The 144,179-nt window shown below is 39.0% G+C and overlaps 5 protein-coding genes across 6 annotated transcripts; 4 read left to right on the plus strand and 1 right to left on the minus strand.

Annotated features, from left to right (window-relative positions):
* The first annotated feature begins 5,230 nt into the window (after window positions 1-5,230).
* grap2a (GRB2 related adaptor protein 2a) lies at window positions 5,231-19,353 on the plus strand. Of its 2 annotated transcripts, none has more exons than XM_067415105.1 (9): window positions 5,231-5,374; window positions 9,472-9,538; window positions 9,883-9,999; window positions 10,720-10,811; window positions 10,952-11,071; window positions 14,167-14,350; window positions 14,673-14,777; window positions 18,263-18,361; window positions 18,594-19,353. In XM_067415105.1, exons 3-9 carry the CDS (start codon window positions 9,922-9,924, stop codon window positions 18,768-18,770), a joined length of 855 nt encoding a protein of 284 aa, XP_067271206.1. In that variant the 5' UTR covers window positions 5,231-5,374; window positions 9,472-9,538; window positions 9,883-9,921; the 3' UTR covers window positions 18,771-19,353. The 2 variants fall into 2 exon arrangements, with proteins under 2 accessions (XP_067271206.1, XP_067271198.1); XM_067415097.1 differs by having other exon boundaries at window positions 9,886-9,999.
* A 5,859-nt stretch (window positions 19,354-25,212) lies between these two features.
* Window positions 25,213-41,777, plus strand: fam83fa (family with sequence similarity 83 member Fa). The gene is made up of 5 exons (XM_067415082.1): window positions 25,213-25,994; window positions 33,033-33,200; window positions 36,066-36,187; window positions 36,279-37,141; window positions 38,803-41,777. The coding sequence occupies exons 1-5, from the start codon at window positions 25,533-25,535 to the stop codon at window positions 38,850-38,852; spliced, it is 1,665 nt and encodes a 554-aa protein (XP_067271183.1). The 5' UTR covers window positions 25,213-25,532; the 3' UTR covers window positions 38,853-41,777.
* Window positions 41,778-43,419: 1,642 nt separating this feature from the next.
* cyth4a (cytohesin 4a) lies at window positions 43,420-53,269 on the minus strand. The gene is made up of 14 exons (XM_067415093.1): window positions 53,195-53,269; window positions 52,843-52,903; window positions 52,047-52,120; window positions 51,788-51,852; window positions 50,990-51,056; window positions 50,060-50,178; window positions 49,894-49,974; window positions 49,677-49,789; window positions 48,776-48,924; window positions 48,042-48,153; window positions 47,685-47,761; window positions 47,484-47,555; window positions 47,050-47,204; window positions 43,420-44,104 (listed from the first exon to the last, which is right to left on the minus strand). The coding sequence occupies exons 1-14, from the start codon at window positions 53,198-53,200 to the stop codon at window positions 44,020-44,022; spliced, it is 1,236 nt and encodes a 411-aa protein (XP_067271194.1). The 5' UTR covers window positions 53,201-53,269; the 3' UTR covers window positions 43,420-44,019.
* A 1,347-nt stretch (window positions 53,270-54,616) lies between these two features.
* On the plus strand, window positions 54,617-87,575 carry rac2 (Rac family small GTPase 2). The gene is made up of 7 exons (XM_067415118.1): window positions 54,617-54,787; window positions 61,531-61,602; window positions 61,715-61,832; window positions 62,744-62,806; window positions 85,549-85,708; window positions 86,729-86,868; window positions 87,140-87,575. The coding sequence occupies exons 1-6, from the start codon at window positions 54,753-54,755 to the stop codon at window positions 86,857-86,859; spliced, it is 579 nt and encodes a 192-aa protein (XP_067271219.1). The 5' UTR covers window positions 54,617-54,752; the 3' UTR covers window positions 86,860-86,868; window positions 87,140-87,575.
* A 19,114-nt stretch (window positions 87,576-106,689) lies between these two features.
* sstr3 (somatostatin receptor 3) lies at window positions 106,690-132,513 on the plus strand. The gene is made up of 2 exons (XM_067415131.1): window positions 106,690-107,029; window positions 127,878-132,513. Exon 2 carries the CDS (start codon window positions 127,921-127,923, stop codon window positions 129,364-129,366), a length of 1,446 nt encoding a protein of 481 aa, XP_067271232.1. The 5' UTR covers window positions 106,690-107,029; window positions 127,878-127,920; the 3' UTR covers window positions 129,367-132,513.
* The last annotated feature ends 11,666 nt before the right edge of the window (window positions 132,514-144,179 follow it).

A 144,179-nucleotide genomic window follows, 5' to 3' on the forward strand; every position in this document is an offset into this window, starting at 1 on the left:
TGAATAATGTTAAAAAATTAATTCCAAGTTCTCAGACCACCCAGATGTCTATTTAAAACATTATAACTTTTTAATGCCTTTTTAATGTTTTAATGTTTTTAATGACGTGTGTGTGTGTGTGTGTGTGTGTGTGTGTGTGTGTGTGTGTGTGTGTGTGTGTGTGTGTGTGTGTGTGTGTGTGTGTGTGTGTGTGTGTGTGTGTGTGTGTGTGTGTGTGTGTGTGTGTGTGTGTGTGTGTTTGTGTGTGTGTGTGTGTGTGTGTGTGTGTGTGTGTGTGTGTGTGTGTGTGTGTGTGTGTGTGTGTGTGTGTGTGTGTGTGTGTGTGTGTGTGTGTGTGTGTGTGTGTGTGTGTGTGTTTAATTATTTTTTATATTATTATTTTTAATTATTTTTATTTTTTATTTAATTATAATTTTTTTCTAATTATTTAGAAAAAAGTTACCTGGTTGCCTTAAAATTTTGAGTTCATTGAAATGTAAATTTTGAGTTAATACAATGAACATTTTTTGAGATTTTTTACAACCTTTATTAAAATATTATTAAAAGATTTTGTAAGCATATTGTGTAATTGTGTGTTTTATTTCTGTTGACGCAGTGAAACATGCCGAATAGTTTTCGTGATTTATCATTTTTTTTTATGTGGTTCAGATACAATAATATTTTGAGTTTCTATTTATGAAACAAATTTCCTTCATTGTATCAACTCAAATTTTAAATTTCAATAAACTAAAAATTTTAAGGCAACCAGGTTACTTAAAAAAAAAAAACATTATTTCTTATTATATGTTATGTATTTCTTATTATATGTTAAAAGTGCATAGTGCACCTTAAATACAAACACAACATAACATTAGGGTTAAGAATCCACCATTGAAAAAACGTGTCTAAGATTGTTTATCCCTGCTTGTCAGGTACATTAGCCTACATAGAGCTTTTAGTTTAAGTTACTCTTTCTCTTTGAAGATGACAACACTGTCACTAATTCATTCATGGGATCAGCAAATCCATCCATTCATAATTGTGCTCTCTCTCTCTCTCTCTCTCTCTCTCTCTCTCTCTCTCTCTCTCTCTCTCTCTCTCTCTCTCTCTCTCTCTCTCTCTCTCTCTTCTCTCTCTCTCTCTCTGTCTGTCCCTGTATTCTGGCCTCTTTAGCAGTTTCCTCTTCCTGACCATCTGCTACATGCAGGGTACTCACCTCATCTCCTCAGTGGCAAAGGGAACTGGTCCGAGCAGTTGCCATAGAAACAAAACACCATCGTCAGCAATAAAGTTATCCCAGAGCAACTTGCACACATATGGATAATGTGAGTGATCGTATCACAGTAAGAGAGGAAAGCCTCAGCTGGATTTAACGCGGTTTCATGGAGTGTGACTCCAGAGAATATTCTCTTCCTTGCTGAGAGGGAAAAGAGGAAACAACATTAGACTTAGACTCAAGAACAAAAAATGCCAATAGAAGACATGATCTGAAAGAGAGAAAAATACATGTATCACTTACTTTGCAACAAAAGATTGCACATCAGACACTGTACTGCATATGCAAACAGGATATATTGTTATTTATGGTTAGCAACATAATTTACACGTTTGTTGTCAGTAAGATATGTGTCTCTTGTGCTCACCAAGGCTTTATATTATGGAATAATAGTGTGAAATATATTACAGTTAATACAATGATTTTCATGAATTCAATCAAATGTGCGTCTTGCCAGATCAGTCGCTTGGAAACCATTTGCATGTGACATATCAGATATAACTTTGCCCCTGTGTATCTTAGAGCATGATGGTTGGTCTCTAAACAGCAGTACAAATACACTACATCAACATTAATAAGGATTAACTTAGGATAAAATATTATAAAGTAGATTATAGAATGACAGTCATACTTATAAATAATTATAAGTCAATAATTATAATAAAGGTTAAAAAAAAAAAAAAAAAAAAAAAAGTATTACTTGTATTTTTTTCTTGTCAGGCCAGTTAGAAAAACTGAGAGTTGTGCAATGATCAGACTATCAACAATACTAGAAACATTGTTTGTGAGCAAAGCAGACATTTTGTGACTTTATGTGTATGTGTTTGTGGTCCTGGTAAACCTCACAAAGATGGTAAGGTTTATTTGCATACCCCCAGTGCAGGGTTGGAATTAAAAATCTTAATGTGTGTTATACAGAAGAAACAAACATTTAAATTGTTCTTTGGCAGGGTGTATGGTTCCATGAAGAACCTTTAATATCTAAAGAACCTTTCCAGTACACAAAAGGTTATTTTGTAGTGCAAAAAGGTTCTTTAGACTATAAAATGGTTAGAAAAAAGGTACTTTAAAGAACCTTTCACAAAACGGTTATTTGGGGAACGAAAAATGGTTCTTAATCTATATCATCTCTGTGAAACCCCATTTTTGGTTGGCACCTTCATTTTTAAAGGGATAGTTCACTTTAAAATTAAATGTCAGTAACCAAACAGTTAACTGGAGCCATTGACTTCCATAGTACTATGGAAGTCAATGGCTCCAGTTAACTGTTTGGTTACTGACATTTTTCAAAATATCTTCCCTTGTGTTCAGCTGAAGACAGAAATTCATACAGCTTGAGGGTGAGTAACGGATGACAGAATTTTCATTTTAAAGTGAACTATCCCTTTAAGGGTGAATATACAAAATCCTTGTGGGGGAATTTTTTGGTTCCCTCGGATATATAAATCTAAATTATTATTATTATTATTATTATTATTATTATTATTATTATTATTATTATTATTATTATTATTATTATTATTATTATTATTTTGTGTAAAAATGCAGAGCGTTTTATGTGGGGTTGTGTTTAGGGGTTAGGGTACATAATATACAGTTTGTACAGTATTAAAAAAACATTGTCTATATGAAAACATGGAAATCTGTGATGTGGCCAAAGGCACAAAATCATTAATTAATTTCCCCTACTGACTGATACAGATTTGTGTTGATGTTTGCTCTCTCTTTTTCAGGTGTGAGCTGGTGTCTTACGGTTCCCACTGAAGAAAGGAAGCAGGTTTACATTGCAGATGCCGGTAGATAGATTAGGCAGAGGTGTTAATGAGATAACATCTCATCAGGTACCAAAACTACTTTTCACACAAGCCAATGATGCATAATTCTAAAATCACTAGTATAAATGGCAAATGACTCAAATCATTGCCGATACTAAGAAAACTCCAGAAGAGCATGTTAACAGTCAACCATCTTTTTCACATTTGTGCAAAAAAAGTGTCATCAAAATGCAATCTTAATCTTATCTACATTATGTGCTGATAGAAGTGATAAACTTCACTCTCAAACTCAGTTTTAAAGGAGGGAGACAGTACATCTTGTATTCCATGTTTGTTCACAGCAAGCCATGACCATCTGAGATACACCTGCTTGAGTGACCGACACATAATGGCATGCATTTATAGACAGTACTGGACAGTAGTTATATAACAGTGGGTCAGGATACAGCAGCGGAATCCCATTCACTTCTGCATTCTGACCTGTCTGAGGTCATGTTCTGTGTTCTGTCAGGAAGCTTAACTTAATTATTGACAGACAAGGAAGGATATTTGTCAAAAAGGGGGTTTAGTTAACCCAGAGTTACCGCTCAAATCCACCTAAAAAAACAGCGAGTTTCAGAGAGTTTTTGTACATGAGGGGTCACATACACTGTAAAAAAAAAAAAAAAAAAAAAAAAAAAAAAAAAAAAAATATATATATATATATATATATATATATATATATATATATAGATAGATAGATAGATAGATAGATAGATAGATTGTGGGTTTAACATAAAAACTAAGTAACCTGGTTGCCTTAAAATTTTGAGTTTATTGAAATAAAATTTTTGAGTTGATACAATGAAGGAAGTTGGTTAACTTCCTTCATTGTATATCAACTCAAATTTTTAATTTTTGAATCAATATTTGTATTATTGTATCAACTCAAATTGTTAACCAACTTCCTTCAATGTATCAACTATTTTTTTTATTTCAATAAACTCAAAATTTTAAGGCATAATGAATGAAAAGAAACTCAAAATAATTTTTTCTCATAATTTTTTTTTGATAAATCATGAAATTAGCACAATTTGGCATGTTGCACTGCATCATCACAAATAAAACACACACAATTACCCAATATACTTACAAAATATTTGAATAATATTTGAATAAAGGTTGTTGATTCTCAAAAATATTCATTGTATTAACTCAAATGTTTAATTTCAACGAACTCAGAATTTTAATGCAACTAGGTAACTAAAGGATTTTTTTTACAGTATGCAGTTAACTACATACTGTGTGTAACAAAAAAAAAAAAAACTTTAAAAATTGTATTTTATTCTTCTGTCTCGATTTCTGTTACAGTTTAGTTAAACACTAAACTTTTAGTGATTTACACTTTTACACTAAACAGTTTAGTTAAACACTAAACTTGTTCAAACGGTAAGAAAACATGGTGACATTTTTTGTGTCATGTGGCTTGTGGTGTTGGCGTTATTCCTGCAGGTGCATAAAGGTTGAACCAACTCACATTACACACATTGCGCTCTGACCTGGACCTCTGCTGTAGGCCTATATCAAATCTTGAAAATCCATGAACTTGAGCCAGAGCTGACTTCATCAAATTGTATGTGCTCGAAAAGTAAAATATATGACTTTGTCTGAGTGTTGTATAAAACTGCAAATAGATACAAGCTTTGGTGTGTTAGGGAGCGAAAGAGAGAGAAACCACACACTTCCAGCAAGTGGTTCTCAAGCTGGGTTTCCTGTCGCATGCTTTGCCACTCTAGCAGAACTGCAGAAGTTGTGTTTCTTTTCTGCAAACTTACCATACAGATAAGCAGACTTGAGCGCATAAACTGGGCTATTTTTAACACGTAGCCTATTACCAGACACAAACGACATAGGAAAAAACAGCATTTTAATCTACCAACCAACATAGATCAAACAAATGTTTAAAATATGTTAGGCCTATCAAACTAATAGCTTTGGGGATCTTGTAGCCTAGTTACTACATGTTTAAACAAGGTTTTCAAGGTGTTTTTGTTGTGTTAATAGGCTACATCAGGCTACAAGGTTGTCAAAATGTTCCTCTAAAAAGACATTCGCGAAAGGAAGTTGTAATCAAGGCAACAGTTCGTTGAATCGACCCCTTTCATTGAATATTTAAAGGGCGGAGTCAAAAAAAAAAAAAAAAAAAAAAGGTCCCGCTCGTTCTTGTGGGTGGTAACTGAGCATTGCAGTCCTTTGAGACGCGGCCCCGCGGGGTACGCGCATGCAGGTAGCAGCTGAGTAGCCTACAGGGTGATTTATTGTGAGACGCTTCTTCGTTGCCGGACAGTGAAACAGCGAGACAAAGGTAAAGTAATATGGCCTGTCTTGTTTTATACGGGATAATGAAAGTTGCCATAATCAGAAATAGATGTGTGAAGTTGTTTGACACTTGCGACACAGCTGCGTGCGATGTGACATACCGAGATGCTCGTTAACTGTTCGCTTCTGCGGTTATATCAGTCGCCTCATAAAAATCTGTTGATTTAGAGACTTAAATGCGTGACAATTGTTTTTCTAGGCAAATGAGCCGTACAATTAGCATTACATTTTAATGTTGTCCAGGATGAACCAAGACGATATAGGCTTACAACATCACTTGTAAACCTCATGAAAGTGGTTGAGAGATCTTTCTTAGCTATAACCTGGATAGTGTTGCTATTTTTAAGAAGCTATAATATGTTTTTGGTCGCCTTTTCCTCTTACGTTTTCAATGTCCCTCTAACAATTAAAGTAGACTTTCAAATTGCAATACAGTGCAAATTGTTTCGCTTTGTTTTACTTGTACACACAGTTGGCTGTGTTCAGTTGTAAGTTTCAGTGCTCCCCCAAAGAATAAGCTATATTCGCAAACTATAAAAGCACTGAGCCTCTGCACACACTGTTACACAAAGAGATCATCTATCGAGGCAATGAGACTTGAACTAATGTTTATTCATGAAACAACTTCCCTGTCACAGCAGTCAAATCAGCCTTCAGTCTTTAAATGGCTTTTTTGTTTTTCTCTTTCTTTGTCGTAGTGCCTGGATTGATCTGATGTTTGCATAAACTCAGAGGCTTGTATTTCAAGATTAAGGGGATAATCTGGGGATAAACGTAGGATAAAATTAACGCCAAACACAGTGTTTGCATTGGCATTTACGCTTGTTCATATTTTCACATTGTTTTAGCCCGATATTGATAGTCCAGAGGCTTTTTGACCTGAGTATACCATATGAAAGAGAGTACAGATCTGAAAAGGGCGGATAAACAGCTTCAACATCAGTAGGCTACTGACAGAGTTCAGAAATATTTAATCATTTTATTTTACAAATGATGTTATCAGCTAAAGATGAATTTCACAGCTGAGTAAAATCTGTATTTCACAATTTCAAAGAAAGTCTTAGTATTTGGTTTGCTTTAATGACAGTAGCAAACTGAATAAACGTATGACCATGTTCTCCATATGATCCAAATAGTCAGTGATCAGTGTCACAAATCTACTTATTTGAATTAAGACCTAGGGATACTGTAGAATCTTGAATTTGTCAGACTTATTTTACATTATAACATTTTCTTGATTTCCCTGGGTTATAAATTAGACTTTGAATCCCTTATTTTCAGTGTGAACTTTTGAACCCAGTATGTAAAATTTTTGGTTTGAATTTTTGATAAACTTTGTTTAAATTTTTTTTAACCCTAAAATATCTTTATGCAAACAAAGCATCTCATTTGCTGTCACATATTTTGATTTCTCGTACATAGCCAAATTAACCAAGATGAATCCACAAAACCAAAAAGAAAAGCTCTCCTCCTCACAAACTTCCTAATTGTGTATCCTCGATCAAAGAACAGAAAGTGTTTCTGTAACATTTGCAGTTAGGTTTCTAATTATTGTGGACGGCACATTTTGCGCTCCATTTCAATGTGAAATTGTTTCTTTTTGAATATGCGTCATTGATTCCCCCCCCCCCCCCTCTGTCTCTGTCTGCGTTACTGCAGGAGCTCAGTCTAGGCAAAGATAACTGAGCACCGTGGAACCGACAGAGCACATTAACATGACTGACAGATCAGTTCTTACATCTAATCGCTGCTTATCTGAAAAATGGTTTTTCACAAGGCCAGAGGGGAGAGGGAGGGAGGGAGGGACAGACGCCTCCATATCCACGTCTTAGACTGTGGCTCAGTGTAATCAGGTGGTGACAAATTGAAATAGATGACATCGAAAGCTATATCGGAGTAGGACACTGCAAACAAATACAGTAAAAACAGCGTACTACTGTATAAAACATGACAAGATTTAGTTGCTTGCTATCATTATTAGTGGGACAAAATGTTTCCTTTTTCTTTTTAGATCATAGATATTCTAGTGCAAGAGGCATGATTAGATGCACATGAATTTCTTTGAACGAATGCACGGTATTTTATGAAGAGAAAATACATCAGCCTCAATATTTTTGGTGCAATTGCAGGGATAAAACGCCATTGCCAACTAATAACATACAGCCGCAAAAGTGATCATTAGCAGTTTTGTAAGGTAATAACCTCTGTTACATATTATCAGAAATCAAATTGTCCTTGATTTAATTTAATGTAATTCATTTTGTAATAAAAAAGGCTGATGTACATTGTATGAAAATATTTATCAAAAATGACTTCTACAGCATTGTAACACCACAGGGTTAAACTGATCAACACATGCCTGCCTTTATTTACTCTTCTATATCCCTATTCGGATGGGATTAGTTTTACATGGAGAGGTCAGGTAAAGTAATTATTACCAGAGTTCCTCAGACATTAAGGACACCTACTGGGTTGTTGATTTTGCTTGTGAAATGGGTGTGTTTTTTAAAAGCACAGAAGTGAAATAGACTATATTTTAGAGAGAGTGGAAATTGGAACTGAAAAATAAAATGTTGTGGTTGTGCAATGAACTTGGACTAACACCTCAGGGCTAATAGTAATAATAACAAAAAAATGTATGATAAGACCCCTTGAAACATGAGATGAAAGGTAAATGTGTTCATAGAGGTCGGGGGGGGGGGGGGGGGTGTAGATATAGATTTTTATTTATAACACACTTCATTTCGAAGAATCTCAAAGAGCAACAATGGAAAAGGGAAAAATAAAAAATGTTAAAATATAGAATAATACAAACAATCAACACATAAAAGCTTTTCTGAACAGAAAACAGAGCTGATGGTGGACATTGACATGACATACGCTGTTAGACCACTGAGGCAGACCGGCCTCAAAATGTAACTTTTAAAACTTTTTGTAATCTTAACATCCATCAAAGCAGTGTATTGTATATGAGTTGTATATCGTTGGCCTATTTAGATCAAGGACGAGATAACTATAACGATTACAGTTATAAAGAAGAAGATATAGTTAGAAAAATCTTCTAATAGTAAAAGAACATACAGCCGAAAAAGTGATCATTAGCAGTTTTGTAAGTATATAACCTCTGTTTCATATTATAAGAAATCTTAGACAGGTGAAATTTTTTTCTTAATCTAAAACAGCATGAACTGTTGATAGAGGGTTAAAAGTTTGTGTTTACTTCTGCAAAGTTCCTCTTACAGGAGACAAAGTCACTTTTCTTTCCCACTCACGTGTTTTCTGTCTTCTCATGTACGTGTTTTCTCATGTACTGTCCATAGATGGAGGATGGGCAAGGACATACATACTGTTGTGATGAAATCTGCATTTCCTCCTCAGCTGTTTGCAAAGCTCTCTATTCCACTGATCCCAATGCAAATAATCCTAATAACCAGATTACCTTTATTTTCTGTTCACTCTTTCTCTTTCTATTCAGAGGAAAACATAGAAGTCCTTTAAATTTCTTAAGCAATCTGGTTTAAAAGAAGATCAATAAACTTGATTTTCTCAAGTGTTCTTGGAAAACACATTTTCTTAAATATTAAATATTAAATAAACTCCCATGGACACATTACAAATATGAAGGGGAAGTTTTGGGTAACCGTTTTTTACAGTGTCCTTATGTAGTTAAGTAATTATTAAAATAACTTTTACTAAAGTAATAACTGCATAATTACAAGCAACTCTAAACCAAATACTAATCCCAACCCTAACCGTATTTTAGTGAAATGTTTATTGTAAGTACAATGTAGCTAATTATTATTATGCAGTACTTAAATGTTATTACACTGTAACACAGAGACCTTCAAATAAAGTGTAACTGATTTTTTATTATAATAAACAGACTTAAAGAGTTAGTTCACCAAAAAGACATCATGACATAAATGTTGGGTGTCCACTTTATCCACAACCAAAGTTATTTTACAAGTTCAGGTGACCTGGATTATACAGTAGTGCACATGCAAATGGACTATGTGTATGTTTTGTGATATGCCAAAAATAATTTTACTTTGTTGATTCATACCTGCTTCTTCTGTTCTTTAGGTGGAGCTGTGATGGCCTCCTGAAGCCAGTTAAACAGGAGTGTGGCTCTCAACATCCTCAGCTCAAAGTCAGTGTATTATAGTAATTATGGGTTAATGCAATAAATTACTTGCTTTTTTATATTTTCCCCCATTCAAAATTTAAAGACTGATTGGTCAAATCTTAAAATAGAATAAGCATGAGTAGCCTTTTTCTCACCAACTTGCCCCACTTTAATAAAGACCCACTTTTGCATTGCATACATTTGTGATTAGCCAGTTAACCACAACTGCATGCTTTTGCTTAGCAAAACATCTGTAGGTGTTTGACCTCTCTGGTCTCTCACAAGCCTGAGGTTAGCACATTTACTCTTCATTTTCTGGTTCTTTCATCACCCTGGTTTGTCTAACCTGTATTCTATCTCTTTTAAAGTAGCTTATAGACCCTCTCCGTTCAACACAGTTTTGTATCATGGAGGCCAGGGGAAAGTATGACTTCAATGGCACAGCAGAAGACGAGCTCAGCTTCCGGAAAGGAGACATTCTGAAGGTGAAAGATAGAGGACACAAACACATACTAAACGCTCTTACTTTGGTTTCAGAGTTCTGTGGCACTCTACCATGCTTGACTACAACAGTTACTCTATAGCAAGGGTGTCCAAAGTCGGTCCTGGAGGGTGCTGTCCCACAGAGTTTCTCAACACACCTGCTGGAAGTTTCTAGTATGCCTATTAAGACCTTGATTAGCTGGTTCTGGTGTGTTTTATTGTGGTTGGAGCTAAACCCTGCAGGACAGTGGGCCTCCAGGAGCAGGATTGGACACCCCTGCTCTATAGCTAGTGCCAATGCTTTGGGCAAAGTTAATGCGAGTCATGTGATGTCTGTCCACTTTTCTTTTTTTAAATAAATACAATTATGCATTACATAAAATATTATAATATTTAATAAATAATAAAACAAAACTGCTTTGAGTAAAATCATACACAAAAAGTCACAATTATGACATTTAAGTCTCATTTGTAGCTTTTAATGTCATAACTGAATTATTATTATAGTTTAGACTCATCAAAAGTTGATGAAGTTGATAGTTTAGACTTTTTGTCATATTTATGACTAAGAAATTTTAATTTTTAAATCTCATAATTATGATGTAATTTTATCTAATACTTGTACATTTTATCGCATAACTACGATTTACCAAAGCATGATTTTTTTTCGTATGTGAAGTAAATTGGCTCCCATTCATTTTGACAAATATTACTCCAAATAGATCCTGGGATCTCAAGATGACTGGTTCAAGGCAGAGATACACGGTCACGAGGGCTTCGTACCAAAAAACTACGTTGACAGGCAAACGCCAAGGTGAGCTCATCTGATAATCTTTGCAACCACATGCAAATAACCTGTGAGCATGTAGTAGTTAATAGAGAGAAAGAGAGAGAGACAGAAAGAAAGTGAAAGACCCTAATAAGCACACAAGTGTATTTGAATTCCCTCTCCAGCTGGTTCAAAGAAAACGCCAGTCGTAGCTCGGCTGAGGAGATGCTAAAATCCCGAGAGGTGGGTGCTTTCCTGATCCGTGGCAGCCAGAGTTCCCCTGGAGACTTCTCCATCTCAGTCAGGTAACAAAACTGGATTTAATGGATTAATATTTAAATTTTTGCATCAGGACATTTTTTTTACATATTTGTTCACTGCAATCACCATAAAATTACATAAAAAGAATGAGATGGAAAAAATAATAAAGTCACAGTCCTGTTGTCCTATAAATAATATTTGAGAATGAACACCATTACTGTGTGTATGTATACAGTGAGGAAAATATATATAGTATTTGAACACCCTGCTTTTTTGCAAGTTCTCCCACTTGGAAATCATGGAGGGGTCTGAAATTGTCACCGTAGGTGCATGTCCACTGTGAGGGACATAATCTAAATAAAAAAATACAGAAATCACAATATATGATTTTTTTTTACTATTTATTTGTATGTCTTTAAAATGTCCACCCCCACTCCATTTATTATCCTAAATTAGATGCACCTGTTTGAGGTTGTTAGCTGCATAAAGACATCTGTCCACCCCATACAATCAGTAAGAATCCAACTACTAACATTGCCAAGACCAAAGAGCTGTCCAAAGACACTAGAGACAAAATTGTACACCTCCACAAGGCTGGAAAGGGCTAAAGGGAAATTGCCAAGCAGCTTGTTGAAAAAAGGTCCACTGTTGGAGCAATCATTAGAAAATAGAAGAAGCTAAACATGACTGTCAATCTCCCTCGGACTGGGGGTCGATGCAAGATCTCACCTCGTGGGGTCTCAGTGATCCAAAGAAATCAGCCCAGAACTACAGAGGAGGACCTGGTCAATGACCTGAAAAGAGCTGGGACCACCGGTCACTACACTAAGGTCATCGTGGTTTGAAATCATGCATGGCATGGAAGGTTCCCCTGCTTAAACCAGCACATGTCCAGGCCCGTCTTAAGTTTGCCAATGACCATTTGGATGATCCAGAGGAGTCATGGGAGAAATTAATGTGGTCAGATGAGACCAAAATAGAACTTTTTGGTCATAATTCCACTAAACGTGTTTGGAGGAAGAAAAATGATGAGTACCATCCCAAGAACACCATCCCTACTGTGAAGCTGTAAGCATCCCTTTTTACGTTTATCTTGATCGTTATATCTTTGTGAGTACAGTCTATAGAAAAAAAAGAAAAAAAAACGGATTGGTGCTTGCAACACGGAGCTATTACAGTTAATGCCCAGAGCCCCCCCTCAGCTAAAACGGCAGCTTTGGGGGCATAACGTAAAGGGTGTCTTTGTGCCTCTTTATAGACACAAAATGCAATTAAAATGTCTGTCCAACATGACTAAAGTAACCAAAGCTGCCGTTTTAGCTGAGGGGGGCTCTGAGCATTAATTGTAATAACTCCGTGTTGCAAGCACCAATCCGGTTCGTTTTTTTTTTTTCTACAGACTGTACTTACAAAGATATAACGATCAAGATAAACTTAAAAATTTGCCGGAGTTGTCCTTTAAGGAGAGGATGACCGGGGCCATGGTTTGCAAGATTTTGGGGAACAACCTCCTTCCCTCAGTTAGAGCATTGAAGATTGGTCGAGGCTGGGTCTTCCAACATGACAATGACCCGAAGCACACAGCCAGGATAACCAAGTAGTGGCTCTGTAAGAAGCATATCAAGGTTGGCGTGGCCTAGGCAGTCTCCAGACCTAAACCCAATAGAGAATCTTTGGAGGGAGCTCAAACTCTGTGTTTCTCAGCGACAGGCCAGAAACCTGACTCATCTAGAGAAGATCTCTGTGGAGGATTGGGCCAGAATCCCTCCTGCAAACCTGGTGAAAAACTACAGGAAACGTTTGACCTCTGTAATTGCAAACCAATAGCCTGACAAGCCAGACCCACATCAAGATGTTTGGTCTTGAAACTCACCATTGACAGGGCTCAATCCTAGAGGCGGGATAAATGGTTGTCTTTCAAACTCTCTCTGCACACAACTGGATAGAGCTACAACCAACCAGAGCAATGAAGGTGAGGAGGAGCTGATAGATTAAACTTTCGCCGTATCCGGTCAGCAAAACTCTGAACACACCTTCCTTTTTTAAGAATTACTTCAGTGCCGTTATTTGTTCTTTTCTCAGAGAAAAGCTTAACTCCAAGTCTTCCAGAGTCGCGGTCAAAGCTGATTCGAAAGACCGCCGTTCACCAGCTTCTGTGAAGCACGTAAGCGCAACTCGGCCGTCATTATGTTAAGCCCCGCCAACCGACTCTATACACGATGTGATTGGCCTGACCAGAGTTTGATTTTTACAGCTCATTTTACAGCCCACCTCTCAACTTATTTTCCTCACTGTATGTGTATAGATTGTTTTTTTTTTTGTACTTTTGAATTGTTATATTGTATCATGTTATACTGGCTCTTAATCGGGTATTAATAGTTTCTTAATTTATCTGTGTTGACTGTGTGTTGAGTTTGATGGCTGTATTGTCGAAGTTGGTGGCAAATCAGTTTCCCTAATGGGATTAATACAGTTTTCCAATCCAAAACAATCCAATCCAATATTTCAGCTGGCCCATGAAGGTCAACCTTATTAAAGTGCTGTGAATTTGTAATCATTGTAATGTCAGTCTTCTGTCCCCCAAGTTATAAGGCTGAAAGATCCTTATTGACTACAGGCTCACACACCAGAGCCATTTTGGCCCGCACACACTAAATCTGGCCTATGGAAACACTCCCATCAACAATGCATCAATAACATCCATCTTATTACAGCGGTCAGACAGTCCATTTGTTTCAACCATCCTCTCATAAATCACCTATACAGTAGGTCCTAACTGAATGCACTGTGAAAGACTGAGAGAGAGAGAATGAACAAGGGTTCCCTCTAGTGCAGAAAGTAGGTTGTGCAGCTTTTGCTAACCATAGTTGATTAAAAAAAACTGGACATTAATAGATTCTTAGAGCTGGTAATTGAAATTACAGATTATTATTAGGGGGACTGTCCCTTTAACAAGTTGCTTTGGATAAAAACTTCTGCTGAATGACTATATATATTTATTTTTATACATTTTTACAGTATCAGTCTGTCATATGACAAGACTAATACTCAAAGGAGTATAGAAATAAGTGAACATTTATGGTTATTTTTTCTCACATTCACTTACTAATCTCGCTTTGTTTTTTCCCCCTTCTCACAGACACGAGTATGATGTACAGCATTTTAAGGTTATGAAGGATAAATCGGGCCAGTACTACCTGTGGACGGAGAGGTTTACCTCTCTAAACAAGCTTGTGGAGTATTACAAGACCACCTCCATATCCAAACAGAGGGAGATCTTCCTTAGGGATGGAACTGGAGATGATCTAAGAGCACCTCCGCCTGTAAATAAACTCTAGATTTCAATCAGTAAATGTTGCTGTTAGGTTTGCTGTTAATCTTCTAGGTCACTGTTTATGCTCAATCTCATAACCGAACTCCATGAGGTCAAACTCAATCATGATCTCCTTTTACCTTCTTTGAACTAAGCCATCGGCTGATTTCACGCTAGCATTTCAAGAGATATTAATTTCTTATTTTAGATATTTTTAGTTCTCTATATATGCAGATTCTGTCAAACATGTCATATAAACGTGAATGTATCTGTGAGAGTCTACAGACTGTACAGAAGATAAATAATGACCAATAAATGGTCCTCATTTTCAGTTAAAGAGTCAACCAGAAGTTCGGCCTCCCCCAGGTGGTGGTTATGGCGGTCCACAAACCTCATCACAACACCGCAGCACAACAGATCAAACTCACAACCAGAAGGTACAAGCATGTCTTGTGTGTGTGTTTGTGTGTGTGTGGGTGTGGGTGTGGGTGTGGGTGTGTATGTGTGTGTACAGGTCACCCAGAAATGTAGTAGGTTCGTCAGCGCTGTGTGGATATTCGCCTATATATATATATATATATATATATATATATATATATATATATATATATATATATATATATATATATATATATATATATATATATATCACAGAACAGTGTGAGAGTGTTCTTGTTCAGGAAAGTAACCTGTGCATTCGCTTTAGCCGATTGTAATGCATTTAGTTCAATATAACACATGTACTGTAAGTGGTGATGTGTCAATGATTTACCTCAGACATGAGCGAGAGTGAGCTTCAGTGTATTCACTCATCGCGCTCGGACTGCAGAGAATGTGCTCAATGTAAACAGACTTTTCTTCCGACCTGGTCTCTATGGTTAAACAGAAAATATGGTAGCTTATAGGCAATAACTGCACTTTGGTTTAGAATATTAATGATAACCATTTTCTTTCCATAATAATGTTTGCAGCTGCATCCTTTACGTCTATGGCTTATCCCGATTTATCCAACTACGGATCAAACAGAAAATGCGCGCTGCACTAACGCGCGTTAATACATTTAGTGCCGTTAAAATGAATTTGCGTTAACACGTTATTAACGCGTTAACTTTGACAGCCATAATATATATATACAGGTCCTTCTCCAAAAATTAGCATATTGTGATAAAGTTCATTATTTTCCATAATGTAATGATAAAAATTAAACTTTCATATATTTTAGATTCATTGTACACCAACTGAAATATTTCAGGTCTTTTATTGTTTTAATACTGATGATTTTTGCATACAGCTCATGAAAACCCAAAATTCTCAAAAAATTGGAGGTGTACAATCTCAAAAAAAATTGCATATTTCATCCGACCAATAAAAGAAAAGTGTTTTTAATACAAAAAAGGTCAACCTTCAAATAATTATGTTCAGTTATGCACTCAATACTTGGTCGTGAATCCTTTTGCAGAAATTACTGCTTCAATGCGGCGTGGCATGGAGGCGATCAGCCTGTGGCACTGCTGAGGTGTTCTGGAGGCCCAGGATGCGTCGATAGCGGCCTTAAGCTCATCCAGAGTTTTGGGTCTTGCTTCTCTCAGCTTTCTCTTCACAATATCCCACAGATTCTCAATGGGGTTCAGGTCAGGAGAGTTGGCAGGCCAATTGAGCACAGTAATACCATGGTCAGTAAACCATTTACCAGTGGTTTTGGCACTGTGAGCAGGTGCCAGGTCGTGCTGAAAAAACAAATCTTCATCTCCATAAAGCTTTTCAGCAGATGGAAGCATGAAGTGCTCCAAAATCTCCTGATAGCTAGCTGCATTCACCCTGCCCTTTATAAAACACAGTGGACCAATTTGCTTTCATCTGAAAAAAGTACTTTGGACCACTGAGCAACAGTCCAGTGCTGCTTCTCTGTAACCCAAAAGTGGCTTGACCTGGGGAATGCGGCACCTGTAGCCCATTTCCTGCACACGCCTGTGCACGGTGGCTCTGGATGTTTCTACTCCAGACTCAGTCCACTGCTTCCGCAGGTCCCCAAAGGTCTGAATCGGTCCTTCTCCACAATCTTCCTCAGGGTCCGGTCACCGCTTCTCGTTGTGCAGCGTTCTTTGCCACATTTTTTCCTTCCCACAGACTTCCCACTGAGGTGCCTTGATACAGCACTCTGGGAACAGCCTATTCGTTCAGAAATTTCTTTCTGTGTCTTACCCTCTCGCTTGAGGGTGTCAATGATGGCCTTCTGGACAGCAGTCAGGTCGGCAGCCTTACCCATGATTGCGGTTATGAGTAATGAACCAGGCTGGGAGTTTTTAAAAGCCTCAGGAATCTTTTGCAGGTGTTTAGAGTTAATTAGTTGATTCAGATGATTAGGTTAATAGCTCGTTTAGAGAACCTTTTCATGATATGCTAATCTTTTGAGACAGGAATTTTGGGTTTTCATGAGCTGTATGCTAAAATCATCAGTATAAAAACAATAAAAGACCAGAAATATTTCAGTTGGTGTACAATGAATCTAAAATATATGAAAGTTAAATTTTTATCATTACATTATGGAAAATAATGAACTTTATCACAATATGCTAATTTTTGAGAAGGACCTGTATATATGTATAATAGAATTTTATATTTATTTATTTTTTAATTAAAAAAGCACCTAATATGGATGGGATACCTTTCGCGCTTTGGCCTGTCAATTCAGAAGACAAACCAATGGGCCGCTGTCGCTGCATGGTGGGACAGTCAATGGCAAAAAATAAAATAAAAAAATAACAATGTTTCGGCCCACCTACAAAAATGCCCTGTGCCAGATTACCAGTCCAGCCCTGGCCTTTGCTCAGTACTTTGTTGAAGTACCTTTGGCACTAGTTACAGCCTCAAGTCTTTTTGAGTATGATGCTACAAGCTTGGCACACCTTATTTTGGGCAGTTTCTTCCATTTTTTTCTTTGCAGGTCTTTGTAGGACCTCTCAAGCTCCATCAGGATGGATGGGGAGCGTCAGTGAAAATTTTCAGAACTCTCCAGAGATGTTAAATCAGGTTCAAGTCTGGGCTTTGGCTGGGCCACTCAGTGACACTCTCAGAGTTGTCCTGAAGCCACGCCTTTGTTATCTTGGCTGTGTGCTTAGGGTCGTTGACCTGTTAGAAGATTAACTGTTGCCACAGTCTGATTGTCCAGAGCGCTCTGGAGCACGTTTTCATCAAGGAAGTCTCTGTACATTTCTGCATTTATCTTTCCCTTGATCCTGGCTAGTCTCTCAGTTTCTGTTGCTGAAAAAACATTCCCACAGCATGATGCTGCCACCACCATGCTTCACTGTAGGGAGGGTATTATCCAGGTGATGAGCCGGGCCTGGTTTCCTCCAGACATGTACTTACCATTTAGGCATTTAGGTGTCTTTTGGCAAACTCCAGGTGGGCTGTGATGTGCTGATTGGCCACTCTAGCATACAGGCCTCATTGGTGAAGTGCTGCAGAGATGGTTGTTCTTTTGGAAAGTTCTTCTCTCTTGACAGAGAAACACTGGATCTCTGTCAGAGTGACCATCGGGTTCTTTGTCACCTCCCTGACTAAGGCCCTTCTTACTCGATCGCTCAGTTCGGCCAGGCGGCCAGCTCTAGGAAGAGTCCTGGTCCAAACTTCTGGATGATGGGGGCCACTGTGCTCTTACTGCTGCAGAAATGTTATTGGATGGCAAATTACTTTTTTATTTTTATTTTTTATTTTTAATAAGTTTGCTAAGATTTCAAACAAACTTCTTTCATGTTGTCATTATGGGGTATTGTTTGTAGAATTTTGAGGAAAATAATTAATTTCATGTGGAAAATGTGGAATACTTTCCTAATGCAATGTATGTAAATTGTAAAAAAATCCATATTTGTTTAGCAAGAAAGAGAAACTGGCTAATAATAAAACTGTGCTCTTTTCACAGAGTAAGAGAGGAAGTGTTGAGGAGAAAGCTAACACTGTGGGTCACCAAGGGAGGAACAGTCCAACCCCTCGACGAACCTCTGACACTTTGCCTGCCCCGGTATGATGCCAGGAATTATCACCTACTGTCAAGGATTAAAAAACATTTTTGTGTTAACTTTTTTTTTTCAAGGGTGTAATTTGTATTGTGTGTGTGTGTGTGTGCGTGTGTGTGTGTGTGTGTGTGTGTGTGTGTGTGTGTGTGTGTGTGTGTGTGTGTGTGTGTGTGTGTGTGTGTGTGTGTGTGTGTGTGTGTGTGTATGTGTGTGTGTGTGTGTGTGTGTGTGTGTCAGAGGTCAACCATACAGGTGAGAGCAATATATGACTTCACTGCAGAGGAAGATGACGAGTTGGGCTTCAATGCTGGTGACATCATTGAAGTACTGGACCGTTCTGATCCGTCATGGTGGAAAGGTCGATTGCGTGGCAGAACTGGTCTTTTCCCTACCAATTACACAGATCAGATCTGATGTCTTCAGACTTCCTGGAGGTGTGGAATCACCATACTAAATACATTGTACTTTCACCAAGTGCCTGCCTATAATGCACAGACTGGTTGATTATTTTCAAATTACTTTTATAAAGCTGATTGCAAAACATTTGAAGAGAAGTGAGAAAGACATTACTCATGAAGGTCTTTGTTGCTTCTCTTTTTTTTTTTAAATACAAAACCATATGTATTTTTTTATTTTTTATGTTGCAAATAAGGTACGAAGAAATTGTCAGATTATCCTAATGACTAGACGTTCTCCCTTGTATGAATTACTGAATCATACAGTACATACTGTAGCCCATTCAATGACAGTTTTATTGCCTTCAGGTCCAGTTAATGTTTATATTTTAAGATTTTCAGTAGGACACACTAACACAAGAGAAGGTGTTACAGTACCAAGCAAAGCTTTCATGTTACTGTACCAATTTTTGTACTAAAAATCCTAATGTTGCTTGTCAAAATGGGTATATGGCACATGCAGAATAGGTATCATTGTTTTACTATGCAGGATGGAAAATATAGAATAAAGGATTTTAATAAATTTTACCTTTCTGCTTTCAGATAGTCAAGTGTTATTTTTTTTAAAAGGATCATTCTATCACCATTATGACCAAACCTGTATGTCTTTCTTTCTCTTTTCGTGCATGGTGTCAATAAGTAAAGTTATACAGGTAAATAACGTACTCGGTTACTTTCGTAACCTCGGTTCCCTGAGAGAGAGGAACGAGTATTACGTATGGGAAAAACTCCTTTTCTCGAGAATGTGAAGCAAAACTTTTAATAAAGGTATCTATGTAAAGCGCAGTGAGCTGCACGGCCATAGCCCAGCGCGAGGAGCGCTCTGATTGGCCGGGCTGCGGCAACTGCAGGAACCTATGGTGAGGCGGCTGAGAGGAACGAACCAATGGGGGGCGTTCCAGAAGCCCGCCGAAAAAGGTGCTTATATTTGCATACAGGAGGCTATATAAGACCCTAATTCGCCATAGGTGTCAGGTTTTAAGATCGACTGAAGCGATACCTGAGAAGCATAAACACGGCACGGAACGTAATACTCGTTCCTCTCTCTCAGGGAACCGAGGTTACGAAAGTAACCGAGTACGTTCCCTTTCGAGAGAGGTTCCTCGTATTACGTATGGGAACACAATGTAAAGCGCCGTGTGTGCTGACTGACCCAGTATACCCAAAGCACATGTTATAAACCCCCGAGACACCGACAGAGGCGGCTTATAAGGGGAATGAAGAACCGGAAGAGTCGGTTCGTTTGAACAGCTGATCGGACATAGTCGGATCTTATGATGAATGAATAGTGCTTAAGGACTAATGTGTACAGGCCAAAATGTAAGGCAATCTGTTTGCCAGGGTCAAGATAGAGCCTAGATGGAGAGAAGCCCTGCTTGTAGAGCTGGAACCTCCAACTTGTAGAATCTGATAAAAGTGGACGGAGAGGCCCAGCCTGCCGCCGCACAGATATCTTCCAAAGAAATGTCACACGACCAAGCCCAAGATGAGGCCATGCCTCTAGAGGAGTGGGCTTAAATGCCTGTAGGACAGGTTAGGTCCTGGACCTATATGCTAGTGGGACTGCATCCACTATCCAGTGTGAGAGACTGTTTCATGACAGCACAAACTTTAGTGCGGCCACCGAAGCAATGAAGAGCTGATCCGACTGCCTGAAGGGGGCGGAGCGCTCTAGATACAATCTCAATGCTCTGACTGGGCAGAATAGGTTTGCGTCTTATTCTCTCTGAGACGCGGGTTAAGCAGTGCAAAGACCTGCATACTGAAGGGGTTGATAGCACTTTCAGCATAAAACCATGCCTCGGTTTGAGCACAACCTTGAAGTTGCTGGACCCAAACTCAAGACAGGAAGGGCTCACGGAGAGTGCAGGTAAGCCACCCACTCGGTTAACCGAGGCCACAGCCAGCAGAAAAACGGTTTTGAGTGATATGTGCTTCAAGCTCGTGTTCTGAAGTGGTTAGGAGGGGGAACCCTTCACGGCCTCCAAAACCATGGCGAGGTCCCAAATAGGGACCGAGGTAGGGGCAAGGCGGGCTGAATCTCCTGGCCCCTTTAAGAAAACACACAATAAGATCACTTTTCCCTAGTGAATGTGCCGCGATCGGAGCGTGGCTAGCTGCTATGGCGGAGACACACACCCCGAGTATGGAGGGGGGACGACCCGCATCCATTAGCTCTTGGAGAAAGCGAGCGGTTCCGCCAGTTCGCATGAGTGTGCGTCGATGTTTCGCGTAGCACATTGGTTAGAAAACCACTGACCACTTCAAAGCAGAGCTGCCAGATAGCAGGGGCTCTAGCTTCCGAAATAGTGTTCATAACTTGTCAGAGAGGTTCCCGGATACCGTTGATGGGCCATACGTGGAGGGCCCACAGCTCGGGATTGGGATGCCAGACCTTCCCTTTCATTGGCAGAATAGGCATGGGGCTGTGTCTGACAGCTGAAACAGTATGGAGAACCATGTACAGTTCTTCCAAAGTGGGGCTATTAAAAAGCACAGGCTGCAGCTGGATCGCGATCGGAGGGAACATATAGAGGGAGTCTGGGCCAACATGGGCCAGGGCATCCCTGCGTTTGCAGAAAAAAATATTGGGCAGCGTGTGCTGTGCGAGCTGAATTGTTTGCGGGTAAAGGGACCATCCCCCTGGGGACATGGGTCCTCTGGATAACATGTCCAGACCCTGATTCAGAATACCTGGCACGTAAGCCGCCCTTAGGGAGCTCAGATTGTGCTCTGCCCATAAAAGGAGATGCTTAGCCATGCACGGTTCTTATGCCGTAAGTCTTGAGTCTATGACAATGACTGTACTGATAAGCCTGCCCCTCGAAGGCGAATCTCAAGAATGGCCTGTAGTGGGGGTGGGGGGTTATCGTAACGTGAAGTATGCGTTTTTCAGATCTATTGAGAAAACCCAATCCCCGGGGCGAATGTGCGCGAGGATTTGTTTCACCGTCAGCACCTTGAAACGAGCGTGTCATAAGTGCTTTGTTCAGATGCCTGGAAAATGGGCCTGAGACCGCCACCCATTTTCGGCATGAGGAATTAGCGACAGTAAAAACCTGACTCGCTAGCGTCGGGTGTACTGTTTTCGCCGCTCTCTCCTTTAACAGTCTCAATGCCTCAGCGAGAAGCACGTGACTGACACTGCTTCTTACAGAGGGCTCGACCACGGCTTGAATCGCGGGGTCTGCGAGCAAAACTGTAGCGAGAACCTCGTTTTATATGTTCAACACCCAATATTATATACCAGGAATGGCCTGCCAGGCCTGGGCTCGTAAAGCCAGGGGTTGAATTAGATTCGGGGGCTGGCCGCTTAGTAATAGGGGCCTGTTAGCCGGGTTGCTTGTGCTGTAACACTGCTTTTAACACTGTGGGGATAGTGTTAGTTTTGGCGGTGCAGGCTTTGCAGTGGGCGCACGCCTCACATTTATATTGTGTGTGCGAGAGTGAACTTTGTGAAAAGTGCTTGGGTGCAGGAGTGCAGACTGTAAAGTGGGCACATTTCCTACATAGAAAGCTCTTTTGTGTGTAGTGTAAACAATGTGCAGTGGCGCACAACCTACGTAGAATACCCACGGTGCAAACCAGTGAGCAAATCCACAGGGGTAAACGCACACAGCATTAGTGTGCAGACGAGCGTGTTTAACACAGGCTAGTTGACTGCAATATTTCATCTCCAGTCACTTAACTTAAGGGAACTGGGAGAATGTAAGGAAGTGCGGGTGGTATGTGAGCCATTCCACAATGCCGTTATGCTCTAGTCTAGACTGAAAGCGCGCATGCAGACAAGCGTGTTTGACCACAATAAGGCTAGTTGACTTTATATGGTGTAATCCGGCCGCGGCGGGATTTATTTGTGATTTTGTGAGGCTGAATTAACAGTGCTTATGTAGGGGTGCACACTGTGTAGTGGACACTTTGTCTACAGTGTAAAAACCTTTCCAGCCGCCTGAATAAAGGGGACTGGAAGTGATAGAGTGAAAAAAGGGCTTAGCTTGGCAGCCATTTTCCGACGCCCTTATGCTCTGACAGTGAGCGCGTGCTATGACGTAAGCCGCGCTCTAGTCAGCAACGCGCTGTGGAAGGGGCGCGCGCTATCATGACAAGGCAGCCATTACAACTTCCTTGGCAGTAAGCGCGCGCTGCAGCGACATTGTTCTTGACATACCCAACAGCCCGAGCTCGCTCGTCTAACTTACTCTAGTATTCTCTGTCCGCAGCGCTTCAGCACGGCGGCGGTAGAATGAGCACGGCGAGAGCTTCGGCTCGAGTTAGTTTATTCACTCTAGTATTCTCTGTCCGCGGCGATAGAGCGACAGGACGAGAGAATTGGAAGCGTGAGGTAAAACTCTGTCCGCGGCGCTTCTAGCACGGCGAGAGCTTCGGCTCGAGTTTGTTTATTCACTCTAGTATTCTCTGTCCGCGGCGATAGAGCGACAGGACGAGAGAATTGGAAGCGTGAGGTATAACTCTGTCCGCGGCGCTTCTAGCACGGCGAGAGCTTCGGCTCGAGTTTGTTTATTCACTCTAGTATTCTCTGTCCGCGGCGATAGAGCGACAGGACGAGAGAATTGGAAGCGTGAGGTAAAACTCTGTCCGCGGCGCTTTAGCACGGCGAGAGCTTCGGCTCGAGTTTGTTTATTCACTCTATTATTCTCTGTCCGCGGCGATAGAGCGACAGGACGAGAGAATTGGAAGCGTGAGGTAAAACTCTGTCCGCGGCGCTTCTAGCACGGCGAGAGCTTCGGCTCGAGTTTGTTTATTCACTCTAGTATTCTCTGTCCGCGGCGATAGAGCGACAGGACGAGAGAATTGGAAGCGTGAGGTAAAACTCTGTCCGCGGCGCTTTAGCACGGCGAGAGCTTCGGCTCGAGTTTGTTTATTCACTCTATTATTCTCTGTCCGCGGCGATAGAGCGACAGGACGAGAGAATTGGAAGCGTGAGGTATAACTCTGTCCGCGGCGCTTCTAGCACGGCGAGAGCTTCGGCTCGAGTTTGTTTATTCACTCTAGTATTCTCTGTCCGCGGCGATAGAGCGACAGGACGAGAGAATTGGAAGCGTGAGGTAAAACTCTGTCCGCGGCGCTTCTAGCACGGCGAGAGCTTCGGCTCGAGTTTGTTTATTCACTCTAGTATTCTCTGTCCGCGGCGATAGAGCGACAGGACGAGAGAATTGGAAGCGTGAGGTAAAACTCTGTCCGCGGCGCTTCTAGCACGGCGAGAGCTTCGGCTCGAGTTTGTTTATTCACTCTAGTATTCTCTGTCCGCGGCGATAGAGCGACAGGACGAGAGAATTGGAAGCGTGAGGTAAAACTCTGTCCGCGGCGCTTCTAGCACGGCGAGAGCTTCGGCTCGAGTTTGTTTATTCACTCTAGTATTCTCTGTCCGCGGCGATAGAGCGACAGGACGAGAGAATTGGAAGCGTGAGGTAAAACTCTGTCCGAGGAAAAACTCCGTCTGTCCGCGGCGCCTCCTCAGCGCGACGGTATAGTGACGAGAGCTTCGGCTCGAGTTCGCCTCGAGTATCGAGTATTCGCCTCGAGTATTCTCTGTCCGCGGCTGTAGCGCGACGGAATGAGAGAAGAGTGGGAACAACTCTGTGGCAGCGGCGGAAGAAGAGCCGCGGCGGCGGCAGAGTGAAGAGAGCTTCGGCTTGAGTGTGCTCATGTCCTCTAACATTCTCTCTTTCCGCGGCGCTATTCAGCGCGACGGGACGAGAGCAGAGGGAGAGTGAGAAGAGCTCCGTCTTTCCGCGGCGCTTAACGACGCGGCGGAACGAGAGAGTCGACGAGTAGAACAAGCCTGTAAGCTCTAGAAGTGGCGTTGCAGCGGCAACACAAACACATAACACTCAACATAGACACAGTTTAAAGGATATATAACGCCGGATGGCGTAGCTGGAACGGCAGAGAAGGCGGAGAGGGAGTCCGTCGTCCTCAGCTGCAGGTTCCGCTGGTGCCTTTTCAACGGCGGTGCTTCTTCCGGAGACCAGCGAAGGTATCGCTGAAGGAGATAAAATCTGACACCTATGGCGAATTAGGGTCTTATATAGCCTCCTGTATGCAAATATAAGCACCTTTTTCGGCGGGCTTCTGGAACGCCCCCCATTGGTTCGTTCCTCTCAGCCGCCTCACCATAGGTTCCTGCAGTTGCCGCAGCCCGGCCAATCAGAGCGCTCCTCGCGCTGGGCTATGGCCGTGCAGCTCACTGCGCTTTACATAGATACCTTTATTAAAAGTTTTGCTTCACATTCTCGAGAAAAGGAGTTTTTCCCATACGTAATACGAGGAACCTCTCTCGAAAGGGAACAAATAACTTCCCCCTTTAGTGGTAGTTTTTATTATTCAATATCTTGCCAGTTTTAGAAAAAAAAGAAAGAAAGAAAGAAAGAAAGAAAGAAAGAAAGAAAGAAAGAAAGAAAGAAAGAAAGAAAGAAAGAAAGAAAGAAAGAAAATTCAGTCAGGCAGGGAAAGTACCGTGACAGTTTCATTCGTCTTTATTTTTGAAGTTAAACAAGTGTCGTCATGCGAATTCCCAAAAACCTTCTTACAGATCGGTGATACCCCGCCCACAAGTTTACCGAGACTCCGCCCACCTATTCTCTTCGTTTTAATCTTGCTCTGAAATCACCTCAACCAACCACTCAGACAGGTAAAGGTGGGCTGAGTGCACTGCCTGGAGCCACACAGGTGAACCGTTGTTTCCGGGAGCACCGCTGCCATGGCTGAGTCTCAGCTAGTATGTATGGACGATGATCATGTTAACGTGAAAATACCGGAGTCCAAACCAGAGTTTTATTACAGCGAGGAGCAGCGGGCCGCGCTCGAGCAGCTCTTGAAGAACGGGGATGGCGCTTTTAAGATGCGTCTTAAAGAGGATAACGTAAAAGACTTTCTCTCCGCCAGGGAAGTCAAATGGATGCGGGACACGTTTCAGGAGTATGACAGTGACTCGGACACCTGCTGCTCACGGTCGCCCCATGATACGAGTAAAGACTCAGGTGTTCACTCTACCTACTGGCCGACCATGTCTGATACGGAGATCCCTCCGCTGGACATCGGTTGGCCTAGCAACGGCCATTACAAAGGGGTAACTCGGGTGTCAGTTTACACCCACCCACCAAAATCTAACAGTCCGCATATTAAAGAGGTGGTTCGCCGACTCATTCAAGAATCTACAAAGGTAAGTTACTGGCCGTTTACCTTTTTTTTTTAATAAATATTTTTGTGTTACTAGGCTAACTTTCCAATAGTAGTATGTCGTTCAGTTTCACAATTCAGTTGTTGACCTCACCTTTCTGTTCAATTAGTCAAGTCCTTATTTACACAAAGCTTGATACAGATTGTTTCAAATCAGCTTTACAGTGATAACAGGAAAATGATTAAGTGATGCAAGCAAGCAGTTTATTCCGGCTGTACAGCAGTTCTAAAAGAAAATAGCTTTATTGTTCAGCTGAATCAATAATGCTGTTGGATATTATTAGCCTACTTATGCATTTGGTACTACTTCTTCCTTTGATATATATTCACAATCTGAATATCTTTACAAATAACTGGTTACTATTTACAATGATTTGCAATTAAATTCTATTGGGATCTGTGGTTCGCATGTCAACTAGGCCTGTTTGTTTCGGTTGCACTTTATTTTAGGGTTATTTTAAACTAGTTTCTTATTAGCATGCATATTACTAGGATATTGGTTATTTATTAGTACTTATGAAGCACATATTACTTATTCTGCATGACCATATTCTACAGCCCTTAATCCTACACAATACCTAAACTATCTTTCTAACTATTAATAAGCAGAAAATTAAGTGCTTATTAAGGCAAACTCATAGTTAAAAGTGAATATGTTCCCCGTACTGTGTTTCCTTTATTTCCTAGTATTATTTCAGTTGTTGCTCAACTATTAACTCATATTAAGTGCCTAGTTCAGTTCCAGGAGATCATATTTTGTTTTCCTACAGGGCCAACTAAATAGTCACTATTACATTTTTATTGGAACTCTGTTGTGAATTTTTTAAACTATGAAGTAGCCGTTTCATCCAGTTAATAAATGGTATGAAAAACCATTTGTGATATAGTGACATAACAAATGTTCACAACTGTCTGGGATAGATGCTAGTCTGTCTCAATTCAAATATCTGAATCAGCTTTATTACCAAGTATATTTACTACATCTATGAGAAATGTGTCTTGGTGACAGAAGCTTTCAAAGCACAGACAGAATGACAGTGACAAGACACGGATAATAAGAATACAACATACAAAATGGACATTGGACCATGTACAGTACAAATAAGGGAATGTCGATAAGCATTATGGTGTGCTAAATACATTTAAGTATAATTAGTGTTTTGTATAGCACATACAGTCCCTGGACCCTGACAAAAGTCTTGTTGCTTGTACGTACAAATTGACCTAAAGTGCCGCTGAAATATATTTCTAATCAAGATTTTTTTTACAAGAAATGGCTCATTTTAATCCCACCAGCTTTTGTGAAAATGTTTTAGTGAAAAACTAAACTTTCAAAAAGTATTCTAATATTCACAGCTTGGTAAAGCCCATTGAGTCAATTTTTGCAAAGACATAAGTGTTGTCACCTTGTCATATGAGCTTCACCTGTGACTAATAATGGATCAATTCTGTCTCAAGTGTGTATAAAAAGAACCCCAGTACACTAGACCTTCACATCAACTGCAACTAGACCTCTGCAAACATGCCTAAGATTCACCCAGAGACTAAAGTTTTGATTATCAAGAGGCTGAAGACCAGATCCACTGCTGATGTGGCAGACACCTTCAATGTGTCTCAGCGTCAAGTACAGAGGATTAAAAAAAGATTTGAAGAGACTGGAGACGTTTTTGACAAGCCCAGGTCAGGCAGACCCCGCAAGACAACTGCTTGAGAGGACCGTTTGTTGGCTCGAAAATCCAAGGCCAGCCCATTTTCCACTGCAGCAGAGCTCCACGAGACCTGGTCACCTGAAGTCCCTGTGTCAACCAGAACAGTTTGTCGGATTCTGTCTCAAAATGGCCTCCATGGTCGAATAAGTGCTCAGAAGCCAGCACTAAAAAAAAGACAATTGAAAAACCGTGTGGCATTTGCCAAGGCCCACAGCCTGCTAAAAGGATGGATGCTGGAAAAGTGGCAGAAGGTGGATTTTTCAGATGAATCTTCAGTTGAATTACACCACAGTTGCTGCAAATATTGCAGGAGACCTATGGAGCCAGAATGGATCCGAGATTCACCCGGAAAACAGTGAAGTTTGGTGGCGGAAAAATCATGGTCTGGGGTTACATCCAGTATGGGGGTGTGCGAGAGATCTGCAGGGTGGAAGGCAACATCAATAGTCTAAAATACCAAGAAATCTTAGCTACCTCTTATATTCCCAACCATAAAAGAGGCCAAATTCTGCAGCAGGACGGTGCTCCATCGCATACTTCCATCTCCACATTAAAGTTCCCCAAGGCGAAGAAGATCAAGATGCTCCAGGATTGGCCAGCCCAGTCACCAGACATGAACATCATTGAGCATATGTGGGGTAGGATGAAAGAGGACGCATGAAAGCGAAACCAAAGAATATTGATGAACTCTGGGAGGCATGCAAGACTCCTGATGACTTCATCAATAAATTGTATGAATCCTTGCCAAACCGCATGGATGCAGTCCTGCAAGCTCATGGAAGTCATACAAGATATTAAATTTGGATCTCACAGCACCACAACTTAATTTGCTGACATATTTTTGTATTTGCTGTAAATTTGTTCAATTTCTGTATAGGTGACAAAACTTTTGTCTTGCCAAAATTTGACATTTCCGTCTTGATTAAATGATAAATATTTTTTTCTGTGAACATTATTTATTTCAGTGCATTAAACATCATTTGGGAGGGTTTTAGCTTTTCATACGAGCTATTTCTAACACCAATTAATTAATTAAAAGTCAGGTTAATATCAGGTATATCTAGAAAATAGATAAGCGACAAGACTTTTGTCAGTGACTGTATTTATTGCCCATTTTGGGCAATTTACTGTTCATGAGGTAGATGGCCTGGGAAAAGAAACTAGGTAGCTGAGCCGAACTAGACAGTTACAGAGGTGCAGAGGACAGACTCTTATGACTGCTGAGTAGAACTGCATCAGCAGCTCCTGTAGCAGTTTGTATTTTTCACAATGGAGTCAATGTGATTGTCCCACTTCAGGTATGTACTGGTAATTGTTGATATTTGAACCACAGACCCACTAAAATCTAATGAATAGTTAAAGGGTTAGTTCACCCAAAAATGAAAATTAGCCCATAATTTGCTCACCCTCAAGTCATCCTAGGTCTATATGACATTCTTCTTTCAGACGAATACAATCAGAGTTATATTAAAAAAGTCTTGGCTAATCCAAGCTTTATAATGGCAGAGATTGTAGCTCTGTTTTTGAAGTCCATAAAAATGCATCTATTGATGTTATATTGGATTTTATTTGTATCATTCACATGATTAAGCATGCGACCTCCACCACCTTTACTGTAATATGGAGCTGTCATTAAGGCCTGTTTTTTAAGTTAATTGTCGTTTTAAACTTTCGACTGAGCGTGACATCTTTTAAATTAGTTAACATTTAACTCTCATCTAACTGTTTGAAAACATGGCATTAAGTTGTGGGGAAATAGAATCAAATTAAGAACAAATTAAAGGGTAAGTTCACCCATAAAGGAAGTTTCTGTCATTAATTACTCAACCTCATGTCAGTCCAAACCCGTAAGAGCTTTGTTCATCTTCAAAACACAAATGAAGATATTTTTTAATGAAATCTGAGAGCTCTCTGACCTCCCTATTGACAGCAATGTAATAACCAATTTCAAGGCCCAGAAAGGTAGTAAAGACATTAAAAGTTCATGTGACTACAGTGGTTCAACTTTAACGTTATGAAGGGACGAAAATACTTTTTGTGCACAAAAACAGAACATAAATAACGACTTTATTTAACAATACCTTCTCTTCTGGCACTGTTTACATCTACGTGCTTACATCTGTCTACATCAGAACTCTGGCTCCTTACTGACCAGCTCCGGCGTCAGCGTCACACGCATTCTGCCATAGAACCCAGAAGCACTGCAGTATTTACTACGTGAACAGCATCAGAGACTGACGTGAAAAAGAATTTAAAAAAATCTGTTTTTGCGCACAAAAATTATTCTTGTCGCTTTACGGTTGAACCACTGTAGTCACATGAACTATTTTAACGATGTTTTTACCTTAGGCTTTGAAAGTGGTAATAACTTTGCAGTCTATGAGGGGTCAGAAAGCTCTCAGATTTCTTAAAATATCTTAATTTGTGACCCAAAGATGAAGGAAGGTCTTATGGGTTTGGAATGACATGATGGTGAGTAATTAATGACATGAATGAAATAAAAATTAAGCTCAGCAGATTTCATCTGAGGTGACGAAGTCAGATATCTTGGAAATGAATGAGACCTAGTCCCTGCTGTCACTGTGATTTTGCCAAGTACGACATGTTCCTGGATCAACATATTTTGTTATCCGGGAACAACATTTCTGTCTGAACTTAGCCCTGACTCCATCCCTACCCCTATAACTATTCCTAAAATCAGAGTGTAATCAGTGCTTGAAGTGGGCCGGTATGCAGCCTACCTTATAATGTAGTCTTATATTTGAATCTTTAGCTTACCTTCAATTTTTCTAGCATACCGCCTCTTCTCACAATGTTGCCACACAGAGTTAAAGTATCAGTGTCTGACGGATTAGTCATTGTAGAAATTTCAAATGTTATAATGATGATCACAAGAAAGTACCGGCACTTTTTCCCCACTTCAAGCACCGAGTGAAATAATAGGTAAGTACCTGATGAATAGGAGCACCTAACCCTGGTTGTAAGCCTAAACTTGACATAAATGGTAAACTTGCCCCTCAAATCTGATTGAAATGTTGTACTTCTGAAATTACATTTATATAGTCCCTGCATGGGGCAGTGAGTCTTTTTTTTTCAGTGGAGTGACAATTATTTGAGAAATAGGACTGAGCTCTTGTTTGGAAATCACCCTTGAATGACTTCCAACACCATAATTAATTTGAACTTTGAATGAAATTAACATTGAAAATGAAATCGACCTTTAAATTTAAATGTAAATAAATGCATACTTAATGTACAAAACTGATAGTTAGTAAATAAATACATGTGCTGAAAAAAGCATTTAATGTTATTTAAAAAAAAAAAAAAACAATGTTGATTTGAAATACTAATTATACTTTTTTTGTGATAATTAACTAAATATTAGCAGAGAAAAAATGTATACAAGTTAAGACACATTTTCCCTGAAGATACACAAAACAGAAGTATCTTTCTGTAGGTTAGATCAGGCAGTGTGTAAATAAAGATCTATAACCTTTTGTATGGTATGATGCATGTCTTCATGAATACGTTTCAGTAAAAAGGTTAAAGTAATTATCAGTGAAGAAACCACTCTTGTATAGCCTTGTCAGTTACACTGCCCGAGGCCTCAAGTCTTACGTCTTTGTTACCGGTTTTACACACACATGATAAGACTTCCTTAACAGTTATGTATAATGGCACACTTCAGGAACAAAGCATTTCAGCAGCCTTCAGTCCACCTCCATGTACTGTACACTAATCATCAATTAATACGAAAGCTGTAATAAAGGTGGATAAAAAATAAATATGTTTGACATTTAGCTTTCCTCTCACAAATGCCTTGTAAATATGTTATACATTACAAACACCATGAGATAATGCTTAACAGATCATTCAAATCTTTGTACCTCATTTTCTATTATGTAACAGTAAAATTAATACAGTATGGAAAATGTAGCTGGCTAATTGAGCTTGTTGGGTATATTATATAAACATTTTACTTTGTGTCTATTGTATTTTAGAATTGTGTACTCAGGGTGCAAAGAGATGTGACAAGCAAGACTTATTTGTTGGTGGGTTGCGGTGAAACTTATTCAAATGCGCTTGTCAAACAAAGTTAACGTCATTTTAGCAGGTGCTGCCCTTGTTGTCCTTAGTTTCTTGTTACATTCATGTATAGATAAACTTTATACAGCGTCTGAGAATGTTTTTGTCGCTAAATTGTGAATTTATGTTTTTTACAATGCGTCCTCAAGCACAGCTTTTGTAATATTCTTGATATACAGTATTGATACAGGCATTATATGCACATTTATGTCTATAATATGTTATACACCTCACATTCTGGGTACATTTGAGATACTGTCCCATAATCTTTAATTGGGTGATATTTAGAAAGTTCAGAGCCGACTGCTGACTAATGTTTCATTTTAGTTTGACGATAGTGCCAATGTTAGCATTAGTCTATGTCCACAGGACATGCCATTTACATATTATTCAGGTTGATCCTGATGCTCACACTTATCTTTGATGTTCTCTTGAAGAACTGATAAGAAGCATGCGTCTTAAAAATAACATTTCCTTGAACTTTAACTTGTGCAAGAATGTTAAAAAGGTTAGATCCTTGTCTGAAATGAATAGCTTACTGACAGTATAAAAGACATGTGTTTGTGGCATTTGTATATAAAGAAAAATCCATATGCGGTTTTAATTTGAGCAGAACAGAGGAATATGTGTTACCAAAAGTAATTTAACAGACACGCCTGTGTTTGTTTTCTCTTTAATGCAAATTGCTTCATTCTTATTTACATAGAGCTTTAACATGTGAGTCAGTGAGGATGAAGAAGGGTATGAGGCCTAACCTTAACCTTTTAAACAAGCTTTGAAATAATCTGTTCATTTTAAACTTGTTTTTCCACGTCATTATGAGTTTTATGCTGACCTTCATTTTATTTGTTTAAATGCTGCAGTGTGCAGTTTATATAAACACATACATGCCCTTTAAACTAGATTGGCTGCTTTGTTTTATGAATAGCTTGTGACAAACTCATGATGAGTTTGGCCTTTTGGTCTAAACCCCCTGAGTATCACCTCTCACCTAATGTGTATGTTGGAGTATTGCTGCTCCCTGTTCTAAAATCCAACTCTTCACGTTACTTCAAGCTGAGACAAGCTACACTGCTACTGCAAAAAAAAAAAAAAAAGAAAGAAAAAAAGACTAGAGTCAACAAAAATGGCTAATGTGGCTTCATACACACCTCAAAGCAGATGCTATGATAAGCTCAGTGAATAAATTAAGCTCTAACCACTGTTTGGTTTCGCTTGGTTTTCAGTTGGTTGCAGTGGTCATGGACCTATTGACAGACCTGCAGATCCTGCAGGATCTTTTAGATGCTGCGAATAAGAGAGGGGTGGCTGTGTACTTGCTGCTGGAGGAGAACGGCTTGCCGCACTTCCTGGATATGAGCAGCAGGCTGCAGATTTCAACGCAGCATCTGAGGGTAAGAACAAAGGACTGATTCACAAACTTTACACCATAAATCAAAACAAGAAATATTATAAATTGTATTTTGCATAAAGCAAAACTTATGCCAATTTTAGGGTAAGATTTTATTTTTCACAGGCATTTCCCTCCAATGTTCATTATAGTAATGCAAAAAAAAAAAAGTTTCTTGTTCTTTTATTCTCATTACCTTAATGTAAAAACACATGTTGTACTGGTTACATTATGGTGGTATTTTTTTTTAAATGACAGAATTATCAATAGTAATACAAAGCATCACTGATAGAGTTACATTTTTATTTTATTAATGATATTATCAATTTTATATTATATTATTTAAATGTGTTATTATAATTTTATATAATTCACCATTTGAAGTTAACTATTGAGACCATGGAGTTTAAAACAATGCTAAACTGAACAGTTCTTCAGATCTCAGGATCAGTCAGTGTCAATTCTTCAACACCATTAAATATTTGTTACTTTTAAAGGTAAAGTTCACCCCAAAAAATACAATTCTGTCATTAATTACTCACCCTCATGTCGTTCCAAACTACAAAAGACATGCGTTCACAAATGAAGATATTTTTGATGAAATCCGAGAGCTTTCTGTCCCTCCATTGACAGCCTGTGCAACTACCACTTTGAAGCCCCAGAAAAGTAGTAAAGACATCATAAAAGTGATCCAGTGGTTTAACCTGAATTTTATAAATGTTATGCTTTGTTTGTGCAAAAAAAACATAACTTATCACTTTTAATACAAAATATGAATCTCCAATTCGCACTCACGAGAGCATCACGATGCATGCGTGTTATTGATGCAATAGCAGACATTGTTGCTTTAACATGCATCGGAGGTTAATATTTTGTAAATTAAGTGGTAAATAAATAAAAAAATCTAAGTATTTACGTCACATGATAAAATTGAGGTGGAACCACCTGGAGGTTGAGTCACATTGATTACATTTGAGGCACTCCACACACTAAAGGAACAAAACAGTTACATTTTTGCTTTCTTATGTTTGTTGTCTGTCCCATTTTAAAAATCTTATCATATTTAAAAAATCTTTTAGTGTGGCCTCATCTTAACAGGTTTACCACGGCATGAGGATTAGTAAATAATGACAGAATAAAAATGTTTGGGTGAAATATCCCTTTAATAAGTAAGCAACATGATGTGTGATCACACTATGTAAGTTATAGAGAAGACACGTGTTATCAAAACAATAATATGTGTATGTTAACAACAGGCAGACTTGCCTTATCAGGCTTTCCTGGAAAAGAAGTCAAACACGAACACGTCATTCACCATGTCACACATAAATGCACTTGTTAACAGATTGTCAGCTGACCTATAAGGGATCTGTGTGAACTTGAAACTCTGGATGATTCTGCAGCTGTTGCCACAGGGTTCAACTGACTTCCTGGTCTGCTGTGCACATGCACATCTACAGCACCTTTGAATGAAACCCAGGACTTTCTGCAAGACTGCCCCAAATACCACCGATCTCCTTGAGATTTACTGCCAACAAGTCTTATCTATGTGGATTGTTTTATATAGGACACTGGGGCTTTTCATCTGACACTTTACACTGAGCAATAGAGTTGGATAATTCAGCATTGTTATTTCCTGAAAGTGGATCTGCAGATTTCAACAGAACTAAGAAAAAAAGGCAACTTGATCTCATTTAGGAGAGTCGTAGAGCACTCTCATCTCTCACATTTCTGCTTTTTCCTTGTCCATGCCAGCCTTGTACTCAAGTCCTTTTGTAGCTACAGTATTCCTTTCTTTTGAGTCCTCAGTGTGCAAATGAAAGCGCCACACCTCTGTGAGCAAGGATTTATTTTTCATTAAGTAGCTAATTCAACTTGGATATTTGCCCATGTCGGGTGTGTTGATCTGACACCTCGCATCTTTTGTGAAAGCCAGAGATTTCCCACTTAATACCCAGAGTAAAGGCCCATTCACACTATGAATGATAACTATAAAGATAACTGTATTGGCCTCCACACCAACTGCTGATAACGTTCTGTTTATTAGAAGTGCAAGATGCAATGTTGTCATCTGCTGCTTTAAATGCCCCAGCTCTTAGGCGGTGGATTCTGATTGGGTTGTTTTTTTATTGTTCCATCAGCTAGAAAAAAAAAAACATTCTGAGAGTGATTTCAAAAATATTGTTCCTCTGTGTCATTATTTTTATAGCTGTGGTTTGGACTTCACTTTTCTCTGGGGGCGGCAGTGGCTCAGTGGTTCATGTAGGTTGTCTACAAACCGAAAGGTTGGTGGTTCAATCCCCGGTTCCACCTGACCAAGTGTCGAAGTGTGCATGAGCAAGACACCTAACCCCAGCTGCTCCCGACGAGCTGGATGGCGCCTTACATGGCTGACATCGCCGTCGGTGTATGAATGGGTGAATGTGAGGCAAAAATGTAAAGCGCTTTGGATAAAAGCGCTATATAAATGCAGTCCATTTACCATTTACCATTTTCTCAGAGAATTAGAACAAGTATTAAAATGTGCTTGCTCATTAAGATTAGTCATGTGTGTTTTGACATCATCTTTTGACCATAACTTGACTGGAATGCTAAATACAAAACATTTTCTTTAGATAAATGCTTCTATTACATGCAAAATTGTCATCCGTCTCTGTACTTATTTTGGTTTTTCATTATTATTTTATTTGACGAAACCAACAATTTTAAATACGGTTATGTTTTCTGAAGCATAAGATTGTTCTCATGTCATCCAAGAATTGCAATTTTTCCAGTGTGAAAAAATAAATAATTTACAGTCCCAGAATTGTCTTAGCGGGCAAAATGATTCACCCGGCTTTAATTGTTATTTTCTCTCTTGCTCTTTCAGAACCTGCGGGTGCGAACTGTCAGGGGCTCTGGCATGCCACTGTCCTTTGGTCGTCTGCCAGGATCGCTTTGCTCAAAATATATGTTGGTAGATGGAGAGAAAGTGATGTTTGGATCCTACAGGTTAGTATGTATACCAAACAGTCCACCACTGTGGTGCGTTTTCTCACTCGTTCATCATTATGTTGCTTTACTCTTCTTTTTATCTTCATAGCTTTACGTGGAGTTCCTCTAGGATGAACCGGAACACAATCACTGTGATGTCAGGACAAGTTGTTGATGTCTTCGACAATGACTTCAGAGAGCTGTATGCCGTGTCTGATCAAGTGGACCTGTACCGTGAGTTTCACATCAGCAAGCCGGCCCTGCCAGTTCCTGTGCTGAAAACACCAGCGGAACCCAACAAACTCACAGTTCCCGTATCCACGTCACGCTTCCAGATCTCTGTAGAGGACAACAAAAAGGCGAACCTAAAGGTGCCTGCACATAAATACCACAACCCTAAGTATTCTTTAGTCGTTGGCAACAGTCTAGGTGTAACAGGTTCCCTGCAGGATCTTTCTAAGCTGAGGGACTATGTTGACCATTCTTCTGTGAGTAACATGGAAAAATTAATCTACCCCAATGGGGACAGTGTATGTTCACAGTCCCCGACATACCCGGATGGGACAGAGGACGGTAAGGGCGATGGGAAGAAGCACTCGCTGTTTGGTTCTAAAAAGCAGCGTTCTTCCTTCCGGCATTTCTTGAAAGGCAGAGCAAACAACCAGAGTCCAGATGCTCTCTCTAAAACAACCCATCAAAACACAGATACAAAACAGATCAATGATAAAGACACTAAGCTTACCAACACTTCCAAGGAAGCATCTTGGTTGGCCAATCATATTAAGGAGAAGGAAGATGCATCCAAAAACATTTCTCCCGCTACTCGCAAGATCTCAGAGACTGAAAGCACTGATGAAATTGAGGACACCTTTGAGATCATAAATCCACCACAAGTGAAGTTTAAACTCAAAAAGAGCAAAATGGGTCCAAGGAGTGTTTCTCTTCAGACTATTGCCACAGATGGCGAAGATGGTACGTATCCTGACTACAGTCATGTACAGTATTTTCAAATGGTGCAGTAGTGTCATTAGAAACTACTACATAATTCGGGGAAGAATCTAATAGTGAATTATATTTTTATTAAAATTGCGATTGATGTTTTAAAATGCGATTTAAAAAAATCCAGGTTTTCTGTGCTTGTTTTGTAGGGCTGCACAATGTGGTCAAAACTTAGTGATTTATACCGCATATCAGTATAATAACATAATACTAATAACACAACTTTAAAGTTATAATTACTGAATAAAAACTGCAATATTTCACTGTAAAATATAAGAAAAAAGTATTTAAGAAAAATTATTATAATATTTTTATATTTTTTATATTATGGTCATATTTTGACAGAAAATATGCCCTTAAAGGTTTCCCTTTGAAGATTTTTGGCACGTGTTGTGTTCTCAAATGCATGTTAAAGCAACCTAAACTCAGTTTGTGGAGTTTGTGGAGCAACATTTACTGTGAATTAGGACTGTCAAAATGAACGCGTTAATAAAGCAAATTAATTTTAACGGCACTCAATTTATTAACGCAGCGCGCATTTTCTGTTTGATCCGTGGCCTAGCCCGTAGTTGGAGAAATTGAGATAAGCCATAGACGTAAAGGATACTTCAGCAAACATTAGAAAATGGTTAACATTAATATTACTATTCTGAACAAGGGCAGTTATAGCCTACATAAGTTATCATATTTTCTGTTGAACTTTTATTAGACTCCAGGTTTAAAAAAAGTGCACTTTTACATTCTGTGCAGTCCGATGCTTCAAGCTCACGCTTGCTCATGGCCGAGGTAAATCATTAACACCATCTCCACTTACAGTACATGTGTTTAATCGGTCTGCCAATTGTAATACATTGTAATTGTAATACATTACAATCGGCTAAAACAAATACGCAGCAGGTTATTTTCTGAACAAGAGCGCTCCCGAGTCTGTGTTTCTCACACTGTTCATGTGAATCGCGGCACTGTTTCGGCACACAAACACACACACACACACACACACACACAAAAAATACTGGCAGTTCAATAGTTAGCACGCATTTCTTAAAGGGGCCACACTATATGACTAGGAATTCCTATTTGTGGAATATGGACCTCCTCCAGGTATGGTGTGGTTACTGGTGCTCTCCCAGGTCTGCATGACAGCTTTCACATTACCAGTTTTTCATGTGAAATGTGCCCTGTTCTGAACTGAACTGCCAGTATAAAAACTCCTTTTATTTGTATTCTTAAAATGAGAGAAATCACTGATTATTCAGATTTTTTAAGCTTAGGCTTAAGAGACATTAACAAGTTATTAGAAAAACTTGAAACATATTATTTTAAGATACATTTACAACATATAAAAGTTACGTGAATAAGTTGCGACTAATCGTAAGTTAACTCATGGTAATCTTGTGATTAATCAGGATTAAATATTTTAATTGATTGACAGCTTTACTATGAACTAATGTGTTGCTCACTTTTGCAAACACAGTGTCGCCCTTCACTCTGAAACAACACAAATGTTTATTCAAAAGCAGCCTTTTCAATATGATAACCACACAAAGCCATATGATGATTATGGTTTATTTCAGTTAACTGGCAGCCTTACTTTAATTTTTTAAAAATATATAATTTCTTTTGTTTCTTTTCAGGCCTGAGAGGGCGGAGGCGTAACCAGAAGAAGGCCTGTATTCAGTCCTGAGGTATCCCTGTGAGAGAAATCAACAAGAATGTGTGCTTACAGATCAGGACCTTGGATACTGCAGTATATGCAGTAAAAAACAGGAAATTGTCTTCATTATGTTCATTTTGGATGAAGTTGTGGGTAGTTATTCCCCCTAAAATTATATTGATTCAGCTGTTAGCTGAAACTTTATGTATTGGTGCTGTATTTTAGAGGGTTGTGAGGTTGCTTGAACAGCTTCCAAAATGCTGCTGACACTGCAAAAAAACAATGACTGAAATATAATGCACAGCCTATGGATCATGTGACCTCCTGCCGGTTACATACCTCATAGTTGGACTGCAGAGAGCTTTGAATTTTTAAATGTCTAAAAAATTAGAATGTTACAATTTTCCTGTTTGACAGATCTCTGCCTTACATATTATCCCGGTATTAATCCGTTCTATTTATTTAATCCCTGAGCCTGTGGCTCCCTCAGAGTCATAGAGGAAGGAGGGAAAAGATCCAAAGTAAAGCTGACAGATGCCCGAAGAAAACATGCCTGAGCAGTTACCATTAAAGGTGTGGTCACATTTACTGTTGAACTTTTGCAGGCAAAATCCATCCATCCATCCATCCATAATCTTCCACTTATCCGGGGCCGGGTCGTGGGGGCAACAGTCTAAGCAGAGACGCCCAGACTTCCTTTCTTCCTAGCCACTTCCTCCAGCTCCTCCGGGGGAACCCAGAGGCGTTCCCAGGCCAGCCGGTAGACATAATCCCTCCAGCGTGTCCTGGGTCTTCCCCGGGGCGTCCTCCCGGTGGGACGTGTCCGGAACACCTCCCTGGGAAGGCGTCCAGGAGGCATCCGAAATAGATGCCCGAGCCACCTCAGCTGGCTCCTCTCGATGTGAAGGAGCAACGACTCTACTCTGAGCTCCTCCCGAGTGACCAAGCTTCTCACCCTATCACTAAGGGAGCACCCAGCCACCCTGCGGAGAAAGCTCATTTTAGCCGCCTGTATCCGCGATCTTGTCCTTTCGGTAATGTCCCACAGCTCATGACCAAAGGTGAGAGTAGGAACGTAGACTGACCGGTAAATCGAAAGCTTCGCCTTAAGGCTCAGCTCCTTCTTCACCACGACAGATCGGTATATCGCCCGCATTACTGCAGCTGCTGCACCGATCCGTCTGTCAATCTCCCGTTCCATCCTTCCCTCACTCGTGAATAAGACCCCAAGATACTTAAACTCCTCCATTTAAGGCAAGAACTCTCCACCAACCTGAAGTGAGCAAGCCACCCTTTTCCGACTGAGAACCATGGCCTCGGACTTGGAGGTGCTGATTCTCATCCCAGCCGCTTCACACTCGGTTGCATGCTGAAGGTCTGCAAAAAGCAGTGAAGAAATCACGTGATCCCCAAACCGGACTCTCTCTGTCCCTTGGCTGCATCTAGAAATTCTGTCCATAAAAATTATGAACAAAACCAAAGACAAAGGACAGCCCTGCAGGAGATGCGGCAATGCGGACCAAAGCGGCAATGCGGACCAAACTCCTGCTCTGGTAGTAAAGGGACCGAACAGCCCTAAGCAGGGGGCCCCGGACCCCATACTCCCAGAGTACCCTCCACAGGGTGCCACGGGGAACACAGTCGAATGCCTTCTCCAAATCCACAAAACACATGTGGACTGGTTGGGCAAACTCCCATGAACCCTCCAGCACCCTGGAAAGGATATAGAGCTGATCCAGTGTTCCACGACTGGGACGAAAACCACACTGTTCCTCCTTAATCTGAGGTTCCATTATTGGCCGAATTCTCCTCTCCAGTACCCTGGCATAGACTTTCCCAGGGAGGCTAAGAAATGTGATCCCCCTGTAGTTGGAACACACTCTTCGGTTCCCCTTCTTGAGAAGAGGGACCACCACCCCGGTCTGCCAGTCCATAGGTACTGTCCCTAACCACCCGGCAATGCTGCAGAGGCATGTCAGCCTAGACAGCCCCACAACATCCAGAGACTTAAGGTACTCAGGGCGAATCTCATCCACCCCTGGTGCCTTGTCACAGAGGAGCTTATTAACTACCTAGATGACTTCAGCCCGGATGATGGATGAGTTCCCCTCTGAGCCCTCAGCCACTGCTTCCTCAAAGGTAGACATGTCGGTGGGATTGAGGAGATCCGCAATCCCACCGACACGTGTTCGTTATGGACAAGCCATTGTTAGCACAGAAGTCCAATAACAGAACACCGCTCGGGTTTAGATCAGGGGGGCCGTACCTCCCAATCACGCCCCTCCAGGTGTCTTTGTCACTGACAAAGAAGTTCCCCAGTAGAACGATAGAGTCTCCAGTTGGATTACTTTGCAGCACCCCTCCCAGAGACCCCAAGGGGGCCGGGTACTCTGCACTGCCATTCGGCCCATAGACACATACGACAGTGAGAGACCTATCCCTGACTCGAAGGCGCAGGGAAGCGACCCTCTGGTTCACCGGGGTGAACTCCAACACATGGCGGCAGAGCTGGGGGGCTATAAGCAAACCCACTCCAGCCCACTGCCTCTCACCATGGGCAACTCCAGAGTGTTCGAGAGTTCAGCCTCTCTCTCGTGAGTGTGGTTCCAGAGCCCAAGCTGTGCGTGGAGGTGAGCCCGACTATTTCTAGTCGGTATCTCTCGACCTCCCGCACAAGCTCAGGCTCCTTCCCTACCAACGAGGTGACATTCCATGTCCCTAAAGCCAGTTTCTGTGTCCAGAGATCGGGTCTTCGGGGGCCTCGTCTTCGACTGTTGCCTGATCCACTATGCACCAGCCCCTTATGATCCCTCCTGCAGGTGGTGGGCCCACGGGAGGGCAGGCAAAATCCAGTTATTTAAATAGGAATCTGTATGTTTGGGAGTTTTGCATGGAGAAAAACAAATTTGACCCATCTGTGTGAAGTGAACGTAAGCTGCTTGGAAATAATAGATGTGACACAACAGATTTTTCTATCATGAATGCCAATAAACGGTCTTAAATAAAAAAATTTTTTTGTATTTTTCATTTATCTTAAAAATATGTAATCTTGCACTGTGAAAATATGCTTGGAAGAAAACATAATAAGCCTCGTTTAATCAGATTTAATTGTTAAGTGACCTACTTTTACACACATTATTTTTTTTGTATCATTGTTGATGTGAACCACTTTTAAAAAAACATTGCTAACACTTTACAATAAGGTTGTATTCGTTAACATTAGTTAATGCCTTAGTTAACATGAACTAACCATGAACAACACCCCAGTTCAGCATTAGTTGAATCTTTGTTAACATTAGTTAATAATCCAGCTGTTCATGGTTTGTTCATGTTAGTTCACATTGCATTAACTAATGTTAACAAGATTTTAATAATGCATTAGTACATGTTGAAATTAACATTAACAATGATAAATAAAAGTGCAGTTCATCATTATTTCATGTTAACTTAATGTAGTTAACTAATGTTAACTAATGAACCTTATTGTAAAGTGTTACCATGACATTTAAGGCTTGATACATTTAGTAAATTACACTTATTGAAAAAACAGTATTATCATACCTCATCCCTAATCCTTAATTAATGCAGCAACTTTTTGGCCATCAGACAGTGAAATATAGAAAAACTGCTTAATAATGTGTTGAATATGTGTTTAAAACATTTTGGTTTAAGTCCAAGTGAATTGGGCCTCTTTATGACCGTTAGCTCAGTGTCAAAATGTGTGTGAGTATTCTACAGGTTGAGTTGTCGGAAAAGCAATTTTGCGTTCAGTTGTGACTTTATAAGACAATATGAAACAGCGAAAGCAGAACTGTGTCAGTGTGCATATGGTGACGTCCACATTACTTTAGCTGACATTGTCAGACACAGTACGTCAACAGATTGGTTAGACTAACATGGGTGTGCTATTTGCCTTAGCTTGTGTGTTAAGAATATTATGTTTGCTGATAAAACCTGTACGTTTCAACAAACACATTTATGGATAATGTGTATAAAAGCTGACTTTAATTTTTATTTTTATTTTTTTGCTTTTTTACTTGAACTCTGGCAGACTCTTCAGTCTACAAATGTCACCAGATAGTATAGTGCTCAACTGTTGAGTTGGGACATTTTTTAAAGTATGACAAGTTAGAGGAGTAAAAGAGATGGCTGAAAAGATAGCAAGAGATTGACAGAGATGAAGGAAGTGATACACAGGAAGAGGGGAGTGTTCTCTTGTAGACCACAAGTGCAATATAGATGTAGCAAAGGAAGCAACTGTAACAGCCCTAAGACCATGAGAGTTCAGATAGCATTTTTAAGTATATTAGGAAGAGGTAGTGTAGTTATTGGAGAAAACCTTGCATACCACGTTAATATGATATAACCGGAGAAAAGAATGGATGTTTATTTGTAGGTAGTGTAAAAAAAAAGAAAATAAAAAATGATCTTGCCATGGTTCACACACACACGCGTGCTACAGGACTTGATCAACAGTGCCCTCTGGTGGACAAATGAAGCTTGATCAGCCTAGTGGAGTCATTATATTTTAATAACATAGTTGTAAAGTTTATAGTTATTAGTAATTACATAAGCTTATTGTCAAATAAGTTTTATTATGTACAGAATATGGACAGTTTCAATCTGACAAACATTAATGCTAACCGGCAGTATTTACAAGATGGACATACTGATTCGATTTTTTAAAAACCTATAATTATAGTAATGTCAAATGGAAACATACATGGGGGAAAAAAATATTTACAACATAAATAACAAATTAAATGTAGCTTAATTTAAACGTTTTTCATTGTAAATAAAATTTAAATATGACTAGAAAAATCCTACAGTTACCAGGTGACATTATACAAACTTTTTTTACAATATTTTAAAAAAATAAAGGAAACTGCAATCTTTCCCAGGCTAACTTTTCACATAAGATTTCTCATAAGCTTTAAATAAATATAAATATATTTTTGGATTGTTCTTCTGATCACAACACCACTGTGTGAATGAACCCTAAAGCTGCACAAGTGCTTGGTGAGAGGAAGGCACGAGAATTAGCACCCTGAGAACCTCATTCATTTCCAGCTCACTCGCTCTGTCCCATGTACCCACAAACGTCCCATTGGCTATTGTTGGTACTTCAGTCTGCATGCAACTGATTAGAACGATCAGTTCTCCTCAGTTCATTAATCTGGCAGCTGTTTAATCGGCTTCAGTCGTGTTGTTCAGTGTGGCTGATGATCTTCTTCTTGCGTGCCGATACCAGGTCATAGAAAGGGTCTTTTGTGATACAAGCTCTAAGAACAAGAGAGGAAATGGTTAGACTCAGTGACACCATTTTTTTCTCAGTTCCTCTGTCAATGCTAACATCTAAATCCTTTTTTATTTATTTTATTGTTAATGTATGACTAAGTGTGTCCAAATTTCTAAACGTACAGTACTTAACTTCTGCTTTCCCATAAGCTACAACACACTTTTCTGGACTCGTGAAAAGATATTTGTTCATATGACTGACAGTTGATAAAATGCAATCCGCTTGTTGATAGTGTTGTCAATATCTTCTGTCTACATCATATTTGTCTCCTATTCCTTTTAATGTATAGCTTTTCATTTTTACTAATATTTTTTATGTAAATTACTTGAAATACTACTGCGTATGAAATGTGCTATACAAATAACCCTGCCTTGCCTTTATAGAGCTAGAAATATGACAAAATTATCTGAATTTTTGACAAAATTATTGACAAGTGTAATCTAACAAAATTGAATATTATGTTGCATTTTACATAGTTCTGAATTTGAATTTTAAAATGTTGAATGGAGAACTTTTTAAAATTGAACACATCTGAAATGTTTTATGTCGAAATTGTATAGACATGTATTTTCAAACAGCAGATATTTTGTTCTGAATTAATAGAAATTCAGATCTTACAGAAAGTAGGTCAGAAGTCATCATCAGGGAAAAGTAAAAGATGTCAGAAAAGCTGAATGGAGCACCATCTGATCATTTCATTTCCTATTTGTATTGGAATATAGAGAAGATCAAACGGCACGGAAAATTAGATTTTGGCTAGATTTCAAATTTACAGCACAATTAAATAAAACAGACCGGGTTCTGATTGATATTTTATATTAATCGGATACAAATTTTTTTCTGTGAAACGATTTAAATTGCACAGAAAAGTTGCCTGATCTAGGAACTGCCCTGTACAGTTTAAGAAGCGGTAGCCTATACTACTGCTATAAGACTATTATTTTGTTGAACAGACCTGGGCTGAATCCGAAATTGCACCTTATACCCTCAAATAGGCATTATTTGAGGGGACAGCCATTGTCCGAAACCATGGACATGTTCGAGTGCACTCATTCAACCACAATAGCTATACAACCGATGTTAGGGAGTTAGCCGATGCTAACTCGTTTTCATTCACTCGTTCAATTTAACTGTGTCGGTGGAATAAAGTAGGGAATAGTGAATGAGGGTTTAGGGGGTGATTTTAGATTCAGCCCTGGAGAACGACAGATGACGTCAAATGCGGAGATTTTCTTCACTAAGCAGCGTTTTTTAAACCACACACGAAAAATGAGAAATCTAGCCGATATCTAATTTTCCGTTCATTAATCTAAAATAAACAAAAAAGTATAAAAGGGCAGTTTGATCTTCTCTTTATTCCATTACAAATAGGAAATGAAATGATCAGATGGTGCTCTGTTGGACTTTTCTGACATCCTTTACTCTTCCCTGATGATGACCTCTGACCTACCGTAAGATCTGAATTTCTGCGGTTTGAATTTTAGAATATTGAATGTGATGATCTGAATTTCTTCTTCATCTGAAATCTTGAATCTGTATTTTCAAAAACGGAATATTTCCAGTTTATTAATTCAGAACAAAATATCTGCTGTTTGAAAATACACGTCTATACAATTTCGTCATAAAATATTTCAGATGTGTTCAATTTCAAAGGTTCTATATTCAACATTTAAAAATTCAAATTCAGAACTATGTAAAATGCAACACAATATTTCATTTTGTTAGATAACACTTGTCAATAAATCAGATTTATACAATTCAAATTCAGATCATTTTGTCACATTTCTAGCTCCATATGCCTTACCTACACTAGTTTCTACAATAATGATGGAAGCATTAGCGCAATGGAAAAACTCAACAGAAAACTGGAAATTTTGCAAAACCATTGCCTTGTTCACTCGTTCACTATTCACAACTTAAAGGGATACACCCCAAAATGAAAATTCTGTCATTAATTACTCATGAACCCGGGTCCAAACCCGTAAGACCTTCGTTCATCTTCAAAACACAAATGAAGATATTTTTGATGAAATTCAAGAGCTCTCTGTCCTCTCCATAGACAGCAATATAGTTACCACTTTCAAGGCCCAGAGAGGTAGTAAAGACATCGTTAAAAGTTCATGTGGCCACAGTGGTTCAACGTAATGTTATGAAATGACAAGAATACTTTTTGTGCACAAAAACAAACAAAATAACTTTATTCAACAATTTCTTCACATCTGCGTTAGTCTCCTACATTGTTGACATAGTAAATACAGTCCAGCGCTTCAGAGTTGTGTCAGAGCTACGTCAGAATGCTGGCTTACCACGATTGATGCTGACACAGGAGCTGGCCAATGTAAACAGCGTAGGAGACTGACACAGATGAGAAGACATTTTTGAATAAAGTCATTATTTTTGTTTGTTTTTTTGCACACAAAAAGTGTTCTCGACTGTTCATAACATTAAGGTTAAACCACTGGAATCACGTGTACTATTTTAATGTCTTTACTACCTTTCTGGGCCTTGAAAGTGTTATTTAAGTGCTGTCAGAGAGCTCTCGGATTTCATCAGAAATATCTTCATTTGTATTCCAAAGAGGAATGAAGGTCTTACAGGTTTGGAATGACATGAGGTTGAGTAATTAATGACAGAAATTTCATTTTGGGTGAGCTTACCCTTTAATGAATGTCACATACTGTAGAGTGTTATATGATGAAAAACACACCATTTCAGAAAGTACTGCACTTTGTTTGACATAGAAGTATTGTCCTAAACTATGAGGGGAAAATACTTCTAATTTTCTAGGATTTCTAATCTTATTACGATCATTTAAACAGATATATTCCAGCAGAACTGGATTTTAAACTTGTTTCTTTTTTACTGCGCACACTAGGGTTGTGTGCCATTCGTAAAATGTATCCTCCTGTTTATTGTGCTGTCTGGTACCTGATTGCCTGGATCCATTCTTCACGTTCCTCTTCAGAAGCAGCGCTGAGTCTGTAGGAGTGATGTTTGCCCATCACGACTCTCCCATCTGTCTCTGTTTTACATGCCTTTATCGTCTCTCCTTTACGATGAGGGCTAAACAACTCCAAACAGAACTGAACACACATTTCAAAAGAGGAAATGCACATGCCGTCATTTGGTAAAGGTTACATTCCATGGTTACAAGAGCATGTTATATCACAAACATTTAAATGTCGATTGGCATTACGAGATGCTGACTCAGAAAGAAAAACAGAAATCAGGCAGTTTAGACAGTTATCACTTAGTGACTAAAATAACCATAAAGCAGCAGGTGTAATAGGCCTATAGAGAAACACACTATCGGGATCGGTGATAATAGATAAGACTGAATGGCAAGAACATTGCAAAAGTACCTGTTTGTGTCCTTCCTCAACCTCTTTCACACTTAAGTTCTCTAGGGGAATGATTCCTTTTGGTTCTTGGTCCTAGAGAGGGAAAATATTGCCTTTTAATGATTCAATTTTAAATATTCTTATACAAATTAGAAAACTAAAACTAAATGTATGTGTATTATATCAGTGAACTCAACATTTTTGTAAAGGTATAGTACTTACAGTGGTATATTGGAAATAGTAGAGGCAACCATCAGTCAAAATGAACCACCTCCTCTTCCAGGTCTTTATTCTGCCACCTATGGATTAACCAGAATTGTTAAAAACATTCAGAAATACCAAGATGATCAAAGAAGAACAGCTGGTTCCAGTCCTCTAATCTGATTGGCCGAGCTGCACAGGGCTGTTTCACAGCTTGTAATGCCGCTTGATCAAATAAATGATAGGAATGGAACTAATGATTTTAAAATGCTTAATTACAATGCAAACAGAGGTTTCTTATAATAGGGATGAGACTGCCATGTCATCATTTTATTAACTATATTATATAAGTATTAGCTGTACGAAAGAGTAACAAACCTTCTTTTAGTAGCCAGCCCTCTCGATCAGGATTAAAGAAGGTGTGCGTGAGATCATTGCCGTCATCTTCTGGGATCTTAAAGGGTTCGTTCTTAATGCTCTCATAAAGTTTCTACAGAATGTTTCCATAAAGAGAAATGATCAACAATTGATTGTTACAAAATCATGACATCAACAGTGGATTATAAAAAAAGATATACAGTACAAAACTAATTTGCCTTTGAAATAAAAACTAATAATAATAATATAATTAAATTGCTTATAAATGACATTTCTAACTAAATTTACATTTATGTATTTAGTAGATGCTTTTCTCAAAGGCTAAACTATATTTGAACTTTAAACAAACTATATTACTGTTTAAAAGTTTGGGGGGGCGGTAACATTTTTTCGTTTTTGACAGAAGTCTCTAATCCTCAAAGCTGAATTTATTTGATATGAAATAATAAAAACAATAATACCATTTAAAATTACAATTTCAATTAATAGTTTTCTATATTAACAAAATGTAATTTAGTCCTGTGATGGCAAAGCTAAATATTCAGTGTCATTACTCCAGTCTTCAGTGTCACATGATCCTGATTGGCTGCTCAATAAACATTTCTTATTAATATTAATTTTTCTAAAACTGATGTGCTGCTAAAAATCTATATAAAAAATATTTTAATAAAAAAATTATAAAATACTGTAGACGGAAGTGTCTGTGAATTAAGAAAATAAGTGACCTGTCTCACCTCAAGTAGTTCATGGGGAAGATCTCCTCCATTGTTGATTCCTCTATTCATGCTGATGAAACGTTCTAGCGTGGTCTTGTCTTTCACATTGGGGTTGTGCAAACTTGTGTTGAGCATGATGATAGCAAAGGAAAGGATGTAACAGGTGTCTGCAACACACACAAAAACACATAAGCGCTTTCAAATGTCTACATGAATGTAGTCTATATAGCAGTGGTTCTCAACTGGTTTTACTTCAGAAACCAGATTCGAATGCCTTTAACGAATAAACTGTCACCCTCTTTTCTGAGCTTCAGATCGAAACTTAAACGGATGTCATTTGTGAATGCTTCGGAATACAGACCTTAGGCTGGTCTGTTTTTAAAAAAAGACACTCAGCAGATTATTGCAGAAGTGAAAGCAATACATAAATGTGTAAAAGTTATAAAAGCTCAAGTTTACTGTAAAGTAAATGTACTGAACTAAACATTTTTTCATTATGCAAACTATACGTTTTACGAATTCATTTGAACTCTAAAATTTCAATAAAGTCAAATCCACGTCTGTTTAAGTTGTTCTCCATATTTTTAAGTTGAACCAGTTGACCTTGGTTTTCACAGGATGTGTTCTAGTGACACCCGATTTTGATAATTACTCAAATATTTGATAGGAAAAAATAAATAGCAATAAAAATACATGCCAAGACAGTGTCCCACTAACAGGCTATAGTAAAATTCTGGAATGTATTAATATTACCAGGAACTTATCTTAATATAACCATAGGCTTGACGATATGCTGAATTATTAACAATAAGGGAAAAAAGCATATTTTGGTTTCTAAATGTCTCTTGAATTTCTTGATGTTTTCATTCTCTTGCCAGTCAAATACGAAACCTATCCTCTAAATCCAGTTGCAAACTACCTGTGGACTGAAAAACCCCAGCATTACAGGTGCAGTAGCGCAGAGCGAAGGCCTCCATCATGCGGTCGATCTTCTGAGCCTCACCAGGTAGACGGAAACTCCACAAGAACTGCCTATGTCCACAGTCAAACAATCACAGATTCCCACAAAATTAGTATCTGAATATGTTACAGTCGTATAAAGATACAAAAACAGCAAGATGAGGATGTCCTCTCACCTCAAAGCCTGGACTAAGTTAAGGTTTGAAAACTCATGAAGTTGAACAAAAGCCTGCAAGATCTGAAGGTGGATCTCCTCCCTGTGGATACAAAAAAGGAAACACATTTTTCTCTATACCGGAGCCACAAGCAGTATTCGCCACAAAAATATCACCATCATTATACCTTTCTCCTAAGAAATTGCCAATAGCTGTTTTATTGAGGCCTTCCTCTTTGTAGAGGAATTCCGCCACAGTCTCTGGTTTCCACTCCAACAGCTCATTATCCACTAGGTACTGGACACCCTGAAAATAACACGCAATTAACCTCAATGAAATAAAGCTGATTTTATACCACAGACTGCTGGCAACGCTGTTATCAAACGTTCATTAAGAAACAGGATATAAGATACAGATCTTGACGCATGACCTATTGGTCTAATAGACCTTATTCATCATCATTTTTAACAGGAATAAAAGCAAGACTATGAGGGATAGGCATGCATCTCTTCAGTGGGTTGTACTGTCATTTCATGTGTATTTGGTTTGGTCAGCTGACGAAACACTGCAAAAAAATATGTTTCCAAGAAGTTTCAGTACAAAAAATTCCAGACAAAATGAAAATTGTGTGGAATGATGTGATATAGTAGATGTATACTGCTTTTTACAGTGGATGCCTTTAAAAAAAAAAAAAAAAAAAAAAAAAAAAAGATTCCTGTATGTCTGGTCTGAATAAGGTCTATAGGTACATCATTTCCTATGATCTTTTCTATGATCGAGCATCACTCGATCTTTTATTGGTGAGATCTTATATATGTAGGTTTTAAATGATTGGGGGATGCATGTAGGCTAGGATGCATGGTGAAAACTGATCAAAACTGGTCGTTGGTTTTAACATGCTGACCATGTATACCAAGCTTGGAAAATTCAGTGTGGCTTGAGCTCACTTGATCTACAAAAAACACAGGATGTGGTTCAATCTCTCTTTCTCTGCCTCTCTCCACCCCCTCTTCCTCTAACCTAGTTTTGGCTAATTCTCCTTTTAGTTGCGAAGCTGTTACCCTACATGTATCACGCTGTTGCACTGCATGCGACTCAAATGATTCATTGTTCGTACCTTTTTGGGGTCCATGTTGAACTTCTTTTTTCCACACTGGATTCTTTTGTTCTTCATAACATTTTTACTAGAGGAGAATTAAAACAATGTCATTAATGTAACAAAAATGAAATACATTCAGCTAAGTCTTGATATGAATGTGAAGTGGTTCTTGCATATAACCTGTCTAACATTTTCTGTGGCTTAGCATGTCCAAATATAAAGGTATAAATGTCTAGAGCCAAAGCTTTTCTCATAAAATTGACACCAAGAAACAGGAAACAGATACCCACGCTTATCGATGGTGTTTCGAAATGTGCAAAAAAACTCAACCTGCGTATGCTAACTGTGAATTCATGGTACAAGAATTTAATTAAAGGAAGATTCTGCAGCTTCTAGTGCACATGCATAAACACACAGGTGTATTTTCACACTTAAAGACTCTCAAAGCACCTTTTCCTGAATATGGAATGCCAAGTTGATCATATAAATTAAATGCTTGGCTATAGGAATTCACATAATATCAGTTTGTGTTCAGTTTTAGGAGACATTTTGACGCACATGGATTCAGACTGCTATTAGGAGAAAAGATGTGACTTTATTTTATTAGACATTATAACCTTGATCTAAACAACAGTACTATAAACCCAAGTGATATATGTGAACATTATGAAAGTGGATATGAAAAGGAATGATGCAATACAGAAATAAACTACTCAGGGAAAATATTGTGTAGCAAACGTCCAAAAACACATTTGATCGATTTTTGTTCTAGTTGCTATGGTACCTCAGAGCTGAGTAATAGCGGTGAATACTCACTTCTCGTCATCGGCCTCCATTGTTTGAATTTCTGTCATCATGTTTTCGATTTCCAACCTGAGTTTCTGCAAGAGTGAAAACAATGATCAGCCAAAGCTTTGTCGGCACATGATGACAGCTCACAAATACTCCATCATTTTCTTCATAAAGTTTTGCATGGCATTCTTCACAAAACTGCATATCTATTCTTAAAATCCTTTGTTATATATTCTGCTATTAATAATAATGGTATGCAGAAAAAGACTATGAAGCCCAATACCTGAATATCATCTAGAATCACATGCTTATGGACGTCAGGCTGCTTCTTGTCATTTGTATTGTAAGCTAAAGGTGCTGAAAATTAAATGGGAGCATGAATTGATCAACAGTTATTAACAGTCTCACATCAGATCCAGAAGAGGAACTGCACAGAGAGAAAACCATAAAGTGCAAACACAGCCCAAATGTATCAGCAGCTAAATATAACACTGCTACTTCTGTTTTGGAGAACTGCCCCACATAGGATGTATTTTGATCTGTTACTGGTTTGCATTTACACAATACTGAAAATGATGTGGATGACATCACACAAAATGTGTATAATACATATTTACCACAGTATCTATGTCCTGTGGAATAGTATATAAAAAATGATTGTATAATTAAGTCATTTTTAAGTAAGTCTCATGAAGACAAATTTCCCTTGAAACCACAAAATCACAATATTAAACAAGAACGGCAGCATTGCAAAATCAAGGAAAATAGGTAATAATAAAAACTAATAAAAGGAAAAAGAAAAGAAAACACTAAACATGAATGGTTGCTCTCTTCAGACAACAAACACAGGTTGCTATTGAGAATCCTTAGATCCTAAATCCTTAGATCCAAATTAAGTTATATCCTTAATTTGAACACTAACTGCTGGTCCTTTAATATCACACACATAGGTAGGACTTTACAAAATGCCTAAAGATGAAGGTGATATCACAGGTATCACACTACAGGTGCACTGGAACATTTAGCACGAAAAGCCCATAATTCACAGAACCTTAAGTATATATTAAAAAAGAACACACCTTTCCCCCAGAGGAAGCTGTCCTTTCTTTGGGTTCCCATGCTGGCTGTGTTGCAGGGGGACTGTAAAGAAAAATGTTAAATCTCGAAGTGCTGCTGGTAGTCTATATATTTGGATAACATACTAAAATAACGAAAAGTATTGAAACTGAAATTGATGTCAGTTTTTTTCTGTATAGCCTACACCTCAGCTATATTATTAATCAATTGATAATATTCATCCCAGTAATCTGTCGGAAAAAACGGGTTGTAAAGAGTCCTAAAAACGATTGGTAAATATGTAATAGCCTATGTTAGACGTATAACTTATTTCTTACATTAAGGAAATCAAGCAAATTTGGTTAAAACGCATACCTTCATATGTGTAACTCTGTGTGCAATCGCTGTCGTACAGTAAGAATGTAAACGTGAAGTGCGCTTTAATTGATGAACAAACACTGAGTTCCTGCGCGAGGAGGGTGACGTCACGGCCATGAATGACAGCAGAGCTCTGAGATCTTATTTCCTGAGCATTTCCTCAACATGTCAGAATTTTTCATCACAAATGTGAATAAGATTTTATCACATTTCAATTCATAGAATCCACTGACAGACACACTTCGCAATACAACCTTTTTCAAAATCCTCCCCTCACAATATAGCTATTATATATATATATATATATATATATATATATATATATATATATATATATATATATATATATATATATATAATTACAAATTACAAATAGATTATATATATATATATATATATATATATATATATATATATATATATATATATATATATATATATATATATATATATATATATATATATATATATATATATATAAAATCTATTTGGAATTTGTAAATTGTACCATTGCGCGCGCGCACACACACACACACACACACACACACACACACACACACACACACACACACAACTATGATTTATTAGCTTGTTTCCTCAATTTAGTCCCCAATGAGTCTGTGTGCATTCAGGTTGAAGTCCCCACCGTCCGGAATTTAACAAAAAAATAACACACACACACACACACACACACACACACACACACACACACACACACACACACACACACACACACACACACACACACACACACACACACACATACACACACACACACACACACACACACACACACACAAGTGTTTCCATGTTTTATGGGGACTTTCCATAGGTGTACTGGATTTTATACTGTAGCCTAGTACTGCCCCAGCCCCTAAACCCACCCATCACAGGAAACATTTTACTTTCTCAAAAAAACTTCTTCTGTGTGATTTATAAGATGTTTTCCTCATGGGGACCTAAAAATGTCCCCTCAAGGACAAGGATTTCGGATATTGCCATCTTTGTCCCCATAACATAGGGATTACACACGCTACACCCATAACGTAAGGACTAGGTGTAAAGGTTTTTATACAGTAGGCTACAAACTGTCCATTATATTCCCCTACACTGCCCCTGCCCCTAAACCTACCCATCACATGAATCATTCTGCATTTTTACTTTCACGAAAAAACTATTTTTCAATGTATTGAAATGTAAATATATAGGCCTATTTGTATAGGCTCGTTCAATGATGATTCGACATCGCCCTCTCGTGGTCTGTAATGCATATCACGCAGTGATTTGAGCGCGTTCATGTCTTTCACTTAAAAGTTAATAGCTTCCTCGTTTAGTTCGACACATGTTCAAAACTGTCAAAACCGCATGAGCGAGCGCGCAGATTAGAGAGAGAGAGAGAGAGAGAGAGAGAGAGAGAGAGAGAGAGAGAGAGAGAGAGAGAGAGAGAGAGAGCTGACACGCTGAAGAAGCAAATCTGTTTCCTGTATTACAACTTAGTTCCTTAACAGTTGTTTTACAGCGGCAGCCGGCAAAAGTTTCTTAAAAGTATTGGAAAATGCAAGCAATAAAGTGTGTGGTGGTCGGAGATGGGTGAGTGAAGAAAGCTCAATCTTAAATAGATTAGCAAAATCAGGTTGCTTTACCTTTTAACTTTAAAGTTGTTTGTAAACATTACAATGATTTATATTTTCATGTTTATTAACCGAAAAACCGGCTTTATAGCGTTTATTACAGTTTTCAAGGGCAAAAAAATGTCTTATTAAGCACTCGTTATAGCTCTGCTTCGTCTGTTGGTTACTTTTAATTTCCTCATTTGTCACGTGAGGTACTTTGTATTTTAGTTTATGTCGCCTCGGGCTCAGGTTAGTTGCTGAACCTATAAGGTCATGAATACTTCATATATCTCAAATTCTTCTCTTTTTGTTTTAGGTTTTAAGTATATAAAATAATCTACCTGCATGTTTCACGTATTAACATGCACTACAGTTGTGTTTAGATAAAAGATAAGCACTGAGATGATGAGCAATATTGAGCTGACAGTCTGATTGGGTGAGCAAGATATATATAAACCCTTGACATTCCCAGGGAAGTTAATATAGTGTACAGGAAGTTATGCTACACAATATAACCCTGATTTTCATCAAAAAAAAAAAAAAAAAAAAAAAAAAAAAAGGAAACAGCAGTCGCACTTGGGTCACGTTCCTCTGGATGTTTTTATGCTTTCTTTACTCTGTGAGTGACAAGATTGTGTTGAGAATGTTATGAAATCATATGGTTTAAACCAGTGGTTAAGACTAAGGGTCCATGGTAAGAATTCGATTTTAATTTGCTAACAGATGAAAATACATTTGGGATGGCAATAATAATAATAATAATAATAATAATAATAATCCCGTTCTAAGTCTAATGTTTTCGAAGCCATATTTGAACCTTAATGATGGGCCTGTTGTGGAACAGAAGTCAAAAACTGTTGGGAAACGTTTGCTTTTACAATTGGACACTTCATCAGGCTGTAAACGTTTGGGCTGTTACTAGTGAACCAAGCATGTTTTCCATGAAGCATGCATCATAACAGTGCCAGGAACACAACAAGCATCTGTTCTTCTTTCGTTGTATGAGTGTGGACATACAAAGTCAAGTCATCCAGTCAAAATGGCATCTTTTAGTCTGTTTCAAGATGTCTGGCAATGACAGAGAAGGAAATTCTCCTTTATGCCTTTAGACCTAAATATGTCAAGATTGTAGTTTGCTTTCTGTTGAAAACTGTCAAACATTTGAGGTGTTTCTAGAATACATGCTGACCCACAGACAGTCATGCTCCAAGATGGAGGATGTGATGGCTCTGATTTCGAAACGTGAGACTGAAGCTGCGTTTCAAAAGGATGGGGGTTGTTGCATATGCATAGGAATATATATATAGGGTTTGATTTGCGATATTACTTCATATCATCTGATTTACATATATAATGCAGGTGAGACAGAATAGGAAAATAAAAGCAATGCTGATGTACAGATCTGGAAGCAGAGCAGAATGCTGATGAAACTGTTATTATGGATGAAGGCTAAAGGTTTAAAGTGCTGAAATGTTGTTATTTATGAATGACATATCAAAATGCACTTAATGCTTTGCTTTTTGGCAACGTTCAGTGGAACATCTAACATGGTAAATGGCAGGGGAGAGGTGCTTTCGCTATGAGGATATCCTGTTTAAACCGTGTGCACGGTTCTCCATTTTGAAGCTGTTAACTTCCTCTTGCATTTGATGCTGTGACCCAGCTGCCTAAGTTCCTCAAATTGCTCGAAGATGAGCTGGTTAAATATTCCTCCTTTTAATCCTAAGCCTAAAAATGCAAATTCTGTATCTATTTACCCAAATAAAAATGTGAAGACTCTTCATATACGTAGATCTTTTTCAGACAATGACAGCTTAAAGTTACCACAGGCCGTTCAGCTGGAACAAGGACCAAAAAGCACCATTTAAAAACACAAATTTGACCGCATTACTTTGGACTGTGTTACGTTTGCCCACATTATGTTTGGTTACTAGTGACACAATGTTAAATTGGATTTGAGAGCTGCAGTGGAGGGTAATATTATCAGAGATGATCTTCAATAACTTCAATCAAAGGATTTATTTATTTCTTTTTTGTTTACACAGTCATACTGGGTAGGGGTGGGTGGGTAAGACTGTTTGAAATGTTTTCTATATGTCATATGATATGGGCAGTTTATGTTAAGAGTGGTGAAGTGTTTTTGTTTGTGTCTATATATGGTTTTGAATTTGAAATGAATAAAAGGTTAATCACAAAATAGATAACTTCAATCTGGTTTATTCCTCATACAAATATATTGCATGACTTGCATGACATTATTTAAAATCTTGTGCATATAATGGACAGCATGTGGTCACTGAGAGATGTCATTGAATGGAAAATATTTATGTGAATATTCCTTCAAAGTAATTTTTGAGTACCACTTCATTACTAGTCATCCAAACTATGGTTAAATATATACTGTTAAATTATTACTAATTCATTCCATTCATATCCATGCGGATGATGGAAATTCAAGCTCATGTGAATTTTTGTGAACTCTGAACTGCAGATTCATATCACATTAATATATGACACACAGTGACCACTAAGCTGAATTAAAACAACAGGAACTTTAAAGCTGCAGATTTGTAGCATTGCAGTAATCAAGAGAAGATTGTATATTTTGTCATGCATTTGCATTTATTTGGTATATGTGGAAGAATGTATGTTGTTGTTTTGTTTTTTTTAAAAGTGTGATGCCATATCACAGCATTTGTAGTTTTCACAATTTTTTGCATGCTTAAAGTTCAGTTTGTCTGTGGAATCAGTCCAATTATGTAAAAAAGTTGGGTGTGTTAAGAACCTTAGAACTGAAAATCTATTTCGGATATCTGAGTAAAGTTTAGCTAAACAAAAACCATCATATTAGGGAAATAATTATTTTTTAATTCGATGAAACATAATATGACCCCCATTTTTTTGTTGTTCATATTGTGGATTCGCTTAACTCATGCATGCCAACACAAATCCTGTAGCACTGGTGTTTTTCTTTTTTATTTCTGTTTTTAACTGATGCTATCACATGGCGTCTGCTCAGTTCTCTAGACCATCATGTCATCCGTGTTGACATTTTCTTCTTCTGACACTCTTCTCAGTATTCGTTTGCCCTGTTGACTCTCTTGCTCTCTGCAAAAGCTGTCTCTGCTAAAGCACGAGGCCTTGCCCTTTGATACGATCAGCATTAGATCTGTAACACACAACATGTGCACACTAATAGCAATAACATAGGAGATGCATACAAACGCTTGTGTTTTATTATCAAGGAGAGGAAACTGGAATGAACAAGTTGAAGAGACTGGGGGCACATTTTTAAAAGCACACTTCAAAAAGAGGCTCGCTCTCTCTTCCTGGATGACACCGCCCAACTTCCTGTCATCCTGTCACTGCAATGCCAGGCCCCATACTGAGTTTTCTCTCGCTCTCTTTCTCTCTGTATCTATCTATATCTGATTTACAACTTCAAAGAGCCTCAGAAAGCAGTTATCTCCCACTGTTTTCTGATTATGTTTTCGGTGCACTGTCTCCAGTGTGTACTGAAATTTGTGTAGATTAAAATTTATTCAAGTATGCTGCGTGATGTAAGGCATGTTTGATTTCCACTGTGGCTGCACTCACAGGCTCAGTTCTGTTAATATTACATTATTGTGTCATGACTTGTCAAAAATAACCTAGAGCCTAGCCCTTCAGTCAAGTGCACACAAGTCTTGTTAACTCGAATGGTCTGTGGTTGTTGCCACGTGTGTACATACGTGTTTTTCCATGTGTTTTTTATGTCTAAATATTTGAGAGAGAAATCAAGCACAGAAGTGTGTGTAATAAAGATGGCATATAGTTGTGATGTGACTGAACATGTGTAGCCTGAGGCGAGTGATTTTGGCCTTGCCCTTGAGTAGCTCCAGTGATTCCTGATGCGAGGAAGATAGAGCCACAGGCTCCTGAATCCCAGCATTCCTCACTTTTCACGGCCTGCGTGCAGCAACATGCGCTCCACTGGAATTTGTGTCTCGCACACTCTTATTTCAGCCCATGTTTTGCAGTTTCAGGTGACCTGTTTTCATCCTGAATGTCATCTCTTTTTGAGCTTATGTAAACATGCACAATTGTGTTGAGGTATTTTGAATTGCTCTACAGTCTGCTGTCACAGCTATGCATGTGGCATAAGTATTTGTGGAATTTATTTCTAGTTGTATGAAAGGGTTTCTAAATATATATTTATATACAAATTATTTTACCTTGAGGGTAATCTTCTGTTGCATGTAAAACACTAAGAGCTGCAAGTGAAACGCATACATTTTTTTCAGAAAATAATTCAGTAGGTTATTCTCACAAGTGAAATACATCAGTAAGGATCTGTTTAACAAATAAGGAAAGGTAAAAATAGATTTTGCAGAATGCTCAGGCTTTTTTTAAATAGCTAATACCTTCCATACACTACACCACATTCAAATTCGTCAGATTGCAGTTCTTTTCACTCTACACAGCTGTCTGTCGTTGCCGATGCCAGTTCTAGTCAAAACTTTTCACACCGCACTTGGATTCCAGGGGGGTCGGGAAATTTACATCACATCAGTGACTATAGCTTAAAGGGTTAGTTCACCCAAAATTGAAAATTTTGTCATTAATTCCTCACCCTCATGTCGTTCGACACCCATAAGACCTCCGTTCATCTTTGGAACACAAATGAAGACATTTTTGTTGAAATCCAAAAGCTCAGAAAGGCCTCCATTGACACCAATGTCATTTCCTGCAATCATTCTAAAGTTCTACAATCATTTTATGAAGTGACGAGAATTATTTTTTTAACAAACAAAATAACGACTTATACAGTGATGGGCTGATTTCCAAACAAACCTTCGAACTGTTATGAATCAGTGTATCGATTGGGATCGCGTGTCAAAAAGTATTCTCCTCGCTTCATAAAATGATTGTAGAGCCACTGTAGTGAGATGGACTTTTAACAAAGTCTTTATTGCCTTACATGGGTCTTAAAGAGGAAATGACATTGGTGTCAATGGAGGCCTTTCTGAGCCATTGGATTTCAACAAAAATATCTTCATTTGTGTTCCGAAGATGAACGGAGGTGTCACGGGTGCCGAACGACATGAGGGTGAGTAATTCATGACAGAATTTTTATTTTTGGGTGAACTAACCCTTTAAGTTTGAGCGAGCACCGATGTGTCATGTCGCCGATGCCAGAGAGATATTTGGCAGGTAAAATATCTAGACCTGTGTGCGGTACAAGTAGTGTAAAATGGCATTAAGTATCACTCTGCATTGCCGATTCTTTCAGAACACATCTTTAATAATTGAAACATAGTGATCGTCACTCATGTGAACTAGAACCGATTTGCCTCTGATTTTGATTTTGAGCTTTTATTGGCAATCTCCAGTAGGCTAACTCTTGGTGAGCATAGGGCTAAATTCAGTAGTGTTGGTGGCATAAGTGGCTTCTAGGATGTTGCCAACAAATTATACACTGCTGCACAAATTTGTGTCAAATATGGACAAACCTAACCATTGGGTTTAAATGTTTAAATTAAATGTTTAACCCAATGGCTGGGTTTGTCAATATTTGACCCATATTTGGGTTAAACCAACCCAGCATTTTTTGGAGTGTGCTATTCAGGGTGTGTGAAATTCTTTATAGTCGACATAAAATGGAAGGTGCGATCTACTCTTTTCTAGCTTGTTTTGGGGTATCCGCGTGAAACGGTATGTTCAAACAAGAAGTTATAGGACAGGACTTGATTGATTGCCACTTATGTGATCTCATGTGAGTGATTGTCCCGCCCTTACACTATCAACACGTCATCAGAGAAGAGATGTTGCTGGAAAAGGGAGGGGACGTTATTTTGAAGTCGCCATGATTTTTCCAAGACAGACATGTTCCTTGATCAAGGCTCTAACCCTACCCATAACTTATCCCTAAAATCAGAGGGAAAAGATTGATGAAAAACACTGATGTAGAAGCACCTAAACCGAGCCTTAGAAGCCTAAACTTGACATAAACTGTAAACTTGTCCCTCAATCTGGTTGATTGATATGTTTTTACAGGACCAACAAAGATGCTGATCCAGGATCATGTTGTACTTGGTGAAATCATGTTCATTGTTATTTTTATTAAAGATCAAGGGCACATGAATATAAAATAAATAATGTGCATGGATAAATTATTTTTAATGAATACTGCAATATTCCATTAAAAAAAAAAAACGATTTGTCAACTTTGATTTCATTGTGACTGAAGTTGAATTTGTTTAACAACACTTCTTTCATGAGGAAATTGCTGAACAAGCGAACACCGCACAATGGTAAAAAAATGTCTACACGTGTTTACATAGGAAAAACTATTAAAAATCATTGCAGTGGCATGCAAAAAAAAACTTGTTCTGTGTGAACCAGTCATGAGATGAAAAGCAATAGTACAGAAAAAGTGGTTACAGAAGCTCTCCTTTATGTATAGCATTGCTTTATGCAGTTCGGATTTAAACATTCAATGCCCAGTTCTTGAAAAAGGACCTCATACAATGTTCTTTGTATTTGAGAACAATTTCCATAGTGCAAATTCGCTATGGAAGTACAGTACACCTGTTCCTCTTATTGAATGATGGTTACACCATAGCGTACTTTGAAGTAATTTTAGCAGCATGTGTTTTACTGAAAGTAAATGCATTATGTTGTTTGTTTTCCAGTAATCTGACAGATAACTCTTTTTTCATTGTTGTTTGTATTTTTCAGAGCTGTGGGAAAGACCTGTCTTCTCATCAGCTACACTACCAATGCTTTCCCTGGGGAGTACATTCCCACAGTGTGAGTACCGCAACAAAAGAGGAGGATTGAACTGTTTATATTTTTATGATGAACTTGACACTCATGATGAAATATTGAGAGATTGTGTGGGTTGGCTGTTTTTTTTGCACAGGTTTGATAACTACTCAGCAAATGTAATGGTGGATAGTAAACCAGTCAACCTGGGCCTCTGGGATACAGCTGGACAGGAAGACTACGACAGACTGCGGCCACTGTCCTACCCTCAGACGGTATACACACCACCATAAACATTTAGTGGGACACATTCCCTTTGATATTCATAATTGTTATCAAAGAATGTTTTTTTTGTTGTTGTTGTTTTTCCCAAAACCCTGGGGTGGGTAATTTTTTTTTTTTTTTTTTTTTTACATATTTTTGAATTATGTCTTATTCTCATTCAGTGAAGACAAAGCCAAATTTTAAAATAATAATAATAAAACTTTAAATAAATATTCTAATTGAACATACACTGCCCGGCCAACAAAAATAAAAGTCACTGTTTGGAATTAAATGGGTATTTTATGTTTGGCAACAGTTCTTCCAGTCCTAACTGATGGATTGTGTAGCTTTTCATTTCTTAAACAACCATGTAGGTCGACTAATCGTGGCCATATTCCAGGATGACAATGTCAAGATTTATCAGGGTCAAAACTGTGAAAGAATGGTTAAAAGAGGGAGCATGAAGAATCATTTTCACACATGAATTTGCCTCTCTGAGTCCAGACCATAAATTCATTGAAAGTCTTTGGAATGTACTGGAGGAGACTTGACAGAGTGCTGGACTCTTGCATTGTCAGTACAGGATCTTGACCAAAAATAAATGCACCTCTTGATTACAAATAAATGCGTGATGTTATAAAAGGTGCATTTATATTTATCTATTGACAATGCAAGAGTTCATTACTCTGTCAAGTCTCCTCCAGCATCTAGACAGATCCTAAAGACTTTGCTTTAATAGTTTTTGCTTATTAATTTTGTGGAAACCACTAAGCATGTAACATAGAATAGAATAGAATAGAATAGAATAGAATAGAATAGAATAGAATAGAATAGAATAGAATAGAATAGAATAGACTTGTGAATGGTAGCATTTGTTGAGTTTATTCATCAAAATAAATGTCCTCTGATGGTATTTTTGCAGGACGTGTTTCTCATCTGTTTCTCTTTGGTGAGCCCAGCGTCGTTTGAAAACGTCAGAGCAAAGGTAAGTCCTTTCTTGTGCTGGCTTAGTCTGGATCTTAATGGAATACATGTACAGACACAACAACAACATTCACCTGCACAATAACCCACTGGTGTTGTGTTCTCACATGCACACATACCCTCATGCATGCCCATAAACACTTGTTCTGTACTGCGCTGGACACTAGATGCCACTGTGCATTAATCCAAGACGCATTTACTGACCTTAATCACAAACTTTCTCTAGTCATATTCAAATAGAGAGACTCTGTTTGACATGATTAAGTGATTAAGTGGACATGACGTAAAAATCACCTTCTATAAAATGTGCCTGGCCTTGTACCCTGCAAATGCAGCCATTCACAAATAGAAGGCTGACTTCCATCAATGCCATTCAGCTGTTAAAAAAGAAAGCTCTCAAGAAGCATTTATCGCACGCAGCATTATCTTTACATGTATATTTTTCAGCCAGCCAAAAGGTTTGTTCAATACAGACTCTATTTAGTAAGTTATTTATCTATCTCACGCTTACAACCCCCGTGCCAGCAGTTCAGCTGACCTTGATGTGTTCTCCATTAATGCAACTGTAAATGCCGGGCAGATACACAGCACTTAGTGTCCTGCTACAGGTACGTCTTTAAATTGTTTCTATTTCACCCTGACAGAGAGCGTCTTTAAGTGATCCAAAAAGAGAATGTCAGTTCTCTGTAGTGCAATCAGAAATAATCTAGTGGCAATCCTGGGGGCAAAAATAGATACTGTCTGCAAGCATTCAGGCAATTTAGAATGACTGGTTCGGTTAACATTAACTTTGGTTTGGGATTCTGTGATGATATCTTGTATTATTATGGATAGACTTAACTCCCTTTCTAGAACTATTTCTAGGATTGTATCTAATTTTCTTGAAACAGGCAGAGTCCGGCAAACAAAATCCTGGTTTGGTGCTGGTCTAGTCGGTAAACCAGAACAGCCACACAGATCTTAACTGGTCAACCAGCATGATCTTTCTGACCAAGGATGTCTTCAGGTTTAGTCTGGAAACATGTGACACTAGCATGCTTATAATCCATGCTATGGATCAGCAGTGTCTTTTCAGAATATACTTCTTTTTTTTCTACAGAAAACACTTTCTCTTTTGAAAAATATAAAGGTTAAAGATGGGTAAATAACCCAAGATGGGTAAATCACCCAAAATGGGTGAACTAACCCTTTAAAATACACTTAGATTTAGCTTTTTACACCCCTTTTCTCTGCTTACAAATAATAGATTATTGTTGGGATACATGTAGACATCTTTCTCCGTTTGAAAATATTTATTTCAAGATCAGTCTTTACATCAAATCATCTGTAGAATATATGCTGCTTTAAATGTTTTATTCTGTCATGATTGTCAGCGTTTAGGTAAAGGGGTGGGGTAAGGACTCAGATGCAAAAACAATAGGCTTTTTATTTAATAAAACTAAAACTACCCTGAGTGGGAAAACGGGATCTTTGACTTGACTGGCAGGGAAACACACAAGATGGAACTTTTAAAGATGACCTGGCACAGGGATGCAAAGTGCAAACACAAGAAGAATATATAGGTAACAAACAAGACAGGTAACAAGGGAGAGCAGTTGTGGCAATAATCAGATAACAAAAAAGATGGGGTTACACAATATACATGAGCACATGGCACAAAGAAACATACATGATAAGCCATGTGCTCAAAGAAAACAAGACACAAACATGCAGCTAGCTCTAACACTCATATTGTTTACACAAAACATGACAACAACACGTAGCCAGGATGCGAACACCCGCTCCTCACACAAAACAACTCACGTGGAGTCGTGGACAGAATAATGTATTTGCCCGAGCGAACCTGCTAACCGCAGGCTCACTGTCACAACAACAAGACAATTCAGTGTCAGAGCTCTGTCACAGCTTTGTCAAGAATAAACAGAACCCAGACAATGATTAATGATTTTTAAAGGGTCATGAAACCCCCCTGCTGCAGCGGTGTTTTTTCACACCTTCGATTTGAAAAAGCTTGTTAAAAGGGGAGTGGTCGACTGTGAAAATGTGGGATGGTATTGTGTGGAAAGAGGGAATGTTTGCATAAATAGGGGAGTGTCTGTCAGTAGGTGCTGAGCGGTTCTGAGACATGTTCTTGGTTCACGTTGGCATTGTTTACCACAGAGAGATTAAATGAGGGATGAGTACAGCGAATGAGAGAGCTATGAGTGGCGTGCAGCAGAGATCGCAAATCATTCAGCTCTTCAAAGTTCAAACCAGCATAATTCAGTGAGAAATGAAAATAAATGTTATTCTGCATGACGAAATATTTTGCAAACGTGATAAAACTATATTTGTCCAAATATGCACGCTGTTTGGCAAGATGAACAACGCGCCGACGTGATAAGAGAACGTGAACCACCCAACATGCGATGTGATAAGAGATGTGTAATTCTAGATCGGGGTAAAAGCGAAGAGGTTTGAGGCTAGTCTCGACCGCGCATCTGAAGCAGAGCGACGCGCGCTGGGTTGCCGTGACGATCCGCGCTGCCTATCACTCGGCAGCTAAATCTAAATTTGTCCAAATATGCATCACACTGTTTCACTAAGAGCCCGAACACATGCGGTTTAGTGCATGGCTGTGACGACAAATAAAACGGAGAGGACGTGGCTTTTGTTCATTGGCCTACAGATTACAGATTGGTTATTTTGCACTCCTGACATAGATAGTCAACGCTTGCAGGTTCGGCGTGCGATTCCTCAGGTGAATTTTACTTTACCGAGCCTTTGTAGCAAAGGCTTCCACAGACGGCGCCGGTTACAGCTCGCTCGGCGCCCTTTACGTTACTTCGTATCAGCACAACGCCTAGCTTTCCTCCGTGACTTTTCCGCACGCTGCTTCCAAAACTTCCCCACCATATCTCTACAATAATGATGTAAGACGAGCCTGACAGAAGTGACTGTCTCATGCATATTAACTAAATTATCTTGTATGCATACTACAGCGCAGGGATTGGACTGAATGAGCTTCATGTCATGAATATATATCGAGAATTGCTCAGAGCGGTCGACGTCAGCATGTGCCCAGCTGCCCATACTTGGGCCGAAAAGGCCGTGCCGACGTCAGCATTTGTGACGTTGCTCCGACTAAACTTTTCAAACCGGAAGACAGAAATCGCTCTGAAAAATGCAAAAATAACTATTTTCACATATGCATACCATTAATGAGTACCCTTAGTGTTTTCAATGATGTGCAGCCTATACATATCTGTTTACATCTCAAAAAAAGTGTTTTGGGGTTTCATGACCCTTTAAATGATGGCGTTTCTCATCTCATGTCATTTATGTCTGTTTGCTTTTGTCCATATATTAAAAACCAAAGGAGTTAATGTTGTTTAGAACCCAGTTTTCTTCAAAATATATTCGTTTGTGTTTAAAAGAAAGTCGTAAAACAATACAATTATGTTCAATTTGTTAACATTATTGTTAATGTATTATCATGGACTTGCTGGTTTTAATAAAGACTGAGCACTTATGTTTTGAAGTAAAACACATAGAACAAAAAGTGTACTTCTCTTCTTCTGTTGAAGAACCAGAATACAAAAATATGCTTAGAGCTCCACCTCCACCTAGCTCCACCTCGAGACAGCTTGATAACTTAATCAGCTTTAACTAAATACACATAATTATTCCAGTAAGTGTATTTTTTTCAACACGCCTTCTCACTCGCAAACAGAATGATTAATTAACTGATTTCACTCCAGCCATCTGTCTCTTTCTGAACTTTTTTTTCTTCACTCAGTCCTTTAGTGAATAGTCAGCAACCATATCTTTAGTGCTGCAGTATTTCAAGTTTATGATTTCACTTGCAATTTGCTCTTGAATGAAGTGGTGCTTGATGTCAGTGTGTTTGGTACGTCCATGAAATTGAGGGTTCTTTGTAGGGATGCATGATATGAAAAAATGTAACATATACCGATAACAGGTAATTAAGTCCTTCTCATGGTAGATTTTGTTACAGGCACCAATAACCAATAAATTCATATTTTATATTATAATTTTCATATAATCTGCAGTTTGTGCACCCAAGAGAATAGAAAATCTAAGATGCACTGATGAAACTGATATTTTAGTAGCTCTGCCTTAACTAGAATGGCAAACATCAGTAACTTAACTCATTAACAACACATTTATATTCAAGTATATTATGCATAAAGAAATGCATCTATTCAACCTTAAGTACATGAGGATGAGGAAGGTATAAAGACTTTAAGTCACTTGTTTTTCAAATAAATCTTAAATAAAATGCATTTGTCAATTGTCAACCTTTTTTCATTCAATTACTTTGTTGTTTATAGCTTTTAGCCTTCTCGCCCAGAATGGGGACATCGACACAATGACTTATGCTTGTAGCTGCTTCCCCGGCTGCTTCATATTCTTTTAATACAGACATGTTCAGATGATGACGTAATGAGCGCAACACAGTTTTAAAGCTGTATTCACTTACACTCTGAAAGCAGATGAATCTTAGAAAAATCAGACTGATTGTTTGATTTACCAGCAAGCGATGAACTATATTCATCTGATATAGTTATCGGATTCCATTTATTTATTGAAGCAATAAAAATGTGTAATTACACCAATATTATCCAATAATTGATCTGTCCAATAAATATAAATATCTTTTTTATTATAAAATATATAATAAAAATATGACGGTCGAACAGAAAACATCAAACTCGAGAATGTGATTAAAATAAAATAATATTGAGGAGTCTTTGGAAAATTGTGTCTCACAAACTTTATTCAAATTTAGTCATTTCAGATGTGTTTGAACATTTTCAGACTTGAGCATAGTTACGCTAGTTATTTATTTACAAGTATTTACATTTTTTTACATGATTACCAGATCTAGTGTGAGGAAATAAGCACAGAAAGGCCAGAGAGCTGCTATGTGATGCACATGATCACACTCCCCATCCTCATCATCAAAGTAGACGGTGTAACGTTAATCCACATCTGGTAGCTGAGTGCTTGCTCTGGTTTTAACGAAAAGGAAAAGTTTTAAAGGGTAAAGGGTTTTAAAGTTAGTTCACCCAAAAATGAAATTGATGTCATTAATGACTCACCCTAATGACATTCCACACCCGTAAGACCTCCATTACTCTTCAGAACACAGTTTAAGATATTTTAGTCCCAGAGCATATGCAGTCTATGGACACTTTACTGTCTATGTCCAGAAAGGGAATAAAAACATCATCAAAGTAGTCCATAGGCCCTATCTTGCACCCAGCTCAATTGACTTTGTACACCAACGCATGTGTTATTCCTATTTTGCACCCACAAAAAGCGCGCTTTTCCCTCCACAGAAGCACGTCGCTAAACTAGTGAATGAATTTAGTGTTCTGGCACAAACAATCCCTGGTGCTATTTTGCTGTTCCATTAAACAATTGCGCCACTGACCAGAAAAAACCTAGTCTAAAGTCAGTGGCGCGTTGCGCGTTGTTCATTATGCTATTTTAAGGGCGCATGCTTGACCATAATGTATAGCGTGCACAACGCAAATACACTTTGCTCATGTAATCTACACAGATGCAACAGTTATTTTTGCAAATCATAAATTGTTACACTAAAAAAATATTAACACATGAGATGACGGAAATCATTGTGGTGTGCCACGAAGAAGTGAAAAAATAGGCATAAATCTAGCTTACAAATTATTCAGGCTAATTGTAGTAATTAAGGATCAGACCTGTTTGCCCAATAGTGGCAAGACATGATATGATAAAATATGTATATAAGGACATCTGACAAATTGGTTTGTCCATCAAGAACCAGGAAAAAAAATCGATTGAAAAACTGAAAAAACTGTTTAACCGACGCTATTTTGGGTGGGTTTCTCCCATCCCCATACAACATAACTTCTCTGTCTTTCACTGCTCTTACAAGAACATCAGTCTCCTCGGCTGTGAACCGCTCCTGGCGTGCGCCTGGTAAATACGCCATAATAATAGCAATCCATAATGGAACTTGCGCACCTGCTTTTAAAGGGAATGTTGGATGACGCTCTGATTGGTTTATTCATGTTACGCCCAAACCACACCTATGAATAATGAAGCTACTTCAGACCAACCCATTTTTAATTTGCGCCGGGCGCAAGAGCCATTTATCCCGCCGGGAAAATAGCAACAGCGCCGAGACCCGTCCACAAAGTTACTTGGCCTTCGCGCTTTGACACTTGCGTTTCAGATCGTTAAAATAGGGCCCCATATGTGACATCAGTTGGTTGATTAGAATCTCTTGCATTCTACGGCCAAACGGTCATGAATCATCGCCAATGTCACGTGATTTCAGCAGTTTGGATCACGTGTCAAACTGCTGAAATCATGTGACATTAGCGATCTGAATCATTGATCGATTCACTGATTCATGGCCGCTTGAATCTTTATTTGAGGTTTGAAAACAAACGTGGAAGAGAAGACCATGCTGAATAAAGTTTTTGTTATTTTTGGACCAAGATGTATTTGCGATGCTTCAAGAGATTCTAATTAACCTACTGATGTCACATATGGACTACTTTGATGATGATGATGTTTTTATTCCCTTTCTGGACATGGACAGTAAAGTGGGCATTGACTGCATATGCTCTGAGACTAAAATATAAAATATCTTAAACTGTGTTCCGATGATGAATGGAGGTCTTACGGGTGTGGAACGACATTAGGGTGAGTCATTATTGACATCAATTTCATTTTTGGGTGAACTAACCCTTTAAGTAAGGGATAATGTACATCCAGACAGTTGTTATCGCAGAATAAACCCCGACAGAGTGATCAAGCAGAGGGGTCTTGCATCACTCTGAAGGGGTTTATTCTGCGATAACAATTGGCTGGGTGTATATTATCCCGCTAATTACACGGCTACTAGTCTCAAATAAATTAGACACAAAATATTGTCTTGAGATTAAATATTGTATTAGCTCTTCCGCAAAGCTTCAGCAAAGAAAAACAGTTCCAAACTGCTCTAAGTCTTTATCTATTGCTGAAGATTTGTTTTTACCATATACTAAATGTTGAAAATGAATGCTGAAAGGGTTAGTTCACCCAGAAATGAAACCAAGCCTATGATTTACTCACACTCAAGTCATTATAGGATTATATGACATTCTTCTTTCAGACAAATACAATCAGAGTTATATTTAAAAATCCAGGCTAACGTTAATCCAAGCAGTAGTTGTACAGCTGTACAGCTGTCTGTCAAATAACGTGCTCCACACGGTTCCGATGGGTTAATAGAGGCCTTCTGATTCGAATGAAACTTTATAAAGGAAACCTGCCTAGAAGTCTTCCATTGTGTTATTCAGGTGTGTTGAGTGGTGTGTTATTCAGTTTTTACGGTTGTTATCTGGGAATAACATACCACTGGAATGCGCGATTAACCAATCAGAATGAAGTATTTCACAGAGCAGTCAGTGTAATAAAAGCTTATATCAGACGCAATAGCCGATTTGAACAAGTGATATTCCACAGTGGCATCCTGCTTCACCGTCGCTGCACTGCTGTCGTCATCGTGTAAAGCCTGCCCCAACGTTTCTGATTGGTGCCGATTTCGACGGATTGGAAATGGGTTTGAATGAGCTCTTTGCCAGACTACTTGCAGAGCAAATCTAAATTTTCCGAAAGTTGTCTGGGATTTCCCAGGCTACTCAGCTTCAGCAGTCTGTTTCTTGCTTCTCTAACTCACAGCTGTACCGCTGATTTGAAACATGTATCCTGATACAGATTTGCAATCATCTTGGTCTCCAGCCCAATCTGTATAAAAATAGATATAAAAATCTAATGCATTCCTTTGACTTGTCTTTCCTACAGTAGTCCTAGATTCAGAGTGTCATTCAGGTATCTCATGATTCTTTTGAAAGCATGCAGCCCAATGATTCATCGTGGGTTTAGCACATAATCTTGCAACATTCTTCACAGCATAAGAAATGTTCTTGTTTTTGTCAACAAATAAAGTAGACTACCAGCAGCAGACTGAAACTGTGTCAGATTCACCTATTCTTTGTCATCAGAGTTCATGTCTACTGGTGTGCTTACTGGCTTTGAATTTTACATTATGAATTTCGCCAACAAATTTTTGCACATGTTGTCTGAGCCATCCAGACCCATTTCCTTTGGCAACAAAACCTTCAGGTTGTTGCGTGTACACATCCTCCTTTTGTTCTCAATTCAGTAAAGCTGCCTTGACATCTGTCTGATGCAGATTTAATCCATGCTGGACAGCCAGAACAATTATTTACTGACTCAAATCTGACTACTGGACTCAGTGTTTTGTCATAGTCTTCAAGCGTTTATGAAAACCCTTATGTGATTAGACTTGCTTTGTATCTCTCAGATTTTCCATCAGCATCATCCTTGACTTTGAACAACCATTTACTGCCCACTGCTTTTCTGTCTTTTGGTAGTTCTACCAGGTTCCACACATTGTTGGCATACAGCATACAATTTCTTTCTTCATAGCTTCCTTAAATTTCAAATGTGGTTAAGACAACTTTTACTGTTTTGAGTTTAGTTGTCTGGTTATAAGTGCCACAATACAAGCTACAAGCCTAGCTTAGCACAAAGACTGGAGGTAAACGGTTACATGTAATCTCCATCTGCTCAGTAAGTGACAAAATAATGGCAAATAGTTTCCTATTTAGGCCTACATGTTGTGAGGTTACATTGTGTAGTAAAACCGACGGAAAATGAAAAGTTGCAATTTTCTGGATCGATATGGCAAGGAACGATTCTCTTATTTCTGCACAATAATGAGGTAACTGAGCAGTAGGCTAGATGGAGCTGTTTATCTCCAGTCTTTGTGCTAAGCTAGGCTAGCAGTGGGTGCATCAGACAGAGTTATGGCACGCACAGAGATGAGAATGGTATGTATGGACTTATCTAACTCTGGGTGTTACGGTAAATAAGCTAAAGTCACAAAAAGTTGGTGTGTTCCTTTAAAGGAACACTCCACCGTTTTTAGAAATAGGGTTTATTCAACTTCTTTCCTACATTTAGATATGTGGGAAAATGCATTTTTGTCTCAGTGCATGCATTGTTTTCGTTTGGCAGGGTCACCGCTAGCTTAGCTTAGCATAATAAATGGAATCCTTTGTGGCGAGCTAGCATGTCTCAAGTAAAAGTGATCCAAAAAAACCCCCCACCTAATTACTTCTTGTGGCCTGCGTATTCACAACAAGTGAACATAGTGATGCAGATTTCCTAGGCAGATATTGATTTGGGAATATATTATGCGGAAGTACAGATAAATCACTGCTACTTGGGCTCCGAGATACCATGGCTCTCATGTTCACATCCTCCGGCTGTTGAGCAATTGCAATGTGTTGCGTGATATCTCTGCATGTGCTTCCCCATAATATAGTCCCAAGTCAATATTTGCCTAGGAAATCGCCTAGTCTTTATCTGCATCGTTTTTTGTACTCGTTGTGAATACGCAGGTCACAAGAAGTAATTAGGTGGGTGTTTTTTTTTTTTTGGATCACTTAGTTGGGACATGCTAGCTGGCAACATAGTGTTCCATTCATTATGCTAAGCTAAGATAGCGGAGACCCTGCCAAACGAAAGCAATGCATGCACTGAGACAAAAATGCATTTGCCCACATATCTACCCATATCTACTAAATTGATATGCGTACAAACGTTTTGTGAATCAGGCAGAGATTTTTCATGAGAAGTTCTCCTGTGCATACCAATACGAAAGAATCTGCACAATTATCATTAGTGAATGAAACCCAATGATCTCACTGTCTCCATCAGTGTTTTTTCATTCATTTATCTACTCCTTTTTGCACAGGAGTATTCAGTACTGTAAGCTTATGCTGAACTTTCTTAAATTGGGACTCTTGAAACTCAGACGAGGTATATTCTCCTCCATTATCTGTGCATAAGACTTGTCTTCCAGTAGATTTTTCTGCCATGGCTTTCCATCCCAGGAACTCTGAAAAATGTCATCTTTCCACTTTAAAAAGCCATACATAGTTAATATTCTCCTCAACAATTTCAGGAAGTATTCAGCTCCACCCATTGTCTTACTACCTCCAGACCAAGCTCAATTAAAAATTGTACATTGGTCTGGGGAGTCTGCTCTGTATTTTCTACTGCATAAAAGGCGTGATAAACGAGCATTATTCGAATGAGTCTATGCAATTGGATAGTCCTTCATCCAATCAGAAATCACCGGCAGATCAGGCTGGGTTTACCCAGTCTACTCCACCCAAGTATTTTGCATTCATTTACAATATACATCACTTTGCACTAAGCCAAGTGGTTCAATAGCTCTTTTGCGATCACTAGTTGTGCTCAACTTATCAACTTACTGCCACTATTGCTTTCCTTCAGCATATGAATCACAGAAGTCTATGTCTTTGGCACAAAACCAAAGTCATCAACTAGACACTCATTGCACAGCTTCTTTAGATTCTGTACACCTAGATGATCATAACATCTGTCAGGTTTGTTCCTTTGTCTCTTTATGCACATTTACATTTTCTGTTAAATTCACTTTCTCTAGAAAATACAAAATAGTGACTGCCTTCTTTTGTTGCAGTAACAATCAGACTGTGATTAACATTAGTAATGCAGCATCTGTTCTCTGTGAAATTGACATTTTTTTCAAGACTGAGTTACCTTGGACACACGCTCAGTAAGATGTATGATTATTTTAGTCCATACAAAACATCATTCAGCTTGCGTTCTTTTGTCTTACCATCAGTCAATGTCATCTTTAGCCACACATCTCCATGGCCTGTTGCTTCAACGGAATAATACTTTCCCAGTATTACTTCTTGTGAGGGTTCTAGGCTTTTAAAGTCAATAATCTGTTTCTTGTCATTTCACATGTAACATGTTGCTTGCAATCTTTCCATGATGACCATTTTAGCTCTACACTTGCCTTGACTATTTCAGTCAACAACTTGGTGTGCTCTTGAACAGTCTCCATATTTCAGTTGCAACAAGTATAGTGTATGCATCACTGCTAGGTTATTTACCCAAGTTTTCTACTGAAACTGATCTGACAACTTTTTCCACGATAGCCACTTCTTCAGTAGAACACAAAAAAAGATTTTTAACTCCAACTGTTGCTCGTATAATGCATGTCAATGTGGTGTTTTTTATGAGAGCCACTATGAGAACAAAAAGCACATACACATATGAATCTATATTAAACCCTGTGGCTCGTGGCGACACATTGATGACTTAAGATACGAAACGATCAGTTTCTGCAAGAAATTGAACAGAATATATATTTATATTTTTTACCTTATATCAGACGAATCTCGCGAATTTCAGATGAATTTCAGACGAATTTCCAATGCCATTACTTACGTCAAGTAAGGTCAAAAACCCGGCGAGATCATAGATATGTATTTAAATAGATGGCTCATTCTGATGGCCGATCTGCGCAGGTACTACTAAGGAATTACAGACTTTACAAACATTACTCACAGACTGATATATTTCAAAAGTTTTTTTCCTTTTCATTTTGATGATTATAATTGACAACCAGAGGTGTCAAGTAACGAAGTACAAATACTTCGTTACCTTACTTAAGTAGAAATTTTGGGTATCTATACTTTACTGGAGTAATTATTTTTCTGCCTACTTTTTACTTCTACTCCTTACATTTTCACGCAATTATCTGTACTTTCTACTCCTTACTTTTTAAAAATAGCCTCGTTACTCCTCTTTCATTTAATCTTGTTTAAAAAAAAAAATGCAGATAAATCGCGTCATCCGGATAGTGTGAATTTGATTGTGGTTGGATGAGAAGTGTAAACATATACCAAACCAACACCCTATTGGTTACTACGCGATCCATCGTGTCTGCACATGACTCAAAGCACAAATCACACACGGTGTTGCCAAATTGGGCGGGTTCCAGCGGACGAGCACGCACTTTCAGTCAATCAGCGATCAGCAGGCAGACGCGCTCATTCATGACAGCCAGGTTTTTAGCGCGATAACTCGTCGTAGATGTATATTCAAGTGATCGCTATGCTAAAGTGGCATACATACAGTATATATATACACAACCCGTTTCTACAGTAAGGAGTGGGAGAGTGAACCAACTCTCAAACGTGGAATACACCTGTGACTCGAAGACTCTTTATAAATATAATCATGATTCCTGTCCATCATACACTCAGGACATCTGCAACTAGCAACCCCAACAGCTGCTGAAAGAGGTTTGAATCAGTTTTGACTGGGCTAAGTGCATGTTCTATGAACTTCACAAGGGTAGGCCTGATGTAGTTTTGTCAGAGCAAAGCTAAGCGCATTGTTGTTATTTTTTGTCGGCGCATTATTGTACAGTAATTTATCAATGAATTACGCATTTTGGCAGTGGCATGTGCGTAGATTACGTGGGGGACGGGGGGGGGACGGGGACGGGGACGTGTCCCCCTCAATCTTAATAAAATGTATTTTCGTCCCCTGCACTTTTACTGGGTCTCACCGATTCTAGTCGACCCGCTTCGAGCGGGATTCGAACCAGCGTTACCCTGCGCGGCGACGGCCAAATTAACAGGGACGCTAAAGACAGCCTTCGATCTCTAATCTCGGTTGATAGAGCGCTATTTGAGGTCACGGGCAAGTGTATTTACATAGAAACCAATGTGAATACATTAAGATTTAAAATCAGAGACAAAAATTTATCTATGCATGACCTGCTGTCATTTTATTCGCATCTAAATATGAGGAGTTCGCTCTCACAGAAAGTCCAAATTCCAAAAGCGGATTCGTAGAAGTAATACCCTGTCACGCTGGAGCTGCAGCTGAAGGAAAACAATCGTTATGAGTGATGAAACGTGACGAAGACAATCAGACGAGTGCGACAATATATGCTTTATGTGTGTTTTTCAAGCCATCTCAATGTAGCCTATTTATTGACAATAAAGCAGCCTATAATGGAGCTTTTTTTAATGTTAAGTATCTTCTGCTCACCAAGGCTGCATTTTTTTAATCAAAAATAGTTAAAACAGTAATATTGTGAAATATTATTACAAATTAAAACAGCCTTTTTTTTCTATGTGATCAAAGCTGCATTTATCATTAGTTCAGTCTTCAGTGTCACATGATCCTTCACTAATCACTCTCATATGATGATTTTATAATCAACAAACAATTATGATTATTATCTGTGATGGAAACAGTTGTGCTGCTTTAAAATGTTGTGGAAACCATGATACATTTATTTTTTCAGGATTCTTTGATGAAAAGAAAGTTCAATGGACAGCATTTATTTGCATTTATTAAATAAATTATTATCTTTTGTAATATTAACAATATCACTTTTGATCAATTAAATGCATGTCTGATCAATAAAAGTATTAATTACTCTCTTTTTAATTTTACCACAAATGTTTAGATGGTTTCCACAAAATTTAAGCATCACCATGAGCAGCACAACTGATAATAATCATAAATGTGTGTTGATCATCAGATCCTCATATGGGAATGATTAGTGAAGGATCATGTAACATTGAAGACTGGAGTAATGATGATAAATTCAGATTTGATCACAGGAATAGGTTGCATTTTACTATATATTCTTTGAGCCCTGCACAGGCCCTGCACAATCCTATGGCACACTCCTGCAGTCATTAAAATCGTTCAGCTTTGATTGTAATGTCCAAGTAGTTAAATTTCGTTTAGTTTCTTTATTAAAGTTAATTTAGAAAAATGTTTGGATAATTTGTTTGTTTGTTAATTTTTTTTAAAGTGACAACCAAGCAGTCGGCGGCCGACAGTGGGTATGAGGTTAGGGGTGTAAAAAAAAGTCAGGGCCCGTAGGGCTCTAAAGCGTCGTCAATCTGGCAACACTGATCACACATGTAGCCTACATTTACATTCCAATAAAGGTTATTGATAACATTACTTATAGGCAACTAGTCATCATATCTTCCGCTTCAGGAAACACATGTTAATGCTCAGCAGTACACATAATGGTATATTTCCATTGTACTAAAATGCATTCATTTTCAATGGGTATATATGCGGCTGAAACAGATAGCCAGTGCCTCCCAAATTTTTCAACATTAACATTTTAATATAACATTATAGTCAGTATGGCCTTTAGAAAAGTTTTTCTTGAGGAGGTGGGGTAGTGCGCTATAGGCCCCTGTGGTGTGGCCTAAGCTTTTGTCTTTAATGGCATTTTTTCCTTACATTACTTTTACTTTTATACTTTAAGTAGTTTTGAAACCAGTACTTTTACACTTTTACTTAAGTAAAAAGCTTGAGTTGATACTTCAACTTCTACAGAAGTATTTTTAAACCCTAGTATCTATACTTCCACTTGAGTAATGAATGCGAGTACTTTTGACACCTCTGTTGACAACTAAGGAAAATTCAGTATCACTAGAAAATTTGAATATTGTCTAAAGGGTCAACATTGAAGACCACTAGTGCCACACTCTAATCAGCTAATTAACCCAAAACACCTGCAAAGGCCTTTAAATGGTCTCTCATGCTGCGTCCCAATTCGCCTACTTATACTACGTCCTAAAAGTATGTACTTTTTTTGTGAAGAAAAGGTATATACTTTTGAGTGTGTAGCAGAAAAGTATGCAAGCTTCGGGACATACTACTTCGCCATCTTTAACGGACTGTCGCTTAGCTACGTGCATCCCGTCACCGTTTAACTGCCCTGTCAATCATCGTCAGATTCGTCACAGTTCAAATCCTCCACATTCAGATTAATCTCCTACCGTATCGGAGAGAAATGTAGCCGCTCGTTGATCTGCCATGTGTGGGTCTTTGTGGGTCAGAGACTCTCCTCATGTGTTTGCAGTTTAAATATAATGATGCATTTAAAAGTTAATGGCCAAACGTGTCATTACAAAAGTTCACAATGCTGCTGCAGGTGAAATATAATGTGGACAACACTGAATAAATATATTTTTGTCAGGTTAAATATTGATAGTTGGTCACTCAACTCCTTTATCTAAACTTCTCTACTTAACCGTCGAACTCACACATCCGTCATGTTTGTAGTTTTTAACGCTTTTTATCCGCGTTTGTAGTTCTAATCGAATCCTCGTCCAACTCGCAATGGGTTGTGGGCAATATCAGCCGTTAGAGTGCCCATCGATCCATACTGTGAATTCGGACCGGAAATAGTAAACCATCCGGGAATCTTTGGAATACTATTATCAACATACTACGATTTGGGACATACTAATTCTATTTTCGAATACTATTTAGGATGGATAGTATGCGAATTGGGACGCAGGGTCAGTTTAGTTCTGTAGGCTACACAATCATGGGGAAGACTGCTGACTGCTGAACAGTTGTCCAAAAGACGACGATCCATTGACAGACCTCTGTGTCCAAGCATATAAATAGAAAGGTGAAGGGAAGAAAAATATGTGGTAAAAAAAAAGTGTACAAGCAATAGGGATAACCGCACCCTGGAGAGGATTGTTTAACAAATCCCGTTCAAAAATGTGGGGGAGATTCACAAAGAGTGGACTGCAGCTGGAGTCAGCGCTTCAAGAACCACTGTGCACAGACGTTTGCAAGACATGGGTTTCAGCTATCACATTCCTTGTGTCAAGCCACTCTTGAACAACAGAAAGCGTGTTGCCTGCGCTAAAGACAAAAAGGACTGCTGAGTGGTCCAAAGTTATGTTCTCTGGTTAAAGTAAATTTTGCATTCCCTTTGTAAATCAGGGTCTCATAGTCTGGAGGAAGAGAGGAGATGGACACAATCCACGTTGGTTGAGGTCTAGTGTAAAGTTTCCATATTAAGTGATGGTTTGGGGTGCCATGTCAGATGACAGATTACAGATTAATCGACTCCATGCCACGCCACATTGCTGCAGTAATTCAGGCAAAAGGAGCCCTGACTATGTATTGAGTGCTGTACATGCTCATACTTTTTAGTTGGCCAAGATTTCTAAAAATCCTTTCTTTGTGTTGATCTTAAGTAATATTCTAATTTTCTGAGATACTGAATTTGGGATCTTCCTTAGTTGTCAGTTATAATCATAAATTTAAAAAAAAATTAATTGAAATATATCAGTCTGTGTGTAATGAATGAATATAATATACAAGTTTCACTTTTTGAACAGAATTAATGAAATAAATCAACTTTTTGTTGATATTCTAATTATATAACCAGCACCTGTAACAAACAAGTTTCACTTTTTGAATGGAATTAGAGAAATAAATAAACTTTTTGAATTTGATTTCTCAATGTTAAGTGGTCTCTTAATTTTTCCCAGACTTGTATGTTAATAACACACCTGCTTCAATAGCAAATACAGCTTTAAGAACAAGCGTGTTACAATAGCACTTTCCCTTTATGAATGAACATACATATAACTGAATCAACACTGACCTGACTCAACTGAACAATGAATGTTTACTATTGTCTTTTTAGAGCTGCTGCTGCACAGTTGCCAATGACAGATTTAACGCACATTTGCAAATTTGATTGCATAAGCCTAGCACAAGCATTTACTGAAAATGACTAGAAGCCTAAGCGACACAATGGCCTTAGCAACAAGCCTGTTGACAATACCCTGATAGCTTAGCAATGTGCATTAAAAAAATTAACTTAGCTTAGCTTCATGTAGAAATCCATGTGGAACGAATTCCTTTTTCTAAATTCCGATTGCACAATTCCTAGATGATGTGGTTTCACCATCCAATATCGCCATTAATTAAGCTCTGGATAACGCGATAGCTGCTGATTTTACTGAAGAAGGTTATGTATGCTGTAATAGACATTGTATTCTTATAGTATATTTGATCAGCTGACAGTCAGCTCATGCGAGCTTGACTAATCTGACCTGCCAGAACTGAAGCTATGCTTGGTATGCTGTAAAAGTTCATTGGTATTGTTGCTATTTTATCAACTAATTTGAAAAAAGTAAAAGTTTTTATCATAAAGTTTTACCTATGCAGTTGATTAGCGACTAAATTATATTTAGTTATGTTAGTTTGTCATCAGCTATCAGACTAACAGTAACTATAGTATAACATTGAATTGATTGTTAGCCACAAAAGGAGCATGGTAATATGAAGCTGGATTAGTGAGACAGTAACTGATGGTGTAGACATACAAAGAGAATTGACAAAAAAAAACAAAAAAACATTCATGATAATCAAACACAAACAGAAAGATAGCTTTATAATATTCTACCATCCTAGATTTCTTTAATTAATAAACACAAAAATGAATGAGCAAATAAAAAAAAAACAAGTTCCTTTTCTGCCGAGTTGTTGTTGCTGTGATATCACAACCCCCACAGCACGTTTAAGATGAATGAGATAGCACGGAAAGCAAATTGTTTGTGATATAAATAATAATTCCAGAACCACTCAAGGCTTAATCCGGTCCAATTTACATTGCTTAAAATCAGCGCTTGCATAAACAAGTCCGCAAATGGTCCTTTGAATTGTTATTAAGTTCTAACAATGGCAATCTCATCTCGCCCAGTTCCTTAATGTTTGTTTCTTTCATTCCTAGTCAGAAAGCTTCAGAAGCTTCTTTCACTCTTTGCTTTTTCTACCCTCCCGGCCTTTTCCTTTATTATTTCAACAGTATATTCCCAAGTAGTAACCATGGTAACACTGGCTATATGCAAATGTAGTCTTGATAGATTGTGTGAGGTTGAGGAGACAAATTAAAATCTATTTAAAGAGGAAAAGAAAGTGCATATATGCACGCTGCAAGACGTCACGTGACCTGCGCTTACGCATCCATTCGGTAGCGATCACCTATCATGGACAAGTTAAGTGCAGAAATAATTTCTCATTAGTGATGTGGGCTGATAGTATGTGAAAGTGTGCCGCTGTTTGCTAGTTTGCTTTGACTGGATTAGAAAGCAATGATCAGAAAGCACCCCATTCACCCGGCAATCATATATGCTCACAAATACCAATGGATACATGCTGATCCCTAAAGCCCACTATTTTGTGTCTCTAAACCTTTTGAAGTCTTTTATTAATATGTTTGAAGAAAGGAAACCCATTAGTTTCAAACACAATCTGTAATATTGTGCTTCTGTAGATCAAATGTAGGACTGAAAGGGAACGGATGAACAACTAGTGCCTATTTTAGAAAGTGAGTCATGGAAGCATTAAGGAGAGGTTTGTTTATTGCTCTTTTTAAAGTGATCTTTGGTGTGCACTTTAGTTCAAAGTGCCTTTAAGTCAAGTCATTTCACTTGGTGGCCATATTTGAAGCCCCTCTTGGGGAGCTTTTTCAGTCATGCAAGTGCAGCTCCTAACTCTTTGAATGAGGAAACACAAAATTCTCCAAAACTGTTCACCAAGCTAACTATTAAATTTCATATTTGATACCACCAATGAAATCTATCAACAATTGTCTTATTAATGTGGTTTCTTATGTTAAAATATAGTGTAGCGTGTAACGGGTCACACTTGTATAATGTTCGATATGTGCCGGTGGATCAGAAGGTAGGTGTGTGTGACTACTGAGAGAGGAAAAGCAGCACAGCAGATAGGTAAAAATCAACAAAGAGGCTTGTTCTTGATTTAGTTAAGAATTTGTATTAGCAAATATTATCTTATCCTTTTTTTGTTCTTTGATTTAAGTATGCAAATGTTATTTTAATATCACAATAATATATATGACATTTGCGAAATCACTTTTTGGAATTTTCAGACAATTGGACTCATAGTTTGAACAGTTCAGCTCAGTTGGTAATCAACTTTCTTACACTTTGCACAATACAATAATAAAATAAAACATTTGGAAAAAATAAACAGTGTGTCAGTTTGGATAAGTGATTCAATTACAAGATTCAGTGAATCGTCCATGAATCAAGTGATTCAGATGGAAACAAATTTGTATTCTTTTTAAATGATTCAGTTCAAAGTCAAATGTCTTTGTTGAAGATTCAGATGAAAAAATTAAGAAGAAAAAAACAGATCGCAAAAATTGTACTAATAATAATTTTCCGAAAGCAACAAAAGAAATTCTCCTACCAGTTGGCAGTTCAGATCTGTGGGTGGCTCGCCATGGTATGGTTTGAAGAGATTCTCCATTTCAATGTAAAGAGCTTTGAGTGCCTTGAAAAGTGCTATATAAATGTAAAAAAAAAAAAAAAAAAAAAAAGATTCTTAAATGTATTATGTACATTATGGTATGTTAATTTGCATTGCGTCTCATGTACGGAACAGGATAGGAAAACTCTCATAGACTATCTCAATCTCTCTATCTAAAAAAACAAACATAAAAAACAAAACAGCCTTGTAAAAACACTAGGTAGAAACAATCATAAATCTTCAATTTAAACTTCTCATAAACACAAATGACATGTATGTACTTTAAAGAACACATTAACATTTAAATATCACCCTGTCTCATTTCTTCAACTCTTTACTGTTCTCATGTAATTAGCTTTAGCACACGTTCAATTTAGCACTAGCTTGTATGCTATAAACATGGCCTATGTAAACACACTGTCATCACATTCATATAGTCATATACTTTTCTTTTGCATATCAAATTTATATTTGAGATATTATGCAAAAATAATTATAAATGAAAGAAGTTCATGCACTGGATCTTTCTCCTGTCTTATTCGCTAAAATAATATGCTAATATTACGAAGAAAATAACTCAATTTTACAATGTTTCATCTTCGGAACCGCGCTCGGATTTATATGGTAAAATCAATGTTATTGTTACTGTCTTTACAGTGTGTACAGTCACAGCATTAGGAAGCATCCGGAGCTGAAGTTCAGTAATGTAAATGTGCATTTAGCTTCTGAAACGTGCTATGTATATGGTAGACCAATCACAACAGACTGGGCCATCTGGCCAATCAGAGCAGAGTAGGTTTGCGGAAAGGAGGAGGGAAATTTTCTACTGAAGTTGTGATTATGAGCTCATCACGTTCAAATTTTGACTTTTTTTTTTTAACTAGGAAACTAGCATTCATGATATTTCCGATAGCACTTAAAGGCAGCATTACAACGACTAATTCCTCCATCAAGTCGTTTGAGAATCATTGAAAAATGTGGTGATGCACTGTATATTGAGAAAATGTGTTTTTTGACCTTTGATACATGTACACCTGTTGTAGGAGCCCTCCAAAACAAAATAACGAGCCTTTAAAATGGCATAGTGAAACTTTAAACTGTTTTGCCACATAAACTTGTGCCTGTGATGGCAAGGACACCATAGGTTTACTGTAGCAATGCTCTTGTGCCCATTGACTGCTTATGGTCTGCTCAACGTGACTGCATGGGTTGCATTGTGTATGGAAACAATAGGGCTTGTGAGTGCCAGATTAAAGACATTCAGAGGCCAGGCCTTGAAAAGTGTAGTCGTCCTTGTGCGCCATAGGTTTTCATAAGTCTTTTTCCTCCACTTAGCAGTGACCAACTTGTTTTTGCTGCATTTTTCACATACTCTGCACACTTTCTGAGATACCATTGACATTGTCAATGTGCTAAGGTTTAAAAAAAATATTCAGTTGGTGCTTTTCTGAGGAAAATCTTTTTAACTAAATGGCCTTGGCACATCTCAAATTGACAGACAAAGTGGAACGAACTGTAAGTGTCCATTAGCTTGTATTTTCACTTCATTCTGTATTGGAACAGAACAACAGACTTGCACGGCTGATTGTGGCATTGGTAGCAGATAGGAAAGTGGAAGAAAATCTTTGCAATCTTTGCAAATAAATAGCGTTATAGCCCATGTATTCAACAAGAGACAAGCAAAGAGAAATGCCGTAAGCTGTGTCCCAAAGTGAAGGGCGTGCACTTCGAAGGCCGCATTTGAAGCTCAAAGGCCGTCCCAATGTGAAGGCTGCACTCTCCGAAGGCTGGTTGCGTCGCAGTGGTGCGACGAAGGTTGCCACAATAGAGGGAATGCTCGTGATGTCACCGTCAGCTGGAGTGACTGCGATTACGCCCTACTGAGTGGCAAACAGACTGAGAGATGGCACTGGTTTACAGCGTGAATGCAGTGAAAACACAAAAAAACAGGCCCGGCCACAGAAGGGGGGTAGGGGAGGCTTGTCCACGGACCCAATGGACATCGCTGTTCCGGACATGAGAAGGACTTCATAATGGCATGTAATTTAAACCACTGCCACCTGCGTTTTTTTTTTTTTTGTTTTTTTTTGCTTTAGAGGGAAATGCTGCCCATAAATGCTTGTCTAGGATATGTAATCCTCGTAATCCTCTAAAAATTCATAATAATAATAGCATATTATTAGCAAAAAGATTGAGTGTGTATCTGTATTTGCATTCGTCAAATGATTACATTTCCAAAGTTTTTTCGCTTCGGTGAGTAATGTAGCCAATAACGCAGTTGGCCTATCACAGGTGTTGAATTTGGAATCCACTCGACGCTCGAGTGTTTGTCCAGGTGCTGAGTTCAGTTAAACACGCGTGTCAATTGAAACCCCTCTTGGGGTTGAAGGAAGGAAGGAAGGAAGGAAGGAAGGAAGCAAGGAAGCAAGGAAGCAAGGAAGCACGGAAAGAAGCAAGGAAAGAAGCAAGGAAGCAAGGAAGGATTAAGGAGTTTTTTGTTATGCAAGTTATTTTTAGGCTAAATGTAACAAAGTAATTGCTGTCCATTGTTATTGATTAGCTTTTTTGTAATGTAGGCTTATAGACCCACGTTAAAAATGAAAAAGTTTGATAGCCTACATTATTTATTTTTGTAAAGCAAGTTATTTGTAAATTAACTACAAGTAATACATTGTTTTTGTTTTCTTTTCGTTATGTAACTTGAAATGGGCTAACTAAAAGAGAAGTGATTGGTCTGTACATTAATGCAAGTTATAATTTGTAGCCTACATTACAAATTCTACAAATATGTTCTTGTGATGCACATTAAAATGTGTAAATGAAAAAAAAAATTGGTCGACTCATTATTACTTTGTACAACTATTTATACAATATAACTTAAGTTTAACACCAGAAATAACATACATTTTAATTAACAGGTAAAACATTAGAAAACATTTGTATTGAGCTGATCGGGAGACCCTAGTGGAGCTGGACCGGGATGGACTGCACAATAGGCCCTGGTAGCCTATAAGCTCTGCCAGTGGGACATCCTCTGGGATGAGTGCATATGTCCACTGTCCGCAGGTTTGCTGGACTGATCATTCGACGGCTGTCATGTTATTAAAATTTACAATGCATCTGAGATGATGCCAGTTAAATATAAATAAGTAGCTACTTAAAGACCTGTACACGTACCTGTAGCTTAATATGAATGTGAAAATATTTGTAACAGTTACATTTAACATAAGAAATAAAATGTTAGGCCTAGTTGCTATAGTTTAACGATTAAATATTTAATCATAAGCTATATTTAGTCTAAGGTCCAGTCTCCCATCGTCGCAGGCTTTGAATCATTTAAAAATATTTTTTTTTTTTTAAAACACAATCCCCACACAAACATCCGCTGTCAGTTGACACAAAGCTATAGGCCATTTAACAACGCTCGGTTCAGTGTTGCCTGGAATTGGGCTGCTTTAACACTGTGGGTTGTTTGTAGCATATAGTCCACATGTTTATTTTGTCTGTGATTCCGCTAGACTTTTGATTAACAATTGGAGAGGTTTTGTTGTGCAGACCTGGCAACCCTGTCCATCGGAGTGCACTTTGTGCATAAGTGCACACCCTTCACTTGACAGCTATAGAGTCTAGAGATGGACTGATAATCAGGAGTGAATTCATTGTTTTAATCTGCTCCTCTGCTCCCTCTAGTGGTATCCAGAAGTGAGGCACCATTGCCCTTCCACTCCAATTATTCTGGTTGGCACCAAGCTCGATTTGAGAGACGAGAAGGAGACCATCGAGAAGCTGAAAGAGAAAAAACTAGCGCCGATCACCTACCCACAGGGTCTTGCATTGGCCAAAGAAATAGGTGAGGCGACAGAGGTGGATTTGTTCATTTTATATCACTGGACGACAGTACACTACTGTTCGAAAGTTGGGGTCAGTACAACTTTTTTCAAAAGAAATACTTTTTTTATACTTTTATTCAGCAAGGACATAAAATATACAGTGACAGAAAGACATCTATAAAGTGCATGGAACTTATGTAACAAGGACACTGTAAAATAAAGTGTCATTAAATAACCTTACTCACCCCAAACTTTTGAACTGGAGTTTGTTATATTCTTCTCTGACAATAAGGCATAAACAATATTTTTGTTTGTACTGTTGTTTGAGCATTAACAGTTTAAAGTTGCAACAATTCTACTGTAAATCTGTTTATAGAAAAAAGAGAGGGTGAGAGAAAAATAAGGTTTAAGATACAAGACAAATGTCCACTCTTACAAATAAAGGTAACCGGAAGAACCAAAAATGGGTTTATAAAGTGATGCCATAGAAGAACAATGTTTGGCTCCCCAAATAACCATTTTGTGAAAGGTTCTTTAAAGAACCATTTTTTCTTACCATGTTATAGTCTAAAGAACCTTTTTGCACTACAAATAACATTTTGTGCAATGGAAAGGTTCTTTGGATATTAAAGGTTCTTAATGGAACCATAAGCCCTGCCAAAGAACCATTTAAGAACCTTTATTTTTAAGAGTGTATGCACTGTTTACTGTCTGGTTTCTTTGTAACATATAATTCTGTAAATACAAAAAAAATACAAAGCACTGCATATATCAGGCTACAGATTTAAATGCTAAATGCAATTTGTTCTCAGTGTGATTTGAGCTAGCATTTGGGAGAACACATGGGCTAGTCCTCCTACACGTCCAAGATATGACAGATTTGCGCACACCTAATACACCCAGACATCTGGTGCGAACTATCCCACTCAGAACGGATCAGAGATGATTCTACTATGCTTAAAATATACTGTATATAGAGAGAAAGGAGGTGATATTAACAAACGTGATGTATATATGTGCATGTGTTTGTGTGTGAACAGATGCTGTGAAATACCTGGAGTGTTCTGCTCTTACTCAGAGAGGTCTAAAGACGGTGTTTGATGAGGCCATCCGTGCCGTGCTTTGCCCACAGCCCACCAAAGTCAAGAAGAAGGGCTGTGTGCTGCTCTAAGGATGCACGGTACATTTTCATGCGTGTTATCGTTGTGTTGAGACAGAAAAAGTCTGAGAGGGAGAAGGCCATGCATAAAATTTCAGATGTGACCTCAATTATAGCGAACAGCTTTTGTTCTATTGCTGCTTTGCAGTTGTCGCACCTTACAAATGCGCTTCCTCCAGGAAGTTAAAGACAGCTATTCTGATTCACGTCAAAGGCTATTCTTTAAAAAAGAGGATGTGAGGAAATGCAAAAAGAAGGACATCCACTGACCTTTTGTTCTTTCTGCCTCCAGATTCGTCACTGTAAAACAGGTACCAGAGAAATCCACTGGTTTTCTCCCGCAAACCAACAAGGGATGCAATTACGTTACGAAAGCCTTTCTTCTCCTTTTAGCTGAATATATCACATTGATGCCAATTAAATAATATTGTTGTTGACAAAATATTTAATCATATTTTAACTGATGTATTATGTTATATTGAGACTGGTGTAGCTGAGGTGTTCAATCAGATACACCGTTTCAGTTTCAATTCAGTGTACTGTTTCCTTAAGATGATATAAAACAACAGATCATTATTTCTTGACCAAAAACAGCACAAGTACGTGTTACACAGAGCTGAATTCAGAGGGATTTTTTTAAGACAAAAGAATCACATCCATATAATACTTATAAAATTATTTTGGGCAAATATTTTTTAAAATAAACCACATCACTCTGTTTCCAGACAGTTGTGTTTTTTCTTGTCTTTAGATTTCACTCACAGCAGGTATATTAAGCACACACTGGTTTTCACTAACTGTGTTTGTAATTCCTTGACAAAGCTCTTTGTTTCAGGTGCTCTAAGGTGCCAATTATAATGCCAGATGCTGAGAATATGATATAGACAGGCATGATTTCCCCATTGAGATGATTTCCCCATTCATTGCTGAAATTGTAACAGTAGAAATGTTACTTCTCTGTTATGATATAGCACTCTCTCTCCTTATCAGCCCTTAATCTTCTCTTAGCCATGTGGACTTTGTGACATGACAACGCTGACTTCAATGCGACTGCCGTGAGCTCACATCAAAGTGTTGCCATTTTCAGCAAGTCTAGATGTGGTATAGTCTTCATCTCGTAGGTTTAGTAGTAAAACAGGTTCCAATGATTCTGGTTTTGCCATGTGCAGCATGCTAAATTCAGCACAAATTAGGGAGAAGATTCACACACACACAAAACAATTCAACATTATTTAACTAATATTTTAAGCTTTTATGTTTATGATAATAAATTAAAATTGTATGATAACAAATATGAGTTTGCCGCATAACAGACCAGCTAAAATACCTCGAAGCAACTGAAAGTTAAACATGACTGTGCTAACTCTTACAATAAAAATAAGGTGGATATTTTGACATTGTTTCTCACGATGCGACAGTAACTGCCGGGACTTGAACCTGGATCCGCCGGCATGAGAGTCGGACGCTCTAACAAGGAAGCTAAAGCAACCTATAGCATCAGTTGCTAGTGTCTCTTGATGTCAGAGGAGTGAGGTTTACTTGCACAGCAATTACTAGCTGGCCTCTGTTACACTAACCCCCCTAAAACTCACTCCCATCCGGGTCACGGCACTAGTTTATCCCAACCTGATTGAACCACCCGCTCCAAGTGAGACTTGAACCCCGTCCGTTGGCATGAGAGTCAGATGCTCTAACAAGGAGGCTGAGGCCAGTGACACACTGCAAGCTTGGCGTGAGCATCTCGGCTGCGTGGCATGTCCATTTTTATTTCGGCTCCCATGTTAACAGGTTAGAGCATGCACACTGCCTGCGCGACACGTGCGGCCGCGCTGAAAATGCATGCATACTAGAAATCGAACCAACGGCTATTTTTCACGCAAGCATGTTGGAAGCAAGCGTTTCCATTCAAAATACAATAGGAAAAGATGTTTAGATGTCATTTTGACACAAATACATTTTAATAAATTACATTTTGATGTTTGAAAGTCTTTAGGTTTTGACATAAATGCAGATATAACTGTGATTTAAATAAATAATAATAATTATAGATTTTCAAATAATACACGTCAATATAGAATGAAATACTCTGCAGCCTATTTTGCCATCAATACCATAGTATGGTCAATACTGCCGACGTTGTCTTTGCTGTATCAGTAGGCTATATAGTTATGTTTAATATAAAGTATAGGCCTTCCCTGTGTGTCAGCTAGCATATAGGCATATAGGTGTGCAAAAGGCATATAAAACGTCATGCGGCTGACATGCAACATAAAACGCCACCTTGCAGTGTATCTCCGGCTTAAATGCTTACTTGCTGACCTCTGTTACATGACTTTATATCTCAGTTTGATTTAGTTAATATTTTAATTGTTCTCACAATTAGCTTCTTCTTTTTAACTGAGGTCGCAGTGACAGGCACACACAAATCGCACTTTCCCATCTGACTGAATCCAGATGATTAAGTAATTTATCGCTACATTTTAGAGTTTCATGGGGATTAATTGCCTTCTAAATGTAAATGTGGTCCCTTTTCTCATAGATTTAACCATGCTTAGGTTTGTAATAGTTATCAATGGCCCACTCATGATATCCATTTTATAATTTATGGCTATAGTTCATAAAAAATACTCAATGTAGCAATCCAGAAATATCTTTATCTTTAGTACAGAGCCACAGCTCTGAGCAAAAACACCATCAGTGTGAAAGCACAAAGCACGCTGTTAATTCATGTGGTGTGAAACTAGCCTTATGGTGTTTTCAAACTGTTAACGACCCAGTTTCATGATAAACCAGTTGATAGTTAAGCAGTTACTCAGGATCGCTCACCATGACAGAAGGTTGCGGTACCATGTAATTACATTAATAAACCAGGACAGCATGAAATGAAAAATATTACTTCGATATTTTTCTGTTTTTCCTATGCTGCAAGACATTTATTTCAATGACTCACAAGAAACCGGTATGACTCGCATATCACAGCGACTTATAAATAAAGCACTCTAAGAGACAGCCATGGGGTCAGTGCAATGACCAAGGAATGGAATCGGATAAAAAAAAAAGAGGAGATGAGAGAGAGAATGAGAGGAGCACAAACACAATCAAGTGGAGTCAAGAGAGATCAGCTTCCCATCAGGCATCTAAGGGGTTATAAATTATGTGCCGACGTGTGTGGACGTAAACAGGCTTCAGAGGCTGGGCTGCACTCTGAGATCTCGTGAGGTATCGCCTGATCTTCAGAAACCTCCCAGTCAGTTGCAGTGTGATGAGACGAGAGAGCAATCCCATCGAAACGCCACCGGAATACCAAATTGATTGATTATCTTCAAAAGAAAGGAAGAAATGAGAAGGCTTCTGGGCAGAAAGCTAGACGGATACATAGGCTACATAATTCGAGTCTGATGACGTGCAACTCGTCTGTCATTTCTTGCTCCCACTCTCATTTGTCACTGCACTGAATGAAATAATCGGTTTTAATACAATAGTAATCCATCAGCATCAAATTGTATGTCAGTGCTTGAATGAAACTTCGTTAAAATGTAATTTTTACTTTTTCATTTAAAAGTAGACACAGGGGGTAAATATTTGTCAAATGTCTACTGCTATCGCCACAGATTTACTCATCACAAACATTTCAATATTTAGTGCACTAAATACACTGTATTTGTCTCAAAATAAAGAAAAGGATAGAAAAAGGAATAAATAAATAATATTCAAAAAAGTAAATACATAACTGAAATGACAATAGATAAATGGGTGGGTGGAGTGTTGCTTTGTTGGATGACGCCCCAATGTAATGTGCAGGAACATTTTTTGCAGGAACCAATCACAGACTGACTTATCCACATGGCGCGCTATTGGCGGGTTTAACACAATGACAGATAGAGGAACAATGGGTCGTTGGCTCGTTGTCCGTTGATCACACCTCTCAATGTTCAATTTTAACTTGAGCTTGGTCTGGTGATAGCCAGACAAACTATTCTTGACATATACTGTTTGAAAGTAAAAAAAAAGAGTCTTCCAAGTCTTCCAGAGTCGCGGCCAAAGCTGATTCAAAAGACCGCCGTTCGCCAGCTTCTTTGTTTACAAGTAGCACATAACTCTGCCGTCATTATGTTAAGCCCGCCCACCGACTCTATACACGATGTGATTGGCCTGACCAGAGTTTGTTTTTTACAGCTCAGAAGTGTATTGAGAGTTCCTAGACGACACTCGCGGCAGATTAGATTTGCTGCCGCTAGGGTGTGTCTAGATTTCTAGGCTGTTTAATGCTTCTATAGCCTAGAAATCTAGACGCACCCTAGCGGCAGCAAATCTAATCTGCCGCAAGTGTCGTCTAGCAATTTCTTAATACACTTTTGAGCTGTAAACGCCAAACTCTGGTCAGGCCAATCACATCGTGTAGAGTCAGTAGGAGGGGCTTAACATAATGACGGCCGAGTTGCGTTTGCGTGCTTCTAGTAAACACAGAAACTGGCGAACGGCGGTCTTTCGAATCAGCTTTGACCGCGACTCTGGAAGACTTGGAGTTAAGCTTTTCTCTGAGAAAAGAACAAATAACGGCACTGGAGTCATTCTTAAGAAGGGAAGATGTGTTCTGAGTTTTGCCGACCGGATACGGCGTACGTTTAATCTGTCAACTAGCTCTGCTTCACCTTCGTTGCTCTGGTTGGTTGTAGCGCTATCCAATTGCGTTGCCAAGAAACACCAACATATCCAAATGATGTAAGGTCAGCCTTGAACGGAGTGTACCTGGCCATGATCAGAGTCAGTCAGCACTGCTTCTAACTTAGGATAAGAAAAGTGTGAGCTGGGAAATGGTTTAAAAAAACAACCAAAAAAAAAAACACGAGCGTTCTCTCTCGCAATCTTTCAGCTGTTAGAGGCAAACCGGATAGATTTAATGCAAGCACGCACGCTAATAGTGTAGGCTACTCATATTTAAGTTATATATTTTAAATCAGCAAGTGTAAATAGCAACTAGACTATATTTACACTCAGTGAAAATAGAATATTTTCTTAATGATAATTGCTATTTACGTTAGACGTTAAGACGTTAAATGATCACAAATCATTGTTGGGAGCCAGTGCGAATACCACTTGCCAACAAGGCACATCAGGTATTTCATTGTTTTTTCCACCCCTAGTAGTGTGACTGGGGAGAATATAATTTTGTACTATGAAAATAAGCACTGGGGCTTTATATTTATGGAAATATATTAAAAATATACATCACAGAAATTAGATGTACTAGCAATTATATAGAATGACTCTTTGTACCTCTAGTTAAAACATATGCAATGTTTAATAAACACATCTTTATGCACCTATGTTTCCATAAGCAAATGATTACTGGGCTAGGTAAGGTGACACAAAACACAAAAATACCCCTTAAAACATTTTAACATGCACTTAACTCAACTTGGTTTTACTTTTTAAGAATAATTTATTTCTCTTGATGAATTGATGAACCTCAATAAATGTTTTAAATGGTTAAAATAAATGGAGAATATGTAGTGTTTTTCCATGGGTGCGGAGGTTTTTTGAACTGCATTTTCTCAAACTCTCTTTTTCAGTTAATTGCATTAGGCCGACCAAACCTACTGAACAAGTGAGGAGGAAGCAATCCCTTCGAAATCCGATTTTTTTTTTTATCATTCTATCAACCCTTTTCTCCTTTTCAGTTTCATGCACTTTCTTTGTGTGTGTGTGTGTGTGTGTGTGTGTGTGTGTGTGTGTGTGTGTGTGTGTGTGTGTGTGTGTGTGTGTGTGTGTGTGTGTGTGTGTGTGTGTGTGTGTGTGTGTGTGTGTGTGTGTGTGTGTGTGTGTGTAATAGAAATTGCTCATCACCAAAGACATTTATATAATTAATTTAATGTTATATTTGGTGAGATTATGACTTGATCGAATACATTTTATAAACATTTACCATGCTCAATTAGTTTTTTTTATATATTTTATGCAATAAACATAATGCAATTTTTATTTTAAACATAAGCATTAAGTAATGAATCCAAATCAGTTTTTTTTCCTTTAATTAATCCAAATCAAAATGATCCATGCAGAAACCACAAGGGACATCAGAATGGGGACAACAGTCATATGACTAATTTAATATACATGGCAGCCTAATACTCCACAAAAAAAAAAATATATATATATTTTTTTTTTTATCCAAAATCAATAAGTACTTTCTAGTTTTGTGCACAATATACATCAGGTGGTTGCTGTGTGGGTTCAACGACAATCATTTGTGGAAACGTAAGACGGCATATATCTTCTGTGGAAAATCAAAATATTTGTCATCATCATCATCATCATCATCAAGATCATCAAAGTAGTCCATATGTGACATCAGTTGGTTAGTTAGACTCTTTTGAAGCATCGACAATGCCAAAAATACTACTATTAATACTATTTTTTGGTCCAAAAAATATGACTTTATTCAGCATTCTTCTCTTCCGCATTTGTTTTCAAACCTCAAAAAAAGAATCAAACGGTCGTGATTCAGCAGATTGATTCATGATTCATATCGCCAATGTCACGTGAGTTCAGCAGTTTGCCAGTTTGACACACGATCCGAAACATGATTCATGACCATTTGATTCTTTATTTGAGAAACACGGAAGAGAAGACAATGCTGAATAAAGTCATATTTTTTGGTATTTTTGGACCAAACTGTATTGTCGACGCTTCAAAAGAGTCTAACTAACCAACTGATGTCACATATGGACTACTTTGATGATGTTTTCACTACCTTCTGGACGTGGACAGCGAGCGGGCATACACTTACATTCAAAGGACAGAAAGCCCTCGGACTAAATCTAAAATATCTTAAACTGTGTTCCGAGGATGAACCGAGGTCTGGATGGGTGTGGAACGACATTGTGGTGAGTCATTAATGAAAGAAATTTCATTTTTTTGGTGAACTAACCGTTTAATATTATTGTAATGTTATGTGCTTTAAAACATGAGGTAATTTAACGCCCTCTCATTTTGTGGCGGTTTGCAGACTCTGCTATTTGTATTCATGCGTTTTGAAGGGGGTGTGGCTTTGGAGACACACTGAAGGGAGGGTGGGATCTTATGCTTTCATAGTTAACTTGCCATTGCTAGTTTCTCTGAAATGGCCTACCCTACCTTTAATATAGGCTTGTTTCCACCAAGCTGATTTGGCTTGCATTCCACCTCAGTATACACTTGTGATAGTCGTGGTGTAGCGATCAACATCATTCCTGCACAGGGAAGAAAGTGACACAGTAAACAACAGTGGACGACATACAGCAGATCTTGTTTTTGCTTCTCTGCATGTGGCGGTTTTGTCACAAGAAGAAGACAAGCTTTGTTTGAGCCAAGGCTGCAGGGAAAAACATAGCTGAAAAAGCACAAGCAAGTGACGATTCTCTGTCAAACAATCAACATTCTGCAGTGAGTCAAACTCCACCCTTTAGTACCAGACTACTGTGCTAGGTATCCCAACAGAAGGGTGCCAAAAAGTGGTGCAGTATGGTTCGGAAATTAGGGTACCATTCACAACTTATGAACTAAACCCTACCGCTCGGTGGAAATGAGCCATACGTGAGTGGCATAGACAGGGGACACTCAGCAGTCATATCTGATGAAGTTGTATCATATAGCCTCAAGGCACACTGCTGGATATTATTTAACAGAGGTGTACATTACACTAACAAGTGGGTACCTACAGTAAAGAGTCTTTCTGTTTTTTGATCACCTTGACATGTCAATCTAATTTGCAACCAGTTACACAAAATAACAGCCAGTCCTAGTTAAACTGGACATCAGACAATCTTCTGTATTTGCAGGCCCAGTCAGTGAAGAAAGTAGTAGAAGTTTGACAGAAATGATGATGCTCTGAAGCATAGCAGAGCGCTTGGGGGATTATACTTGTTGACATTTACAAGCCTCATGCTGGCTTAATGATGCAGGAACAGAAGCACCCAGCGCACCTTAGCAATGACCTTTAGCACACTGTGGGTGTGGACCCACAAACCTGGCCAGTCAGATACACCAGACTGTCAGACTCCTTTTAACTAACACTCGGACGAGCCACTAATGGAGCTCTTTTTTATGCCAGTGAGGACATGGTTAAATTGGGATGGCTGGTTTAAGGTCTGAGCGGTTGTTCATGTTGACCCAGGGTTTGATGGATTCGAGAACACCTCTGGGTTTGCTGTTAAGGCTTTAACAGTTTTGAAATGCCATAGATGTCATGAATAAACCAGACAGGGATTCCTGAGTCAAGTGCAAGTAATGAGCTATTGATTTCCTGCATCATATGACATAATCTGGACAGCACAACATCAGATTCGGATGAGGTTTAGCTGATTGACAGAGGGAAAAGGAGCAATTATCTCATGCATTCACTACTAAACAAAGCTAAATCTTTAAAGGTGCCCTAGAATGAAAAATTGAATTAACCTTGCCATAGTGCAATAATAAGAGTTCAATACATGAACATCACATACAGTCTCAAACACCATTGCCTCCTCCTTCATATGTAAATCTTGTGAATGAAAAACATCACGGAAAAATAAGTGATTATCAACATAAGGCCAACCGTGACACAAGCATTGGGGATCATCTATATGTAAGCCCCCAACATTTGCATCTGTCCAAACGGAGACGAATCATCGGGACTGCAGGTAAACAAGCGACACTAAAGGATAGCAAAAACAGCAGCTCTCATGACACACACATCATGTTCAGGCTGTGCAGGAGACGTGAGGATTTTTCATATGTTAACAGTCATGGTTGAGGTTTATTATAATCGGATACCACAACAATTTATTTCAAAATCGCTCGTTTGTTCGGCAGTGGTGGAATGTAACGTACAAATACTTCATTACTTTACTTAAGTAAATTTTTCACGTATCTGTACTTTACTTAAGTACATTTTTCACGTATCTGTACTTTACTTAAGTACATTTTTCACGTATCTGTACTTTACTTAAGTACATTTTTCACGTATCTGTACTTTACTTAAGTAGAATCAATAGTGCATACTTTTTACTTTTAATTCGTTACATTTTGCAGCAAATATTTAACTTTCTACTCCACTACATTTCTACAACGTTTCGTTACATTTTCTGATCAGTTTCAGGGCTCGAGATTAAGGTTTGTTCGGATAATTAATGGATAATAATAGGCTAATGTATGAACTGACGGTTGTGCTGTTGACAATTGCGCAGAACTACAATGCATCTCACAGCAATAATGTGTTAATGAATAATTCAGCGTTTGAATGAATCGGTTGAATCAAAGATTCAATGACCTGTTCGTAAACGTTGAGTTATGAATATAACTACTGTTCCCAGAAGGAGGGAAACGAGGTACAACACATGACTATGGGATATCGCGCTCTAGGCGCCATCTGCTGAAGACACCTTTATGCACGCCTGAAAGGCCAATGACGCATGACGATGTGGGCGGGTCGTAAGCGTCACATAAATGCGGTCGTAAGCGTCATCCCCTTTGTTCAGTTCAGCTCTTCACCGGGCCTCCGACTGTGTGGGGGCCCAACCCATTCTCACTCCCAAGGCGTCAAAAACCGAAGCATGGTCAAGTGCCTTCTGCGTCACAATAAAGACGCTAAAGGTGCCCCAAGACGTCATGTTTCGACGCGCTGGGTGCTCCATTCATTTCAGTGAGAAACCTTTGGCGTCATACACAGACGCGCTGGGTATTAGTAATGTTATCGTCATGGTGAAATTGTATTAGTTTATAATTTTGCCATTATGACATGTTGGAGTGTGTTTTTCAATTTAATCAGCAAGCATAATTTTATTTACATTTATTTTATTTACGCTATTTAGACATGCTTAACATGTAACCCAACCCCATCCCATCCCTAAACCTACCCATTTGTCTGAACATGATATAAAACACAGGATATAACATACGACTGCATCCACGAGTTATTCAAAAAAGTTAAATAATCCAAGTTTTCCGAGGCCAAACGATTGATTTGTATGAAGAAAATCCCCAAAAGCGATCAGCATCTCCATCCGCCGAAGATCATCAACAAACACAATCAAATTTCAAATATTGGCGCCGGTTACGTGAGATTTCATAGTGAAATTGCATTGGCTCTCGTATGTCTTGTGACCAATTGCGTCATTACGTCAGCATTGATTGTAAAATGTCATTGGCTCTCGTATGTCTTGTGACCGATTGCGTCATTACGTCAGCATTGATTGTGAAATGTCATTGGCTCTCGTATGTCTTGTGACCGATTGCGTCATGCTCAGGAGTCTTTTGAATTATTTGAATGAGATATGAATGAGTTCGTTCACGGGGCAGCGGGATCATCATTTCAGCGATTAAAACATCAAGATCGACTCTGTTCTTCACATGAAGATATCGTATGACTTCAGAAGACTTGGAATGCAACATGAGTTAATACTTTTATACTGCTTTGGTCAGTTTTTGCAATAAATACCTGTGTCTGTACATTTATTTGCCTGTTATGTGTTTTATATTGTTTAGATATGGGTAGGTTTAGGGTAGGAGTGGAGTTAGTTGCTCCAAAATATAAAAGTAGCCTTTAAATATTAATAAAATCATGTCTGCTTTTATAAACGCAAATAATTAAATGCGTCTGTTTATGACGCCAAAGGTTTATCATTGTAATGAATGGAGCACCCAGCGCGTCGCAAAATGACGCCCAGGGGCACCTTTAGCGTCTTAATTGTGACGCGGAAGGCACTTGACTATGCTTCGGATTTTGACGCCTTGGGAGTGAGAACGGGTTGGGGGCCCAGAGGTGTTGTACCTTGTTTCCCTCATTCTGGGAACAGTAGTTATATTCATAACTCAACGTTCCCATTCAGTCGGTTCACTTGGTACAACACATGACTATGGGACATATATTCACGCCCCACAAAGTCGCTGAACTAAACGTAAGGGACCAGCACCGCCACATATCCGTTTTCCCAGGGAAAAAACGGCCTGTAGTTAACGCCGGGTAAACCGGACAAAACGTGTGCAGTAATGCCTAGCTGGCATCCGCACAAAATCTCAAACCAAGCCCGTGACGTGTCCATGTCCTCGCAGAGTGCTCACACCCTTCCAGGCAAAACCAACTCCTTACATGCTATAGAAATAGCTTTGTATAATCCCATGTGAAAGACATCGCTCAGATAACGGTTCCCCATGTGCTGAGTTGGAAATCATGCCAAAAAGGCTGGTCAGGCGAGTGCATAGCCTACAACATGCAATTGGCACAAGCACAAAGCAAGTCTCCTGTCTTCCTCCGAGTCAGAGATTTTACAAGGGAGGCTGCTCGAACGAGAGCGTACTACCACCATGCCTTTTAGGGATATACGCCACATTTGGGCGTAACACCACCAAGCACAGCTTGGAAGTCACCAATAGTGCATGAGGATCACTAAACGTGCTTCACTGATACCAGTACCAATGACAAGGCAGCATACTTATATTCAAAGGTTTCTAAGGCCGTGTGTCTACCAAAGCGTTTTTAGCCAGCAGAAAACGCTGGGCGCTCTGCTGAAAACGCCTCGCTGTGAACGCTTAAGAGCGTTTTGGCAGGCAGCGTTTTTTTTTTGTCTTAAGTTGAGACTCTTTGCTTGTTATGATATGGAAAATCCCTGCAAGTCTTACTAATTTCAAAGGGAAATTTGTTTCTGTATTGATTCTATATAAAACTGCAGATCCAAAGCTTTTGTTATAAATCAGTTTGTTCCGTTATTATTGCTTGTTTTCATCTGATGACGACACGCAGAATGTGGCAGTTGTTCTGTTGTATTTGTCCCGCCCCTTCTGCACTGTGATTGGACGGCTGAGTGAAGAGTGACAGTGATGAGCGCTGCTTTTTTTCTCAAAGTTGAACATTCTTCAACTCTCGGCGACCAGTAAAAAGCGCTCAGCACCTCGTTGCGCTCCAGGCGTTCTAAAAACGCAGTGCTCTCATTGAAAACAATTTAAAACGCCAGCTAGCAGTGTGAAAAAACGCTTTGGTGGCTTTTACGCGGCCTAAAGGCTCAAACAGAGGTTTACAACTAGCCTCCAGAGTCCAGACCAACCATCAGGTCATGACGGCACCATTACAGTTTGTAACGAGCCTAAAAACGCAGAGCTAAGCTCCAGGTATACTTTGGATGTCTGCGTTCTGCGTACAATCCGCATGACATAATTATTGTCAACAGGAGAGTCTACAGTGCGCATAACACAGCTTATGAGTGACTTGCACAAAGTTCACTTAGAAACACGCATTCTGAACGTATCTGTACTTAAGCCGAAAACATCCCGTCAGCATGCAGACTTAGATGGACAATGCGCATACAACAGCGCATGTGCAAGAACAACAGAGGTGACAGAAGAGTCACAAATCTTTTACTGCACGTGTATTGAACTCGGCCATCTGTGTTCATTCGATTGTGCGTGAGACACGTCTGGATGTGGAAAATGAATTATACCCAGGCCTTCATGGCCAAAAGAGTATATTTTTGAAAAGCTCACACTCTCAAATGTGTACGAGATGGAGTGGAATGCGAGAGCTCCCCGGTAGTCCATGAACTGTCTGTGTGAAGTAATTATCAGCATCAGAAGAGGTGCACACACAACCGCACCCATGCGAGTGACATGAATTATGTAGCACGTTTCCCATGTACTATCGTACACTCAAAGCGCTTTACACTTATTTCCAGGGTCTCTCCTCAACCACCAGCAGTGTAGAGCATCCTCTTAGATGATGCGACGGCAGCCACAGTACATAGGCGCCATTGTGCGCTCACCCCCCACCAGCTAGAGGTGGAGAGGAGGACCACTAATGTGGCCAATAAAGTATACTTTGAAAACTGTGCTCGAAACGGAGTGAAATATGTAGTATGCCCGGAACCTTTTAAGGAACCAAATATGCACGCTTTATGTCCCGCGTAGCACCATTAATGCCCTCGTGAAAACCGAGTCACCCAATAAACTTCCAGTATGGAATGGGAGTTATTTCCTTCAGAGAAGAAACCAGTATCCCCTCAATCAGGCACTGATACGGTGATACAGATCTTCACCTGCACCAAACTTCTAACAAGCACTACTTTGACATAACATGGTGCGCTTTAGAATGCAAGCTCCCTGTTTTGTCACTATAATCAGATTCTCCTTCTCTCAACATGTAGGTCCTGGAGACCACAGTTCCCGTTAAAGGGTACAGAATCTGCGTCCTGTCTGGGACAGCAGGTCTCTGCGTAGGGGAAGAAACCATGGTGTCCAGCAGTGACATGATACTTGCGTTTGTCGCGTACCCTGTCTTTGCTGGCCAGCGAGGGGCCACTACAATCAGTGACAGACCCTCCTGTACCACTCTGTCTAAAGTAGGCTGTCAGTATGTTTTGGTTAGAACTGGAGCTTAATCAGCTCCAAGCTTGGAGAGACTGTGTATGGTAAATGGACTGCATTTAGCACTTTCAACAGACCCTATGGCCATCCAAAGCACTTTACATGTTGCCTCACATTCAACCATTCATACACAGACGGTGATGTCAGCCATGTAAGGCGCCATCAAGTCTGTCGGGAGCAGCTGGGGTTCTCCCTCGACACTTGGTCAGGTGGACCCAAGTATTGAACTGCCAACCTTCCGGTTTGTAGACAACCTACATGAACCACAACATTATTGTCAGTCTGTTCTAATGCCATGCGGCATTCAGACCAGTGCTCGGCGCCCATCTCTGGAACGCATGGATAAAGAGGAGACAAAGCCGGATGACTGCTATCATCGAGGCCATGAGCCCCAGCAGTCTCAACATTGTACGAAAACACACTTGCATGCCCCACTGAAACCGACTCAGGCAGCTGTGAACATTTTCAACCCTTCGTACTGACAGCATAGCTGTATTCTGTACTAAATCTATCTATAACCCAAGATATGAACTCCGTTGACACGGAACCAAGGGGCTTTTTTTTATGAGATTTATTAAAAAACCCAGAGCTCTTAGATGGAAAACAAGCGCCTGTGTTTGTAACAATGCTTGTTCCCTGCTGTCTGCGGCCAGGAACAGGTCGTCCAAATATGCCCTGATGACGCAGTGGAGCCAACGCCGCTTCTGTATGCGAGGTACAGGCCGAACGACAAGTGACATACTGCAAGCATTTTTGAGCTTGACACTAACCACTCTAAAGTGGGGAATCCCTCTCGACCAACAAAGTTACGATTACTCCGCTGAAACAGAGGGGACGCGAGAGAACCCGCATTCGACAGCCCCACTGGAAACGGCTTAAGTGTGAACATTTTGTTTTGAGAAAAACTTATTAGCCTTTAGTTAGCATAGCTAAACTTGTTTCTAAAAAGCTCTCTCTTTGACCTTCATTTTGACAAGAATCACCACTGTGGGCTTGCCTTGTGAAAATGTGCCTTGCGATGGTGTTCTAGCAGCACGTTGAAGAGCTGAAGAACAAAGGGGATGACACATACGGCCGTAATTTATATGCTGTGTCGTCATGTGTCATTGGCCTTGAATAAAGATGTCTTCAGCAGATGGCGCTAGAGCCCGATATCCCATGTGTTGAACCGAGTGAACCGACTGAATGGGAACGACTGCCTCATTCATGAACGAATCAGCCGTTTGAACGAACCGACTCAATGACTCACTCATTAAGACCTGCCGCCACCTACTGGTAATTTAGTTTCATGTTTAAACATTCTTTCCAACGTTTCTTATTTGTCTTAAAATATATATATTTAAAACAATCTCATAACATTATTTAATGCAGTTGTAATTTGTCAGTGTAAATTATTTAATTTAACAACCCTATAGCGCTATTCTAATTTAATTTGATAAAATTTAAGAATATTAAAGGAAAGCTGAAGCATATCCTATATTTAAGATGAATCCTCACAAATATGAAGATTTAAATACATCAAAGCTGATGAAAATGTTACTTCTCTGAATATTGATATTTAACTCTGCTAATCACCCTGATATTGTGAGTCAGAATGTAAACTGGGCAACAGATGATATGCACAATTAGCCTACATTAACCCAAAACGAACTTAATTAAAACACCACAGCCCATACTGTTTTCTTCTTTTTAATTATTAGAATATAGACATTAAGAGAATAAAATGTTATACAAGTACTTTTACTTTTAATACTAAAAGTATATTTAAAATCAAGTACTTTTACTTAAGTAGGATTGTTGTTGTAGTACTTCTACTTTTACTTAAGTAAATATGGCTCTGGTTATTTGTACTTTAACTTAAGTACTGAGATTCAGTACTTCCTCCACCACTGTTGTTCGGCCCATTTCGAGCAAGCTTCGCTCAGCGTCTTAAACTGAAGAAAGGGGACACTGTATTCCTGCAAACAGTAAGTAGTGATTTATCCACTTATTGACTAGCCATTTAAACATATTTCTGATTAAATTGAAAGTGAATGTGAAAAGTGAGAAAATGACAAGGGTTAATATTATTTTGTATTACAAAATACAACCGTAGCTACATTGCTTACAGATCGTTCACTCGATCCTTCTAGCAAACGTCACCTTTTCCACCATATAAGGTAAAACGTCATTTGACAAGGCTATTCATTTTGTAAATTACTTCAGTAATTTAAATTACTGAAATCTGGCAACCGCAAGCATGTGAGCTCTTTCTTGCTATATCCGAGGTCTCTCTCTCTCGAGCGCGCGTGGATGATCTAAAAACACCAATAAACAAGTAAACTGCATTTCAGCAATCTCCATTTGAGATGTTCTACATAAAGTGTCATTCAGTCAGTCTGTGTTCTGACAGGACGGTCATGACTCACGAGCCGCTTCGCTGAACAGCTGAGTGATGTGAGCGGCTGAAATAAGCCAATCAGAGCAGAGCTATTTTAATATTAATGACTCTTCCAAATAAGGCAAGAACAGAGCATGACATCCTAGAGACAATTTCTAGGGTTGTAAATGGACCTGTGAAACTGTATCTGGACAATTTTTGCCCTTAAATAAGCCACATACCCTCTCTGTAGATATCAGAGAACAATTTAACATATTGTTTCAACTCATTCAAGGTCCCCTTTAAACAAGCAACCATTTTTTTATTGACTGATTTTAAAATGTTTTTTGAAGGTGAAATTGGTAGAATTATTTAAAGAGCCAAACTTCTCAGTTCTTACATGATAACCTGCTTTAACCAGCTATGCACTCAGTAAAAGTATTTTCTTGAGCATGCATTACGTGGAATTATTTAGGGGATGACCCTCTTATACTCATGCAGCTGATCTAGGTATAACAGATTCATCCTTTTTGAAATATTTGATCCCAGACATCTCATGAAGGACTTATATCAGACATCCCTGCTGCAGTATTATAAGTGCCTGGTTTCTTGAAAAAATCCAAGGTTATAGGGAATTGTATACAGTTATAAGCCACATTATACGAGAATATATGCATATCCCAGTGTTTTTTTTTTTTTTTTTTTTCTACTTCAATAAAATACCTATAAATATCTTAAGACAAGTAGACAAAAGTGAAAGTTTTGCACAAAGCATGTGTTTCTCACGTAAATGTAGCCATAGCCCAGCCTTTGATCTCCCTGAAAATCATTATTACGCATTCAGAACGGGTTTCTGTCTTTCTGTGGTAAGAAAAAAGCTGTGCAAATTCTAGAAGATCAGAAGAGTACATCACAGGTGAGTTTTTGTGTAACAGTCTCAAATATTTAACTGAAGCATGTTTTATGTAGTCAATAGTTAAGTGTAAGTCAATCTGTTCACTGAGATTTTTCATGAGTCAAACATTTTCACCACGTTTTGCACATACAAACTCGATTCCAAAAAAGTTGGGACACTGTAAAAATTCTGAATAAAAAAAGGAATGCAATAATTTACAAATCTCATAAACTTATATTTTATTCACAATAGAATATAGATAACATATTTATGGTTGAGTGAGACATTTTGAAATGTCATGCCAAATATTGGCTCATTTTGAATTTCATGAGAGCTAAAACATTCCAAAAAAATGTTGGGACAGGTAGCAAAAAGAGGTCGGAAAATGTTAAATGTACATATAAGGAACAGCTGGAGGACCAATTTGCAACTTATTAGGTCAATTGGCAACATGATTGGGTATACAAAGAGCCTCTCGGGGTGGCAATGTCTCTCAGAAGTCAAGATGGGCAGAGGATCACCAATTCCCTCAATGCTGCAGCGAAAAATAGTGGCGCAATATCAGAAAGGAGTTTCTCAGAGAAAAATTGCAAAGAGTTTGAAATTATCATTATCTGCAGTTCATATTATCATCCAAAGATTCAGAGAATCTGGAACAATCTCTCTGTGTAAGGGTCAAAGCCAGAACACCATACTGGATGCCCGTGATCTTCAGGCTCTTAGATGTTACTGCAGCACAAGGCTACTGTAATGGTAATCACAACATGGGCTCAGGAATACTTCCAGAAAACATTGTGAGCGAACACAACCCACTGTGCCATGCTGGCTAAAACTCTATAGGTCAAAAAAGAAGCCATTTCTAAACATGATCCAGAAGTGCGGGCGTTTTCTCTGGGCCAAGGCTCATTTAAAATGGACTGTGGCAAATTGGAAAACTTTTCTGTGGTCAGACGAATCAAAATTTGAAGTTCTTTTTGGAAAATTTGGATGCAATGTCATCCGGACTAAAAACAACCCAAATTGTGATCAGCGCTCAGTTCAGAAGCCTGCATCTCTGATGGTATGGGGTTTGGTATGAGTGTGTGTGGCATGGGCAGCTTACACATCTGGAAAGGCACCATCAATGCTGAAAGGTATATCCAAGTTCTAGAACAACATATGCTCCCATCCAGCAATATCCAGACATCGTCTCTTTCAAGGAAGACCTTGCCTTTTCGAACATGACAATGCCAGACCAAATACTACATTAATTACAACATCATGGCTGCGTAGCAGAAGGATCCGGGTACTGAATGGCCAGACTGCAGTCCAGATCTTTCACCCATAGAAAACATTTGGCGCATCATAAAGAGGAAGATGCGACAAAGAAGACCTAAGACCCTTAAGCAACTAGAAGCCTGTATTAGACAAGAATCGGACAACATTCCTATTCCTAAACTTGAAAAACTCGTCTCCTCAGTCCCCAGACGTTTGCAGACTGTTATAAAAAGAAGAGGGGATGCCACACAGTGGTAAACATGGCCTTGCCCCAACTTTTTTGAGATATGTTGATGCCATTAAATTTAAAATAAACTTATTTTCCCCTTAAAATTATACATTTTCTCAGTTTAAACATTTCACCTATGTTGTATTCTGAATAAAATATTGAAATTTAAAACTTACACATAATTGTATTCTGTTTTTATGCACAATTTGTACACTGTTCCAACTTTTTTTGGAATCGGGTTTGTAAATTCATCATTTGAAATCATAAAATGATAATTTACTCACTGTCAAGCTGTTCCAAACCTGTCTTTCTTCTGCTTAACATGCACAAAATATTTTGAAGAATGTTGGTGGTACCCATACAGTTGACGGCAGCCATTGACTTCCATAGTCATTTTTTTCCTACTATGAAAGTTTCGTTACCAAAGTTTTGTTCCGTCAACTCTCGTTTCGTTACCAATATTTTTCAAAATATCTCCTTTTGTGTTTAACAGAAGAAAGAAACTCATACAGGTTTAGAACAACTTGAAAGTGAGTAAGTTTAAGTATATAAGTTTATAAGTTTTATAAGTATAAAACAACAATGGGAAATTGAATGTTACCTTGGATATTTGTTTTGGTTGTGATAAGGGTGTGGCCAGTCAGATTGAAGGGAATTTGTTTGGAAGACGCAAATCAGATTTTTCAGGACTCCATTGAAATCTTTTATCACTAAGAATAGTATGAGTGACAAATGTTGGGGGAAATGTGGATTGGTCAGTGATCAAACTCTGAAACTTTTGAGACTGCCCCATCATACATTGCTTTGGAAGGACATTAAGGGCGTTGTGGACAATCTCATTCTTAAGTGAAAGCATAATCTGTGGGGGAATTCAGAACGGTGCGCATTATGAATGCAGCCTCCATTTTTCGTGAAAGATAAAGATAGAAATGCACACAGGAAACAAAAACCTTGCAAAAATTATATACAATCCTCCTGATCCTGGCCAAATCACAGAGATGCCGATTCACACGGGACTAATATTATCACAGGACCTCGTGTTCGGCGAAATATGGTAGGTAATTTGGGGGGGAATTTTTAATAATGCGTTCGATTTATATAGCGCTTTTCAAGGCACTCAAAGCGCTTTACATTGAAGGGGGGAATCTCCTCAACCACCACCAATGTGCAGCATCCACCTGGATGATGCGACGGCAGCCATATTGCGCCAGAACGCCCACCACACACCAGCTGATTGGTGGAGAGGAGACCGAGTGATGAAGCCAATCAGGAGAGGGGGATTATTATTATTATTATTATGGAGGTCCCCAGATAATACAAGTCCAGTGCGAATAGGGTTTATTCATTCTAAAAGCACTCCTTCCCCCACGACCACAACATTTTTATTTATTTTTATTTCATGGGGACTTTAAATACGGGATGGGCTGTCTAAATATCAACAGCATGTCTTACCTGGGGGGGGGGGGGGCTTGGGGGGGGGAATATTATGCTTATTCTCATCTGGGATCATCACATGGAAATAATCTGTCCAGCAGTAGTGTGCCATATATTTGTGTGTGTGTGTGTGTGTGTGTGTGTGTGTGTGTGTGTGTGTGTGTGTGTGTGTGTGTGTGTGTGTGTGTGTAAGCACGCCACACTTGTAGCTAGTTTATAATCAACAACAAACCTCTAAAACACACGGACGCGCGCGTGCGCGTGCGTAGGCTACACACACACACACACACACACACACAAAGAAAGGCTGACGCCGGGTAACCGGAGTGATTTATATCAACGCCTACCTTCCTTTGGCGTGTGCTTGCGGAAGAGCCGTTACCTGGTTACAGGGGAGTGATGGAGCATTGAGTAATGTAATGTTCAGGACTCCACAGATAAGAGAGTTTCTCTCTCGCTCGCCGAGTCAAGCCACCGCGCGCTTTTCCTGCAGCATCTCCGGGGCGCGCAACCACATCGTGTCCAGGAAAAAAAGGTTTAACCTCTGAATTAAGTTAAAAATATCTCCACGAAGAGTATCCAGCTTGTCATATTACCAATTGTAAGGACTAAGTTGGCCGACAAATATTGGTTTAAGGTAGGAAACTTTGCAAAGTGCATTTTTTGGGGGGATAGTCTTTGTTCAGTGTATACAGAATTATGAATTTTCATTCTATTTAAAACTATTTAAAATAATAAATATTAGGAAACTGGCTAATGTAGACAAATTCTGTGTGATGGCAGATTCTATACTTTAGGGCTTATTCGTGACTGCAGTAAACACTGTTGTTTTCTCTGTACGCGTTAAGTGATAGCAAGACAGGTGAAGCGCGCAGGTGCTGTTTACACTCATTACTTGGTGCTATTAGAGCGTTAATGTTACTTGGTAACGTCTTATCACAGTCTTGAATTCATATTGTAGAAACTCTTGTGGGCAAGGATGATTATGGGCTATGTACATACTTTGTAAATATGCTTAATGTTCTTGTGCAAAAAAAGAAAAAAAAGTGCATTAGCCTACTTTTTTATGTTTTTGAAAGAAGTCACTATGCAGCTCCTGGATTTATTTGATCAAAAAATATACAAAACAGTCATTCTGGGAAATAATTTTACAATTTAAAAGATTTGTGTTCTATTTTAACGTGCTTAAAATGTAATATTGCTGTATTACAAAGCTGAATTTTCATCCGCATCATCCGTGTCACATGATCCTTTAGAAATTATTCTAAAATTATGCTGATTGATACTCAGTTATTATATTTTTGGGGGAATTGTGAATTTGTTTTTTCAGGACTCCTTGATAAATAAAAAGTTAAAAAGAACAGCCTTTATTCTAAATATATATATATATATATATATATATATATATATATATATATATATATATATATATATATATATATATATATATATATATATAAATAATAAAATAATAAAAGTATTGAATAAAAGTATTCATTTTTTTTTTCAACACAAAAAAGAAAGAACAAAAATTGGTGGTGTATATTGTTTACAATTTTAACATTTATATTTTTATTATATTTTTAAAACATTTCCTTAATCAAAGAATCCTGAAAAAAATCAAATATCACAGATTATAAAAAATATAAAGCAGCATAACTGTTTCCAACATTGATAATAAATCATCATATTAGAATGATTTCTGAAGTGTGCTGTGAGACTATTTTGCATCACAGAAATAAATTATATATATATATATATATATATATATATATATATATATATATATATATATATATATATATATATATATAAAAACTAATGCTAAAAAAAACTAATGTATATGATATTTTTCTATTTTCTAAAAATATAAATTGCTTGTATAAACAATTAACATATTTCATGTTTTTGAATGAAGTTTCTTACGCTCATGCATTAATTTGATCAAAATACAAGTATTGTGAAAAAAAAAAAAAAAAAATTATATATATATATATATATATTTTTTTTTTTTTTTTTTTTTTTTTTTTCACAATACTTGTATTTTGATCAAATTAATGCATGAGCGTAAGAAACTTCATTCAAAAACATGAAATATGTTAATTGTTTATACAAGCAATTTATATTTTTAGAAAATAGAAAAATATCATATACATTAGTTTTTTTTTAGCAATGTTTGGTTTGTAGTAATTCCCAATTGTAAATTGAATGGTTGAGCTCGATGAGTGCAGTCAACACTACAATGTGTATAAAACATAAGAAAATGTTAATTTCATTTTCTCTTTTAACTCTTTTCACTTTTTTATGTTGTAAAACATATTGTATTTATACCGCTAATGCTTAAAGGGTAATGTGACAGCCCTATCCATGGAACCATACTCTTATTTTCTTACATTTGGTCCCCCAAAATCATGATTATGATATGAGATTGAGTCTCATTAACAGAGACATTAACAGAAGCTCAAAAATATCACTGAGTCTAAGCCAAGTAGATTACAACTTTTGCTATAGGAGAAAACTGAACTCATGGCTATGACAACAGTCACAGAAGAAGCCTACAAAGAAAGACAGAGATACTAGCTACTGAACCAAGAGAACCAGCTTGTACGATTCTCAAACAAGATGTGTCAGTTTTGACAGGCTAAATAGTGTAACTGGTGAACTGGCTCTGCTTGCATGGAGCCATTTGAGAACATCTTGACCAGTATCTTTCACAGACCAATAATTTTCAAATCTTAGCATTGCAAATGTTTCTTGCTGCTTAAATGGATGTATTTTTTATAGTCTTCTCTCCTGTTAAAGATTATATGTTGTGGTTTTGTCTGGCCAGAGTATGTCTCTTTAGTCTGTCTTCTTTGAGAGAGAGAGAGAGAGAGAGAGAGAGAGAGAGAGAGAGAGAGAGAGAGAGAGAGAGAGAGAGAGAGAGAGAGAGAGAGAGAATGTGATAAATATGTGCCCCCCTCCACTGCCTAATTAACAGCTCCTAGTCCTGTTCCCCTTTAGCTGACAGTCATGACAGCCTGTCTCTTTAAATCAAATGGTCTCCGAATATACCAGTTCAATCCACAAGTCTGTGTGGAATATAAGTTCTTGACATGTTTCTTATCAATACCAGAAGATTTGCACATTCTTCCACTGTTGTATGTTGCATGGTTTGATGTAATCTGATCTGCTGACTCTCACAAACATGTCTGGGAGCATCGTGTGTATTAGTGTATTAGGTTTTATTTTTACCCACAGAACATGTCAGTGCCTCTGTCAGTAGCCTTTCGACTTTTCACAGTGAGTGTTACTGTGTGAATAACAGCAGGACTGCATTGTCTCATCAAATGCCTCTCTCCATCCCAACACTGCTTCCACCCACATGCAGCACAAACTTTACCATCTATCATATAGAAAGTTATATAGCACACTAAACCACCTCCTCTGGTTTTTTTTTTTTTTTGGCAGAGATTTAAAAAAAAAAATGGTTGTGCTTTCAACGTGTGAAAGCTCTTTTAATGCAACGTTAATTTAGTTTTTCGTTTTTTTTTTATTACAGAGCTCAACATTAAACATGTTCATGTGCTTGTCCTTTCCAAAAAAATAAAATAAATTCACTTTCAGAGTAAAATTCATTCACTTGTCAGAGTAAAAAATGTGCTTGTCCGCAAAAAAAGTTAGATTTTTGTGTGTGCGTGTGTGTGTGTGTTGTAAATATAACCTATTCTCAAGCAATATTCTCACCAGTGTTGATCAGCTTTGACATATTTTAAATCTGCATATTTGTGATATTTTTAAGGGCATTTTTCCCCTAATCGTATTAAATATAGGCTATGCTTCAGGTTTCATATTATATTCTTAAATTTTATATTAAATTAAAATAAGACAATATAGGGCTGTTATCAATCAAATTAAATAATTTACATAAAAAAATTACAAATGCATTAAATAATGTTATGAGATTTGAATTTTTGAATAAACAAAATAAATGTTGAAAAGTATATAAAGCTAAAACACCAGTAGGTGGCAGCAGGTGAGTCATTGAGCTATCAATTCAAACGATTCATTCAAATGCTGATTCATTTAAGAATGAGGCAGTCGTTCATGAATAGGGGTTTGCTTCCCAATTCTTATTTGAGCATCCTCGTTTCCTTTCCTAGCTTCCGGGAAAGGAAGGAAAAGACACGAGGACGGAGGAATTGAATCAAGTGAAATGATTTATCCTCGCTCCCTTTAACGTCACTTCAAAGCGGCGTCAGTTAATGATGACAGCACCGCTGGATTTAGTGGAGATTCTTGAACATTAGAGATAACTTCATATATTGTGAGCTTCAGCCTCAACAAAATACCACATTTGTCCATATTTTAATCAATATTACCAGTTATTATTAACAAAGAATTCCAGTTATTAAATGCTTTTTTGTTGTACAATATTTGTTTCTATTTGTTTCTTTAATTTTCTTGTGCTTTGATATAATTCTGCAACTGTCAGGTGTTGTTATTTGACAAACATTTGTGTCTTGTACATGTAAACATAATAATAATGATTAATAAACTGGGGCACGATGTGAAGGGGGAGGAGAGTTAATGCTTGCGTCATGCTTAGTCGATAAAACACTTCCGCAAAGGATACGCCAGTGTATCCTAGCTTATGACTCCTCAGGAAGCTCCTCACTCCTCCATCCTCGCCTCCTCACGGTGCAATTAGAGCATTTTAATATCTCCTACAAGATGGCTGAACTCCATCGGTTTCCGGGTCATAGGATGGAGGACGGAGGAGCGAGGAAACGAGGAGGGATATTGAGAAGCACCCCTGGTCATTGAATCTTTGATTAAGCCGATTCATTCAAACACTGAATCATTCAGTAACACACACTGTTGCTGTGAGAGGCGTTATGGTTCTGCTGTTTGGAACTTTGTTGCTTGGAATCTTTGTTTAGAACAATTTTCGCACAATGACTACTTAATGAATACTTTTAAGTGACTTGATGTTAATTAATTGTTTACAATTACTATTAATTGGAACTGTCATATGAAGTCAGTGTCATTTTCAGTCATGATGGTATTCAGAAAAACACCACATTTGGTTGTGATGTTGTTTAACTGTTTTATGTTATAAATATAACAACTTCACATTTTGAATGTTTGCTGCAATTTCTCAGTGTGAGCGGTTAGCTCATTTGTTTTGATTTCTCCTCGAGATGTGTTAGCGTCAACAGCCTGTTGTTACCGTTAGTTCATTACATTATATATTATCCACTATCAATACCCACTTACAATAAATTAATGCAGAATTATTCTTGCATTTTGGTCATTCGCTAGTTATTTATTTATTTTGTTATTGGCGTTTTAATCAGGCTCTTGTCCGTCGGGCAAGTAAAATTATCTTTCACTTGTCACTTCAAGAAATCCACTTGTCCCAGACAAGCGTTAATGTCGATCCTTGAATTAGTTAAGGGGATAGTGCACCCAAAAATGAAAATGTTATGTTTTTTTGCTTAACCCCAGGGCATCCAAGATGTAGGTGCGTTTGTTTGTTCCATTAAGATTTTTAACTGTTTAACTGTTGCTCATATAATGCATGTCAATGGGGTCTAATTAAATCTCAATTTGTGTTCTACTGAAGAAACAAACACACCTACATCTTGGATGTCCTGGGGGTAAGCAGATAAACATCATATTTTAATTTTTGGGTGAACTATCCATTTTAACTTTACTGATCATATTACTACAACGGCCCAGTCCTGCAGATTTGCATTATTTAAAACATTAGGAAGCTTATCAGAACGCACAATTAGCACAACTCCTCGTCCAAGCCCTTGCTCTCTCCAGACTGGATGCTGCATGCACTACCAAACCTTTGCAACTGATCCAGAATGCAGCTGTGAGGATGGTCTTCAATGAGCCGAAGAAAAACCACATCACACCTCTCTTCATTAGACTGCATGGCTGCCAATAACCGCTCGCATCAAATTCAAGGTACTGGTGTTTGCCTACAAGACAACCACTGGCTCTGCTCCAATAAACCTAAACTCGCTTATTCAGGCTTACGCGCCCTCCAGAAGCTTGTATTCTGCAAGTGAACAACACTGTGATGCCATCCCAAAGTGGCACAAAATCGATCTCACTGACCTCAATTTGAGCAGCTGAGTCTGTAGCCCTTTTCAAAATACATCTAAAAACACATCTTTTTCAGCAGCACCTGATCAATTAGGACTCAGACTTGCCTATTCTGTTTGTTATAAAAATAAAAAACTCTTGCTATGTTTTATTTATTTATTTAACAGGGACAATGCATACAGACTAGCCTGACAAGCCAGACCCACATCAAGATGTTTGGTCTGGAAACTCACCATAGACAGGGCTCAATCCGAGGGGCGGGATAAACGGTTGTCTTTCAAACTCCCTCTGCACGCGATAGGATAGCGCTACACCAACCGGAGCAACGACGGTGAAGGGGAGCTCGCTGACTGATTAAACATTCGCCGTATCCAGTCGGCTAAACTACGAACACATCTTCCCTTTTTAAGAATGACCTCAGTGCTATTCTTTGTTCTTTTCTCAGAGAAAAGCTTAACTCCAAGTCTTCCAGAATCAAGGTCAGAGCTGATTCGAAAGATCGCCGCCGTTCGCCAGTTTCTGTGTTTACTAGAAGCACGCAAATGCAACTCGGCCGTCGTCATTATGGCCTCGCCCGCCGACTCTATACACGATGTGATTGGGCCGTCCAGATTTTGAGGAACACAGCTCAGAATGGTATTGAGAGTTCCTAGACGACACTTGTGAGCAGATTAAATTTGCTGCCGCTAGGGTGCGTCTAGATTTCTAGGCTACATACAGACATGGCTACAATACAAGTACTGCAAATTATTAGAGTTTGTAGCTAGTGCTAATTCTCAACTCCTGTCCCCGGTTGGGCTTTTATTAATACATTTTAAATATGCATCTGTTATATATGAGAGAGAGAGAGAGAGAGAGAGAGAGAGAGAGAGAGAGTGAGGGGGGAGAGGGGGGGAGAGGCAGGCAGGCTCAGGTGCTAAATTATGAATACATTTAAAAATACATTTTAAAAACCTTAACTCACTTAAGCTTTCAAAGCTCAGTAAATTATATTTACCAAGGACATGGCAATGATGATGGCGGATATTTCTATCCATGATTTTTCATTACTTGATTATATAGTGAACCAATGTGTTTTGTTGCAGAGGGAGCTGCTTGCGCACAAACTGTCATGTTTTATATATGTCTTATCTGTCATGAAATATGTGAAAAAAATCATAGCATGCATGTACAGGGCTGCCTGTTTTGTAGCACCTGGTTAATTTAAAACTGTGTAGATTGCTTGTATTATTTTAAAGATTTTCTTTTGTATGTTTAGTACATTTATGTTGAGGATCTAAAACCAATTTAAGATATTTAAATTCTGATACAAAGTAAATGTTTGAATTTTTTAGGTTAATTTTAAATCTTTTATTTAGATCAAGTTTCTAAATAAAAACACATGGTGACTGTTTTAGCACAAACTGAAGAGTACACAACTGAAGTATCAGTGTGTGCTAGACTAACTGAGAGTTGTTACAGGACTTGCATACTGTTGCCCCTTGTTATGCTGATTGATTCTATTGCTTTCCTCATTTGTAAGTCGCTTTGGATAAAAGCTTCTTCTAAATGATTAAATGTAAATGTAAAAACATTAACACCATAAATTATACTCCCTGATCCATAATGAAGTATTCTTCTACCATCAAAGCAATCTAAACTATGCTTACTATAGGCCAGTGACAGGATTATGTTCATAGATATGGAAATAAAACAAACTATATTTTGACATGTAAAGCCATTTTCATGCTTTCATCTGCCAAAATAATGTCAAGTTTTATATTCCATATACACATATAACATATAAATAATAAAATAAAGTACATTCAGATCACTGCTGTGGTGATGCATAGATCAAATAGCAGCTGTCATGATGAATTTCTCTGAATTTCTTTCACTGGCGTGCAACCTCAATCTCCTATTTTCTGACAGTGGACAAAGTTCATTTTGAACTGTGAGGCTGATTAAATGCAGAGCTGCTATTAAAAGAGTTGCTTATTCTCCAGAGACAAATACTGCAAGTAGTCGGACGTCAGCTTTTGATGTTAAAAGAGCACCGCTGTGCCCAGGTGATTGAATGTCTTTCTAAGTCTTCAAGGGGAAGCTTGAATATACAGCTGAGATTGTTTCAGAAAGGTTCAAGATATCTGATGCTATCAACAGAGGAACCAATCAGATCAGCTTAGGGTGGCAAAGTAAGCAGATGGATTTGATCTGGTGATTTTGGGTCATTTTTGTTTGAGGTCCGTGTGACTTTTGTAGTCTTTAGTGTTTTAAGTCTGCAGCGTTTCATGGAAGATAAGGGTGTTACTAAGCTCTGAGTGGAGGTTTCAGATATTTGAGAGATCAGTTTAGAAACAGTCTGACAGGCATGAACAGTGAATGTGTGGCCCATAAGATTTAACTGAACCAGCCTGCAGGGAGTGATATAATTTCTCTCAGGACTGGTAGCAATCAGTTACCACATCTTTGGGGTAGAAATTAAAAATAAATATAGTTCATTCACATGAAACTCTAAAGGGTGCAGACTGATAGGTCCTATTAAATTAAATCAGCAAGGAATCACATCATTACATGGTACATTCCTGTTTAACACTGTGAAGCTGCTTTGAAACAATCAGCATTGTAAAAACACTATACATAAAGGTGACTTGACTTGACTTGTTTGTTGTAAAGTAGTCCTGCAGCGCTCTATCAGAGGCCTGTTTCCTACCGAGGCTGAACAGTTCTAAGAATAGGTTGCAGTTATATTTTCACTTGAGCCTGGTGCGGTATGGCACAATTAAATACTGTTCTCGTCCCGGTTGCTGAACCATACTGGTAGAATGTGTGTAATGACAGCAATTCAGGATTGGTCACTTGTCTGTTGCTTGGCAAGCAATTTCTCTGTAGCTGGCAAAACGTGCAATTTTTTTATGATGCAAAAAACGTATTAATAATAAAATTAAAAGATACAAAAAACAAATTATCATCCTCCATAATGTAGCTGCTATTCACATCTCATATCGTCCGTAAACTTTTGCTTTACCAAAGCAACGACTGACACATTTGTATTACATTCCAAAGAGCTTTGGAATGAATATAACCTTGTAAGAAAATACCATATGAAAAGTTAATATAGGATTTTAAATGTTTTAAAAAGACATGAGGGTACACATTTAGTAGATAAAGTGTTGTTGAATGTTTGTAAAAAAAAAAAAATTGCGTCATATTACATCACGAGAGGGAGTCGTTTGTCGGGCTCTGTGTTGGCTTAGCGCAGAATAGGTTGGTATTCAGTAGGAGTAAGCGTGCTTGCGGTAGTTTTTTATATTTCAATTTATCATCGTCATGGTAATTATTGTGTCCAGCCTGTCAGGACAGAGTCCACAGGCAGTGTTGCCAAGTCTGCGGAATTGGGCTACTTTAACAATTGCCGTGGGCAGTTTTTCGTGACCCCTAATTGTTATATTTAATTTTAGCAGGGAACCCTGGCAAAAAAAATATATTTTACCCCCTGAATGCATCCTACCTGGGTTTGTTTTATGCTGGTAAAGAGACAGGACTTCACTTCTGGCTCTGCTTCTAAAAACATTAACTTGTTGTTTACTTTAGACCATCATTGAAATACTCCTGTAAAGGATGATATTAAATTATAAACATCCACAGTCACACGCAACACCTATTCACCGTTGTTTTTACGTGAATCAGTGTCAATATTGATGAATACAAAGTATGTCCATGTACATTAAAGTTGCACTATGTAATATTTTTGCAGTAAAATATCCAAAAACCACCAGGCCAATGTAATATATTTTGTTTAGTTGAGTTTTTACAATACCCCAAAATTTAATGTTTCCAACTATTTGTAAATTATGAGAAAATTGCTAATTTAACCAAGGAGCCGGGACGTCTGAGGGAGTCGGCTCTCAACTGTGTCATATCTGCGCTACCCTCGGTTTCCAGTTTTAGTTGGCAGAAACGTTGTACTCTTAGAAGTGTGCTACAAGTGTCACAGCAGCCGCTGAGCGAATGCACAGAGTAATGTGTGTTTGCGTAACAATCACTCCAGTGGCCTTGCTCACCTCCACAACACTCGGTCGTGCTCTGCTTCATAGTACAGTAACGTTAATAACCGCATCCATCAACATGAATTCTGCCCGAGTCCTATTTTCCACCAACCACAGAATAATTAAAATAAAGGACGACATGAAACACATACAACAATAACACTGTACTCTCTGTGGTTTGGCCGCCGGTGGGAGACGTGATGGTCACGGATCCGTCAGAGATCAGTCTTTTTTTATCTTTTTTCTTTTTTCTTTTTTTATAAACATTTGTTAACTACCAAATCAGTCCTGAACCACTGACATTTTATCATGTAAGGTTAGTATTACATAGTGGTAAGGTTAGTGTGGATGGATATAAACGAGTGTGACATATGCCTGATCAAAATGTATTAGTTTCTGTCATTGGTAAGTATCAATACTGTTGATCAATTTGCGCACAAAAACTATTCTTGTCACTTTTATTAAAATTATTGTCGAGCCACTGTAGTGAGATGAACTTTTAACAACATCTTTATTGCCTTTCATGGGTCTTGAGGGAGGGAATGACATTGGTGTCAATGAAGGCCTTTCTGAGCCATCAGACTTCAACACAAATATCTTCATTTGTGTTCCGAAGATGAACGGAGGTCTTACGGGTGCCGAACAACATGAGGGTAAATAATTAATGACAGAATTTTCATTTTTGGGTGAACTAACCCTTTAAGCAAGGACTGTGCTTGATCAATATCATACTTATATTTGGTTAAAGCTGCAGTCCGTAACTTTTTTTGTGTTCAAGATTTACAAAAATTATTTAATGAGACTGTACAACATGAATCCATTTTCCAAACCGTGTTTTTGTCTTACCCTGAATCATTATGGTACCCTTATAATAAGTATTTATATTGGGACTATTTCAGGCCAGACTGGTAGGTACCGCTGCGGAGGAGCACAGTCCCTGCGTGATCTGCCATAGACATAAAAAGAGAGAAGTAGCTCCGGCTGCAATGTTCTTCCGCAAGACGCATGTATTTCTGTTTATTAAAAAGTTACGGACTGCAGCTTTAACATCTTTTTAAGATATTTATGCTCTAAAATCTAGACTATTCGAAAAACAGGGGAAAAAAGCAATGTTTTCACTTAAAGCAGTAGTTCACTCAAAATTGAAAATTCTGTCATAATTTACTTACCCTCATGTCACTTCAAACCTGAATAACTGATTTAATGCAGTGGAACCCAAAATTAGAATTTTTTTGAAAATCTTGAAAATACATTTTAGACAGTATGGTCACACACACTTCATACATAGGCTACTCTGTTTTTATAATAAAAAGTTGATAATCACAAAAAAAACCCTGCAAACAAAAAAACAACCCTAGTCTTTTAAGGACATGCTGTATCATGAATTTGAGCAATTCAAGGCCTCCTGGCTTGTTCAGGTTGCAAAGGATGATAGGATAGCTCCCAGATGGAAGGTCCTGCTGCTCAGCAGCACAAACACAGACTTTAGCTGTAAATGTGCTGCAAACCTTCAACAAGTGTTATATGATCTACTTAACAATTAATAAATTCATGCCTGTGGTGGTGACACAGACTGCAGTGATTTACATGCATAACAATGCCAGAACCCAGTAACACAGTATTTTAACAGATCATGTCACCATCAGTCTGAATTGCATGAGAATGTTCTCTGTACATGTGTAAAAAAATGTAATAACAAATGCAAACAAGATGGAATGAAAACACTAATTACCAATGCATTTCCCCTGACACAGAAAAGAAACATAGTTGGAGCGAGAGTGCATGGTCTGACATTTTACGCAAGTGAAATCATCCTCCTCATTATAGGTGTATTATAATTGCGGTTCTAGGACTCAAACATCTTGTTTCATGTTTCATCTATGAGACGGGTGTGTACAACTAAATACTATTATGTGACTGAATCTGGCGAACTTCACTAGAGAGCAGATTTACCGCTGATATGCGGCCTGGGTCAGTGATCTGATTAGCTGATGGAAACATATGGAGATGGACATGGAGAAAAACATTTTGCACCGGGACGCAAAGGTGACACCACAGCAGATGTTTGGAAAACATTCATAGGTGATCTTTAGTAATATTCATCAGACTTTTCTCAGTAGTTTTGTTTTTCACTGTAGAGATATCACATATACGTAACTGGGTCCATTACCATTCTTTTCATGTAATGAATTATAATTTTGTTTCCATCAAATGATTATTAATCTCAAAAAGACAGTGGTAAAGTGAGAGGGTTTTTAATGAACATTTATTACATTAGCTTCTTTCTTCAAATGGTGTTGCATGCATAAGACATAGTCTCCAACAATTTTTTAAAACGTTGAAATAAATTGAGAGTTGTTTCCACTTTATTTTACAACATGGAAGCAATTTTCTGTGAATGAGACTTCTGTTTCCTTATCTGCTATAGGTAAATAAGAAAATCAAAGTGCAGTAAACTATTTTCACTCTATAAACCAGTGTTATGCATGCTAAAATAAGGTAGATCCAAAAAAATGTATGTACTGTTCTTGCATATTTCATTGATGATCAAACGCTACATATTGTTGTAAAGTTTTTTCATAACATGACACAACAACATCGAAAACCTTTTTTCAAGCTTAATACAAGCTCATTTGTATCCTACAACATGAGATGCCATGTTAGTCTCTCGCTGTCTGTATAATGCATGTGCATCTGTTTGGGAATTGGAAATGTTCTTTATAAATGAGGCAGCATCCAGCAGAGCTGTCGCTTCTAGGAAAAATGCAAACAGAAATATTTATAAATATTTTAATTGTCGCATTGTGCGTGTATGCAAAACCAGAACACATAAATGTCAACTGATCATGTTTACACTGATGCAGTGTCTGCACGCCAAATATTCTTTTATCAGATCAGTAGTTTCTGTTAATTTAATATGCCCATGTAGTTATTTTGTTGTTGCTCATGTTGGTTAGACTGTTATGGTCATAAAACATTAGTTCTGCTTTTCAGCTGATAAATTCCTGCTGATTTATTTGAGATCAATGTGTACCCTCACAAATTAGGCACATCTGTTGTTTTCTGTCTAAAAGTGAATGAATCTTCATTTTATTCAGGCAAAGCAATCAAATCCTCACAAATGGGACTGCAATGAAATGTAAACTCCTAATTCCCAATACAGAGGGTAGGTCATTCTACTCCATTCATTTTCTTTTTGTGTGTCTTGCGCACTTGCGTTAAGTTGCTAGAGCATATTTAATTGTGATTGTCTGAGCAGAAAAATGGTGACAGAAAAGTTCACATCAGATTGGTTTCAGCTTCTATTGCACATTGTAATAAATGGGATTTAATTTTGCTATTTTTAAATGGCACTTTTTAAAATCTTAGTCATCTATCTGAAAATAATTGTTTAAATTAGTCAATGACTGTGAAAAAATATGAAGTCATAGTGTACTTGGAGACTTTATGTAGCAGACATCATTACTTACAAAAAAAAAAGCGTGTTGACCTCAAAAGAAAGAGTCCCCCCCCCCATCCCCCATCAGGTGGCAAAAAAAAATTGGATTTTCTCACAAGGAGCATGTTGTTAAATGGTTAGTTCACCCAAAAATGAAATTGATGTAATTAATGACTCACCCTAATGTTGTTCCACACCCGTAAGACCCCCGCTCATCTTCAGAACACAGTTTAAGATATTTTAGATTTAGTCCCAAAGCATATGCAGTCAATGCACACTTTACATGTCCAGAAAGGGAATAAAAACATAATCAAAGTAGTCCATATGTCTCATCAGTCGGTTGATTAGAAGCTCTTGAAGCATCGAAAATACATTTTGGTCCAAAAATAACAAAAACTAAGATTTTATTCAGCATCATTTTCTCTTCCGCGTTTGTTTTCAAACCTCAACTAAAGATTCAAACGGTCATGAATCAGCGGATTGATTCATGATTCGGATCGCCAATATAACGTGATTTCAGCAGTTTGACACTTAATCCAAATCATGAATCAATCCGCTGATCCAAATCATGAATCAATCCGCTGATTTATGACCGTTTGAATCTTTATTTGATGTTTGAAAATAAACGTGGAAAAGAAGACTGTCTGATGCTGAATAAAGTCGTAGTTTTTGTTATTTTTGGACCAAAATGTATTTGCGATGCTTCAAGAGATTCTAATTCACTAACTGATGTCACATATGGACTACTTTGATGATGTTTTTATTCCCTTTCTGGACATGGACAATAAAGTGTGCATATAGACTGCATATGCTCTGGGACTAAAATATAAAAAATCTTAAACTGTGTGTGAAGATGAACGGAGGTGTGGAACGACATTAGGGTGAGTCATTAATGACATCAATTTCATTTTTGGGTGAAGTAACACTTTAATAAATTCAATACAGCATATAGACATTGTCCATTTAAAGTCTGACAAAGGCTGGTAAGTCATTTAGAACATGGAGGCTGAGGCCATTATGACATTAAAATTCTTTACAATTTAGTCACACTCAAGTTGTTCCAAACGTGCATAAATGTCTTTGTTCTGCTGAACACAAAGGAAGATATTTGGAAGAGTGTTTGTAACCAAGCAGATCTTGGCAGCCATTGACCTCCATAGTGGGAGAAAAATAGTGAACTATCCATTTAATATTCTTCCCCTTGTAATTGCAAATGTTCATTTTAATTATAACATTTGCAATCAAATTATTGTTATAGATGGTAATACCGTTTTGATGATCCCATCCTATTAACCATTGAAGCTAGAAGTTTTGTGAGACCGTTTGAGATCACAGTATACAAAACCTTCTGCAGTCTTAGGAATATTTGCAGTTTCAGTGGGTATTACGTCATCTGCTTTGAAAGCTAGCGGCACATTGAATGAAATTACCGCTAATGCTTTTCACTTGGTTTGTGCCACGTGTCTGGCAATGCTGTTGCGAGATCCCTTGTCTTTCATCTCAGCCCCCCTTAAAATCTGTAATTAACTCGGCTGTCTGCACTCTTGAAATCTGTGATTATGATCTCTCTTCACGTTAGCTAAAAACAGCAGCTGCAGTAAACTCTCGGAGGTTATTTCACTCCGAATCAATGTCTCAAGTCAATAAAATAATGTTACATTTCAGTGCTCCTCATATCAGTTGACGTCCAGCTCTAAACGTATGAAAAGTAAAGCTTTAAATAATCATGTATCTATGGATACAACCGCTTAAAACCAGTTAGGGTCAGTTACCGATTCGATTAGTTGGTTATCACTATCATGCATACAACGCAGATGTCTGTGATTTGGTCATCGCTTCAAGAGAACATGCTGTAAATAAAACATTTTGGAATAATGAGAGTAGATGTAAATGGAATTCTGTAATTAACAATTTTAGTAATTAGTTAATTATGAAAATTATATTAATTGTCCAGCCCCAGTGCATCGAGTCAAGCATCTCTCTAAACAAATAGACGATATAAGATTGTCTCTTTTTTTGCTAATTGGTACTACACAAACGTCATTGTTCGCATCTAGCATTTGTCCCGGGAGCAAATGACATATATCCGATGAACCATTAAATGGATGAATGGCTCCCATGAGGCAATGGGTGAGAGAAGACAGATTAAAGTGAGCATTCGTTCAAACAATACTGACCTCACTGAGCAGAGCGGGCCTCTGTCTACAAAGCAATGCGATGGAAGGAGAAGAGAAAAGGACAGGGAGATGGGCACAGTGTTGAATGATGAATTATGCATTGCTCTCTTCATTGTCCATAACCTTTCAGAAAAGTTTCTTCCTCGGATATTTCTATATATATTCAGCTTGTCACACTCCTTTTCAATAATGTAGTAAAGGTCATGTAAATAGACCATAAATGATGGACATCAAATCATAAACAAGATCTACTAGTAAGTGTTTAATGGCATTAAAAAAATCTGTTTGTAAAATTGCACCTGTGGTGCAATGTCATTATAAATCGTATAAAGACGTATTAAGTTATTTTCCCTGTCTCCATGTCTGATTCATCTGTCATTTTAAAAGAACCAATTAACTTTAAAAATACTGCAAAAAGCGCTGCTTGCACACGTGGTCACTTGAAATTAATCATTTGATCATCTGAGAAGTTTTTTAAGCCAAACTGGAGCCAAACATTTTTTTTTTTTTTTGATGGTTTGGATAGCCATTTAATCATGAAGGTTACGCGCGTGAAGCCGTATGAATGTCAGGGACTTAAAAGATCACAGCCTTTCTTCTCTTGCTTTTATCTCTTTTCACTTAGTATTCCCTTTGTTTGACTTGCACTTTTATTCTTTTCTACATTCATTTCCCCCATTTCAACATGGCACTGCACACTACTTTCATCTATTTTAAGGGACAAATCTAATCTACAAACTCTATAGTTATTTTCATAATGAATTAGCTTTTATTATAATGTAACGTCATTAGATATCTTTATTCTGAAGCGATTCAAAATATTGTCTTCTGCGTTCAATGGCAGGGAGCTTCAAAGAATGAAGCACAGTAATTGCATCTTTTATACGTCCAAAATCAAAACAGCTAATAATTTAATTTAAAAAAAGGCTGTCTAATATACACTGAGTTATTGCTGGTATCCAGTGTCTCGAGTTTTTATCTAGAAACTAAATTTATGGTCATATCTCAGCCCAGATTACATTAAACCTCTAGAAAGAGCATGATGAAAATTATTCTCTGCATGTTTTCCCCTGTCTCTCTGTATGAGTTCTACAGTGGTCCAGAGTCAATTTATCTTCTATTCTCTGCTTCTAGCTGTAAATGGAAAGGAGAGAGATAAATTAAATAGAGATGGAGAGAGGCAGGTATGAATATCTAACATTCCAGGCTTTTTTCATTTCAACAAAAAGCTGTGGAACATAAGACTGCATCATTTGATCGAACTTACTCTCATCTCTCACTGTTAAACAATATACAGTTGGATAGGTGAAAATAAAGGAACATTAAAAAAAATCTGTAATTTACTAACCTAACCTTATCTTGTTCCAAACCTGTATGCAGTTCTTTCTTAAATATGAATGATGAGAGAATTTTCATCTTTGAGTGACCAAGCCAAGGTCAGTATATCTCCTCAGAATACACATGCAGCACGTGCCACGTGCATTGACAGACTGTCTTCGGTTTCTAGTGAGCCCCAGTGTGCATGATTGCTAATAAAATGTCAATTATTAGTCTTGGTGCAGAAGCCACATATGGGAGTGCACAGTGTTTGAACTGTCTGAAGAGAGATTGTACACAAGACTAGCCAAAAACAAACATCCCCGCGGAGCCAGTCTTGTTGCCGTCACTGAAATAGTTTCCTGTCTGACCCTTTATTTTATTCATTCTATTTTAATAATGTTATTTTAAAATACTATTCCCAGCATAGCAAACCTTGCTTCTGTTCGATCATGCTTCAATTTAGAATGTAATTGTCACTGTGCTTATTTTTTTTTTCTCCATATTTCAAGTATATGATTGCAGTGCTAATGTTTTGTAACGCTTCCATTCTAATGGTTCAGCAAGGTTCTGCTGACTTAGACTTTTCTCTACTGAGCATCCCACATACACAAGATAATTGGCATGCCTGATTTCCTATGGGACAAAAATAATACCATCCAAAACCCTGTGAGCCCTGTGAGTGTTTTTATGATGAAATGTCCTCTGCCATTCCTTTTCATGTGATTTGATTATGCATCGTTTAGTCCAGTCTCAACCAGGGCACCTCTGGAAAGTAACTTACCTACAGTATAGCCTAAAACTTTGAATTATATGGTAATGCATTGTATATCACTGAGGTAACTACCATAGGCATGGAGGGGGATATGGTGGTTCAAGACATGGTCATGACCTTGATATAGCATCATGAACATTATTTATAATAATCGCAATTAAACAATTATATTAATAATAATATTTATTTGTATATGTAATATTTTTGATTATGTAAAAAAAAAAAAAAACATAAAATCAAGGTCTTCTCCATGTAAGCTGAACATTACTCTAATGGAAATGCACCACTGAACACCATTTCCCCCCCTACTGCAACACAGAGGTCTGTGTGGACCAATTTTCCCACTACTACAAGATTCATTCAACACCTGCCCACTCCTGTGGTGCTGTACACACATTCCCTGCTTACTATGAATTTAACCCTGACTGCTCCTGCTTATTATAGGTCTCATTACAGCAGTCCTGCATTTTCCCCCTTGTGTCATGTGAGATGCATAAATTATTTAATTTTACTTTGATTTATATAATTTGTATATTTTTTTCAATATAATATCAAAAAGACATATACTAGTAATCATTTAGTATACTTTTATGATGTAATTGTAATCATTTCGGGGACATTTTCTTTTCTTTCTTTTGTTCTTTTTTTTTAAAGAAAAGTTTAGGGGTCTAATTTTAACGATCTAAGTGCATGGTCTAAAGCACACGGCGCAGGTGCACTTAGGGCGTGTCTACTTTTGCAAGTTTAACAGCAGGAAAAATGGTCTGTGTGCCTGCCCCGTTACATGGTCCAAAAGGGTTGTCCCTATTCGCTTAATGAGTAATGGATGTGTTTTGGGCATAACATGCAATTAACCAATCACTCTCATCACTCATTCCCTTTGAAAACCAGTTGCCCTTGCTCCATGGCGGAATAAAGACACCCTCAACGAGTCAAGCGGTTTAAATATCAAGCGGCAAATTCCTCCAGTTTCTGTTGAAGCCAATACGGAAGTAACTTAAACTGTAATTCATTGACTGGCCATTAGGGACAGGCTCCAGAAGAGAGTAGAATCTCATTGAGCCCCATGCTAAAATGCCCAACTTTACACCAGAAAAAAAAATGTATTCAGTCTGGTACAAATTATGTTTTTGGTCTATACGGCTAATTTTGCCATTCATGACAACTGTGAGGGGGTGATTTTTTTTTATAACTCATTCGTTTACGTTATAAACCTTAAAAAGCCTTAAAGTTCTGCACAATTAAGGGCGTGGTCACTTGGAGTGACAGGTGGACAGCCATTTATCCACTGACTGTTAGTCATCACGTCATCTCCGCTCCGCCCACGTCCAGCCTCTGCCCATTTTCTCTTATCTGGCCGTGATGGGCAAGATGGCAACGGCCAGCTCGCCTCTACTTTTTACTTTTACGCTTCAGAAATGCTCTCCAGAATCCTATGGGTTACGTGACGTCATGGCCACTATGACCCTATTTTTTTTTTACAGTCTATGTTATTACATTTGTGCATTGTCACGATTGGTAAATATGACATTACTACAAATAGGTAATTCTGATACATGCAATGACTATCCATTATGACATCAAGGTATTTTTATCTTTATGAACACAATTATAATCTTTTATATTTTATCCCTTTAATTTTTCCTATTTAAAAATGTTTGTGTGCTGCTGCGCATCCCTGTGTGTGTATTGAGCTGAGTGTACATGCGTTGTTCCATTCCCCGTAGGCGCATATTACTAACACACCCTTTAAAGGGGGGGGTGAAATGCTGTTTCATGCATACTGATCTTTTTACACTGTTAAAGACTTGGAATCCCATACTAAACATAGACAAAGTTTCAAAAGTCACAGGTGGACGTTTGATGGGAGTATTTCTTTGTCAAAAATACTACTTCCGGTTAGTCATAAGTTTCGGCAAGTTTTTTGAGATCATGCGTCCCCTTTGACGTTAACGGGGGCGGAATTTCCTTGTATGGGCCTTACGGACAATTCTACCGGAAGCGCGTGAGAGAGAGCGAGGGAGAGAGCGAAAGCAACAGGCTACGCCCATCAAAGCGCTGGCTTGTAGGATGCTAAACAGGTGATATAACCAGTAGCTACTGACTTACCCACTGATAGGCCGGCGGTCGATCTGTATTAGCACTTTCCTCACGCGACGGGCGAATCACTTTCCTCACAGAGCGACTCACTTTCCTCACGCGGCAGGCGAATCACTTTCCTCACTGAGCGAATCACTTTCCTCACAGAGCGACTCACTTTCCTCACGCGGCGGGTGAATCACTTTCCTCACTGAGCGACTCACTATCCTCACTGAGCGAATCACTTTCCTCACAGAGCGAATCACTTTCCTCACAGAGCGACTCACTTTCCTCACGCGGCGGGCGAATCACTTTCCTCACAGAGCGAATCACTTTCCTCACAGAGCGACTCACTTTCCTCACGCGGCGGGCGAATCACTTTCCTCACAGAGCGAATCACTTTCCTCACTGAGCGACTCACTTTCCTCACAGAGCGACTCACTTTCCTCACTGCAGCGCGCTGCTGCACACGTCATTATTTAGCTCCGCTCACACGACACGCCCCCACCCGCTCTGCTTTTTTCGGAAAGACTCGGAACAGCACATCTTTCTTATATAATTATAAAAAAAATAAAGACTTTTCGGAGTTATGCAGGATGCAATGCTACTCTATAGGTACTCAAGATTGACATGACACTGACTGAAACTGAGTGTTTCACCCCCCCTTTAAATAACACAAAAATACTGCGCTATTGACTTTAGACCAGGTTTCAGTTGGTCAACGGCACAGTACCTCGTTTTTAGACCAGCACGCCCATGAGTGCAAATGCATTTGCTATTTAAACAACATGGCGCACACTGTAAAAAATTATTTAGAAAAAAAGTTACCTGGTTGCCTTAAAATTTTGAGTTCATTTAAATTGAAATTTTGAGTTAAATCAATGAACATTTTTTGAGATTCGACAACCTTTATTAAAATATTATTAAAAGATTTTGTAAGCATATTAAGTAATTGTGTATGTTTTATTTCTGATGATGCAGTGAAACGTGCCAAATAGTGCTATTTTCATGATTTATCAAATTTTTTATGTGGTTCAGATACAAAAATATTTTGAGTTTCAATTTATTAAACAAATTTCCTTCATTGTATCAACTCAAATTTTTAATTTCAATAAACTCAAAATTTTAAGGCAACCAGGTTACTTATTTTTTTAAGTTTTTTTTAAGTTTTTTTTTAAAAAAAATTACAGTGCAGGACATGAAATGATAACTGTTTGGGCTGAAACTAGCGAAAAACACTTTGCACCCTGCACCACATTGTGCCGGGTGTATGATAGAGCCCTAAATCTCAAAACAGATTTCATGTTCAAATTTTTTTTTTAAAGGTATCATGTCTGGCATCAAAAAAATGTGGTCCTTTGAATATTGTCTTGGGTCTTGAGGTCAAAAATGTGAACCACTGATCTAGTCTTTTGTATGTTTTCACTTGGTAAGCTAGATTCTGATTTGCAAAAAAACAGTGTAAAACAATCTTGTTAACAATGGTGCTTTTGTCTGTAGATTATGCATTATTGAATGTGAGAGTGCATTGAGAGAAAAATCATAGTTTGTGGTTGTTCTCTGTGCAGGACAATGGCCCCCAGCTGAAAGCAGTGACGGCAAGAGGGTGAGATGGAGCTGACCTCAGTAGACGCCTCTGCTGTGCTGGGCTTATGGGGCAACGGCTCCATTCCTGGTTTCCCCTTTAACGAGAGCGTTCTCAATGACACCTGTATCCTCAATGCTTCAAACTGCCTCAATGAGGCCGATCCAGGGAACCGAACAGGAACGAGCATGGCAGGAATCCTCATCCCTCTCATTTACATAATCGTTTGCGTCGTCGGCCTGGGAGGAAACTCTCTGGTCATTCACATCGTCCTGCACTACTCCAAGACTGAGTCGGTGACCAACATCTATATCCTGAATCTAGCTATAGCCGACGAGCTCTTTATGCTGGGCCTTCCGTTCCTCGCCGTGCAGAATGCCATGCACTCCTGGCCCTTCGGCTCATTCACATGCAGGTTGGTCATGACCGTCGACGGCATTAACCAGTTTACCAGTATTTTCTGCCTCACCGTAATGAGCATCGATCGCTACCTGGCCGTGGTTCATCCTATTCGATCCTCTAAATGGAGGCGACCGCAGGTGGCCAAGGCTGTGAATGGAACAATCTGGGCGGTCTCCTTTTTGGTTGTCTTGCCTGTGGTGATTTTTGCAAACGTACAACGGGAAGGAGGAATCTGCAACATCATATGGCCCGAGCCAGCCAACATCTGGGGAGCAGCATTTATCATTTACACCTCTACAGTAGGCTTTTTCTTTCCCTTGCTAGTCATCTGCATGTGCTATCTCCTCATCGTGATCAAGATACGCAGCTCTGGAAAGAAGGTTCATGCCACGTCAACCAAAAGGCGCAAGTCAGAGCGAAAGGTCACACGAATGGTGGTGATAGTGGTGGCTGTGTTCGTTTTCTGCTGGATGCCGTTTTACGCCCTCAACATTATAAACCTGGTTGAATCACTCCGTGACGAGCCACAGGGCCTGCATCTTTTCGTAGTGGTATTGTCTTATGCTAACAGCTGCGCTAACCCTATTGTTTATGGCTTCCTTTCGGACAACTTCAAACGGGGTTTCCGGAAGGCCCTATGCCGCTCATCTCGAAGGGTCGAGAACCACGAGCCCACCGAGCAGCAGCAGCAGCATCAAGAGGAACGGAGAAGAGTGCTGATGCCCAGGGAAAGCCTTAGAAGAGCAGTGAGAGATGAAGAGGATGAGGAAGAAGAAGAGGACAGGGAGGAAGTGACAGAGATGACGGAAATTTGCAGGATTACTCAGAATGGAAATGGAAGCGGACAAGCTGGAAGTACCCGAGCGCTTTTCTTAGAGCGCCCCTCGGGTACAGGGGTTTCTGAGACATGTTCGCCAGACAGGAGAGGCACGGGTGGGGATGCTGTTGGTAAAGGACCAGGGTTTGGACCTGCTGCAACCTTGCTGAACGGAGCCAAAAATGGGAATGTGAAAACGCTGCCAGAGGAACCGGTGGAAAAAAACACCTCACTGGAGATCAGCTACTTGTAAACTTGTGATTTGTGTCAGCTGGAAAAGTAATATTAATGTACCTGCCTCCCTGAGATCTGTTCACTTTGTAGTTACTTTCTCTCCTGGAGTCTATCTATTCGTCTTAATGTCTGAGTTTACTATGAAATTTCCTACTAGTAATTAGACTTAATGATATGAAAGTTTTTAATTTTTAAACAGAATATAAAAAAATCACAATGGATTTGACTTTATTTATAAGACTTGGCCAATCAAAACAAGTGTTTTCAGCAGCATTATATGGTATCAGTACCTAAATGAGACCAGCACCATAATATGTGAAGCAACTATGTGCCTTTTTATAAATTTATTTGGGAGATTTAATCAATGCAAGGAATCCATGGCTACGACTGGGCACTAGATCACTAAGTACATTTACATGAACTTTTGCTTGATTATAACTCTGCATGTAAACATACTTAGTGAGACTTGTAGCATATTAATATAAAACAAATTCCTACATCAGATTGTAGTTTTCTGTAAATACATTTTGTATGTGCTTTTTTCCGTACTTGTAAAAGTATTCTACACTAATTGAATTATGTTGCAAACAGGTCTTTAAAGTCAATTGAATCGCATTGTTATATTATTCAGTTTTGTGCGGTCTATGAATTGTGTTCTTGTTTATTACCTTTTTTTAATATTACACAAATGTTCAACATTACATGATCATCGACCCTATAACTGAATGTTCCTTATCTCGATTATGGATTATGATCTATTTATGATATATTATACTCAACAATTTATGAAATATTATTATACTGTTAATGTATCACTGTTGGACTACCCAATATTTAAAGGTGGGGTAAGTGTTATTTCAAAACTGCTTTATAAAAGTGTCTTGGGTTGAGTACCAAAACAAACTTGTAGCCAATCAGCAGTAAAGGGTGTGTGTACTAATGATGGTGAGAAGAGAGCACTTAGTGCACGTCATTATTCAAAACACACGACACACAGGACGGACATTAGCCGAGTGACGACGAGAGAAGATGGCAGATAAAAACATGTGGAAAATGTTAATGAAACAAAAGAAGGTTTACGATCAGGCAAGAACTAGGACCCGTGCAAGTATCGGATCAGCTTTCTAGCGCTGGAGAGAACTCAGTGAGCGGGAAGGCCTGCAATCGGATGCCGGGGTTGCTTTATTTCTTCTCGATAGGCAAGTAACTTTGGTTTTGTTTTGTTTTACAGAACTAATATATGCTCGCTTTTTCTTGAATATGCTCGTGTGTCATGTTCGCTTGTTCGTCCATTTGCAGTCGTATCGTCGTTCACTTCAGCGATGATAAAGAACCATTTATTTCGACATCATATAAGCCACTGTCTGTTTCAAGCATCAGCTTGCAGTATGTCCGAAAAGTAAAACAATAAACTCCTAATAAATTTGCTTTCACTTTCATATCATATACCCTCGGCCAGCTGGCACAGCAGATTCTGCCATAGTCGTTGCCTGCGTTGCGTATTTTCATGTGGGGCGGAGCTATCAAAATAGGGGTGAGACCCTTTTGGGGTAGGGGCATGTTTGTTATGGTGATTTCAAACATCAACACCAGTTGCCAGAAAGCACTTTCCCCACCTTTAATTCCCGCCCAACCACCCCTTTAACCATCCCACCCAGAAAGACAAACATACACACTCAGGTAATGAGCTTAAAGTGATAGTTCATTTAAAATGAAAAGGTCATTATTTATTCTCCCTCAAGTCATTCCAAACTCATTATGTCTTTCAAAATGACCAACATTTAAGTTGTTGTTCACTGATAATTGCTGTTCACACAAATTCATCATATGACTATCCTAAGACTTGGAATATAAAGCATGTCATATAGACTACATTTATTATTATATTTTTTGAGCATTTCTTCATCATTTTTGGAGTTTGAAAGACATTGCAGCTGCATGGAAAAGAGCTGTGTGGTGATTTTTGTAATAGCCTCTTTTTGTGTTCTTATGAAAATATAACAGCATGCAAGTTTACAACAGCAGGGTGAACAAAAATAATTATTAAAAAAAAGAAGAACACCAGCTCTTTGAGCCTGACGTTAGGACCATTAGGTTTATCCAACACCAGCTAAAGAGGTTTAAGTGCCTCGTATTATAATGTCATTTATGCTCTAATTCCACACACAGACAGCATATGCTAAACAAACATTAAAATTCCAGTATCCCATCCCAGTGCTGTAATATGCTTATGTGACATTCATATACCCTTTTCTGAGTGTTATAAATAAACGCTAACTATTGAGATCATAGCACTAACATATCAACTACACTCCCCAGCACCCTATATACACCACCTCCTCCTACGCACTGGCTTACACTCAGATGGGTTTGGAGGCGTACAGAAAGCCATTGCAGATGCATTAGAGAAAACTATCACCATTTCCATAATGACTCTGTGGATTTCGCAGCTTTCGTTCAGAGCTGATTGTTTAAATATTAAAAAAGGAATGTGTAAAAAGCTGTGGGACAATTTTATTCTGCTGGCTTTTTTAAATGTTGTTATGTGACATTTATTGCACACTGTGTTTACTATCGACCCGCTCAGAAAAGCTGCCGTTTGTGGCTGTGGGAAGAGAGGCGCCCATCCTGTGACCTTATGATTGGACCGATCTCTGTATCTAAATGAATCTCTGTGATTCACTGGACGCTTGACACCCACCGGGGCCTGCCCACACATGATATGGATGCACAAAGAGGCAAATAATGCTGAAGGCTGCTCGTGAACGCTGTGATATTATTCATTCCTTGGCGCAGACTATGGGCCTCTTGTGCAAACAAAGCCATTTGCTCAAGGATAAAAATACATATTTGCCCATGTGTCCTTAGTCAGTACTTTATCATTTTTTTAAGTGCAAATTTATTTTCTGCAAGACCAAATGTATATATTCTGTTAGTTTCAGCTCTTTAAAGTATGTCAAACGTTCTTCACTGAAAGGTTATTTATTTTAAACTGATTGAATGTTTTTAATGTGTAAGTACATGAACGCAGATGCATCTTGCTATGATAGCTCGATTTCACACAAGTACGTGTTGCATTCTCAGCCTTGCCACAAGAGGTGCTATAGAGACATTTTTGTTGGGAAAAACCTAGAAACAAGTTAGCATTTCAGCGCTTTTGAGTTGATGGGTTTTCTTAATGTTTTTTTTTGTTTGTTTGTTAAAGGGAGACCTTACCTCTTTTTCATCTTAAACTATGTTATTCCCTTAACTAAGATGATTCTAAGATGATTAAGCGTTCACTTAATCTCTCTGACGCGCGGTGACGATCTGATAGCATTTAGCTTAGCCCACTAAGCCCAGTTCATTCACTGTGGTAACAAACAGAGATCAAGTTTGAAGCAACCAAACACCTCCAATTTTTCTCAGTTACACGAATTTAATTTAAATACAGTTACACGAATAGTTGAACGATCAAGTATGGTGACAAAATAAAACATGGTACTTTTCTAAGCGGGTTTAAAAGGAGAACTATAATGTATGGCGGAACAGCACTTCTGAGAGTACTTCGACTCGGCGCAGTAAAAAGTCACGCCTGAAAAATCCTCTGTCACATCTTCCCACTCTCTCATTTCCGTCAATAGGAGGAGAGGATTTTTCAGGCGTGACTTTTTACTGCACCAAGTCGAAGTACTTTCAAAAGTGCTATTCCGCCATACGTTATAGTTATCCTTTTAAACCCGCTTACCATTCTTGGTCGTTTAACTATTCGCGTAACTGTATTTAAATATAGGGGAAACGTGGAGGTGTTTGGTCGCTTCTAACTTGATCTCTGTTTGGTTCCATAGTAAATGAACTGGGCTTAGTGGGCTAAGCTAAATGCTATCAGATCGTCACCGCCCGTCAGAGAGATTAAGTGAACGCACTCAGACGAGAGAGGTATGTATCAACTCATCTTAGTTAAGGGAATAACATAGGTTAATATGAAAAAGCGGTGGAGTATCCATTTAAATGCCTGAAGTAAGGTCTGTTTTTAAGCTGAAGATATTTTTATGTTTTGTTCTACAACATAAATATCAGTAATACCCCCGTGTATTGAAAACAACCTTGTCGGGGACATTAAACATCATGGTAAACAGGTAAGCTCATCTACTTACTACACTGTAAAAAAATTGTGGTTGTTTTTTATTGGTTTAACTTAAAAAAGAAAGTAACCTGGTTGCCTTAAAATTTTGAGTTTATTGAAATTAAAAATTTGAGTTGATACAATGAAGGAAATTAGTTTAATAAATAGAAACTCAAAATATTTTTGTATCTGAACCACATAAAAAATGTGATAAATCATGAAAATAGCACAATTTGGCATGTTTCACTGCATCATCAGAAATAACACACACATTATTACGCAATATGCTTACAAAATCTTGTAATAATCTTTTAATAAAGGTTGTCGAATCTCAAAAAATGTTCATTGTATTAACTCAAAATTTTAATTTTAATGAACTCAAAATTTTAAGGCAACCAGGTAACTTTTTTTCTAAATAATTTTTTACACTGTAGTACACTTTCATAGCCTCATTGTGTTTAAAATCATGCAATTTTTTTAAATAAAGACTAAACGATTTGTGATAGTGATTTAGTGAGTCATGTGACTGTGGTTTAGGTCATTATAGTCTATGTTAATCTTTCATTTGTTTTAAGGTATACAAATCAAGTTGTGTGGGTTTGTTGAGATTATCATGATGAACAAAACATGAAAGAATCATTTCCATGTTGGTCACAGTGCTTATTTTCTGCAATAATCAAAAAGCAAATGAAAAAATACTATTAAAGTTAAAATATACCACTTACCAGAATAATAACTAACACATTCGGTTTAATGTCATTGACATCTGAATGTAATTTTCGCCACCTTGAGGTTTGTTAAGGTGCAGTCACATTAGATCATTGTCTATTGTAAGTTGTTTAGTGAAATCAAAGACCAAACAGAAGTCGCTTTCAAACCAAGCAGCTTTCTGTTGGTCAATGTAGAGATTCTTTGAACCCATTACGAAAATCTTTTGTTTTCAAGCTAAATTCTCCATCCAATGAATTCCTATTGAAACGAATGGATTTTGCCTTCGAACATTTGCCAAACAACAGTGAATGAGACACATTTGTCTGCGTTCATGTACTTGGGTACCAGCTAAAATGTTCTCTATCAAAAAATGTTGCTAACACTGAATGTGTATTCTGTGCTAGATTAAATAAGTCCTTTCATATAAATCACTGTGTAGTCTGAAATTACAAAATTCTAGATTTATATATAAATAAATAAATATTTTGTCTCTGTGACTGTGCTTTGTATGCTTTGTTCACTTTGATATGTTTTTTTCTTCAAATTAGAATTATCTTTGGCCTATAGAGGCCCAAACATAGCTATGCTCACACTATCAGCCCAAATCTGATTATTTGTGTAACCGACTGGAATCTGATCTAAAATCCGCATTAACCATGTTTCCATTACTCTTCAAATTGCACAAACTGAACTTGCAAATTGAAAATACATGCAGCCAGTGGAAACAAAAAAGTGTGAAAATGTTTTTTTTATGCTCGCATGAGGTGGTTTTTCAGGTAATTTGAAAAGGGAATATTTCACAAAACTGCAATGCAAACTGTTTTTTTTCTTCTGTTTTTTCGCATTTACAGGTCATTCTTTTTAAAGAGACCCAATGGACAGAAGACGAGACAAGAGTTATTGTTAAACTCATAAAAGACAAAAGAATTACAGGAATACTGGATTCTACAAAGCAAATTCACAATTTATCAAGATCTTGAAGGGAAAAAAAACTCAGAAATGCCCGATGTGGTAGTTCTCAATTATAAGGTGATTTTATTGCCATTAATGCTTGGATAAAACACCTTCCTCCCCTTCGATTAAAAATAATGGCTAGTGCGGTAGCTGGGATATACGTTAGGCTACTACAATTTGTTGCCATAATATTTGGAATTTCTTAGCGCAAGAGGAACAAAATTGTTTTAGTCGCATAACATTGGTTAATAAAAAGGTGTAAATTCGCAAATAATTTTTGTTCGACATCTAGAAAATATCGTAAAATTGTGCGCATATCTATAATGGAAGCGTGGCTATTATGTATTACAACTGTTCAGATCTGATTTTTGTGTCCATGCCGCTCTTTTGCTTTTCCAAAATATCTGCATTGTTCTATGGTAATGACGTTGCGTTGCGTTGGTAGGCATACATTTTTTTTTTTTTTTTTTTTTTTTTTTGCCACCCACACTTGCAATTTCAATCTAAATATGCACAAAAGAATGGATTAAGACTGACAGTATGAGTGTTGGCTATTTCAAATGATTTTTTCTTTCTTTTTCATTTTAGTCATAGCTGCTAAATTTATTGTTTGTTTTTTGCATTCAGTTGTATTGGTAAAATAAATCATAATTATGACATTGATCAGAAAAGAAGAGAACTTTAACAAATAGGATGCATTCCTCACAAATCAAGAACAATGTGACAGGCATTGAAAACGGGCACAATTGATTATTAAACAAATGACCAACAACCAAATTTAGCTTGACCAGAAGCCGTATTTCTGAGTAAGCCTACTATGAGTGGAACATTATGTAGCCATACACTTGTTTGTATGTTTATAGTGCTTTTTTCTCCTTCTTTTTAAAGAGATGTTGGAGCATGAACTAGCCTGTGATTACACAACGCCAACCAAGGACTGTTTTAAAGAAAAGTCAATCCTTTAAAGCTGAAGTGATTATGTGAGAGGAAAGTTAGATCAATAGTCCTTCTCGTCATAGACTTAAGGCAATAAAAGCAGTCAATCAATGGCAATGTCTAGCTGTTTCTTTTTTTAAACCCAATAATACATAAGTGTTGCAGCCCAAGCAAATCTGTAGCTTTCAGCAATGTCTCAGTGCTGAAAGCCCGTTTTGGATGCCTTCCTCATTGATTCACCCATTTTAGGAAATTGGTGCTATAAATTAACTGATTATTTGAATAAATAAAAAATAAAAATAAATAAAACATAGTATTATGTGTAAAAACATACATTTGTCCCTGTTCCAGAAAGACAGTATTTTGAAATTATTTCTCGTCATTACATTTAATGAAGTCGTTCGGATTACATAGTTCCTAATGACAAATTTCCTAATTAAGTTGTCCAGACATTTTTCTGTAGAGTGACTCATTGGCCAATTATAGTGTGGATATTTCTGAAGCTGAAAATAGGGGGTGTTTCATCAGTCAACAAAAAAGATTTAGTAATTTCTCTTTCAATTAAACGCTTACAAACTCCCTGAACCCCTTTCATTCATTTCCATTTCGTAAAACGGTGTTCATTACTCTGGTGTTTGGGAATAGATGAAAAGAAAAGAAAAAGTGCTTTTGCAGGAGACTTGGAAACCAAGAATACACACACTTCCTGAAGCTGTATCATGACATGAAAGATGGACAAAGACACAAAGCGTAGGAGTGAAGATTTGAGAAACTGAAAAACAGCAGAGCTGGAGGTTACACTCTCGTAAGGTAGGCCCTGAAGTGTTTTATGTGGAGTTGAAAATGTTTAAATACAAGCACAATGGTTGACATCTAACTGCACATTTCTCTGCAGACAAAAATGATCCACCCTTAACATGTGGCCTTTAAATTTTCTTTCATCTTACATAATATTTTTGGTATCTTGATTTTGATAGTTCACTTTAGACATTCTACTAAATATAATTAACTTTGCAATTACACTTATAGTGTAACGTGTGGCTGAATACGAAGCACACAAAGACAGGAATACAATGACAAATATCATTTAACACTCATGAAAACTATGGAAAAGTATTACTTAGTAATAGTTAGTGGTGATTTTAGTGGTAATAGTTAATTTATTAGTGGTAATATTTATTTATATAGCACTTTTAAAGGTGCAACGCAAAATGCAGTTCCCTTTCGTTCAGTCACTCTGACGTAACGTCAGTGACTGACGAATGGGGGTTTCGCTTAGAAGCCTGTCATCTCCGAGACTAGAAAGCGCCCAATGGCAGTGCCAATGCAACCTCTTCTGCCTTCTCCGCCCTCGATGGGGCGGCGGCTAGAGGGTACACTGGGATCCCCCCGGTTGAGCGTTCTGTGGCGATGCAACTGTGTCCCCAGAGCGCCTCCTCCTGGCGTGGCGATCCTAAGCACCCCTCCAAGGCCTGTAGATTCACATCTTCCATGGTGTCGAAGACCTACAGAGCTGCGGGGCAGGCCGCCGCTTCTTTGCATGCCATGGCAACCCTCCAGGCCTACCAGGCCAAGTTGCTGTGCGACATGCACGAGGGTGGAGCCGACCCAGGGCTCAGAGATGAGCTGCGTGCCCGACCGACCTCGCTCTCCGAGCGACGAAGGTTACCGCACGCTCCCTGGGCCGGGTGATGTCCACATGTGTGGTCCAGGAGAGACATCTATGGCTCAACCTGGCCAATATGCGGGACGCCGAGCGGACTCGTTTCCTCGACGCCCCCATATCCCAGGCTGGGCTATTCGGCGGTGAGGTCGAGAGCTTCGCCCAACAGTTCTCGGCCGCCCAAAAGCAGACTGAGGCTATCAAGCACATACTGCCCCGGCGGCCCGCTGCTGCACCCCAAGCGCCGCCGGCACAGTCGCCTCAGCTGCCTCGCCGCCGAGGGCGGCCTCCTGTGGTCCCCCCCGCTCCTGCGCGGCCACAGCAGCAGCCTTCACCCGGGCCGCGCCGCGGAGCGCGCCGCAAGAAGCCGCCCCAGTCCGCGCCAGCCCCGCGGCCCGCTAAACGCCAGGTCAAGCGGCACTCCTGACGCGGACAGCTCAGAGATGGGCAGTTCTTTCCAGGAGACGGCAGCAGGGCCGCTCCTTCCCCCGGTGGAGGGCCGGGGGAGAACCTTTCGTTCCGCTGCCGCCCCCCGGGGTGGCAGCACCCTAATGTGGTTAAAGAAAGAACTGACATACCCATCTCTGAGCACCCAGAGACCGGTGACGGCAGTGTGCGCCGCCCCCGGGCCACGCCGCTCTCGTGCCTCTCTGTTGCCAGCCCCCTCTCAGAGCAGACCCCAGTGGAACGCGAGTCCTTCCCTGGTCTCCTCTGTCAGGGCGCAGCTGTTACCGCCGCCCCGACACCGGGCCGCTACGCCACCCGAGTCCGGGCCGGTAACGCTGCCTCGCTGCCCCACTGAGGGTACGCCGGTGCTCCGCATGACCCCGTTGGTACACTCCCTGGGAGCGTGGCTACAGCTGCCGGGACTGTCCCGCTGGGTCGCACGGACCATCCGGCTCGGCTACGCGATTCAGTTCGCGCGAGCTCCTCCCCGCTTCCGGGATGTCCGGTACACCATGGTGGGGTCCAATGCCCCAGTCATGCGTGCGGAGATCGCGACCCTACTGGCGAAGGGTGCGGTCGAGCTCGTCCCTCCAGCCGAGATGAAGTCCGGCTTCTACAGCCCTTACTTCATTGTACCGAAGAAATCCGGTGGGTTACGACCGATCCTGGACCTTCGCGTCCTGAACCGATCCCTGTACAGGCTTCCGTTCAGGATGTTGACTGCAAAACGCCTTTTCGAATGCGTTCGTCCATGCGATTGGTTTGCAGCGATCGACCTGAAGGACGCGTACTTCCATGTGTCCATCCTTCCGCGACACAGACCGTTCCTACGGTTTGCGTTCGAAGGGCGGGCATATCAGTATGCCGTACTACCATTCGGGCTAGCTCTGTCCCCTCGCGTCTTCACGAAGATTGTCGAGGCAGCCCTTGCGCCACTCAGGCAACAAGGGGTTCGTATCCTGAACTATCTCGACGACTGGCTCATACTGGGCCACTCTCGGGACCGGGTGTGCGAACACAGAGACCTGGTTCTCCATCACTTAGCTCGTTTGGGCCTTCAGGTCAACTGGGAGAAGAGCAAACTCTGCCCCGTGCAGAGGATCTCTTTTCTCGGTATGGAGATCGACTCGGTCGCCATGTGCGCACGGCTTACCGGCTTGCGCGCGCAGTCACTGCTGACTTGCCTCAGGCAGATAGAGAGCAAGAGTGCGGTTCCACTGAAACTGTTTCAGAGGCTCCTGGGGCATATGGCATCTGCAGCCGCGGTGACGCCGCTCGGATTGCTTCATATGAGACCGCTTCAGCACTGGCTTCGCGATCGAGTCCCGAGATGGGCATGGCAGTCTGGCACGCTCCGGGTCCCAGTGACTCAGGCCTGCAGACAGACACTCACCCAGTGGTCGAAACTCAGTTTTCTACGGGCAGGTGTGCCCTTAGAACGAGTTTCCCGGCATGTTGTTGTGTCAACAGATGCGTCCACCACGGGTTGGGGTGCCATGTGCAATTGACATGCAGCCGCCGGCTCTTGATCAGAGAGCCAGAGCCGCCTGCATATCAATTGCCTCGAGTTGCTGGCAGTACGGTTCGCCCTGCACCGCTTCCAAGCGTTGCTGAAGGGTCAACACGTACTAGTCAGATCGGACAACACGGCCGTAGTAGCGTACATCAACCACTACGCTCTACGGTCTACGCTCCCGCCGCATGTCTCAACTTGCCCGTCATCTCGTCTTATGGAGTCAGAAGCGCCTGAGGTCCCTTCGTGCTGTCCATATCCCGGGGATCCTGAACCGTGCAGCCGACGAGCTCTCACGGGTTCAGCCAATCCCTGGGGAGTGGAGACTCCATCCCCAGTCGGTCCAGCTGATTTGGGATCAGTTCGGGGACGCACAGGTAGATCTGTTTGCCTCCCACGACTCTTCCCACTGCAGCCTGTACTATTCCCTGACCGAGGGCACGCTCGGCACGGATGCACTGGCGCACAGCTGGCCGCGGGGCCTACGCAAGTATGCGTTTCCCCCAGTGAGCCTTCTTGCACGTGTTCTGTACAAGGTCAGGGAGGACAAGGAGCAGGTCATCTTGGTCGCCCCGTACTGGCACGGCCGGACCTGGTTCCCAGAACTAGTGCTCCTTGCGACAGCCCCTCCCTGGCCAATTCCTCTGAGACAAGACCTACTCTCTCAGAGACAGGGCACCCTGTGGCACCCGCGTCCCGATCTTTGGAACCTCCACGTGTGGCTCCTGGACGGGACGCAGCAGGTTTGAGTACCCTACCACCTCCGGTGGTGGCTACCATCACTTCCGCTCGGGCCGAGTCCACGAGACAAGCCTATGCGTTGAAGTGGAACCTCTTCGTCAATTGGTGCTCTTCTCGCCAAGAAGACCCCTGGAAATGCCCGATCGGGTCTGTGCTCTCTTTCCTCCAGGAAGGGTTGGATCGAAAGCTGTCTCCATCCACCCTGAAGGTTTATGTGGCCGCTATCGCCGCCTACCATGACCTCTTGGACGGGAAAATGGTAAGTAAGCGTGACCTTGTCATCAGGTTCCTGAGGGGTGCGAGGAGACTACATCCTCCTCGTGCTCCTCTCGTACCCTCTTGGGACCTCTCAGTAGTTTTAAGTGCTCTGCAGAGGGCCCCATTTGAGCCTTTGCGGTCAGTAGATGTTAAGTTCTTGTCTATGAAGACAGCGCTCCTGACCGCACTGGCCTCCATCAAGAGGGTAGGGGACCTGCAGGCTTTTGCGGTTGACGAAGCGTGCCTGGAATTCGGGCCGGCTGACTCTCACGTGATCCTGAGACCCCGGCCTGGATATGTGCCCAAGGTTCCCACCACTCCGTTCAGAGACCAGGTGGTGAACCTGCAAGCGCTGCCTTTGGAGGAGGCAGACCCAGCCTTGGCACTGCTCTGTCCAGTACGCGCCCTTCGCGCTTATGTAGACAGGACGCAGTGTTTCAGGACCTCAGACCAGCTCTTTATTTGTTATGGTGGGAAGCTGAAAGGGAAGGCTCTCTCAAAGCAAAGGCTGTCTCACTGGATAGTGGACACCATTGTTTTGGCTTACCAGCAGCAGGGATGCCCATGTCCCCTTGGGGTCAGGGCCCATTCCACCTGGAGTGTGGCCTCCTCTTGGGCGTTAGCACATGGCGCTCCGCTGACAGACATCTGCAGAGCTGCAGGCTGGGCGACACCAAACACATTCGCCAGGTTTTATAACCTCCGAGTGGAGCCTGTATCCGACTATGTACTTGCCTCTACAAGTGGCCGGTAATGGATTGGCTCAGGTGTCTTCGCTTGCTCGCCATTCCACTCCACGGACTGGATACGTGTGATATTCTTCTCAGGTGAGTTCCCCGAGAGCCCTGAGCTCCTCCAGCACTGACGCCGCCGACGCCAGTAAGTCTGCCCTTAGTCCAGACACTCGTGTCCGGCCAGGTGCCCCATGTGCATAGTTCCCCTCCGGCGACCCCCACATGTGTATTTCCACCATAAGCCTCCCTGAGCGGGTGTATTCCCTTGGCAACTTTGCCACCCCCTGGGGTTAAAAATCCACCTGCGGCTGGTACCCCAGTGATCTTCCGTATGCAGCCCCCCGGGGTCATACGTGTATTCCTAAGTCCTCCCTACGGGTAGGCATCTTGGCGCATATCTCCTCCTGGAATATGCCTCCCAGTGTACCTTGGTATTCCTGCGTTAAGTAGAGGCCTTTGACCGTCCTAACTTGCATCAGGGTTCTCACGCTTGCGCAGGGCACTGGAAGACAGCCGAGTGGCGTTATTGCATTGGGACCCCCATTCGTCAGTCACTGACGTTACATCGAAGTGACTGAACGAAAGGGAACGTCTCGGTTACGTATGTAACCCTCGTTCCCTGAGGACGGAGAACGGAGACGTTACGTCCCGTTGCCACTTCTGCTGTACCGCTGGAACGGAGTTCAACTTGGCTCCTCAGCAGGTAAAACATAATGCGATGATGCCAGCGACTTCCTTATATACCCACGTGGGTAGGCGGAGTTACGCATGCAAATCTCGCATGCCCATGGCATTGGCACTGCCATTGGGCGCTTTCTAGTCTCGGAGATGACAGGCTTCTAAGCGAAACCCCCATTCGTCAGTCACTGACGTTACGTCTCCGTTCCCTCCTCAGGGAACGAGGGTTACATACGTAACCGAGACGTTCACAGTAGGGATGGGCGATACCACTTATTTTGTTTTTGATACGATACCGATACTTTCAAGGCCAGTATCAGTGATATCGATATCGATACTTCTAAACTGAACATTAAATGTTCAGGAAATTGAGTAAATTGGTAGCCTGGATGCCAGCCGAATTCAGCCCCGCCCACAAATGTTTTAGGTCGGGCAGTTCGGCCTGGCCTCGCTCCATAGAGGAGTAATTATCTCCAAACAGAAACTGTTCGGACCAATGAAATCATCAGGGCGGGCTTTAGACGATGACGGACAGATGATCAACAGTAACGTAATCATCACGTCATCAAAGGCGCTTGGATTATATTTGTTCAAATCCTAAACGGAGAGCTTGTTTGTATATGCATTCACCTTCACAATTTCTCTCCAAAATGATGATCATGTTAGGTAAGTACTCTGTGTATCATTAAAATCTTTTAAAAAATGTATAACACCTGCAAAGATCGTTTATTCCTCGGCGTGCAGACAAGGTTGCCAAGTTTTAACAACAAAACCCGCCAACTACTAGCCCTAAACAATAGCTTCTTGGGGGGGGAAATAAGGTGTTTGGGGGGTAAAATGTGTGTTATTTTGGCAAGGTGTCCTGCTAAAATTCGCACTCATGGGTCTATATATCACATAATAGTCGCTTCAACCCGTGGAAAAAAAAATGCAGACTTGGCAACACAGTGCAGTTGAGCTCTGTTGATGTTGATTCGTTGCTCTGATTGGTTGAAGGTCTATCCAATTGATGTCTTTCCTGGTTCGGTTGAAACACACCCCATAATCACAGCCCAAAGGAGCCGTTTCAGACTCATATTCTGACTAGAATTGAGTATGACCACGTCAGGCTAGTAAATTGGGTAAAGATAACATATTTGAAAGGTATTTTAACATTCAATGTGTCTTAATTGCAACTTATTAGATCATATTTGTGTTTACACATGGTCAAAATCTTTACTTGTAGTGGTAACCATGGAAATCTACAAATACTACGGTCACTGTAGCAAAAAATAAACCATGGTTCATTTTCATAAGGGACTGCTAGTGACAGGACGTTCCACCCATAAAATGCATCCTTTTTGTTCTGATAGTGTACATAGTAAAAAAAAAATCAGGTCTCCAACTGAAAATTTTCGTGTGACTGATCAGATCTAAATTTTTCAGTTGGACGAATTGAATTTCTGTGAATTAAATTGCATCAATTCACAGAATTTCAATTTGGCCAACTGAAAAATTTAGATGTGATCAGTCACATGAAAATTTTTAGTTGGAGAATTTTTTTTACAGTGTATGATTTATATTAACATTACAGAATAGAACACAATCAATATCAACGAGAGCTCGCGTGCATATGGTTGCCAGATTGGACATGTTTAGGTAAAACACCGGATGTGTTCTTTTCACAGAAAAGCTCTTTTTGGGGGATTTAAATGACTGAAATCGGGCAACTGCACAAACGCGAGTTCTTTCTCGCGGGCTGATGATCTTAAAACACCAATAAACAAGTAAGCTGCATTTTATCAATCTCCATTTGAGATGTTCTGCTTAAAGTGTCATTCAGTCGGTCTGTGTTCTGTCAGGACGGTCATGAATCACGAGCCGCTTCGCTGAACAACTGAACTGCTGTGTGCTGTGAGCGGCTGAAATAAGCCAATCAGAGCAGAGCTCAACATTAATATTCATGAATCTTCCAAATAACGCAAAAACAGAGCATTACATCCGAGGGACATTTTCTAGGGTTGTAAATGGACCTGTGAAACTGTCTCTGGACAATTTTAGAGGACAATTTCAATCCCTTAAATAAGCCACATACCCTCTACGTAGATATCAG

This window comes from Pseudorasbora parva, chromosome 2 (assembly GCF_024679245.1).
Source record: "Pseudorasbora parva isolate DD20220531a chromosome 2, ASM2467924v1, whole genome shotgun sequence".
In the NCBI taxonomy this organism is placed as follows: domain Eukaryota; kingdom Metazoa; phylum Chordata; class Actinopteri; order Cypriniformes; family Gobionidae; genus Pseudorasbora; species Pseudorasbora parva.

What these genes read in the sequence shown, in the direction of transcription:
- sstr3 (XM_067415131.1), top strand. Translation starts at nt 127,921, where the DNA reads ATGGAGCTGACCTCAGTAGACGCCTCTGCTGTGCTGGGCTTATGGGGC.
- rac2 (XM_067415118.1), top strand. Translation starts at nt 54,753, where the DNA reads ATGCAAGCAATAAAGTGTGTGGTGGTCGGAGATGG. An exon ending in GGGGAGTACATTCCCACAGT is followed by an intron (nt 61,603 to 61,714) that starts GTGAGTACCGCA and finishes TTTTTTGCACAG; the next exon opens with GTTTGATAACTACTCAGCAA. An exon ending in TGCATTGGCCAAAGAAATAG is followed by an intron (nt 85,709 to 86,728) that starts GTGAGGCGACAG and finishes GTGTGTGAACAG; the next exon opens with ATGCTGTGAAATACCTGGAG.
- grap2a (XM_067415105.1), top strand. Translation starts at nt 9,922, where the DNA reads ATGGAGGCCAGGGGAAAGTATGACTTCAATGGCACAGCAGAAGACGAG. An exon ending in GTTGACAGGCAAACGCCAAG is followed by an intron (nt 10,812 to 10,951) that starts GTGAGCTCATCT and finishes TTCCCTCTCCAG; the next exon opens with CTGGTTCAAAGAAAACGCCA. An exon ending in GACTTCTCCATCTCAGTCAG is followed by an intron (nt 11,072 to 14,166) that starts GTAACAAAACTG and finishes CCCTTCTCACAG; the next exon opens with ACACGAGTATGATGTACAGC.
- cyth4a (XM_067415093.1), bottom strand. An exon ending in ATGGAGGCCGATGACGAGAA is followed by an intron (nt 51,057 to 51,787) that starts GTGAGTATTCAC and finishes ATTCTCCTCTAG; the next exon opens with TAAAAATGTTATGAAGAACA. An exon ending in GAATGGATCCAGGCAATCAG is followed by an intron (nt 44,105 to 47,049) that starts GTACCAGACAGC and finishes TCTTGTTCTTAG; the next exon opens with AGCTTGTATCACAAAAGACC.
- fam83fa (XM_067415082.1), top strand. Translation starts at nt 25,533, where the DNA reads ATGGCTGAGTCTCAGCTAGTATGTATGGACGATGATCATGTTAACGTG. An exon ending in GTGATGTTTGGATCCTACAG is followed by an intron (nt 36,188 to 36,278) that starts GTTAGTATGTAT and finishes TTATCTTCATAG; the next exon opens with CTTTACGTGGAGTTCCTCTA. An exon ending in TGCCACAGATGGCGAAGATG is followed by an intron (nt 37,142 to 38,802) that starts GTACGTATCCTG and finishes GTTTCTTTTCAG; the next exon opens with GCCTGAGAGGGCGGAGGCGT.